This window comes from Ammospiza nelsoni, chromosome 4 (genome assembly GCF_027579445.1).
Source record: "Ammospiza nelsoni isolate bAmmNel1 chromosome 4, bAmmNel1.pri, whole genome shotgun sequence".
NCBI lineage: Eukaryota > Metazoa > Chordata > Aves > Passeriformes > Passerellidae > Ammospiza > Ammospiza nelsoni.
Window position 1 is genome coordinate 66,761,688 of NC_080636.1, and position 118,729 is coordinate 66,880,416.

General features: G+C 37.9%; 1 protein-coding gene and 1 long non-coding RNA gene across 2 annotated transcripts; one reads left to right on the forward strand and one right to left on the reverse strand.

Moving 5' to 3' along the window:
• Positions 1-36,481: 36,481 nt before the first annotated feature.
• TACR3 (tachykinin receptor 3) lies at positions 36,482-71,489 on the forward strand. Its single transcript, XM_059470730.1, has 5 exons — positions 36,482-36,957; positions 49,389-49,577; positions 51,306-51,456; positions 68,702-68,898; positions 71,174-71,489. Exons 1-5 carry the CDS (start codon positions 36,482-36,484, stop codon positions 71,487-71,489), a joined length of 1,329 nt encoding a protein of 442 aa, XP_059326713.1.
• LOC132072422 (uncharacterized) lies at positions 67,888-117,311 on the reverse strand. The gene is made up of 3 exons (XR_009418312.1): positions 117,174-117,311; positions 79,302-79,343; positions 67,888-68,191 (listed from the first exon to the last, which is right to left on the reverse strand). It is a non-coding gene; the product is annotated as an uncharacterized LOC132072422 (long non-coding RNA).
• Positions 117,312-118,729: the final 1,418 nt, after the last annotated feature.

The following is a 118,729-nucleotide window of genomic DNA, read 5'->3' on the forward strand; positions in this document are numbered from 1 at the left end:
TTTAGAAGGTACACAGGCATTGTTAGAAATCACTGCAAACTACTCCTGTAAGCTGGCAAGAAAAGAGAGCACAATTTTGATTAGATCACGTGAAACTTTTTTCAATTCACCCTTAAACTTTGTTTTCTGACGTGCAGATGCTAGAGACTGCCAGCACAGTAGGGAAAAGCATTTAAAAGAAGTTCTCTTACTTTTAGCAATAACTGTACAGTTATTCATACATGAATTTACATGAGCAGGTAAATAGAGTATATTTGCAACAGCAGCTTCAACCTTAAGAAAAAAATAAAAGGTGTGTGCAGAAAAGAGAATGGCTAAGTGATTTTATTACTACTTATTCATACTACAGTATGTTCTTCTTCATGCCTAATACCAAGGTTAACTGTATTATTGAAAAGTGTGCAGCATTTTAATAACTGTTTACATCTGTAGGTCCAAGATAGCCAGAATATTCTCCTGGGACAAAATATAAACGTGACTTTAGTTAGACAACTTTCTCTCCCTGAGTACTCTTTCAATTTCTAACTGAGATGAATAGTGGTGAATAACTGAAATCTTCTTAACAACACTGTAGTATATTAAAGGAGGAAAAAAAATTGAAATAATTTAATCTCGATTTTAACATTGATTTCTTGAGGAAATTACAAAATTTGTATCTACAATATAAATGAAAAAGAGGGGTTACATATATCTGAAAAATGGTTTCATTAAGTGTTCTGTACGTGCAAAGCACAAATGGCCTCTGGCATTAGTGGAAATCAAACACAGAGATCTCAGTTTCTCTTCCCTTTTTCACTGTACCGTCTACTTTTGTAGATGGGTTTCATATTGCAGGCATGACTGCCCATAACTGTCAGAAGTGGACTGTGAAGTACATTTTACAGCAGGTAACAGAAAAGGAGAGGGGTAAGATAAGCTATTTAGAGATCATAAGCATGACCAAAATTTGTGTGACAAGTGTTGATCTGAGTTATCTAATTCACTCCACCATTTTGGTTCAAGAAATGTATCTTGACTTGACATAAACATATGCAAGGGAGTTTCAAATGAAACAATTTCATGTACCTTTGCATAGGAATGAAAACAGGAGGAAGAACTTCCTAATTCAAAGCTAGCAAGTGCTCTCAGCATTGCAACATAGCCAAGTTTAGAAGAAATGCAACACTGACAGTATCAACAGAACTGCCGAGGCACAGGTGGTAAGCAATTTTTCTAATAGGAAGAAAAGTAGCAATCAGTACAGCAGAAATCAAAATCAGATTTCTCCAATAATTAGCTGGAAAGCTGGTAAGTGTCTGTATATGGTTTATTACTTTGTGACCTGGGACATTGTATGTCTAATAAATATACTGAATTAAAAGTTCATCAAAATATTTGTCTATCTTAAAACAGAAGATGCCAGCCTTGGAGGCTTTAGACAGAAATTTTGCTCACAGCTTTCTAGAATCTTGACACAAGACAATAAAGTCAAACCAGAGGAAAAAAGCAACAGCTGAGCTTTCTGTTTAAGCAGCAGCAAGCTTACTGACCTTGCAGAATGTCAGTAAGGGCAGAGATTACTTCATGCACTAGTAGTCCCATAACTTTGTTTTCACTCCCGCCTTGCTAAAGTTCACATCTCCTCTTCATGCCCTCCCAAGGTCCCACGTGCATGATCTAAGGGGCTGCAGTCACAGACATGCCAGGACAGAACTACAGCTACAGCTGTGTCAAAGATCATGGAAACTACAGTGAGTACTCTCATTGCATTTGTTACTGTTTAGAGAGCTGAGTTCACCATAAGAAATCTGTCTCAGAGAAGGGCTTAGCTTGCACAGTGACAGCCTCACCCAACATCCAACTGCTCTGACTGCAGGCAACAGCAAATGCCTGAGAAAGACTGTAAGAAAACAAAGGTATTTGTCCTTCCCCATATAGTCATTTGGTCACACAAATCAGTTATGGTGCAAGAAATTCATACAGTCACAGAAAGACTTGGGTTGGAAGGGACCTGAAAGATCATCTAGTGAACTTCATTCATAAGTTCTGGGGTTTGAGGTATAATATCTTTATAATTTATCAGCTCTTGACAACAGGCCAACAGCTCTTTTTCATCTACAAAGCTTTCTAGTTGCCTTTCTGCATCCATGTAAACACTGGTCTTTACAACACATTGCAGCAGAGCTCCCCAGTTTCATTATATAAGGCACAAAGAAATTTCTCTGCCTTTTTAATCTCTTTGTAGTTTCGTTTTATAACCCTGATTTCTTGGAAGAAAAACTAATACTTTAACAACAAACCTTAAAGGAATTATTCCCTATTCCTTTTTTTCCATGCATTCTTATCACCTTTCCCTTCTGTTTTCCCTTTTCCAGACAGAAAATTCCTGGTCTTTTGCTCTTCCTTTCATTCCTATGGTACTTAAATGATCTTTGTATCCCCGACACATGGAGTAAGGAGCTCCTATCTGTATTTTAGCACAGTTAAAATGTGCTAAATTAAAATGTACATTCTTAGTTAAGATGGTAAGCTCAGAGGAAATCAGACACAATTCCACTAGCACCCCACGTCCTTTTGTTGGAAGTATCCCTAGGGTGTAACCATTGAGGGTTTGCTCAAATAAAAGTTTTCTCCTGGGACTAAGCAAACACTGGGCCTTCAGCACCTTCAGGGCTGGACAGTGTCTTTACCTGCTATGCAGGGTAAATTTTAACTTTTCAGCACAGACAGAACAAACATGAATGGCGGGTGACCATCCAATAACGCTGCTTGTTAACTTTCCATGATTGTTCATTTCATGGAGCCATCATCCTGAGACCAGTAGTGAAGAAAATGCTTGGGATGATGTTTGTTCCTAAGCACAAAGGAACTAGGCAGTCTTCATTTTCCCTCTTACTTATTCAGCTCTTCCCTGTGCTCCATCCTTTGGCAAATCAGAGCACAGTTCACTCCACACGGAGGAATGCACTCCCCTGTGCTCAGCAGGACCTACCTCCAGGGTCACTCACAGCAGGCATTCATAAGCAGTTACCTTGGCAAGGGACAGAGGAAACATTCTGACAACAAATGGAAATAATAATTTTCTCTAACAGCTCAGCTTCTGACAGTCTAAGTGTGTTTTCTTATCACTGGTAATTTTCTACTAAATGTAAAACTCATGGTGCATATTCACTGCTGACTAAATTGAAAAGTTACAGACAGAACACACCCACCACATTCAGGTGGATCTCTCAGTTGTCTGACTGGAGTGGACTGTCCTTGAAAATCAATTGGGTCTTTAGGGATTGTATTTCAGTCTCCCCATGGATCTTTAATGGACACTTGAGATACCTTTAGGGATTCGGACTCCATTAGAGAAACATTTCTCCCCCTTCCCCCTACACCCAATCTTTGTTTGAAACACATAAATGTAAAGACTTATTTTTGCAGTGTTTCAAAGGATTGGATTGTCACAAACCCTTCTCCAGCAATAAGGAGGTGGGAATCAGATCAGAATATTGATCCCTCTAAACCTCTGCTCTTTCTCTGATTAACATCAGATTTTTGTTTGTCTGTGTGAAAACTTCCCTATCTGGATTTCTATGGGTTTTTCTATCCACTAACGGGAAAGTGAGGTATACCCTAATCAATTGCTGCCTACAGCAAACAAAAAATATTTTCACCCTCAACTCTTTCAACCCTCTCACTACTGGACTGATTTTTAAATACATATTCTTTTATATTTGACACTAGTATTCATTAATTTTCTGTACACATACTTCACTCTAGATTTCACTTAAATTTAATTGCAGAGTATCATATAAAAGGAGAATACTTTTTTTTCCTGATGATTCTGGAAGTAATCCTACCACTAAGCTAGTAAAAATTAGTGAATTTCCTGTTCAGATAAAAGTTAACCTCATAATAGAAAATGGTAAAATTTGTCTCTTAAACCAAAAGTATACTGAGACAATCACTGTTTCAGCAACATATTTCTTTTCAAGAAATTCAATCTGATTATCAATGAAAATATAACAGATCACAGCCCTTTTTATCCACCCCAATAAAGCCTTTTTGTTCTCTCCATTTTAGAAAGAAACAGAAGCTTTGCAAATACACAACAGTTTAGGACAAGAAATTTGAGAAAAAACACACACAAAAGGACATGAAATTTTAACATAGAATTTACAGTCTATCATTTGCACCACTGAGGGTGCCATTTCTATCAGATGAGTCACCACAAAGTGTTCAGTTCAGCTCACTTTAATACAGTTAATTTTTGTAAACGAAGATCACATTCTATTAAGAAGCCAGGAAGGCAGGTCACTGGTAAGATCATATACAATAATATTTGGCATCATTTCAGAACGACTACCAGAGTCAACCTGAAGTTTACAAGCTTTATTTTTTGTTTTGAAAATCCTGGGGACATAATGCCTCAATGTAGCAATACAGATGGAATTAGTGAAAAATAAGCTTATGAACTGCAACAAAGTAAGTACTGTCTATGCAATAATTCTGCCAGAGATCAAAGGATACTTGTGCTGTACCACAGGACTAAAAAGAAATTAGTTTTCCTAGGATATTGTCTACATCAGATGCTTCTAAATTCATCCGGAAAAGCAGAATGTTCTTTGCATGACAAGAATTTGTAAGCATCCATCACAGCTATGCTATTTTATTCAAAATAAAGCACAATATTCCTCAAGAAATATTAAGGGCCTATAAACCTGGAACATTTTTTCTAAGTTTATTAATTCATAGAATCACAGAATCTCTAGGTTGGAAGATAGCTTCAATATCATGGAGTCCAACCCCTGCCCCAACACCTCAACTAAACCATGGCACCGAGCGCCACATCCAGTCTTTTGTTAAACACATGCAGGGATGGTGACTCCACCACTTCCCCAAGCAGACCACTCCAGCACTTTATCACCCTTTCTGTGAAAACTTTCTCCTAATATTCAACCTATATTTCCCTTGGCACAGCTTAAGGCTGTGTCCTCTCGTTCTGTCAGCGCTGCCTGGAGAAAGAGACCAACCCCACCTGACACAGCCACCTCTCAGGGAGCTGCAGAGAGTGACAAGGTCACCTCTGAGTCTCCTTTTCTCCAGGCTAAACATCCCCAGCTACCTCAGTCATTCCTCACAGGGTTTGTGTTCCAAGCCCCTCTCCCCACCCTTTTTGTGAATGGGTGGTCACATTGGCCAGCTTCCAGTCCTCTGGAACCTCCCCAGTGAGCCAGGACTACTGGTAAATGATTGGGAGCAGTTTCCTCATCTGCCAGCTCCCTCATCACCCTAGGATGGTTCCCATCTGGTCCCACGGATTTATGAACATCCAAGTGCTCAGCAGTTCTGACTGCCTCCTCCTGGATAACAGGGGCCCCGTTCTGCTCCCTGACACCATCTGCCAGCACAGGAGGACAGTTGTTCTGAGGAGAAGCCATCTTCCCACTAAACACTGAGGCAAAGAAGGTGTTAAGCACTTCCACCTTCACCTCATCTGCAGTTCCCAGAGCTAGATCCAGTACATCACTTTTATGTCAATTTTTAAGAGATCAGGAGCATAGGAAAACAGAAACTTGCAAGAAAGGGAGTGTGACATATTAGAATAATAAATTTTTTTCCCAATTGTTGCCAAAAAATGCATATTAAATTAAGGCTATTTTTGATTATTTATAGTCTCATTCTTCCCAGAAAATGTCCTCCTTTCAAAAGAGACCATTTAGGGAAAAACTGGTGTCCCATTGTTTTATGGACTACATGGATTCAGTAACCACTTCAATGAGCCCTGGGAGCTAAAAAGGAAGATTTGCAATGGTGGAGATCACTTGCTAAGTTTAGATAAAGTATAGCTTTAGGTTTAAGAAGATTTAGTGAGAAAATGGAACCAACCACAAAATGTTATATGAACAGTCTGTCTAGGTCAGTATACTGTATTCAGTAACACCAATAGAGGATTTCTAAGGAAAAGCAGAAAGAAAATGAGAAATATATTACCCAAGAATTGACATGTAGCTTTTAGTTTTTTTATTCTGAAATTTACTGACCACAGTTTACATCTTTCATTTAATATCCTAGATCATTTTTTCCTCTATTAATGTAGGCAATCAGTTCTGAACACCAGAAAACTTTTAATATCTGCAATAGCCTGTGGCAAGGAATTACATAGCTTAGCTCTGTGTATGGTTTTGGTTTTTTTCTTTGTTTATTTTCAACCTGCCATAAGCAATTTCAACACATGTACATCAGTTTTAGAGTAGCTATGGGGAACAGTCCTGACATCTTAATTTTTTTTTCTTTTTTTGCCAAAATTTACCTCTATTTTATGCACTCTTGAATTTACTAGCACAGAATGGAGCAGCACAGGATGGTTTCCAGAGTCTTTGAAATGCCCATGTTTTGTTATTACTCTGATAATATATTGTTCTGAGTTGTCACATCAGTGCCATACAAAGAGTCCCCTACCTTAGATGCTGTTGGACGGCAAGTCAGCTTTGAATGGGTTGTATTTGCAGCATCACCTTAAGCCATCGTTTTCTACCACACTTCTGTCACCCAAGATCTCCTTTGCTGAAGTGCTTTTCATGTGAGTCTCTTCTGATTTGCGTATGTGAGTTTTTGTAAGGCATTGATGAGATCCTCCTCAGCTATATAAATTACCTTCTCTTTTGGTTTTTTTTTGGTCAACATTCACCTTTTTTATTTTCTTATATTATAAATGTGCATTTTCCTAAAATTAACATTTTATCTCCTTCAACTACTGTGAGCCCCTCTTTCATCATTTCAGTACTACCTTCAGATTTCATTAAACTATTATCAATACCCTCTCTTGAGTGCTTACATAAAGAGATATTTAATAAAACTGTTTCTAATACTAATTTCCAGACAGACTGATGTTACTTGTTGCCTGTTACATTAACTGTTCTGGCTAGGTTATTACTGCAGCCCTATTCAAGCTTGTTCATACAAAGCAGTGATTTCTTTTATCCCTACCTTCTCTCCATCTTTTATATTTTTATCAATAAGTAATAAAATTTCTATTGGCAAAGTACAATCCTATTTATGAAATGATGCAAAACAATCGTTATTTCTAGTTTACAGAAGAACTATTAGACATATCCTCTGATATTTTTTCACATGCTGAAACACACTGAAAATCAGTATCACAGAAAATTTATTGGAAGGTAAGATAGATATCATTCCTGCCTAGATCTTGGAATATCTTGCTTGAGCCTAAATGTTAGATCAACTAAACCAAAATCAGCCGCAAAGCTAACTTAGTTGAATCAATATATACTATTGACAAACAGCCTTAAGCATCAATTGCAAATTAATTGCAATTTCACATTTATCTCCCAACAAATAAACTGATACAGAACAGAATTGAACCATAGTAGGTGACCTGTGTGGCTTTGAACCCATTTCATGGCAATACTTTAAAATTCTGTTGTAATTGTAATAATGTTATCAGTTACTCTTTCTCCTTTCTCATCTCTGCTGTACATAGATACCTGGTCCTTCCCTTCCTCTCAGAGGATCAACCATCTGATTCGTGCACTCTTAGATCAGACACACACCAGCTGCCTGATTTCCTTTCATCTGCATTCTCTTCTTTCCTGGCAGATTGGTTCAGTCTACCTGTTTAGTGGAAGGGAACCCACTACCACTCATAAATCAACTTATTTTCTTGTCAGTTTTGATCCCGTATACCAGATTCCACTGTCTTCCAATACCTTGTTTCTTCATTTGTATGTAGTCATATAAAACCTCTTTCTACCTTCAGAATGGATGTTCACACAAAGAAGAATTAGCTACAGGGAATTTTGTGTAAAAGGTTCCACTCACTGTTGATACCTCAGAAGTTCTCAGGTCCCTTCAGAGCATCAAACTGGTGATTCAGTATATGAAAACAAATCATGTGGATTTGAGTCATCAGGGCAGTAGAGTGAGATGGTGACTGCAGACCACCTCAGTTAGGTTTCAACCCTTAGCTCTAACCCTACACTGCACACTAGTCCCTCAACCCAATTATTTTCACTAATCCCTGAAGCAAGCTCCCTATATCTTAGAACTCCTAAACCACATTCCCATGCACTGAACTCCTAGCTCTGACCCAACTCTGACCCAGTAGCTCTAACTCCAGCCTGTTTGGCCATTGAGAGGCAGAAGATGTGCAGGGATTGTGAGGTCATGGGGAAATCCCTGCTGCCTAATTAATCTTTACACAAAATGGCCTTATTCTCTTTGGATGTGTGATGTAGGGTTCAGGTCACTTTTCCTACACTGCAGAAAAAGTGGGATCCCAGCACGTAGTTTCTCAAATTGAAGTGAATGTTCCCAGATCCCTCAGCTTTCACTCTGTCACAAGGGACTAAACTATCTCTGCTTATTCACTGTTGTTGGAAAAGAAGGCATGACTGAGTTCAGTGTTACAGAAAAAGCAGTATGTTTGGGAAATAGCTGCTAATCTCTTTATAATACACTAAGGATGCAGTCAGTGATTAACACAGATGTGGATGATGTGATCTCTAATGTTATATATTAAATTCATACAACTTCTTTTTAATTTTTTTTACACCTATATATGGTCCAACTTGTGATGTGAAATTATTATAAAAGAAATAGTTGTTCTTTCCACACCCCTGCATCTGCTTCAATGCCAAAAAATATTCTTTTCCCCTTCTAAGGGATTTGAACTTCAAACTATAATTTAAAAAAGTAACTAAGTTAATGGACAATGGTCTTAACACAGTGAACTACCTAAGTCAAGAAATAGCCGAGTCATGGGAGATCTGTCAAGAGAATAGGTCAAGAGTTCTCACAGAAAGTTGACATTCTTGTTATTTAAAGTAATAAACAAATTTTTCTTCTTCTTCTTTTTTTTTAATGCACTGGATCATTAATACAAGTCAGAGAAGAATCAAAGATTTCAGTCTGAAAGGACTAAAGTCACTAAAATGTTTGAAAACTTGTGCATAGGCTTTGAGAATGGTAATAATAGAGGGAACAGTTTGATCAGGCAGGTAACCTGCCAAGGACAAAATGAGGGACATTAAGAGGGATGTTGTGGATTTAACATCTGTTGGTAGAGGATACTACAATTTGCAATCCTGACTGGAAGACAGGAACAGACCTTTTTGAGAGGGTATACCTAGGTAATGAGACCACCAATCGGAGTGGTCAAGGAAACAAATATTTGTAGTAGGTTACCTGAGAATGCAGATGGACTTGGAGCTATTGGAGTGAAACTGATTTTTCAAAAACACATGGTCCTGTCTTGGAGGGAGGTCATCTACTTTCTTGAGTGAATTCATGTATAGAACCCAGTCATTTGAGATATTCTGAAAAAGAATAGATCAGTTAATCACAACTCTTCCATCTGGCCTACTGATTATTAGGAAGAAAAAAACCTAAGTGAATAGTGCCAGCAAGAATTTAGGCATTTTTTTCCAAAGCTTTACAAGAACAGCAAAAGGCTGAAACATACTTAGAAAGCAAAAAAATCTTCTAAATGGCTTATTGGGAACATCAGTTAACACCACCCTTTGAACATGCTTTTGGCTTTATTCATAAAAGCACCACCAATTAGATTTTAACAGCAATATGGAGTATTACTGAAATATTACCATCTAATAAATACTGATCACAGCAGGAATTTTCTATTGCCATAATTACTCAAGTAAAGACTATTAGCACTACTTCCTCCCAGCTAAAACATCAAACATCTTTTACTTAATTTCATTTGCTTCAGACAGTAGTAAGTGTCAGCATCTTAATTAATTTATCCTTCTCTTTGTCCAATTTCAAACTGTCCTTTCTTCCCACAAATTAACACCATATCATCCTAACTCCACTTGTTGTTAAATCTCAGAACACCAATGCATGCAGCTATGGATGAAAGTAAGGGAGAATACTCAAAAAATTACCAACAACACCAAAACACCAAAATTCCATTCTTTCACAGTCTCTCTGGGCCACCTGTCAACCATTGTCAATTTTCTCCCTTATATCAGGTCAGTTTTAGATCCAAAGACTGTTTTGGTTCTTGAAGTCTTAAAGGCACTAATGCTAAAATATGTAGTTAGCATTGGTGTCAAGGACTGATGATAGAATTGAAATTGTAGTTTTTTTGAACTCCAGGTGAGGCCAAAAAATATTTTGTTAAAAACCTTTTTTTACTCTCTTGAAGGCAAAGTTTACTCCAAGAACAAACATGTAAATAGGTTTTGAGCTTTTCAGCAAGTGACATCTTTGGAGGAATTATTCTGTGTATGAAATGTTTCAGTCTTGACACTTGCAAGGGTTCAGCTGTATGCTTACTTAAAAGAAAGAAAAATCCCTAGTGCTGCTATAGACCAGGCCCGAAGCAGGGGGAAAAAATGGATTACTGAGTAATGGCACTCATTTTGTCCTTCCTATTCTAACCCAAACTCATATCTTTAAAAAAAAATTGTTTGTTTGTTTAAAATCTGTTATCAAACCTAATACTTGGAAATGCATGAATGTCAGAAATTGCTGCTAGTCTTCCAGAGATTGTCAAGGGTAGTACAGACTTACTCCTCTCAATGGTCACATACGAAACTACTGCCTGCAGTTGGGATTACACAGAATAAATCAAGACAACTAGCTAAGCTAACTGTGGAGAGTTTAGTTCAGGCATGGCTTGAGGAAAAAGGCCACGAAGCCATGCAACTGAGAGAAAAGTAACAGGTAGCTGTGAAGCAGTTTCAAAGCAGTTCCCAGCCTGACTTCTATAAACAATTAGTCTCTCTCAGGCATCCTTGCATAAACAATAAAGTTCTCAGGCAGTCTTCCCATAACAAAGGTAACATCCTCTCTGGGAAAAGATGGCACCCTGAGAACAGTTATGGAAGTTTTGAGAACCGTTCGTATCACAGTGAGAACACTGATTTTGTTTGATGTAAACAATCAACGGTATTGTAAAACAAAAGGAGTGGTTAGAGTTTTCTCTGTTAGCCTATCATAAAGCTGTATTTTGGAATATGCATGAAGTTCGTTAACACTATTATTTAAGGTGACTGATCGATCAATAAATTCGGAGTTCGATGCATTATAGGATGGTCGTTCTCCCCCTCACTTCAACAAATTGGTGACACCCGGACGTGATAGCGGACACCACGACGATCGCGGCCATCACAGGGATTGCGAACACCAAAGGATAAGTGAGGACTGGTTCAGGCTCCGAAGCAGCGGGAGCGGCAATAAGCGCGAAATTAAAGCGGAGGAAAAAAGAAAACCGCCGATACGCGCCGTGCCCTGGCGCCATATAGATGGGACGAGCTGATACGTGCGGCAGAGAAGTCTGGGAAAACGCTGCTAGGTGAAAGTGCGCACTTAAAAAGAGGTATGGAAAGACAAGCCGCATATGAACTTTTTATTATGTTTTTGCAAAAAAGGCAAATTAAGGGAATAGACTTACGGAAGGAATTGCAAGGTCTTTTGGCTTATGGTCTGGAACGGGGAATCTTTGTGAATCCCCACACGGTTTACGAGTTAACGGAATTGCGTGAATTCGGTGATTTATTGTCAGAGGCTGCTTTAGAGAGTGGTAAAACTGCCAAGAAGCTAAGCAGGCCATAGCGAGTGATGTCTGATGCACTATTTTACTATCTCTCTGAGTGCAAGACAGCGGCCGCAGCTCGTGGCGCTTCCGAGTCTGTGCTACTCCGAACTCGGCACGGGCGCTCCGCCATGGGGAGCAGCCGCGGCGAGCGACCGCCTAAAATGCTGTGCTATAGCGGCGGGAGCGGAGGCAGCGGCGGGGAGAGCGGAGCCGCCGCCGCGGGAGCCGAGGCGCGCCGCCCCGGGAGAGAGCGAAGCCGCCGCGGGGAGAGAGCAAAGCTGCCGCGGGGGGAGCCACGGGTGCAGCGGTGCCTGCAGCGGAGTCAGCCTGCCGGCGAGTAAACAAAGAGCCCAGCGCAGGGGGGGGTTTTCGCCCGCTCCGACACACGCGCCGCGGGACTGGAGCGCTTTTTGCAGCAGGAGCATTTCTCCCTCCCCCCACAGCTGGCAAAAGCTTCAGTTTAAGACCTAACAGCCTAATGGATGTAACTTTTGTCAACAAAAGGAAAAGATCCCTGTTGAAATTAAGAAACAAGTGATGGTAAACAAGGAAAGTTAAAGGCACTTTAGTTCTTCCTGGCAGAGACTGAAACGGGAATCAGTGTACTGTATGCATGGGTCAAATTTCGGCCGGTTTGGCTCGGCATTGGTTATGCTGTCTTGAAATCACCTGTATTGGCAGAGACTTTAACATCAGAAGCCCAGATGGCTCAGTCAGTGGAACATCAGACTCTAGAATTATATTTTGAAAAGTTTAAAAATGTTAAGATATGTTAGACTGATTGTATGAGTGAGATGTTGTGAGTGTGCTTTTCGATATAGAAATGCTATAGCAAACACATGAACAAAGTTATTTTAGCTTAATATTTTAGAATCAGGCCTGTAAGTAAGTTATAGTATATGCTATATTTTATGTCTATAGTAAGTTTTATCTGTTATTAAGTAGTTTAAGTTAAATTAAATGCTAAATACTATTAAGGTTAAGTTTGTTAAGTTTATTTTCTGTTAAGTTCGAGGTCTGTTAAGGTTAAATCATATTAGGTTTAAGATAAGTTAGATTCTGTTAAGTTTGATCTTACATTATTTACAAATAAGTCTAAAATAAGTTAAATTTTGTTATAGTTTTGTTAGAATTAAGAGATTTTACATGTAAGTTCTGTTGATTTAAAATTCTATTAAGTTTAAGTAAAGATAAGTTTAAGTAATGTTAAGTTCTATTAAGTTTAAATATTTTAAGTATTTTAAGTATAAGTGCTATTAAGTTTAAGTGATGTTAGATAGATTTATGCTTTTACGATAGGTGTTTGTTTTATGACTTGTGTTCAAAGTGTTGTTGTGAACATCAGAGAAACCTTGCTAGCTGAAAATACTATTTAGTTATTAGAATTGCCTATTCTTATGTTGCAAAGAGTGTAGCACAGTTAGCCCATAGAATTTTGAAGCCAGTTAAGTTCTATTAATTTGAAAATAAGTCTGCTAAGTTAAGTATTTTAAGTGCTTCAAGTGCATACTACTTTCTCACCATTCCAAATCAACAAAGGACTGAGAATCGCCCAGCTGATGCCATTTCAGCCAAATGACTAAAGGATTACAGACTATAAAACTGATTTTGAACATTTTTGAGAAACCCAGGGAAGGGGTGGATGTGAAAATCTCAAGGATAGAAAGGATCATTTTCAGACTTGCCATTCACCTCCTCTCCAGGTTCACATGAATGAAAACAGCTAACAGCTTTCTTTTCTTAGTCCAATTACCACCTACCGTGCAATGCCTGATAAGGCCGGACATTGTGGCTCAGCTGAGGGTGGTTTTAACCCTTTGGGATAAAACGCTGTTGCCGGACGACCAGGGAACTGATTGACATTATTGAATCATTATCATCTTTCCATATAAAAGGACCGGCAAAAGAGAACTGCCTTGAATGTCACAGCCCAGATTGTGCTGCTTGGGTTGCACTGTGTTGTGGGGGTTGTGATGAGACCTTTTGGGTGGATCAGTTGTCACTTTTTCGTTTATGGTGTGATACCTGTAATCATAGACATAACTGGGAACATAATTGGGAGTGGGCTCTACGGAACGAAACAGGACTAAACACTGCCTCAGCTTTAGATCTTTATGAATCACATGAGCAGAAAATCTTGGCTTATTATCGGTGGGAGGTACAGTGTATTTTGAAAAGGGTTAAAGGTTAAGAACTGATAAGAAAAAAAGGTCAAAGTAAAAACAGAAAAATGAGGTTTACTTTTGTTATATTGCTAGGTGTAGTGGTAGCTGAAGAATTAAGGGTAATACAGTTTAATCAACCTAGAGATAATGTATGAATAACACTTGCTAGACAGATTAATCAGTCGTCGCTTTGTCTCAGCATTGCCAGTATCGTCTCCTCAAGAATTCTGCAGTCTTATTAATAATCGTGCTTTATATATGCACAATATGGTAAATATTAAATTGCCTGCACAGAAAGGGTATACTGCCAGTCAGAGTGATGGCTACCAACAATGTCTGTTAGTTCAATCTCTTAATATTCCTTTGCATTCTCCACCTGAGGAGTTGGAGCTTTTTGGAAGTGCAAATGCTAGCATGACCAGCACTTCCAACAGTGGATGGTTTAGCTTTGATTATTTTAATCCTCAAAAGATGAATCCATATAAACAAACATGGGCAACTTTGGATTCAGCCCTAAAGCCAAACATAGTGTCTAAACAACTCTACAGCCATTGTAAAGGCTCTAGCATCATGACACCTAAGAAATTACCTACAGGAATATTTCTAATTTGCGGAGATAGAGCCTGGAATGGTATACCTGCCCAGCCTCAGGGTAGACCTTGCTATTTAGGCAAGTTATCACTATTTCACCCTAATATATCTGTGCTGATGCAATTAAGTCATCAGGTAAGCAGGCAAAAGCGTAGCTTACACAATTTAGACTGTAGTCAAATAGGAGATCCATGGTTCTGGAATAGATTTAAACAAGTGATTGTTCCAGCTCTCCTACCATGGGGTGCTGCAAGCAAAGCCATGACTCTAGCAAAACAAATAGGGTGTTGGGCTAAGGGTGAACTAAATAAAACTTCACAGATATTAGATATGTTAACTTCAGATGTACAAAGTGTTAATCACGCTGTTCTACAAAATAGAGCTGCTATAGATTTCTTATTATTAGCTCAAGGCCATGGGTGTGAAGAGTTTGAAGGAATGTGTTGCATGAATTTATCTGATCATTCTGTATCTATTCATGCTAAGATAAAAGAGCTACGGCTAGGGCTTAACAGCCTTAAGGAAGAAGAAGGATTAGGTATTGATGAGTGGCTTAAAAGTTTCGGATTGGGACCCTGGCTAAGAAACCTTATAACATATGCTATAGGGATATTAGGGGTACTCTTATTGCTTTTACTTATATTACCTTGTTTCTGTGGCTGTATCCAAAAGATGGTTAGTAGGATGATAGAGAAGACCTGGCAAACTAACCTCCTTTCTCTTAAAGAAAAAAACGGGGGAAGTGTGGAGAGTTTAGTTCAGGCATGGCTTGAGGAAAAAGGCCACGAAGCCATGCAACTGAGAGAAAAGTAACAGGTAGCTGTGAAGCAGTTTCAAAGCAGTTCCCAGCCTGACTTCTATAAACAATTAGTCTCTCTCAGGCATCCTTGCATAAACAATAAAGTTCTCAGGCAGTCTTCCCATAACAAAGGTAACATCCTCTCTGGGAAAAGATGGCACCCTGAGAACAGTTATGGAAGTTTTGAGAACCGTTCGTATCACAGTGAGAACACTGATTTTGTTTGATGTAAACAATCAACGGTATTGTAAAACAAAAGGAGTGGTTAGAGTTTTCTCTGTTAGCCTATCATAAAGCTGTATTTTGGAATATGCATGAAGTTCGTTAACACTATTATTTAAGGTGACTGATCGATCAATAAATTCGGAGTTCGATGCATTATAGGATGGTCGTTCTCCCCCTCACTTCAACAGCTAACTTTCTTGATTTGATAAAAAATCAGTTCTAACAACAAACTAGTTCTCACATGTAGGCAGCATGGCAAATACAAGGTGAGCAGTGTTATTTATGAATGGGAATTTACAAATTCTTCAAAATACTTTTTGTCTTCAAGGTAGTGATCATGCACAGTAATTTGTTAAGAACACAGATTAGGCACAAGCACAAGAAGGTGGCACAAGAAACAAGGTGCATCTTTCATGAACTTTGCACAGCTTTCTGTGCATCCACATCACTTTCTAGAACATCAGTCCTCAGTTTTGCATAAAAATATGTATGTAATTAGGTGTTTTATCAAATCTTATCACATGTTTTCCTTCCTGCTCAGTCATGTTCTAGCCCTAGGGAGCAAACGCTTCAAAAGGTGTATTCTCCAACTACCGAAATATATACTTAATACATCCAGGGCTGACCATTCTCTTCCATGACATCAACATATACTAAGACACTAGCTTGTTCTATTGCAACCTCTTCCATTCCAAGCAACACTTGTTTCTGTGATACACATTAAATTGAGCACTTAATGAAATACAGAGATGAACACTGAGGTGTCTGACACAGATCATGCAAACAAGTGCTCTTATCTCTGGGCCACAAGCCTGTTCCAGCTTTGCTCCTTCTTCAGTCCTTTAGTGGACACTGGTCCAGTTTCAACAGAAAAGTGGAAGTCCAGAGCAGCACCATGATCCAGACTTTCAGGAAGCTGGAGAGAGGCTCAACTCACTACAGCTCCCAGCAAGATACTGGATTTCACAGCAATTGCACACTGTGTAGATTAGGACTCATAGCCAACTGGCTAATACATGATCAGGATTAACAGCAATGAGACTGACTGAAAAGCATAAATTCTGTTACAGAATTAGAAATCAGAAACATTGTTTATCATGCACTAGCTCTTAGGATAATATTTTAGGTTGTAGATCCAAGAAGAAAAGGTTATTTTTCTGATGTTATAAAGCAGTTGTATAATTCCTACAGAGACACAATTCCACACACTCCCTACTTACAGCTCTTAGAATTAATTTTATGCTCTCCCTGCTCTTATCAACAACTTTCTAGACCTATTTGTATTTTTAACCACAAATCACATTTGCATTTGATGCAAATGATATGTGCATCACGTAGCTGCTTTTGTTGGCCCTTATAATAGTGTCATGGAAATGCACAAGAAATCTTTAAAAGCACACTGGCAGTAATTTTGGATTAGTCACAGTAGGAGTCTCCCAGTCTTCCCAACTGGAGAAGTAGAAGAAATAACCACCTTATCTTTACTAGTGTAAAGAGCATTAGAAATGCAGTACCTTTTGTTACTGAAACTACTTCTAAATCTAGTCAATCCAATATTGAAGCATTGTAGAAATTACCAGATACACTCATTTTAAAAAGCTCATCATCGATTACCTTTGACCCTTCAAAAATGAGTAAATAAAACTGAGATGCAGATATAAATTAAGAGACCAATTAAATTTTTACAGTACCCAAAAGGTGAGAAGAGATAAATTGAATTCAGATACCCTTTGAATGGAAAAGAAAAATGTTCCCATTCAGGGAATATCTACATTCAATATTTTTTAAGAATAAAACCCATAACTAATGATCATAAATAGAATAAACAAGATATTATAAAGTAAAATGAACAGAAAGGTCTCAGCACCAGAAAGGAGACACTTCTGGTGCAATTTTTGCAGAAAAATCTGTAGAATAAGAAAGGATTCAGTTAATAAATTATATTTAAATTTCACTTTTGTCTTTTAAGAGACAAAAATGCAAGCACTTTGTAGCCATCAGACAAAAGCAGTTAGTGCATGTGAGCATTCAGTTCATGCAGAGAATGACTTTTGTCTGCAGCAGGCTTGGCAGTACAGTGCACATCACACTCTATTCTAGGAACTGCTACAATAGAGCCTCCATGCTCTTGGAAGGAAATCAAGACACATAAAGAGATGGTGCTGATGTAGCTCTTTTAACAGAACACACCAGGAATAGTGGGGGTTTTGTTGGTTTTTTTTTTATTTTTTGGTAGTCCAACTTTGATATTGAGCATAGAGAAAAGTAGTAAGTGGAAGTTTTCAGTAATACACTGGGCTCCCAGCTCTGCCCAGTCAACAAATTTGGGGCCACTCTATTCTTACACACTTGCTTAATGTGGATTGTTTATACTCTTGCCCCTCTTCTTGAACAATAAGTTGCTCAGCTGATGCTCATTTACTTCCCTGGTAGCTCTTACATTGCTCACCCTTTTCCACTGGAGTCATTACTAATTCTTACCTCCAGAGCAGAGCTAAGGACCTATCAAGACTTCCACTGCCAAAGCAGCAAAACTCATCCTGATGTTTGCCAGAGTAAGAGCTGGATGCAAATTAAAGACAGTTATTCTGCTGTAGTTTATTCCAAAGGAACTACATGAAAATGGTATTGAACAGAAAAGAAACTAGGTCTTATAATAACGGTGTACTCTCAAGAGCTTAGGGCACTCAGGAATCAGAAGACCGCTGATTGCAGCTATTTTTCTTTTCACTTATCTCTCACAACTATCTTCTATCCATCTTTAGAGCTGTTCAGAAAGCTGTGGTATAGAGTGTGGATTGGTGCCAAGGGTTAAGCAGAACACATAAGGCAGTACCTCTGAATTATCTCCAGCTGTGATTCTTTAACTCCTTAGCAGCACCGACAGCTGTCTTGCACTGTGCTTCAAGTTCCCCTGTTTCTTTTTCAAGTTCTTATTTACTGGGAACTCAAGGAATTAAAGCTGTGAAAAGCCCATCACTTCAGCCCACTGTGTTGTTTCCATTGGCCAACAATGACAGATAGAAATCAATTTAAATTCTGTTTACTTCTTAAAGTATAAAGAGGTATTTTTTTGTCAGTTCCACTTGCATTCTGAGTTTCCAAATCCTGCCTTGGTATTTGTTGTTAGTTGTGTTTCAAGTCTTACAAGAATTTCTACAAGTAGTGGAGTAAGATGTGTTTGCAGAGATCCCCACCCAACAAACTAAACACAAGTGATCATCTTTGGTGCTGAAATAAGGGCCAATTCTAATAATGTATTTGATAACTTATAACCATAGCATGGCAGAAACAAGGTGAACAGCTACCATCATTTCATACCCTTGAAGAAAAAGAGCTTCCTAAATTATTCTTCAACTCCTATCTTCAAATCAGTAAACTTTATTAATAATTTATACAGCTATGTATGGTTGCCATAGTTGGTAGTTCAGTTCAGCATGACTTCATTTGCACTAATTACCAAATATTAAATATTATTTTTTCTGTCCAATAGTTTAACTCATTGCTTTTCTGCACTGCCCTCTATTCCTTGCTAATTATGTATCTGTGGAGACTGAAATGCAGCTTCCATTTGATCCTGTGATACCCTGTGTTTGGTCTGTAATGTGTGGCTTCAAATGCAAAACACAAGCTCTTTTCTTTTTCAATACAAATATATCTTCTTGTTGGAAAAGAAATGAAATTTAACAAAATATTTAATTATAGTGAGTTGTGTGTGAACTGGTTTGTTAAAAAGTAGTTTTGTAGCCGTTAAAAGTGTGTGTTGGGTTTTGTGTGTTACCTAGCAGGTAGTCTTAGAGATTTAATAAATAATTAAACTAGTGCAAGAAAGTAAGAATGCTAACCTGTCTAGAGGCAGCATACAATGCTCTTAGAATAAGATAAGCAGAGGATTAATGGTCTTGTTTGTGAACCAAGGAATGTATCACAAGGGGTCTGTGACTAGGCAAGGGGAACAGGGAACTGTTTCTTGGAAACTTTGTTGTGAATCGCATGTATAAGAGGGAAGCACCCATACGTGAATTTGGGGGCTCGGACTTTGGGACGTGAGTCCCCCAGTTCCCCGGGCCCTTAATAAAGCACCCACAAAACTTATCCGAGTTTTGTGTCATTTATCAATCGGGCAACATTCTGAAATTTTTTATCTTGAACATGAAAGGGAGCAAAACCACTGCCCAAGCAATGAATGAGTGCTAAAAGACTAAGGTCCTGTTATCTTGACTGGACACATACATGGATAGGTGCTATCCCAGAAAAAGATACTTCTTTCCAAAAATGTTGAAAGATTATGTATTCTAAAAAAATGTAAAAATTCTTTAAATGCAAATATATTTTAGTCTATAAGAAATTACTATAACTTTTAAAAATTCACACTTAAAAGAGCTTTACTTTAATTTCCTGCTATTTTCTGTGGATTAAAGTAAGAAAATGTAAAGCCCTATGTAGTCAGTGTCAAGCTTTTTATGGTCCAGAAATTAAGGGGGTTTAGTGTTGTTCCATGATCTTTAGAGCAAACTGAAGTAAAAACTAGGCTTCACAAACAATAAAAATAGAAGTGGATTCAGATACCGTATGGATGTCATAATGGGAATTTTATGCCTTTCAGGTCATGCACAGAGATGTGGAGAGAGGCCTAAGGGAAGATAAACAAATTGTACAACAAAAATTAAAATAAAAATAAAATTTCTATCACCATTGCTACCAGCCTAGATCTCAGTTTACCAAGCAGATATTTCTATATGGTGTCCCCATTGTTTTCTAACAGGGGGCTGTTCCAGGCAACAATGGCACAATAAATGTGAGGAAGGGACCGACTTCAGCACTCTACATGACAAAACACGTCAGATAAGTAACTTCAGACAAGCAAGGCAAATGTTCCAATGTGCACACAAAGATTCTTTGCTCAGCCCACAGCTCTCTGTGCCATACACCCAAATATCCTGCTCAGTCCCACAAGTTTCACAAAAAGGCTCTTGGTGCTAACTGATATTGCTGTACTTGAGTAAAACAGGCAGTATTTTTAATACTCCTGTAAGGTAACACCATGAGGGAAAAAGACACCTCATGCTCTTGAAGCACACATCTAGCTCACAACCCTTTGGCGTGGTTTTGACAAAGGGCTGAATTAACACCACTAAACTTTCCTGTATATGGATGATAAAAATGCTGGGACTAAGAGACAGCTGACTGATAGCATATCTATACAGGAAAAATAATGTCTGCTAAGAAAATTACAGAGGAAGAAGGAATTTATACAGCACAGTGATATCTGAACAGCCTCCTAATAGCCTCCATAAAAAGTTACTACACATAACAGACTGGTAAAGTCAGACAGGCACTCTGCTAGCTTTGGTAGAACAAACACAAAGGATGTCAGTGCAGCCAGAATGCAACACCTTGAAAAGCTTGTTTAAAGCAGTGTTTTTTTAATCAAACATTAAATGTGGAGTGATAAAAATTCTGAAATGAAGTGACTAAAATGAAATGGATTGGGATGAAATGAGGAGCAGTGAAATGGACTGAACCTTGCCAAATTGATCCTTATTGAAATTGTAAGATGCATCCTATCAAATCCAGTGTGAGAGGGATTGGCTCCATGCCTGAGAAAAGTCATTGCTTTTGTTAATGCAATGATTCATGTGTAATAATAACAGTGAGCACTTGCACACTCTTTATATTCATATTTTCCAAAAAGCTTTATAAACATTAGTAATTTACGTTACAAAACAAGCATTCAAAGGAAGTGATTATTAGATAAATGCCTGAAGAACACAACGTAGAGGTATTTTCTTTAACCTTTTTTTCATGCTTTGACTTTCACCTATTTCTAACATAAATCTCTGCTGGAAAGCCATTCAGATAATTACCGTGAATCACTGTTTACAAGTTTATTTTTCTACTTCAGCTGCAGAAACAAAGCATTTAAAAGACAGACTGTCATACCCCTTTTCAAAAAATCTTCCTATGAACCAGAACTGTTGAATTAAAACAGCATCAAAGGACAAGCAATGGGTGACTTTGTGAAAGGTGGCTTCATTCAGAATGCTGTTGCTGTCCTAAATGGCCTATACATGTCCAAGCACAGCCATTTAGACACCATGGTAAACTTCATTAACAACAAAATAGGATGTTTCTGCTCTATGTTTCCCAGTGCTCTCAGGCAGCTATTTTCAAAATACTCATATTTAGAGAAAAAAAATACTGCCAGTTTTACAAAAGAGAATAAGTAGCTTGACTAACATTTAATAAAAGTTTGACTATTATTAATAAGAGCTTGGTGGTGGAAGGTCCTTCTTTGAAATCAATTCTGCTACTTTTCCAGAGACTTGCTTTAGTGGACAGCAGCCCCACAGTGAGCTCTGTGCTTTGTGCTTCTATATATCCATCAGCTGTTTCTTCCTCAAGCCTAGCACCTTTGCGTTTCCTCAGCTCTCCTTCTCTCTCATTAGCACCAATATTAGAGGTGTCTGGAAGGAGCTGGAAGTGCTGCCTTCAGCAAGGAAGTGCCACACACAAGTCACTGTAAGAACAATGGAGAACCCTCCCAGGCTGGCCAATTTATTCACTGATGTCCATATCAGAGACTTTGAAAGGAATTACTGGGGTGTGTTTTCCCAAGGGGTAAAAACAGACTAACAAAACCAGAACATTTCATCAACTGCCAAAAATGAAGTACTCTCTTACAAGAAGACCCTGTACCTCAATTTACATGCTTTCGAGATTATCTGAATAACTGCTAATGATTTTGTTAGTTTCAGGCTCATATACAAACAAGACCTCCTGAGCAGTTTCTTACGGAATTTTGTTAGCTGCCACTGGACTAGCTGGGCTGATAAACGGCTCACTTCAGCTGCTCTAAATCAAAATTCAGATGCAAAGGCCTGAAATGAATGCCATTACTGAACTGCAAATACTGTCACTCTCCTGAAAATATCACTAACTCCTATTAATGTTTGAAAATACATAATTTCCCCTCTTCAGTGTTTTCCATTGATTCCCCCAACATCGCTTGGAAAATGTCAGCATTCTTCTTCGATTACAGCATATATTTTTTACAGTGTTTGATGTCTTATTGCTGTATTACTTAATTGATTGTTTTCTTAAAAAGAAACTGTATTGACCTTTAAGAATTAGGTATGACAGACATAAATGTAAACAGCCTCCTGCCCTTCTGAAGCAAATGCTATTTTTTCCCCTTGTCATTTAGTCTCTCTTCAGTTTTCTCTTGTCAGTGTAATTCTTAGATTCTTATCCCAAGAGAATAACAGTTACACAGTCAATGTGTTTCTGGCACAGACTTTATTTTACAGATACAAGGCAGATTAAAATATGAAAGTAATCAATCAGCCTGATCATCATATAATCAAAAAGTTGGAAAATACCTCTAATATCAAGTCCAACTGTTTACCAAGTACCACTAAGTCACCACTAAGCCATGCCACCAAATGCCACACCTACCCATCTTGCAAACACCTCCAGAGTTAGCAGTTGGTGATTCCACCACTTCTCTGGGAAACCTGTTCTAATGCTTGAAGAAATTTTTCTTAATATCAAACCTAAACCTCCCATTGCTGAAGTTGAGGCCATGACCTCTTGTCAAATTGTTTGTTACTTGGTGGAAGATAATGACCCCCACCTATCTACAACCTCTTTCAGGCAGTTGCAGAGTGGTAAGAAGGTTCCCTCTGCCTAAGCTTCCATTTCTCCAGGCTAAACACACCTCCAGCTCCCTCAGCTGCTCCTCACAGAACCTGTGCTCCAGACCCTCCCCAGCTCTGTTGCCCTCCAGCATGCCTGCTGGACATGCTCCAGCACCTCAATGTGCTTCTTGCAGTGAGGGGCTCAGAACTGAACATAGAATTTGAAATGTAGCTTCCTCATCCTTCTGGCCACAGACACAGGCCAGGATGCCCTTGGCCCTCTTGGTCCCCTGGGCACACCCTGGCCCATGTTCAGCTGCTGTCACCAGCACCCCCGGGTCCTTTCCCACTGGGCAGCTCCCCAGGCACTCTGTCCCTGCCTGTGGCACTGCCTGGGACTGCTGTCACCCAAGGGCAGGACTCAGCACTTGGCCTTGTAGAACCTCATACAACTGGCCTTGGCCCACTGATCCAGCCTGTTGAGATTCCTCTGCAGACCCTTCTAACCCTCCAGCAGATCAACATTCCTACCCAACCCAGCATTGTCTACAAACTCAGTTGGAACGCGCTCAACCCCATCCAGTTTTGCAATAAAAGTATTAAACAAGACCAGCCCAAATACTGAGCCCTGATGGGAAACACCACTTCTGACCTCCTATGTCATAATTAATGAGGAACTAACTGTATATTCTCCTCTTTGTTTCTGTGTTGATTTTGCCAAATAAAGAGTAGATTCATCAATTTCTAATCCATAGTTCTACCAGTTTGGAGACTTCTCACTTAAAGCTGTTGCTTGCTTTTCATCTACCATAATGCATATTTCTTATAGAGGAATTATGCATTTTACTCATGATGATCATCCTCCAGAAACTTTAAACTACCAACAAAAGGCTGAGAGTTGGGGTTGTTCAGTCTGGAGAAGGCTCCAGGGATACCTTCAAGTACTTAAAAGTGGTTTACAGGAAAACTTGAGAGAGACTTCTAACAAGAGCATGTAGTGACAGGATAAGAGGGAATGCCCTCAAACTAAGAGGGTAGGTTTAGATTGGATATTAGGAAGAAACCTTTTAATGTGAGGGTGATGAACTGGAACCAAAAAAAAGGTTGCCCAAAAAAGCTACAGATACCCCACCCCTGGTTGTGTTCAAGGCCAGGCTGGATGGGGCTTTGAGCAACCTGATCAAACAGAAGGGGTCCCTGCCTATAGTGAGAGGTTAGTACTAGATGACTTTTAAGATCTCTTCCCACCCAAGCCATTCTATGATGATTCAGCAGTTTTCTTCTACATTTTGTGTTTTCTGTAATTCTGAAAGGTACTGCTGAAATCACCAGCCAAAGCCTACTAAGAATCTAATTTAAAAATTCACCCCAACTAGAAAAATCTTACAGGATTTAGAAGAAATCCTCTAATTTTTATAAAAAATTATTGTAAAAACTCGGTGGCCTGTACTAGGAAGTGATATTTTACAGGTTTTAAAAATCTAGTGATGTTCCTTTTTTTTTAAGTCTTACAGGAATGCCTATATTTTCTCTTCATAATCCAAGAAAATACAAACAGGTGAAGTCGTTACTGCCTCAGTTATAAATGACCAACTCATCATACAACAAAACCCTGTCCTTTCTTATCTCATTAGCTGATACATAGATAATTCTAAAAGAAATTAATTGACAGTGCCCCAGCCTTCTTCTACCAGGGCAATTCCTGTGTCTCATTTATCCTAATCTGTGAATTCTCCCAAGGGATGGCTGCTTCAAAGATTTCTACAGCCAGACTCCTATGCTCTATCTCTCTCTTTCTCTGGCCACCCATCCTTTGCAATTCCCTAACACAAGAACAATCATACCAAGAATCCAGAAGTCAGGATTCTGATCTTGGAAGGCAAAGGTGGTCCAGTGAAAATCCTTCTGATTTGGCTTCTGCTTTCTCAGGGTATATCTGCACTTCTTCAAATTGCCTTCTGCAAGACTTTTTAAAATAATATTTTAGTGGAAGAAATTTTAAATCCTGTAAATAACAACACAGCATGTATAGAGCAAACCTTTACTACCAAAAGAGTCAATAAAAACTTGCACAGAATAGAGTTTTTCCCTGTGGCTATGGGCCCACTATGTAGGCTTTAAATGACTGCTTGACTCTTAGAGAGTATTGGCTCGTAGCAACCAAAATTCACATATTAACTATTCATGTTAATTCATATGTTACCTCTTCATATTAACTACCAGAAAGGGTATAAAGAACAAAACACAATTATACTGCTTTATTAATATACAGATGCAGCTATGTACCACTATAAACATTCAAAAAAAAAGATAAAGGTAATGATAAGATTTGCAGAGAAAGGCAACAATATTTAACAGGAATGAGACTTATGGTGTAGTTTACAATTGGGAAGGTTTAAAAATATTATAAATCCTCTGCTTGCAAGAGAAACAAAACTAAAACATCTTAACAGGGTTTGGAGAATGTAAAGAATGCTGATTTCTTCAGTTTTATAAACAACAGTATTAGGAAGAGTCCAAAGAAATTATCAGGCCACAAATTCAAGAGACAAGATGCAATACTTTTTTGGGGCTGGATATTATTTACTTTTGGATCTAACAAAAGTATAAATAAAACCACTTTTGCTAGGTCTCATCATGACTATTAAGAATAGTACCCCAAATCTGATCTCCTCAGTAAGTTCCCAGGACACCACAGAACAAAATTAGAATGGCAAACTGGGGGAAAGACTGTAATACACTGCTTCAATTCTTTATATCTCTGACATAGGGAGCTGCAGCTCGTCATTTTCATGTAGAGACTTCAGCTTTACCCAACTTTGTACTGGAAAAGACCTGGTGGCCAGCTCTTCACCCAAAAACTCACCTTTCAAGAGTCTTATCTGTACTTATCTGGAACTATTGAGGCATCTTTTATTGGATAAAAAAACCAGCAGCATCATCACTCTTTTTGAAACCCTCTGTGGCTACTATTGAATAACATTTTCATTGCAGCAGAAATCCAGGAGAGTAATTTACTTCACTGAGCTTCCTTTCTTTTAAAAATTGAAGGTTTTTATCTCTAAATCTAGTATCATACATTCTGTGCCAACCAGGAAATACTATGTATAGATTTTAGAATTATCTAAACATGTGCTTTTCAAGACAACATCATTGGATTGAAGGAGAGATTTCCACTGGACCAATTGCTTAGTGAAGCAAATGGTAAAGATAGAAAAGCATATATATATATATATATATATATATGTATATATGTATATATATATGTAGTAGCACCTTTGCATGGGATTTGGAGCTGGGGTTGGTAACAATTTATAATGATAAAATACACTGCAGATATATCTAAGATTCCACCATAGACAAAAGATGCAGAGTATATACAGCAGAAAAGATGATGTCAGTTTTTACATGCGAGGAGAAGATTTCCTGGATTAGATGATTAATTGCGTTAGCAAAGCATCTTGCAAAAAAACAAAGCCTGTGGGACAAAGAGGCATTGTGACAACATACATTGATTAGCATATCAATATGAATTTGTCAGTCATATAAACCTGCAATGCCAGGTTGCACTTTGCTTTACAAAAAGAACAGTTTGTTCTTTTCAAACAAGAGGTGACAGCAGTGAAAAACACAGTTGATTGCTGCAGATTAATGGCAGTTGTGATGAGGGAGTTGCAACTGAATAAAGAAAATCCTTTTTTAATGCCCATATTATCAAAACACAACTGACATTATTAGTTTGGGCTGCCGGTAAAGAGATGCCACAAGCTCGATACTACGCAAAAAAACCCAGCCTCCAATGTACAGCTATGAGAAATTCCAATATGTTTTTTTTCCTGAATCAAAATAAAAATAGCAACACAGAACTGGAGATTTTTTTTTTCTCAAGTGGAAAGTCTCAAAAGTTTAGATTTAAATAAAAAATAAAAAACAAACAATAAAAAACCCACCCCCATGCAGAATGCTTTGCAGTATTTCACAAAAGAAACAATTTCTACTGTCTGCAAGTCAAATGCTTTCATTTGAAGTCTGGAGACATGAGAAGCATCTGGACTCTGTGGTAATGGAGGATGAATAAAATTCTGCTGCTGAAAGACAGGAGCCCAAACAAGGCTGCTCTGTGTTGACAGATAAAACTGCATCCATCATTATGGATGCTGTCAAAATTCATCATTATACAAGCCTTAATGTAACCACAGACAAAAGCACTGTTTCAGTCTTTCCTCCTCTCCCTCATTCCCCAAACAATTTGGTTCAGTTTCCAATTATCTTCAATGCTTTCTTTCCAATCACCTATTCCAATCTGCTATTCAGTGATTTTTCTTTTACCCTTTAGTCCTTCCTTTGGATTCTCTCTCTCCAGTTTTCTCTTTTTGTAGTGAATGCAAATTGGTTTTAGTAGCTGTCATTGTCTGCTTCCACAGGTTCAGACTCCAATTGCCCCTTGCTTTTCCTTCTTGGGCATCCCACACACTAACTCAGTAAGGAACAAGAACATGAAGGAAAAACACTGCTTTGCAGCAGGGAACATTAGTTCATCTTTCTAAGACAGCAGTATTTCATTAGGGCAATGCTGGAATTTGTATGCCAGCCCGAGATTTCCCTGTCTTTATCATCCATAAAAGAAAATGTGTGCTCTACAGCAGGAGAGATGGAAGGCCCTTTCTCCACCAGATAAATCTGGAAATAAATCCATTAGATAAAACCCTCAATACATGAAGTCAGACACAAGAAATTAGTTTCTCCAGCCTACAAATGCTACCTCTACACATAATTCCTACCACTACAAATTCTACTCAATAAAATTAGATTATATGAACAATTTAGGGAGACAACAAACATTTTATCAAAACCCACCATCTGGTTTTAAAAGAGGAAAAGATTTATAAAATAGCTTCAATCCCCAGTGCTTGCTACATGAGAACAAATTATTTTCAGACAATAACCTGAAGGGAATGTAAGGGATTTAATCAAAAGATTTTTTTTTCTGTCTGCCGCAGGAAAGGTAAGGAAGACTTACATTTTAATTTTTACAATTCCAGTTCCCTGACCTCCTTTTATAGTCTTTTTATCAGCTACTCTCTTGTAAGAGCCATTGAATCAGGCAAGGGTAGTTGCATGTGTTTTTCTACAGTGAAGCTTAGTTTGTAAGAACTAAGAACTTGTAAGAACTCATTTTCATTTGTCACTTGTTGTAGTCAAACATCTTATTCAACCATAAGACACAGAAATTATCTTCAAAACATCCTTGTCTGTATTTGTTTATGTGAACAGGGGTGTGCAAATGTGTGAAAAATTCAGGTTGTGAGCCTCCTCCTTTCCTGTTTACCTAGACAGGAAAAGATGTTCATCTTTATTTTAAAAGAAATCCAGTAAAGCTAGAAAGCATTTTTAGCAAGATACTGCTACCTGTTGCCAACCCTAAAGGAATGGTATTCTTTAAGGAGAACATTGTTGTTGCCAGATTAATATGGTTAATTAAAATGCCAGAGGATCAAATACCATCACTGTTAACACAATGACACACTGTCAACCCACCTGCCTTGAATCTGGCGTCAGGAAAGCAGCAGCAAGGCTATCTACTGGCTTTTTTATAATTTCCACATAAAAGTTGTGGCTTTTTTCTAAAACCAGCAATGAGGACCAGAAGGGGCCCGTTACTTGAAAATTAATAAAAATAATCTTAAAAGAACATTATGACAAAAATCTAAGTACCTTCTTTGATGTTCAAAAGTCATTAGTCACCAAATCTGAATGCTAATTCTTAGAGCCAAATTAATAAGATGCATTCTTTACAAATTATATTTAGTTACTACATTTTGCTTTCATGCCTGTCCCTCCCTCTTTGCTACTGCTTCTTCAAAACTTATCTAGTGATATATGTCATCCACAAAAAATAGATTAGCCTAAGTCATTTCACCTCAGAAAATTAATTGCCTTCCTTTCTGATGCCTTATAATACCTCTGGAACTTGCTGAATTATTGAGAAAGGTTAGGTCACTTGAACTCTTGTTCTCACTTAAATAATCTCTTTCAACATGAATACAGAAAATCAAATTAATAGGAATTCCTTTGTAAATATATGTCATAGCAGAAACAGGATAGTGCAGTGGTTTGCAGAAAAGGTGCAAGATACTGACTTCTTGAAGCCACAAATTGAATTTCACTGATATGGAAGTAGCTGCTTTTCCTTTCATTCCAATTCCAAAGGAAGAAGAAAGGTCACCTAACAGAGAAACAACCTTAATATTAGGAAGAAGAAAAAAAATTACATTTGGCAACAAATAAACTTCCAGTAATAAATACTAGTTCTTAAGACATAACAATTTCAGTAATAGGCTCCATAAAAGTTTACATAGGTGATTCATATGGGATTTCAGAAAAATAAATGAATTATTTAACTGAACATCAACTAACTAGCAGAACTTTTGGCTTAAGAAACTCTAAGTTTAGAAATAGAAGGTGTGTGATAAAATGTCATAAGAATAACATAATCCTTGTGCATCAGTTTTGACAGCAATTTCTTTTCCACTGACAGTCACACAGGCAAATGCACAAGATATGACAAGACATTGTCACCATTTAGGCCACAACAGTGGTTCAAAATGTGGAAAAGCCAAGTTCAGATCTCCTTTCCACTTTTATCTCGGATGAAAAACCTGGATTCTAAAAATGGCACGGCACAAATCAAATTACAAAATGTAGAAGAGAACATAAGTGGTACTGCACATTAGAGAGAATAGCTGACAATATTTTCATTTTATCCTTTACTTCCCATGCAAAATAGATGTATTTCAAGACAAAAGTTTCCTATGTTGCCAGAGATTCTCTCCTATATTTATTACACATTGGCAGACACAGCTTTTCTAAATTATCATGTGCCCACTACACAAGCAATTACAAAATTCCCTTTACTCTGATCCTGCTCTAGCACTTAGAATGTAAAGTAATTTTTGGTCAAAAGTCATAAAAACATAGTAACATCATGTCTAAATTTGTACTGTTTTTCCTTTTTTTTCTTGTATAACAAAGAGCAACCAAATATTTCTATGCTGACAGAACACAGTTCCATACAAACATTCCAATTCGTTTTCTAAAGTAGATGAGTTGATATTTTACTTTTTAGAAATACTGTCCACATAGTATTTTAAATCTGTGGATTTCCTGTAGTGCTTTATAAAAAATCAATCCATAAAAACATTTATTTTAGTTAAGGAAAAAAATACAGAATATTCTCTTGATACCACAATGGTAAGATGATATCTCCTGTTATTAAAAAAACAAGTCAAAAAGCCTATCTGTTTCACTTTTCAGGTAACAGTGAAACACAGATGTGTCACTGATGCTCTATAAATAACATGGGTAAAGCTATCAGAAAATCTTATTTTCTGATATTACTCAGCACTGAATTACTGCAGTTCCATTCATGCCTTTTCAACTTGCTCCAGACCTTAAAACACACATTTTATTATGTAAGAGTTTGTATGTAAATTATAAGCAATATGTGTGTTTATTATATGCAATATAGGTATATAACTAAGTATCTTCAAGAGTGAGAAAAATCACCAGTAAAATCTCCCTTAATTTGGATGTTTGTAAGGCAACAAATTGCTGGAAAGAGCCCTGTAGGAGACAGAGGAAATGTTTTTTTTGCCAGTAGGTGTCTTTTCAATTGACTTCAGTGGCCTTGCAATTTCAGGTGGCTACAGCAGCTACCCATTAATTTCAAGGCTGTAGGTTCCAAACCTACAAGATCCAATATATAATTCTGTCATTAAATGTAACTTTTAAAAAAGTTATTAAAGCAATTTAAAAGAAGAGAAGAATATGGGCATACATGTATTCAGTGCACACACAGCAGTCAGTTCATCTCACCTATGACATTAGACAGGCACTTGAGAGGTTGGAGAAAGAAGAAACGGAAGAGGTGCCTGGATTTACAATTGCAAATAAATTGTCTCCCACTAGAGAAAATAGAGAATGTACAGCAGCAAGGGGGGGAAAAAGTATCAGTGAAGGTTGCCCATTAATTTGTGTCAAGAACTGTCACAAACAATGTAAAGAGGAAAATAATAGCAGGAAAGAAGACTAATCACAATAACCTAAGAAAATGTTAATTGCACCATGGTCCATTTCACTTTGCCTTTACCTCTTCTCCAGATATACTGCTGTCAGGTAGAAGAACCACTTGAATCAATCCACTTCATTTCTTCCCAAAAATTGATAGTATCACACTTTGTATAATATATTTTCATCTCAAAGCCCTAGCTGACCAGGAAAGCAAATGAATAAGAATTACTTTCCACAGAAACACTGTGCCCTACAAATTACATTTTGGCACAGGCACCTCACCATGCCAGCAATTTAGCACCTTTAGTCACGTCCTATGTGTAGCAGCTAAAGAACAGAGAGATAAGCTACGCTGAAGACAATGGAAAACACATGTATTTAGCCTTTCAGGAGGATCAGAAGATCAAACTCTCAATGGCTGAAGAAATCTTTCACTGAGGAAGAAAAAAGTTTTCTCATACAAAATAATTTGTATTATCTGAAATTCATAAGTCTTCATTTCTATTTACTTTTTGTTTCTCATAACTCATCTCTAGACATATTGAGTTTTACTTTATTCTAAAAATAGTTCAGCAAAGTTGCATGTCAGCATCATATTCCAGAAGAAAACTTGTCTCTAATCATTTATTTGGCTCTGATTTTCCTCACCCTTTGGCCCCCTCTAGCCATGATGAAGAGCCACACACTGTATTTCTGGTTTTGGTCTTTCCCCTTTGCTGCGACATCCTTACTTGGATGCCTGTGAAGCTGCTAAATATCCTACTGAGTCACTTGCAGTTGGTGACAGGAATAACACTTTTGCACTCATAAACAATTATCAGAAGTTTTCAAGTTTTATCAAAGAATTATTAAGTTTTCCACTTATGTTTTAAGCTACACAAATAAAAGCAAACTGTTCAAGATCTAGGTGGTTTGGCACTGTCATGAGAGCAGCACTATGCAAACACACAGCCATGATAAATAGGGCAGTGCTGAGCATCCTTAAATTGCATAAATTCTGCTGCCCCAGCTAAACCTTTTCATGACTGACTGATGGACAGGAGCTATCAAATCTGAAGAATAAAAGCTGCTCCTGCTGAAGGATCATTTCCTCCAGTGGGGCACTGGAGGAAGGAGGCAGGGAAAGAGGTAATTAGGCTAAGCCTAATCAAGCAAGCAAATCCAAAACCAAAAGCAAACTTCACAATGCCCTCTCTTCTATATTCAAAAGAAAGGACAGAGGACAGGCCTTGTAAAACATCTTAATGATGCCATTATCACTTCTGCTAAACAGAGATACTGTGCAGGCTGCTGTTTTACCACAAATCCCTATTTGTGCAATGATGATGATATTCTCTGTCTCTCACTCTCATAGCACACAGAAAAATTTAGTGAAAGAAAAATTTCAAACAAAACTTCAAGCACATCAGAAGACCTGTAGAAAATTAAATCGTAATCTCATAAACAACTAAGAATAACTTCTAAATTTACCTTGTAGTCAAGATGCTAAGTCAGGAGCAAAGCTTCTGCTCTGGCTAAGCAGGAGCCAGCTAAGCTGGAACTGTGAAAAAATAGCTTCAAACTGTATAACACAAAGGAAGAAGTAGAGACAATCACAGCTACTTTTCTGTTCACACATTAGATATTTCTTATCGATTTCCTAGTGTTTCTGTGAAGCTAGGATTGGGGAGCTGCTAATAGTGACAAGTTTAACCACAGTTTAAAAGTACAAAGTAGCTGTCAGTGGAAAAGCAAAGGAGCAAATGACCATCAGGAAATAGAAGAGAGCAGATGGCCAGAAGAAAGTCACTCTAAAACTGAGTAGCCTTACAGAGTGGAAAATTAAACATTCCAACCGCAAATAGGCATAAACTGGAATGGCCAAAAGTTAACATAAGATAACAAATACCTGTAACAGTTCTGGAAGAAAACACCAGCACAGTTACCCTCTATTGTCTATGAGAGACTGAGAAAAAACACAGATCCTTGTCTTTTGTACTGGGATGCATAAGGTGCATCCCAGTCAGGCAGATTATGCTACTCAGAAGTTATGAACACAAATGTGTTCACCAAAGTTGCTATGGAACTTTTTTGAGAAACTCAATGCTGATGGCCTCCAGCTGACTAAATTTCAATCAGTACATGTGTAACCAATACAAATTTTAATGGAGAAGCACAGCTGACATCCCTATATATGTGAGTTTCCTCCATAGACAAGATTCAATTAATGACTGGCTGCCCAACATCTTTTCTTATTTAGTTTAGTAAAATGCTAGCAAGGGCAGATTACCCTATTTTTTGCTGTAGCCCTTTGGATGTAGGAAAATCTGGTTTTGCTCCAATTATTTCTCTGTGGTTTCAGTAAGAATGAAAACCAGAACACAGAGAATTTATTCTAGCAAATATTTAGTCATCTCCAAAAGGAGTTATAAATATTCCCCATGGGAGACTGATCCAGATGCCCAACATTCGTCCTGTGCTGTTCAGTTTTCCACTTCTCAAAACAAAACAAGTCCAGATATTCAGCCACCTCTTTTGCCAGTTTCAGATACATGCTGCAGGCTGATCACATCCATCTTACTGAGGAAATGACTAATTAAAAAATCTAGCTTGTCCATTTATGCTAATGTTACCTCATGGTTTTTCTTCTCATTTATGGGGGAGAGGGGATGGGGAGGAGCATAGTATACAAAAATTTCCCTACAGGGAAGACTTATTTTCTCAGCATACCTCTGAAGAGGAAGACAGAATCAATGAGACTTTGATTTCTACACTGCAAAGCTGACACTCCTGTGTTGGGGGGCCTGGCTGACATTTCACAAACACAGACTACAAAAAGCTTCCTGATTTGTGTTTAAAGTAAGTCTCAAGGACTCGGTTTACCTATTGTTCTGCTAGAATAAGGAGATGTTACCTTGTACTGTCTTCTCACATTGTGATGGGGAATGCATTGAGAACAAATTCCCTTGGGGGGACCATAGATGATTAGGGAAAGACATGGGAATGGTCTCTCCTGAACACTTGGAGTGCAGTGGCCAGCAATTTTTCACAGCAAAGCTAGAACAAGCTTCATTCCAGAACAAGAAATTAGACTTCTGCTTTCAAAGTCAAAATCCAGTCCCTAGTTTGCAGCACTACTGGATATTACACATTTTTCATGGAAACCTGAGACAGAATTTACAAACATGACCAGAATGGGATTCCATGAACTTCAGCAAGTGGTGCAAACACAGATCCTTTATCTCCCCATACAGAGGAAATTACCACAGTGCCCTACAGGATTCTGTTCCTGTAAGTTTACACTCTACCGCACGCTTGTCAGTACTGTGTGCTAGAAATAAGATGCCTGTCTCTGCTAAAATGAAGGGAAAGGAGTAATAGAGCTGAGGTTGGGAGAGATGGATGGAAGCAACAGAAAAATGTGGGGCACTTGTACAACTGGTGTACAAATGTGAAAAACACATCAGCTTAGTAAAAGAATAAAGTCTGGAGTTATTAGTTTGGGCATAAAGGTGGAATGGTACAGGGCACAGGGCTGGGTTTGTACTCTCTGGCTTACAACCATGTGAAAACCTTGAGTGAAGCTGCTGGAATTAAGAGCTGAGTGTCCAACTCTGCTGTAACTAGTCAGTCCATTGTTCCTCACTCTTTGGAACCAGCAATTGAATGTTTTCATTTCTCAAACTCACAGAGATTGTCTACCATGCTTTTCTTTAGGCTCGCCTCCAGGGAGAGGAAGAAAGAAGAGGCAGCTGGAAGATTGAGAATTCAAAATGGAACTGTGGGATTAACTGCAGTGACTTTCCTGTTACAAGCATCTGCAGTGCATGGGTGGGTTTTAGACAGGCTGTAGCACCAGGTGATTTACAGCAGAGCTTCTGTGGTTTTCTGCAAAGCTTCTAAGCCTGATGTGGGCAGCTGCTCGGGCTGGGATAAGTTGGTAAAAGCTCATACAGAAACAGCCACAATTACATTCATTCAAATTAAAACTGCAGTGAAAACCTGACAATTAAAATGCAGGCACTGCTTCCACTGGGTAAATATATCAGGGAGGAAGTGGTATACAGGAGTATTTGATTTTTGTTTGAAGCTTTTGTTTAAAAAAGTACTGAATGTGTCATTGCTGATAGGGACATTGAATAGCTCCCACTGCTGTGATACAATTGAAACCTCTGCTGATGAGAAGTAGAAGCTCTAAATTGTTGAAACATGAAAGATTGGCACTAAAACACATTTTCTTAAGACTGCAGCCTATTGAATAACAAAGGTTTGTTAGTTGAAGTCCCTTGCAATCAATCCTTGCATAAAACATGCATTCCTAATGCCAGCTGTTGTTAACATATTAACAAGGAAACTGATTTTGGATTTGAAAACATTGGGTGTTAAATTTCCTCATTTACCCTTTTATACCGTTATAGAAATCACTGCATATCAAAATATTGGTTGCTCAAAATAATAATAGTACTAAGCATGAAATACATGCAAATCAGGGAAAAGAACTTTTTTTTTTCAAAGACACAAAACAAGCCATTAATATTTTACCCATAACTAGGGACACCTATGTTTAGGGTTGCATTCTGTTTCACTAAAAATCAGTAACTGCTGAACATGCAAATAGCTTATAAATATTTCTTGATATCAATTACATGTTACAGAATGAAAAGTGAAATTAGAGAGCAGCAAAATGTATTTGTTTGTCTGAAAGAGTCACTATTCTAAATCTGTAAGTTACAGAATGGTTTCAAGGAAAGTGTGTACTAAATAAAAAGAGAGCAGCAAAAAAAGGAGGTCTGAATTGATCTGGAATAAATTCATCTGGAAAGAGCTTTAATAAAAAGGCAGCCTCAGTCCTGGGAATTTCAACTAAGCCAGCTGATTAGAACTGCAAACACAGGGCAAATAGACTATTTAAAAAAGGATGCACAATAATGAAACTTAAAGAAAGACAATATAAAACAAATCTCTCAACATAAACGAGATGAGAATTCATTTTCCCTGTGATGCTTTCCACAGCTCCTGAAAGTGCCTGCTGCTGGCAACGAATGACATACAAGGGGAGGGAGAGCAGAGGGAAGGAGCTGTTAGCTTACCAGCCGATGGAGCTTATCGCTCCACTCCCTTCGTGACGCTGGGAACTCACAAGCCTATAAAATGTGCCTTGGCTCCCAGTCCCCTTCTCCTTGAGCAAAATCAAAAGCAAGAGGCTGTACAGAGGAGAAACAGGATGCTGTTCTACTCCGAGGTAGCTCTCCTGACTTGTCCGTTAGAGCATTTCTAACAGTTTGAACAGCATAGCCAAAGATTTTTTTCTGACAGAGCTCTCCTTTCCAGCACCTGCTGTGCTGCCTTACTTCCCCTTCTCTTCCTTCCCTCTTCTTATCTGTTGGTGGGGATTTTGGGGGGGTTGGGATAGGGAGGTGGGAGAGCTACATCATTCCTGGAAGAGGGGAGAGAAACACCCAAGATGACTTCGGTCCCCACAGCCAAGTGGAACATGAGCACAAGCAGCAGGTGGAACGTGAGCCTTGTTGAAGCAGGAGATCCCTGGGGACAGGCTCTGGAAGCACCAGCAGCAAATGCTTCTGCCCCTGTAGCTTCCTCAGCAGGCAACTTCTCCAATCAGTTCGTGCAACCTTCCTGGCGCATTGCCCTGTGGTCTCTGGCTTACGGTGGCGTGGTGGCGGTGGCCGTTTTTGGGAATCTGATTGTCATCTGGATTATCCTGGCTCACAAGCGCATGAGGACAGTGACAAATTACTTCCTGGTGAATCTGGCCTTCTCTGATGCCTCCATGGCTGCTTTCAATACTCTCATCAACTTCATCTACGCGCTGCACAGCGAGTGGTACTTTGGAGAGGCTTACTGCCGTTTCCACAACTTCTTCCCAATCACAGCTGTCTTCGCCAGCATCTACTCCATGACAGCCATCGCTGTGGACAGGTGAGACAAGAGAAAAGTGTAGGGGTGAGAGACTGAGATCAGATTCTCTGCCAAAATAAAAATGCAGAGACAACAATCATAGCGATGAGAGGCAAAGATCTCAATAGCTCATTCACTGTGCTCCTCTGTGCTTCTTTAGGATCTCTTCCTAACACTCTTTTCCTCCTGGTCTTTGGTCTTTTTTCTTCAGGTTTCCATTGTTTTTATTCTACTGCTTTCTTTTATACCAAAATTTCCTCTCTCTGTTTGACTTCAGCTGTGCTCCATCTTTCAATACTTATTCTGTAACAGCAACTCAGGGTTTTGCTTCCCACTGTGAAAACAGTCTGTCTCTCAGCCAGGCATCTGATATATACTGATAAGGAGTTGCAGAGCGTCTGTGTGTAAAGGGAGAGGATTTCAAATTTCCCTCTTTTCTGTATTTCTGCAGATGGCAGAGGCATTTGCCTCCTCTTCAGAAATCACTTCAGATCCCATTTTTAATAGCTTTTCTCACAGTCAGCTCTGAGATGCTTTGTTCCTGCTGATTTTAACTAATGAGACTATTTACATTACCATCTGTGCATATCTAGAGGTCTGGTAAGAACATAGTTTCAAAGTGCTCAGGTTTTTTCTGATTTCTTGAAGCAAAATAAAGCTTTGTGACTCTCAAAGAAAAAATATCTGGGAAAAACTTTACCTTTGTAGTCCTGACAATAATGGAATAAGACAGTTGTAACATCCATACAGCAGAGGGAAGATGTAGTTGCCAGTTTCCTACACAGATGCATTGATGGACTCCGTTTCTCAGAGACTGTTCTGAGTCTCCCCTGGGAAATGTTTCTTTATTATTGTTTTCACATTTGCTGTGCTGGAGAGATAACTTACTGGGGTTTGTTTGTTTGTTTTTTGTTGTTTTTTTTTTAACTGATTTGTATTTCAGGTCTTTTACTCCTCTTAGCAATGCACTGAGATTATTCACTAAACTCCTACATATTCAAATCACATTATACATATTTTCTGAATTGACTTATCAGAACTGCAGTATTTCCAACTGATGGTAGTTAAGGTTTTATAAGATTCAATCCACTTTTTAAATGTTATTTCTCATTTTTCCAGGTAAAAAGATTGGGAAACATTGTTGTGCCTATTATGAACTTGTGGGCAAGTTCATAATAATACTTTTCTGTTTGCCCTACTAATAGAAAATTTTCAGGGGCACTCTCGGCTAAATGCATTTCAGTTCTGTAAAGCTAGGAAGGAAAGAGCAAATTAGATTCTTTTCAACTCTTGTACTTTTCTGCTCTGAGGATGGGAGAAGACGTGAGGAAATCAGCACACTTTCCTCCTGCTAGTGATGTATCTTCTCAAATCTCAATCCCCATTAAAAATTGAGAAGATTGTGTAACACCAATGCTACCACCTTTGACCAGGCAAAGATTTTTTCATTCTCTTTTTGAGTTTTGCTTAAGACTGTCATCTAGCTTGAGGCTTTCAGAAACATAAAACGGCTTTAGTTGAAGTATTTAACAGCAAGAGCTGCATATTGAATAGTTGCTGCTGCAGCTCATCAAGTCATTAGTTGAGCAGTTACAGGAACGCTCTGACTAATGTTTTGTTTCATTTTTTCCTGACAAAATTATCCACAGAGATGTAGTACTTACTACTTTGGTAGTTCCTAAATTTATGTTAGGAAATTGGGAACAAAAGTGAATACAGTTCCTTAGGAATCCAAATGCATTTCCAGAGTGAGAGAAAACAGCTCTGCTCCACACTGACTAAAGTGCAATGGACAGATACATCTATTGGAAATGTTTTCCTTAGTGTAGCAGTGCAAAATGTTGGTGCTCAGAGGTGAGTAAATAGCTACTGTTATTCACTCTGATCTAGTTCTTGTCAGAAAATCCCCTGAAGAAATCACTATGTTACATCCTCCAAGTTCACCTGCTTCCAAAGGCAAATGAATATCTTCTCAATGAACAATGGCATAGCTGTGTTTAGGTGAACTCTCTGTAGTACCAAGCGGCATCATGTAAAACAAACAGAAGAGCAGTCTATCCCTCCTTCCCTATTCTCACTGCTATTCCTTTTATGCCGAATCACACCCAATGCATTCAGTGCCTTTAAATATTCCCTGGCTACCTCGGCAAAGCAATTCTGCCAAGCTGAGGAAACCTAAGGGTCAAAACAGATCCCAAGGAATGTCCTTGGATGTACAGACTGCCCTATTCCAGGGCAAAGATCTGCTGGGTGGATGCCTTTTAAAACTTTAGTTCCCCGTTTGCCTTTCGTATAAGTTCAGCCATTTTAACCCAGTAAACTCATCCTTACACATTCTTTTAATTTAAAGAATTAAAACAAAAAAAGCTACAAATCTGGATAAAGCTGCTAAGGGAACTGAAATGATGGAATCAGATGATTTTCCTTTAGAAATTGTTACCATCTCAAAATACTAAAGGTCATGAGTAGTAACTCACTAAAAAGTATGTTGTGTTATGCTCCACTGCTTGCTTTAGAGCATCCAAATGTTCATAGAGTGTAAATGTGTGACTGTGAACCTGGACATCACTGAGCAGAGGTCATGGGCAGTACAAGTTTCCTTTCCCATCTGGTTCTGTGGGACATTCTAAGATGTGTGAATTGTGAGATTACTGGGCTGACACAGAGTTTTGTGAACTACGCACTTCCTGCAGTGGGGGTGAGCTGCATCTGGAGCTGACGAATAAAGTATCCAAGACTGAAGATCCTGGTCCTTGAACACAGACTCAAATTCATGTGGCTTTATTCACACTTCTGACCAACCCTTCCTAGTGGGTTTTTTTCCCTGCTTTCTCCTTCTTTTCCAGCAGGCTTTTTGCAGTCTACTGCAGAGATGGCACAGGTACTCAAACCAAGTTGTTTCAGGCACCAGAAGCAGCAGGGATTTTACACTGTGCTGCAGGCATTCATTCCTGCATTCTTCTGTAGCTCGCACTGCACAGTTCCATTACTTCCAGTGCAACAGTTCCTTTAGCTATGTTATGGGGATAAACTGGTAAACAGTCCAAGATAAACTGAATAGGAGCCAATATGCCCTTGTCACTCACCAGTGCATGATCCTAAAGGGTCCATCCATGATCCTAAACTCCATCTGTGATCACGGCAATACAGTGTGTGACTGCTGTACAGTTCTTGGACATACTAATGACAGTAAATTATGCAGAATTTAGGCCACCTAGTACTGAAGATCTGCTGTCTTTCCTACAAGATCTTAGCATGCAAAGAAGGTGGCTCAGGTACGCCAGCAATTATTTTTGAGTCCAGAGATTGCTTCATTATACAACCTGTTTTGTGTGTAGGCCTAAAAATTCTCTGCAGATGCTTGATGGTTACAGTGGAAGTTTGGGAATGCAGCAATATAGCACAAAATAACATGTCTTCATTAGAGCACTTAGTGCTATGCAGTTTCCCCTGGTTTTAGCACATTTACTGTATTACTTTCTCAGTTACTTTTCTCTCTGCAATTCCATAATGATTTTCACATGTCAATGAATTTAACTCTTCGTAAAAGCAACTCCTCATGACTTAAAAGTATTCTAATAGCAATCATGAGTAGTTGCTGATCCTATTCATATCTTACCATTTCTTTTCTTTCTAGTACACCTGAAAGTTTTTGGTCTTTGAAGGCAGAAAACATTTGTTTCATTTTATTTGACTTTATATTTAATATTCAATTTTATTTCTCTGCTTGCACAGTCTTCTCTCTTTTTTTATGAACCTTAGTATTACCTAGTTTCTAGCAAGCATATGTTTATCCTTATTCAATACCTGTCATTCTAGTTTCCCATCTTATTTTCTCACTTTTAATATATTTACAGAAGCACACATATACTGTGTCAGTTTTCTCTTTTTCCTGTGACATTTTTCAGTTACTGATGGCTGTTAATAATTCCTCTATATACTCAGACTTCAGCAAAAGCAATGATACGAGCTTGTAACAGAAGATGGACATGAGAAAAACACAGGATTCACCTCATAAAATAAAATCCAAACTCATCATATATACACACTCACATCCTGAAAACATCACTTAGGCTCTTCAATCTCTCCAGATGTATTCTGTAAGAGCAGTTATTATTGTCACAAAATAGTACCACATGCCCTATAAATTAATGTTACTGAAATTCTGAAGTAGGCAGTTGGCACAAAAATGTCTTATCTTTCCAGTAGAATACATTTTGGTATCACACTCTCCCTGATTTCCCATTCCTGGGACAAATTGCTCAAGGCCTTCATGCACCATAAGCATTTTAAACTGATAGTCCTTCCAAATCATCTATTATCTGACTGTTGTTAAGTATCTGTTACCTACCTTGTGTGCTCAGAAATAATAAAGTACAGGGAAATGTGTATGTATAAAAATGATCTCAAACATTTCTGGCAGTTTAAGACACGGAGTGCACAGGGCATGACCCTGTGTTGTGATGATATGGCAGCAGTGTCAGCAGGAGATGCACATCAAGATCTTTTGGTATTTGCAACCTTGAATGTGAGCCTGGCACCAAGTGTTTTGTGCTTGGCTCACTGGTGAATGGAGGAGGCTGAAGCAGTGACAGAAGGAAGCCTGCACTGCCCAGCTGCCACACCTGGCACGGAGCTCTGCTCAAACAGAACTGCAGCCTTTCGCCCCTCTCTCATTCCCTATCCCTCAGATTTAGATGTCTCAAAATAAATGGTTTTCATTTAAAAAGAAGTGAGAATTTGCACTTCAAATTCACAACTTCAGGAATTAGACTTGGTCACTGCACATCACAAAGGGCAAAAAATGCAAGATATGCTTTAGAAATGATCACTATTATTTCTATTCTTACTTTGCCAAACTATAGAATTCAAAGAGAAAATTCCTTCTGCATTTCTCTGTCTTCCTCAAAGAGTATTGGAAGATGAAGCACATCTTATTTATGAGTTCCAGTATTTAGGCTGCCCTCTGAAAGCTACAAATTCTCAGAACTGGAGAGAAAGTTCAATAGGAGGGCATTAAGGGTTCAAATATCAAGAGCTGAAACACAAAGGACTCACCTGGGGGTCTAAAATAGTTTTTGGACTTGGCCATTCTCTTTCTCTCTTAGTAAAGAGGTGAGATAGTTTCTGCAGAACACTTTGAAGCAATGGCAACAGGATTCAGCATGCAGAGGCCTAGGAAAAACAAACCTTTTCTTGCAATGGTACAATTTCACGGTGATTGGGCAAAAAGACAGGACTTTTTTCCAGTTTTGGCCAAAATTCATGTCAGAGTTAAATTATTAAAAACATACTGGGGCAGTCTGGAAAAAAAAATACAGGCATAACAGTTATTTTTTCTTTTTTGTTGTGTACTGAATAAATATTCTATTTAATAAGCTGCTTTCAAAAGGTGCTGTAAAAAAAGAGGTTGATACACCAATATCTTGAGAAATATAAGCAACATTTACAACAGCAACAAGCCCCCAGAATTCTTGTTCCAGAGAGGAAATATCCACTAAGTTTTAACCTTATGTTCAAACAAGAAGTTCATTTCAGACAGAATCTTAGCCTTAAATACATACTCTTATTTATAATTTAATGAAAACTATTAAAATACGCTATGTGGTTTACTATGCAATGTGACCTGTGGTACTTTTAAAAGTTAGTCAAGGGTTGGGGTGATGAATTTTTGGGGGAGAGCAGTTTGTTTTGTTTATTTGCTGATTTTCTTAAATATTATTGCCTACATGCATGTTTTTCTGACTGATTTACCAACCAGGAAATAAAGCTGTATCATTCATATACCTGTTTTTCCCTAAAATAAAATTATTTCAAGATAACTGCAGAAACAAGAAGGAACCCATCTAGATGACAGTGGAAGAAATGTAACTAACAGTGGTTATGCAGCTGGAGCTGTTTCTACAGACCTTGCACTGATACTGGTCCTCAATAGCCTACATAGATGATATTAAAAGAAAAGGAGAAACAGAAACCTCTCTGTCAGGGGAAGTCAGTCCGTCACTTTATGAGACAGGCCTTTTCTATCAATATTCATTGATACAGAATACATTGCATAAAATCAATTGCATACTTATAAAAATCTAGCCCATTGTCAGTTATCAGATCCTCCTCAAGCAGAATGCACTGTTTATGAGAGCTCAGCCATCCTGGAAACTTTCAATGTTACCGGTTTTAGGTTTTAGTTAAGAGGTGCTTGTAAGCAAGGCAATGGAAGCTACTTCTGATTTCAGAAAAACTGTTTCCCCCTGCTCAAAGCACAAATAGTCATTCACCCAGAGCAACACACATTCCTCTGGGTAAATCAAGGCCAAATTATACTCCTGGGATATTGATTCTCAAATGTACCATGTGTTTACCTATCATGTTGTCACACACCTCCTTTATGGCATTAGCTTTAAGGTGAACACTGCACAACAGGCCCTTCAGGGCAGCAAAACCAGTCTGTCTCAACAGCCAGTTACAGTCCTACAGAAATGCCCACAGCCACTCTTCCTGCAGAGAAAGTCAGACTAAATAAATGAATACAAACCAGTCACACAAGAAAAGAAGGAGCCTTGCTCTAGTAGGTAGCAGATAGAGATTAAAGAATACAAAAGTTAAAGATTTTGTTTTCATAATACAAAAAAAAGCCTTTAAAATCTTAGTTCATTCCATCACCTTTAGTCTACCCTATATAGCTTACATTTTGGAGGGTTTTCCACACCAATGTTCTAAACAAGGGCAGGGAATCACAGCAATTTCCTTAAGTTTTTTAAATACCAGTTGATTCTAAATAGAAAGTCCTAAGATCAGCTTCTGTCTTGAGGGAATAACAGCCTCTCTGTATTCATGAAAGAAGCATGCTCTGTGGTGTCCTGTTGACAAGTCACTTACATGTAAGCATTATGATTTTTCTCTCAGTCTCTTCCTTTTTCAAGTTCCAATTTCCTGTTACAATCTGAGATGATTACATTTTGCCCCATGTGAGTTTATAAACACATTGTAAACAGGTGAAACAAATCAATTAGGATGATTAACGGCTTCCAGCTGCATCTCCAAATGGGCATTTGCAGGATCCAATTTTGAACATCATTTTCTTTTAATAACATCTTGTGTATTTTTGCCACAATTTTCTAAATGATGTGTTAAAGACTAAAGGTCTTCCTGGCTGTATTAGCCAGTCTATGCTATTTTACAAAAAGACAAATTAGGTTTATTTTTAATCTTTTCTATTGTTGGGACCATAATACAAAAACTTCTCAAGCTTTTATAGTATTTAGCAGCTATTTGGCTCATATTACTTGAAAACTGTAAGAGAGATATATGATTATGCTGCCATTAAAACTACTGGCTTAAAGAGTTTATCAATGTTATTCAAAAGAAGACTATTTCTGAGAAAACAGATTTTCTTGATTTGGTGAACCCAAGACACATGAAAAGAAGAGTCTAAATTGTCTAGAGAAGACTCTAGACAAACAGAGCAGTTCAGAAGGGAACTGGATCTGTTCTGACCCCAGCAGCTACGAAAAGAGAGCAGCAGCAAGTACACCATGATGCACCAGCCATTGTAGCATGCAGCCTGAATGATTTCTCATTAAACTTAGTGGAAAGACTCTTGCTGACTTCAGTAGTAATCAATTAGGGACAAAGATTAACACAAGATAAAGATGTAAGAGAAGTGATGACAGTGGGATGTCATATGGCCACAAAAAAAAAAAAAATCATGTGCTAATGATGTGCATATGAAACTGAAGTGCTACCTCAAATGCTTTGGAGTCATACACGGTAGAACATGGTGCAGTTGTTGAGCAACCCACATTCTTGGAAGTGCTAGCTTGAACTCTACCTGTACATATTTCCATTCCTGCATTTCTAAATATGCATATTCCATCTTATAATTATTTTCCAAGTATAAATGTTTTGTTGGGTGGGGTAATAATAATTTTTGCTTGTTGTGATAAATCAGTATAATGAGTTCATTCCTTTCAGCAGTACATCCCTGCTTTGTTGGGTAAAATAAACTATCTGTGGCACTATCAGCAGCTCCCACTGGAGTGAGAAATCATTACAAGTCCCATCTTTAAATCAAACCACTTCAGTGGGAGTTCAGACTCCTTTATTCAGCAGGGAACCACACTGCTCAAGCCTGGTGACAGACTGAACAGTTACTGTCCAAAGACTGCAAAGCAAATTGTCACAGCACCCCACTGAAAAAATGTCTGCGTGGCTCCAGAATGTTTTTCAGTGGTGTAACAAGGCTTCAGTTGCTTGTAGCCATTAGAAATCCTACTTCAACTCAAATACCTATCACCTTTTACTGTCCCTAGAGAGGAGGTGTGGAGAGGTACAAGGTCTGCATATAAATGTCACAGAACATGGTGAACCTATGAGGGCTTCTGCATTTGTCACTGGCTTCAGAACAACTGCATAAATTTTGGGCACTATAACATAAAGGCATTACTCTATCTAGAGAGCATCTACAGGAGGACCACAAGGCTGGAGAAGAGTCTGGAGGGGAAGCCTTATGAGGAGTGGCTGAGGTCACTTGGATTGCTCAGCCTAGAGAGGAGGAAACTGAGGGAAGACCTCACTGCAGTCTTTAGCATCCTCAGAAGGGAAAGCACAAGGACAGGCAACAATTTGCTCACCCTCCTGACCAGTGACAGGACCTGGAGGAACAGCATGAAGCTGAGTCAGGAGAGGTTTAGCTCAAGTATCAGGAAAAGGTTCTTCACTGTCAGGGTGCTTGGGCACTGGAACAGGCTCCCCAGGGAAGTGGGCACAGCACAGCCTGTGTCAGCTGGATAATGCTCTCAGGCACACAGTGTGATTCTTGGGGATGGTCCTGTGCATGGTCAGGAGTTGGACTCTGACTCTCATGAGTTGCTTTCAACTCAGCTTATTTTATGAGTCTATGATGAAGCTCAGACAACTTGAAAGAACTGTGGAGTAGCAGAACAGTCTGTAAGACAGATGACATCGGAGCACCCAAGAAGTCCTGCTGTTCCCTTTGCATGTTGTTTATGGTTGGCTGATTACAGAGAGGAAAAACTCTCTGGGAGTTCTCTCCCATACAGCTGCAGAGGCAGAAGGGCTTGCCACCAAGCCACACTGCCAAAATGTTCTGGTTTTTTACCACATCTACTTACCTTGGAATCTCGGCTACGCTAGGGCTGATTTCTGTCATGTCTTTTGCTCTCACATGACCCCCAGTTTCCTTTCTTACTCTCTCCTCTCTCAACACAATTTCTATATGCTGTTATTCTACAATTCTCCTTTCTTTACTTCTCCTACTAGTTTGTCATTTTTCTCTTTTCACTCCTATTTTTTTCATTCAACAAACTGCTCCCTAGTCTCAGTTCTTTTGCTAGATCCTATATATCTCATCATTCTCCCTTTCACTCCTGGCCTATTCAAACATTTCTTCTATTTCTACACCATGTTCAGCACCATTCACTGCACAATTCAGATAACATGTCTACTCTTCCCCCTTGTAAGTGGCATTTTTCCATCCTTAATATATGTAAGGATATCATACAGAGCAATCGTAATATTCAGGGGCAATATGTTCATTATACATACCCACTATCCTATCCTTAGCCTCCTTACCTCACTGATTTTCTGAGCAACACCTAAGCATGGAACCTCTAGCCTGTGCTAGCAGGAGCTTTCATTCCTGCTGGAAGCACCCTTGCTGAATGGAGAGAGATCAAAAGTGAGAGCAAACCAAAAATTTAGTGACCGCTACTTCAGATTGAGTCTAAAGAGATAGACAAACTAGCCATAGATACTTGCAATGGCAAGATAACATTTACAGCAAACAAAATCATAAGCAGGAGCATGTGTGCCTCCTTTGCAAATGACAGCTAACAGTGCAGGAAGAACTCCTTTTCAAGGCTTCTTTTGGCTACAGAGATAACATCCAGATTCTGTTCAAATGTGGAGGTAGTTCTTGACCTTCAATAAAGGCTCAATCCACATTTTCTACTTTACTTCTGGCAATGATGGTTTCCCTAAGAAAATGCTACCAAACATGTATGACAAATCTGAGTGAATGTAATAATTGCAGTTATAAAGCAATATCTCACTATGTTAATGAAGCAATTTTGTTTCTAAGAAAAGCCACTTAGAGAACTTACACTTACAGAACACACTGTAATTGTTAGTGTACCGGCAAAGTAGAATAACTTAGATTTGTTATCAAAGGCTCTGGAACAGAGCTGTCAATACTCTCCACTAAATCTATCCAGAACAAAGCTATTATTGAGGGAATAGTCAAAGCTCCCCTACTTCCTTTCCATTTTGCTTGTTAGAATGACTGCCTGCGACATATTTGTAATCAATCTTGTGCAATAGCTAGGCTGTTGGCTTATCATTCAAATTTGAACTCTAAAAATAAATAGCGTGCTTTTTATCTGATGCTTGGCCTTTGACTTGTTTTACTCAGACAGCCAGTTGTTAAAATTTCCATCAGTACAGCTGTATGAGTCACTTCACCCAAACAATCCATGTCTTTAAAGGGCAGACAGGGAGATAAAACAACCAAATTTTATCTTAGGCAACAAGAACTACTGTTGGTATCTATTGGGAGTAAGATTAATATAACTGGGAATAAGAATAATGTGAATGTAACAGAAATCTGACAATAGCACATAAAATAATAGCAATGTGCAATCTGAATAAAAGTAGCAATTTGAAGGAATGATTCCAGGCTAGAAGAAGATGCCTCAAGAATCTCACAAGCATGTAAGATTATTATTTGCTTACAGCTTATCACTTACTACAAGTAAAGATCTTCAAATATTTGGACAGTGCTTGGCAGTCCACACAAAAGCCAGCTCAATTTGAAAGACAGGGCATATGACTACAAACTTGACTTCTTTACCAAGTGGTACTTACTCTTCAGAGGAGAAAGGAACCAGGTAGAAGAGGGCAACAATCCAACTGCTGTTCTCAAGAAACAGAAGACACCCAGCACTCGAAACTATTTCATACTATGTAATACCTAAAGCAATAAAAAGCCAAAGGCACGTGAAAGAGAGGGGAACTAACTGTTACCCTACAGAGAAAAAATATCAAAGTGCAGTGAAAACAAAAAATTACCAAACTTGAAATTCCAGGTATGGAAACTGATGATTCAGAACTGAACTGAAGCTGTTTTAGATCGCTCCCTGTTTCTGACAGCACTTAGATGTTTTAAGATACTAGGGCAGTTATTTCTACTAGAAAAGGCATAGCACTATTATGACCGATGTTGGATTTATCACATATTTTATCATTAACTATAAACAGAGTTAGCTTTGCTAAAACAAATATCTATTCTGTAATTACTCATCTGTCAAAGATAGAATTTCCAAAAAAATAAGACTATCTTGAGTAAAATTTGTGTATCACAGCATGTAAATATGGATGTAAAAGATTCTTGCACAAATTCTTATCAGAAACATTATTTTATAAATATTATTGTTATTGTCTCATGGCTAATGTCGATATGTAAAAACCTTGGACAAGTCTGACAAGAACCTAGATGTGTACCGTAACATTTAAAATATATTACTCCATTTATTTGAAATGAGTATGAGTCTTTCAATTGCAGCAAACACAAGATATTAATCAAAAAATGGTTGATACAAATTTTGTGTCTCCCTTATTCCTTGCATCTGTAACAGAAATTAAAAAAAAACAGAAAACAAGACTTGTTTTTCTATTACTGTTGATTTAGATGCTTTTTCTCATTGCTTTTTTTTTCTAAACTTTTAATTGTAATTACTTAAACATTTTGATTCTTTTTTTGCATGTTCTTCCAAGGTTACCAGCATACCTGAATTGCCAATACAATTATGGGCCAGGACAAAGAATGCTATCCTTCCTGGGAGCATGGGAACTGAGAAGGCAAATGAGATGTTTTCTTGCTTTATGCATCTATTTCCCTTAATGCTTTTACCAGTTCTAAACTGGCTCTTCTCTCAGTTCTCTGTATGAATCAGTTGCTCTGGTGTTCTTTGGCAGACAATCTGAAGTCAGTCTCTCTCTACTGAAATAAATGCATGTGGACTTATCAGATTCCTGTAGCTTTGGGACAGATGACTATTAATCCTGACAACTTGGCTGCAAAATTTTGTATAAGAAATAAATGTTGTATGACCTAGCAAAGTAACAGAGGATTCGGCTGCATTGTGCTTTTCCATCAGGCTGTACAGTAACAGAACTGTCTAACTTTTTGCAAAATAGTTTCTCTACTGATAGTACATATGATTAACTGGGTGTCCCATGGCTGCAAAATAATATCCAATGAACCTGCTTCTCCTTTCAGTGCTGCCTTCACTGGAGCAGAACCACACAAAGAGCACAGCAACATCAGAACTGCAGGAAGACAAATATCTCCACTTTTACCCTAAGCTTTGGCTGATTCTAGATACATTTGAATCTCTGAAGAGTTCTTACACAGAGGTTTTTGTTTTCTTTTACAGATATATGGCCATTATTGATCCCTTGAAACCTAGGCTCTCTGCAACTGCTACCAAGGTGGTCATTGGGAGCATATGGATTTTGGCATTCCTGTTGGCCTTTCCCCAGTGCCTATACTCCATAACCAAGGTGATGCCTGGGAGAACTCTTTGCTATGTAGCATGGCCAGGTGGTCCAAAACAGCATTTTACGTAAGCTTTTGTTCTTTTAAACTTGTGCATGGTGATGTTGAGACTTGCAATGGACTTGGCAAAATCTCTGGCATTGTGCAGATACTCTACACGCAGAATAACTAACAGCTTTGATCACTGAGAAATGCAGAGCCAGTTTTCTACGGATGATAAAGCATTATGTGTGATAAACAGAACAAAGTTAGTCTCTTCCACATCTGAGTGTGCTCCCTCCTGTGCTGCACTTTTACCGTCATTGCTGCATGTAAGATCGCTACTTCTATACAGACAGAGATGGTCAGAACTGGGAACATAACATGCAATTCAAAGCAAGCTTCCTCTTTATCCTAACCAGGAAAAAAAAAAAAAAAAAGGCTTTCTAGTCTCTCCTTAGAATCATTTAGGTTGGAAAAGACTTCTAAGGTCATCAAGTTCAACCACTGACCCTACACTACCAAGTCTGCCACTAGACCATGTCCCTGAGTGCCACATTCACAGGTTTTTTTCAATAAACCCAGGGATGGTGAATCAATTGATTCTCTGGGCACCCTGTACCAATGCTTGACAACCCTTCCCATGAATAAAATTTTCCTAATAGTCAGTCTAAACCTTCCCTGGTACAGCCTGAAGCTATTTCTTCTCCTGTAACTAGGGAGAAGAGACAAACATCCATCTCACTACAATCTACTTTCAGGTAATTGTAGAGAATGAGAAGGCCCTAACCAGCTGTTTTTTTCTCTAGAATTCTCCATGGGAGGGCTGGATTTTGCCACTTCATTCTGTTACTTATGTCAGATGTTAGTCCAAAAGAGAAAACTGGATAACCTGTAACTGGTTCCACTTTCTGAATGTGAGAATATCAGTCAATTAAATTAAATATATCCTATTTGTCCCTCTGGTAGAGTTAGGAATAAGTGGCTACTTAGGCATCTGTCCTTTCATGTCATCACTGACATTTAAGAAAAATATTGTGTTCAAGGCTGAAAGTCTTTGTAACTATCTGGAATCAAATTTGACCTTTTGCTCTTTATGAGGCAGGTGAAAGACATCCTAGTCACATATAATTTTTATCACTTTAGGAGCCCCTCACAGACATTTCTCTTTAGGGCAGGAAGGTCACTCTCAGTGACTGTTGGGGATCCTTCACTTATCATTCACTAGGATTTCATCTGAAGTTGACATTTAACCAGGAACTAGCAGGAGGCAAAAGAAATGATCTTTGTTTTCCCAGTGCTGACATCAGCAGCGGTGACTATACTGCACACAGATTTGTGTTGTCTGTGTGCACAGATGGGCCATATGAAGAACAGTGGGTGATAGGACTCTTATCAGGGGTTTTGCATCAATATATCACTAAAATACTTACTTTCCTCTTTATTTTATAGTCCAGACTAGAGCTCCAAATGCCTAGCTTTCCCTCATGATACTTGGTTGTGCAATTAAATCAACTCAGCTAGTTATGGACAAACCCACCCTATTCTGCAGTCGCTAATCAGAATAACCATAGAGTCACTCATAATACACTAGTCCAGGCTCAGCATTAGACACCCCACAAAGCACATGCATTAAAATGTACATAAATTTGCAGTGCAATTCCAGACTTTCAAAAAGACAGTGAAAACACCAAGGACTAGCCAGTTAATATAAAACATGCTTTCTGCTAAAATAGAAGTCTTGACTTCTAGCAGCCCATTCCATTGGTATAGCTCCTCTGAAGGCACTTACCACCTTACTATCTTTTCATTGCAGGTATCATGTTATTGTGATTGTGCTGGTCTACTGCTTCCCACTGCTCATCATGGGCATCACTTATTCCATGGTGGGAATTACCCTCTGGGGAGGAGAAATACCAGGCGACACATCCAACAAATATCACGAGCAGCTCAAAGCTAAGAGAAAGGTACTGTTTCAGTAAATCCCACTAAGTGAATACTTATAAAATCATCTGCAATTGTGTTGCAACATATCACAGTAAATTCTTTCAGAAACACCAAATCACTTGAAATAGCAGTAATGAGAGATCAGCTACAATACAAAATTTGATTAAGTTTGACAAGTTGTCTTCTCTGTTCACTGGCTGTTCTTTTCATAACATTAATGTTTGTCATTAAATAAAGGAAACATTTGTGTTTTAACTTCTTACTCCACATGTAGCAGCACACACTGTGTCTGCTATGTGGAAACTAAGGCAAAAAAGTTTAGCCTTCAGAGAGTTAAGAAACTGACTTTTAAACAATGGGCTAGCAAACCATTAGCTCTTGTTAGGTAAGATTATTATCCTACTGAAACAAAAGTGAATCTTGCTGTAACTGTCAGGTGATTAAGGTCCATGCATATTTGAGATAAGCACTGATCAGCCTCCTTGTAATATATAAATTATATTTTTAAACAATAACTTTATTGTGAGAAATGCAACCAAGTTTTCCCAGATATTTTCTTTCAATCCCTTTCACTGTAGGTATTGCTTAAACTAACTAGACCTGGCATTGCTTGTTAACTGTTTGACCATCTCCAGTTCAGTTTTCCTAACGTTCTTTCCTACAACATTCTTTTTCTTAACCTAACTTTTCTTATTTAGTAAGACAGCCTTCTACATTTTTATTTCTGACACAATTTTTTATACAAAAATGTATTTAACCTTTCAGACTTGAAAAAATGGTACCCTAATACAAACTTCTAATTTACAATGATGAGCACATTTGCAGTTGCCCAGTTTGCTGTATGTTTGAACAGTGGAATATGCTACTGGGCTGCAGCAACAGCAGAGTGGGGCATATTGGGTCCTGACAGAACATGAGATCTCCTGCAAATTCTGGAGAACACTAACATTTTCATTTCTTTCAGGACACTGCAGAAATAACTTTCTGTAACAGATACATCTTGCAAAAGCAAATGTGGAAGGGAAGTTATTAAATTATTGCAGAACCAGGATATGCCAAAACTGCAGGACCTGTTATCAAAATGACTAAGTAAAATAATCACCTTGTGACATAGAAACTAGAGGTCTCTGAAGACCAAATCTGGTTTTTACTATATGAAACAGAGAGCCCAATTAAATCCCTTGAATACTTTAAAAACAGCACCTGTTTAGAATTCTAAATATATACAAGAGACAAGGAAAAGCATCCCTAATTAAAGGATTTTAAATGTGAGAGTAAAGAGATGCCTACCTTCAAGACATGCAACAGGGGAATTAAATTATGTGCAGATATATTATAACTGCATCAGTGACTTTATGGGTAGAGCTCCATGACAGCACTTTAGCTACACTGCTGTGCACTCCAACAGGATTTATGAAATAACTGGTATTTGGAAAGATGAATCATAATTGGTTATTCATGGAGAGGAACTAACGGACTGGAATTCAAATAAAGCCATAACTCAGCCCGCCTCTCATAACAGAGCTAGTGCTTTGCCCCTTTCAGGCAAAGAAATAATCTGTTTCTCTTGCTATTTAGTATATAGGTATCAAGACATATGGAAAATCTATGCACTTATAATGAAGGAGAAATATAAAATAGCTGACTGTTTCATATCAGGCAATGTTACAGCACAAAGGTGTCTGATTAGGGTTGTTTGAAATGGTAATTAATATTAAGAAGGTAGTGAACAGTTCATGCAAGACCTTTAAAGTAAACAATGTTTGGTGGCAAAAGATTTGAAGCTTGACAAAGCCGTTAGTAGTTCAACAGATAGTCTCATCACTTCAGATATATGATTGGGCAATACAGTCCTGAATCCTCCTGAAAGCATCATTAAGGGATGAAGGATTCAAAGAATTTCACACTACACACTGTAGGCTGGACAACACAAAGTCATCCTTAGTATCAGTAAGGTCAAAGACCAAATATTTAGAAATTCAGGACTGGATGAAACTACAAAACCCTTTTTTTTTTTTCCTTGACACACAGCTCAAATATCTCAGGGACCGTCCCATTTAAATCTGCCTGGTATCAGTTTTTGAACTTCTGAACATTTGCTACATGCGGGGACTTTGCAACCATTATCCCTTCTTCTTAAAGCTCCTGTCATGAGACTGACTAATGTCCAGCTGAGCATCATCTCTTCTCCTGCAATTCCTATTTTCATAATATGGAATTATAGTCTCAGTGGTGTCACACATAACAAGTTTGTACAAGTGTCTCATAATATTATTGTAAGATTTGCTAGGCCAAAATGTTCTTTATATCCACTGCAAATCCTTGCTCTCAGATGTTGCCTCCACACCCTGCTTTTGCTTGCTAAAAAGTTCCAATCCTTCTTTCAGCTTTACTTAAACCATATGAGGAAATAATAATGTACTGCAAGTAAAATCAGTTAGTATTGTTTTTATCAAGAGGTACAATTCTGATACAACAGATTGCTGAAAAAAGAACATTTATCTCATCAAAAGATGCTACTGCCTGGCCACAATGGGAAGAATACAGAGCAGCAGAAAATGCTCTCCTTAACTTTTGTATTTTCTTTACTGTTCTTTTTACTTATGACTGTTACTTTGTGATAGTATGTCACCAGGCATCTTTTTCAGTAATTTTCATTCCTCCACACTTACAATTCTGCATTTTCTGCTTCTCCTAACACAGCTTGAGGTGTCATCTCAATTTATTTTAGCAACGAATATTGATTAAAAGACACATTGTTTCAATGTATTTCTTTTACTCAATTTTGAATATAAAATGAGAAAAAAAGTCCCATATGTTTGCTTCTCACAGCCTTTGTGAGAACTCCAGTATGAATACTTCACACATATTTCTCTGGCTTGTTTTTTTTTCCTTACCCCTCCTTTTCATAGATTTAGAGAAAGTCCAAGGAAGGGCACCTAAAAATTATCAAAGGACTTATGAAGTGATTAAAATGGCCAGCACTTTTTAGTTTGGAGATGAGGAGGCCAAGGGACAAGGTGTCAGCGTTTAGAGAAACACAAAGGTAGTGGATAAAAGTGACTGAAGAACTGTTGGTCACCAAATCCTGAAATGCAAGAACCAATAGGAGAGGAGCACAAGGCTGGTAGAAGTGAGAGCACTTTAAGAAGGTGTAATTTAAAAGTCAGTGAAGGGCATCTGAGAGGTTCTCCTGCCAGATGCTCATGATCTCACAGATTTCAGAAAGGGTTTTGAAAAATTACCAAGCAATAAATTCATAAATCATAGAGGTGAAAAAGGTTGGAAAAGACCTCCACGATCAACGAGTCCAACCTCGGACCGGTCTCCACTGTCAACCAGACCACAACACTAAGTGCCATGTCCATTTATTTCTTGAACACTTTCAGATATGGTGACTCCACCATGTCTCTGGGCAGCCTTTTCCAATGACTGACAACCCTTTCAATGAAGAAATCCTTCCTGATGTCCAAAATTTCTCCCTAATGTCCAAGTAGATACTGAAAGGATGAATCAGAGATGCACTCCTCTTTAAAACAATCCTGGGTGCTGGGACAGTATCAGGAAAATAGAAGATGGAAAATTGCCAGGTTCATGGGGTAAACAGCACCTTCTACTGCCTCTGAGACAGAACAGTAGGATAGATGGGCAGCTGTCTGATTTAGAAGGAACTGTCCTACGTCTTTATGCTCCTGTTTTTACATAGCAGTGTAGCCATAAAAATACTCCTGATTTCTCACTGGCTTTCAATGCCACTAAAAATGCAGGTTTTCCTTTTTTATTTCTTTATCGCATATTAATAAATTACATGAAAACACTTTAATATGTATTTTATACCACACTTTACAAAGAGAAGCACTAGTTAGATATAATGATACTTTTGCTGGCATTAAAAGGTAGCCAAACAGGTCAGACCAGAAAAAAAGATTAATTGCTTCTCTATGGAGTAATTTATTGTGGAGAAGAGGCAGGAAAAAAGAGGAAAGGAAAAAAAACCCCAAGAAGTCAAAGCCTAAAACATTGCAGTACGGCATCAAAACTCTTGAAATACTGAATTAATTATGGGCTGGCAGATTTGAAAAAACAATACTCATAATATAAAGCTTATTCAAAATAAATAGGTGATGAAATATTACACTATGAACTCACAGATCAGATGATAGCCAATAATTAAAATGAGAGATCCTTCTAGTTAACAAGCAACACTAGGCCTAGACAGACAGACTAGGGTTAGATATTGCTCCATTCATAAAACCTTTTGTGAAAGTTTGCATCCAGCCACGTGAAACAAAATGTTTTGATACTCTGGCACCAAGGGTTTGTCTTGCATGTGACTTCCTACACCATCTTGAAACTTCACTTTTATCCTACATATTTGTTTAGACTTCTTCAAGGTTGGAAAGTAATTGCTTTCTCATGGGACTGCATAAACACATGGTAAGTTTAAAATCTTCAGTCAGTTATTTAAAACCACTTATTAAAGCAACCCATCTTCTGGCTTATCCCAGCATGGGAACCAGCACTGTAGTCTCCACTACCTTATATTTATATGCCATTTTCAAAATGACATAGGGAATAGAAGTTTAATGCAGCAGAAAGTAAATATAACTTGATTATCTTAAATTCAATTAATTCCCCTCTGCAGTCAATTACTCTACACAAATTTGTAATACAGATTTCTAGGGAAAGCCCAATCTTGACAGCTGATGCCCTTATATACACTGAAACATCACCTGTGACTAGTTTTTAAAAGTCAGACAGTAAGAAACACAATTTTATGGTCTTTTTTTGGGTAATGGTTTACCAAGGCTGCACATGTCAAAATATTCACTAGACGTGTTTAAGTGTGCAAAGAGAAGCAAATCCTAGAACACCCTGTATGTACAGTGAAGGCATCTTCACCCTACATACATTCTAGGACTACAGATCACCCAAACCTGCCATGCAACAGCAGTCTGCTGAGGAGAACTTACATTGCCATGGTGCCATCCTCATCATTTACTTATTCATGGGACACGAGCATTTCCACCTTGAAGATTCATTTGTGCTTGTGCACCCAGGCAGGAATGACGGCCATGGTGGTCAGACACACCTCTTCCCTTTAGCTGATCTTACATTTCTGGGCGTGATATGTGAAACAACCTACCCATCCTGTTGTGGGGTAATGAGGTGCAGAAGCTCAGTTTGCTAGGAATACTGTGCATCTCCTGACAAAAATAGGGGCCTGTATAATTTTTTGGTCCATCGATACATATCTTCTGTAAAGGCATCTTCTCCTTGACTTTACAGAGAGTGGCAATGAAAACAAAGTACAAAACAGACTAAATAAATACTAAAAGAGAGCTAACATAGAAGATTAAGCTGGAGAAATAAACACTATTTTAAGAAGAGGTGATCTCACTGATCTAACAGTCATAGCACAATGGCTTATATTGTAATGTGTGAGTGGCTGTATGGCTTGACTAGCTGAAATTTCATACAGCTACAGTTAAATTATCATTTATCCAAAATGCTGATGCACTGTGAGCACCTTGCTGGCCAAAGCTCTACCATGATTGAAAGCCACAGGTGTACTTGAGCGCAGCCACATTGACAAATTTAGCAATCATTGTTCAGCACATTCAAAAAGAAAAAAGGCTTAGCAATATGAGGTTGAAGAACAACTCGCCCCAGCCAGCACCACTTCTGGGCACTCCACTGCTCTGGTATCAGCCAACAATCAATAGAAACAGAGATGCTTTTTAAGACTGCAGTCCTTACATAGAAATGTCCCTAATTAATTCCTCAGGCAACTGAGGGTGTAACAAAAATACCAAAGGGGCAGCTTATGCTCATACATTGCGTTTCCCCTAAGCAAAAATCAAAGTGACCAAAAAGTTTCTGAAGTGATTAATCTGACTATATGATTTCATACTTTTAAGTCAGTCTCGTCTGAGGTTATAATCACATAGTTATGTATCTCAGATTTTGTGAAGCTACTCTCAAAATTAAATACTTTTGAAGATTTCCATATCAATGAGTCATGGAAAGTTTTGTGTTTGACAATGTCACATTTCTTACTTAACGTAAGGAAAAAGAAAACGGGAAGAAGGAATTCTCAGATGGTTTTAAAGGCTCTTTAGAAAACAAACTCATCCCCTGTTTGCCAGACACTGGAAGATTTCAAACTGTGCTGTCCAGTGCTTTCTCCACTTATTCACTGAGTGTCAGTTTGTGTTCTTTCAATGGTAAAACATTAAATGAAAACAGAACAGGAACCAGCCCTCAGGCCTGTCGCCACAAACAACTCTTAGAGAATTCCTCTGATATCATCTTAAACCTCCATCTTGTAAAAATGTCACAAACCATAGAGTTCAGTTTTCCAGCTAAATTTCTTTATAGACAGCTCTATGCTGTTATTTTCAGTTAGCTTAATTAATTACTTAACATCCCTCATTGCTGTCATGTTTACAGATTTTTTTTTATGTCCATTTCTTCTCTCAGTCTTTGTTTACATTTGTTACATAAATGAAACTAGTGCTTCTAATTTTCTTTTATATAACATCTTTATGCAAAAAGTGACCAAAACCAGACAAGGAAAGCCAGCAACGTAGTGTCACTATGGTCGTGCACAGGGGTAACTCCCTGTTCTCTACTGAGAATGCCTCATCTAGAACATCCTAATATTTCATTTTTTTCCTTTCATGAAATGGATGGCCTGGTCTTGCTATAATGAGTCAATAACATTTGTCTCCTCCTCTTTTGTTCGCAACAGGCAAACAAATTCACATCAGATAATTTTATTAGTCCTTAATTGAGCAAATCCCAGAATTTGCTGAGTACAATCATACTTGTGGAAGTACAGTGTAAAACAACCCATCAAAACTAGCACAGTACCAGTCCAGCAGTTCCTATCTGCTCTGTGATATCTGTGACTGCCAGCACCCCACCTAGGGACACAATCACTACTGGTACCATACAAAGTATATGAACAGCACTGTGAAACTTCCTTTCTGCTCCCACAGTTCCTTCTCACTTCTGCAGCAGCACAGTTGCTCAGAAGTGTCTTGTCATCAAACTTATCTGGCATGCCTTTATTTTGCTGTACAAAACTCCTAATACATTAAATTAGGTAGATCTCAAGATCGATGCTTAGAGAACATACCCCAGATTAGAGAGAGATTAGTATTAAATACTTTCAATAATTTTTTTTCTCTCAACTACCTTTCCAGTGGAAAGTGTTTCCCAAATCAAGCTCAGTGGTGAAATGTAACAGGTAAAATTACTTACAAACATTAATAACTAAAGATAGATTTCCTCTCATTCTGCTTCAGGGCACCTCTCACTATGATACCCATAACTCTGAATATTCACAGGAAGTATGAAATAGCCTTCTTCATATGGTAGATGCAAACCAATGCTAATGAAGCTAAGCCTGACTTCACAAAGTGCTACACATGCCTAAAATTGGGTTTGTAACCATGTAGATGGACTAAGTTACACGAGGAGATGTGAGGTGCTTCCTACAGAGCACAGATGCTTACCCTGCCTGCTGCCCTTCTCCATGGCTCTGCAGGGGTGAGCCAGGACTGGCCATTAACAAGGTTATTGGACCCAACTGCAACTGTTAGTGTTCCACTAACATTTTGAGCAGTTGTTCCATAATGATAAAGATAAATACCCTGCCAGACTCACCAGGTTGCTATTAACACTAAAGTCAAAGTCTCTATTTGCAAGTAATTGGTATTGCAGTCAAAAGTTTGCAGAATAGGACTTTTTTTTTAAGCTTATTTTCTCTAAGTTTTTCTTAAACTTCAAAAGGGTATTGAGGGTCAGAAAATCACATTATCATCTTTCCTGGTGAAAATACTTGCAGAATAAGATAGTTGTTACTATTTTGATCAGTAATATATTCCCATAGCTATCAAAAATCTCCACAAGAATACAGAATACTAACATGAAAGCCTGATTTAGGCTTTTCATTTACAACTAAGTTCTTGCACAGTCATCACATTAATGACAATATATGACCCCCCTCCCTAAACACATACACACAAAGAGGCACCTTTTTTTCCATTAGGATGAGGCAGAATAACCAATAATCTTTGGTTTTATGTTTTAAAAAGTTCTGTAAATTCTATTACCAAGTATATAGACTGAAAACCCACCGAAAATGTAGGGAATGAGCAAAGTAACTATTAATATTGTGAATCATGATTTCTATTTCACAGTCTCACTCTTCAAATGCTTAGAAATTGCCGAGGGAAAAATTGGGGCGTGAGTACAGGAGAATTACTGTCAATGCATGTTAAACACAAAATATTTTTTACAGAGCTGTTTTATGGTCTTAGAACCTCAGAAAAAAAAAGGATTCACCTATTCTCCTTTTCAAGATTTTTTTCCTAGCAATTTGTTCTCTTTTTAATGATCTGCCCATAACTTTGAACAAGATTTCCTACTGAGGTAGAAATAAAGTCAGACATCCTCCTGATCATTCTCTGAACATGACTGACACAGTGAAATATAACAAAATTATTGGAATTATTGCTCTTCTCTGCTGTCTATCTCCAAATAACTACAGAACACTCAGCAGCAGTACCAGCTTCCATTCATTGCCTCAAGGTCCTAAAACTCAGCTATGCCCTGTGAACAAACACATCTTTCCACACCCATCATCCATGCTTCAAGCAGCAATCATAGAGAAGTAAAAGCAGAGTAAATACTAAAAATGGCTTTATACTGCGCATAGCCTTGCCAGTTTACATATTTACTGACAAAGTTTCCTGGTCAATACTTCTTTATAGAACAGCTGGCAACATCTCCAGGTCAGGAGCAGATTTAAGAGATTGGTTCTGCATGGTCAGTGATTAGGCTCAAAACTGTGCACTTACAGTTGCTGTGATGTTTCTCATTATTTTTATATTTTCCATCACTATCGGCAGAAAATTTATGTGAATTATGAAGTCCAGGCACAGTCCTAGGGCAAAAATTTCTGCTTACTAGTGCCTCATATATTTAAGAATGGAAGTAACACTAGGTAAAGAGACAAAAAATTTCAACAATGCTTCACTCCAATGTCAGTGAGCTCAGTGTGTTTTCAAATGCATTGCATTGCTGAATTCAACTATACATGTTTGTTAATAATAAAACCAAGATACCTACGAGAAAGAGAAATGAAAGCCAAGTATCTCTTTTTCAACATTCAGATTTTCAACATGGAGATTATGATCTTCATGTTTCAAATGATGGAATTGGGTTTAAGATAGACTTCACTTCTTCTTTGCAGTTCTCCCCAAGTTCAAGTTTGGGACCTGACCCTCCAGAACAATAACCTTAAAATGCCACATTCAGGACAAAGTGTGTTCTTCAAGTTATATGTAAATTTTTTCACCAGCATATAAACCAACCTTGGAAACTTCAAAAGGTCTTTTGTTGTATCATCTAATCTGCAGTCAAAGTCACCCCATTACATATGCTAAATTATGATCACATGAATATTCTTGTGTGTACATGGGTGCATAAAAACACATTTGTGTATATATACATACACACACATATATATACACACACATATATACAGAGCGAGAGTGCATAAGAAGCCACTTCCTCATCAAATCCCTGTAGGGAAGTCATGAACAAATTAATTTTAGCAGGAGTTTTCAGTCTGCTGAGCTTTCCAGAACACTGCCAAGCATCTGTGTGGTGGAAAGCCCAGGAAATCTGATGCAGATCACTCATTTTGGAGGACCGCAGAGCCAAAACCTGTATATTCAGCAGAACAGAACTGCAGTTCCAGTACTACACCCACACACTTTGGCATTTGTTACAGGATGCTCTTCATGTCGAAACAAAATGTAACTCCAGCACAGGTTTTTTCTGAGTTAAAGCAGAAATCTACACACCTCCACACAGAGGGGTGTCTATGTTATGTCTATTAATGCCTTCTCCTAACAAATCCAATCCTTTTACTCAAGAATATAATTCTTTAGAATTAATAATTCTGTACTACAACCTATTCAAAGCATCTTTATTTAATTACTCATTTTCTGTGGTTGGATAGAAGTAATTTATTTCCCCAGGTTTTAAAGCAGGTTTCCTAGGAAACAGTTTCAGCCACCCTGGCATGGGTCAGCTTATACTTTATTCCACAAATTGGGATACCACAGGAGTATCAAACCAGTGCAATAATGACCAATGTATTGACCACTATGGCCAAGCCATGTGGATACTTTGTTACTTGAAGGAACGCTCGTCTCGACAAAAATAAATCCTTGTCAAGATAATGACACACCTGATACTTTTCATCAATAATTGACCAGAGCACATACCACTTTTTATTGACCAAGTATTCCCAAAATATTCTGTATGGGAGTTACAAGTCTATTTCTCCTAATAAATTCACAACCTTGTACAGTCATTTGAAGAATGACAAAAATAAACTAGGTGCATTAAATTCAAAATATAAACCTCAACTTCACTGACATTACCAGTGAATGAAAATGAATTACCAATTCAAATGAAAATGGACTGGGGAACAATATTAAAATTTTTTGCCCTTTTTTTTTTTCTTAGGTGGTAATAGAAGTTTTTTCTTCAGACTTTGAAAAAGAAGATGCTCTTACCACTGCAAATGCATAATTAGGATGGCAACTAAAAAATAGCTTTAACTGTGTTTTTCTCTAACAGAATTTAGTCATGCAATTTAAATAAATACAGTTCAGGAATAATTCATAGTTATTTTCTTAACAACAGAAAAGAGAAGAGGTTTTTCAAACTATGTAGGAAACAATCTGCATTACTTCTCATTATTTTCTTGTGCCAAAATTCTAGAGAAATATGGTAGACATTCAAATGGCTTCTAATTATATAAATCACTTATTTAATTCCCCTGGGTGAATAAGGCGGAAATAAAACAATTCCAACAGTAGTCTTTCCATATGAAATAAGAGTCTGTGTTCCTATTCTGAACATAACAAAAGGTACCCATTTCATTTTAGGTTCAGAAGGACAGGTTTCATTATAAGGAACCCACATAAAGTAAAACACAAGTAGGATAGTATGCAACTTTTGCATAATTCATCATAGCATTAGTTGGTTATTGCAGTGTCCAATACATAAGAATAATTTTCAAAAGAGAACATTCACTAGTGCCATTTCTTCAGAAGTCTTTCATGGAAAATTAATTTAAACATTGAGCCTACAATGAGGATTAAAGGTTCCAGAACACTTTCAGAATTGTGTCAAAGTGAACTTCAGAATTAATTACCCCTATTAGAAAAAAAAAAAAAAAAAAAAAAGATTATTTTATTTCCCCCCACACCAAATCACATATTTGGTTGTAGGCATGGAAATGAACTCACCCCATCATTCACTCCCGGTAAAGAAGGAAAATATTGTAAAATAAGTGGTGGTATAAATCTTAAGCACAAAAGCACTCAATCAGTTTTTCTACTTTTTCCAAGAATTAGATCTCAGGTGCATAATCATGCCCAATAACGCCAATCCCACAACAAGCACTCAGAGTCATTTTCTAAAGAACATAAACTTCTTATGCCACTCAAGGCTTAAGACCAAGACAATGATACAAGGCCACCTACCTTTACTTGCTGTCTAGCTTACAGAAAACTCTCTTAGGCTGAGTAGCAGACATGAGCCTATTGCCTAACACTCAATCTCCTGTGTGAAAGTGAGACATCTCTTCTTTGATTAAGTAGCAAAATTTGTGGAAACTTTTCCTCCTTACCCCCAGTCAGATGCTTGTAAAATCACATATTCTCAAGGAAAATAAAACTCTGAGCAAAATATGTACTTCTTCTTTGCAATGGAACAGATATTTCTTGACATGCTGAGAGAAACACAAAATCACTGTCAAACCTTCTGTGTTGTATGAAGCTTTGGGGGAAAATAATTTAAACCAGCAGTAGCTAAGACCATTCATAAAAAATGTAAGAATTGCTTTGGTTTGAGGGGAGTCCCACATTGGGGAATTTGGAAGAAAGCAAACTAATTAAAAACTACTTCACTCTAGACAAGAATATATTTTTCAACTTTTGAGTTTAACTAAAAAGTAAATGGTTATTAATTGTTTGCACCAAGGGATTATGCAAATTGAAATTAAAAACAGTTTCTTTATTTCAAGTAGCTGAGAAAAACAGATGGAAAACATAAGTCAGAAGACTCAAGCATCTGGAGCACTGGAATTGGCAAATACCTTATCTGGCTGAAAGACTTCCAAGCATTCTCATACTTTCTCCTCCTAAATGTGCGTCTCCTTCAACTATTGATAATCCATCCTTTCCTATGGGCTGAAAGAATACAGAAAATCCCTGAATGAGTCAAAGCACTTGGTACCTCAGAAGTCAGCTCCATCTCTGTACTACTGCCAGAAGAATTACCTTTGAATCCTAAATTTCTTGAAGAAGAGAGATAGTTTACTCCAAATAAGCTTCATGGAGAACAAAAGGCATATTGGTGTTCCTTTCTCTCTGGTGCCTAAGTGCCATGTATCTCCCCAGGACTGGGAAGTGGATTTACTGGCTGCATCCTAACATGCTTGGAGAAACATTTTGTGAAATATTAGTGTGGTATTTTACTTCTCCCAAGAGTACAGGGCCAAAGTTATGATTCCAGGGATTATCTGTGAACTGCGTTTAAGCTGTGTTCATGAATAAAAAACATCCAGGAGAGGGTAAACAAGACATTCTTACACTCCATGGGTTCTTAAATCATTTGCTTCTTGTTCATATCTGCATAACACCCAGGAGTAAAAGTTCTGAAAGTAATTGTTCTGTGTGACATAAGTGGAAATGAAATCAAAAGCCAAATTCCTGTACTTGTATAAGCAGCAGTATCAAAGATGCCTTAGAAAGGCAATAAGGAGCTGCAGAGAAGATTGAAAAGGAAATGATTGTAGGGTCCAAGCCTTAGGTATTGCTGGCAATTCATTGCCTTGCAATGTGAATTGCTATATTCCTCTAGCAGCAACTGAGTCTCTCAGAACAGTATATGTTATTCCCAATCTTTCAAGAGCTGCTCTCAATGCTACATCTTAAACCAGACTACTCTTCTAGCTATTCTTCATGCAAAATAAAAACAGTATGGAAAAATAAATGTACTTGCTGGTTTTTCTAAGTGCAGCAGAATCTATTAGCTCCTTTTCACTTTTACTGTTCCAAATGTTTCACAGCAAAGGCAAACTTGCAAGCTCCAATTCCAACGAACTTACATCAGTTTTGCTCTTTCATATACATTGTTTTTCTCATTACATTCATTAATGAAAGAATGTTTCTTACTCAGAAAGGATTTAAGGAATGGATAAAGACCAGAAAGCACATAAATTAGCTTTTTCTAGACAGAGTTTTTCTTAGACATAGGCAGCAGTGCATCAGTATCAGCAGAACTGGTTGATGAAAACCAATGTATAAAAATAAATACCTTGATTTTACATTTACAAATCAAGCCTCAAGACTTGCATGAAGGTTGCACAACTAGGAGACTCAGTACAACTCATTTAACAAAAGTATTGCCTAGAACAGAAAAAATCCTCTTTTCTCCAGTCATGCTGCCCACAATATACACAGAGGGAGACTGAACAGAACACCAGGAGAAAATGGTGCCACTGGGACAAAAGATTTTGACTGCAATTCACATTTTGGAAAGCTCTATGGTGAAATGGTGGGAGGAACAGAGCTAGATTTTAAGCTAAGTAACTGAATTCAGTCATTTTCTTGCTTTAGAAATGTTTCCTAATGCACAAGAGAAAACCTTTCTAATGAATTCTATGCAACTCAGAACAGAAGGAAAAGCAACTGAAAAATAGTAATATCTCAAAAAGTGAAACAGAACAGACCTATTAAAAAAAGAGTTGGGTTTTTTTCAGTCACAGGTTTAAGTAGTCAAAAAACAACTGAAGGTCTTTTATATTCTGCAGTTGGACCTGTAAAGTCTCACTGGGGTTTCTTAATGAAACACCACAGTGTACTGGGAAAAGACAATCAAGTTTTTGTGGTAAATTCTTACTGGGCCTGTTTGTTTTACTTTCTCTGTTGGTTTACAGGCACTTGTTCATCAGAATTTATTCCAAGTAAACTCAAGGTGCCCTGGGTTTAAAGACCTTGAAGTCACTTTCAGTTCATAGTTATTGATATAATCAAGAAATGAAACTTTATACTGGAAAGACCAACACTACAGACAAGAACTGCAGCCATAGAATGCAAGGTATGGCCTTGCAGCGTATGCCTCTCTCTGAAAGGGAAAAGGACATGGGAAATAATCTCCCTCCTCCTCCTGATTCTTTTTTTTCCCTCCATTTTTGCCAACACATAGTCATTCTTAGATGATGACATGAGAACAGACTAGGTCTTTTTGATTCCTCTCACAATTTTTGCATTTGACTTCAAATTTAACCTTAATTGCCTTCTGTTTCCAACAATTTTACACCACACAGACTTACAACATCTCACTTATCTAATCCTAGGAAATATGACAATAAGTGCACGGTACTATATAAATACTTAAAATGGCATGCAAACCTGAATGATTAAGAATGTAATGTGCTTCACTGTCTGTCATTCAAGTGACTCATTACTTCACAAATTAAATCAAACACTAATGTCCATCTAAAATCATCTGTAGCTTGTTATCTAGTTTGACTATTTGCTTCAGAAATTTCTGCTTTCAGAAGGATGATGACTTAATATTTAATCATGGATTTCCAGAGAGAAACAGCAACAAGAAAGCCTTATACGAATCTCACTCTTTTAAACTATGAGTATTTTGTTTTAAACAAAAGAGTAACCTTGCAGGGAAAGATGCAATTCTCTGGGGGTGATTTGGCATCTTTCATTTCAAAACTTAAAACATTAGAACTGAATTGCCTGATTAAAAAAATTAGAGCTGAATTGCCTGAAATTGTGACAAGAAAAATTTTGGATTTTCTTTGCAGGGTAAAAGTTACTTTGGGATTTCTGGTCCCTTGAAAAAACCTGAAATGTTGTATTTAATAGTAATTTAAACTGAAACTTCATTCCTTCAAATTTAATTTGTGCAGCAGCTGAAATCTAAAAGCTGGTTTTCGTACAGCTTGTGAAGGTTTATTAGCTTTAGGAGACCTTTAAGTAGACTCTAGACTCTTCTTGCCTTGCCCTTCAATATCTCACAGAAAACTAGACAATGAGCATTTGGATATCAGAAAAAAGACAAACAACTTTCTTTTGGAAAAAAATTTACACAACTGAGTATGCCAAACAGGCAACATGGACTCTTTCTGTGATTTCTAGCATCTCTGGGGCATGAGTGACATGGATTAAACTACAACAGATTAAACTCAACCAGATTAAGCTACATTTGTTGCTGGGATGCTTTACTGTTTTGGTTCTCAAGCACTGCACAGATGAACTGTAAGCTGTAAATACAGATTGACCTGTTTACACTCTGAAAATTTGGACACAAAATCCTTTCATTCAGTACCTATGATATTCCAGTGATGACTAATTCTAGGAACAGTTTCACATGCACAGCTGGAACTGCAAGGCCTCTAATTAAATATCAAAATAAATAATGAAGACTCTCAAGTGTTCTGAAATTACAGAAGTCCTGAAAGGTGCTGAAGTAACACTTATCATTCCTGACAGATCTATAAAAACACAACAACATGCAAAGGGCACCCGAAAATCAATGACAGGGAGTTGAAGTAACATGGTAAAACTACAGGATTAAGACTTCCATCTATACAATGTGTGCAAGGCAGAGGTGTAAGTCCCCAGCAGAACAGTGGAAGTTACGTCAAAAGCAATGAAATAGCAATGCCATTTAATGATAGACTGATTTGACAACTTATCTTATGCATCACTTCACATACATAGTTTAGTCCAGAAATTTCTGTCCACATAAAATCATAATCTTTTCCCCCCTACCCCATAAATCACATATAGAGTCCCATAAACTTCTATATATGCCTAGACACAGATACACAGACATACCTGTGAAAGGTAAAAGTGATACCATGTTTTGGTGCGCTGCCTTCCTTTATAAAACTGATCTTCCTACTCACAGGATGATTTATAGTTAACTGATGAAAAGTGCTTCAGAAGAACCAACTATTATAAATGTTTTATATTTGGCCAGATGCCTCTTTTTTGCCTTTAAATGATGATCAGTGCATATATATAACAATAAGCATTCTTATAAGCAAAATCTTGCACATTACAGTCCCATCCAGCAAGAAAGATTGTTAATTGGTGCCAGCTATTAAATGAAAAATTGCTTTATGCTTCCCCTAGGAAGATGTAATGAGAGTTAAGGAGGATACCATAACATTTTTATGTAAAATCATTTAATTATGTTAGTTGGAATTTCATAAAAACATGAACCAAAGACATGTAAGTATGGCAAATTTCAGCTGTTTGGATTTTTCCCTTGGTAAAACTAGAAACAGTATGAAATGGCACTTTGTACAGAGAAAATACAGGAACTGTTCATAGAGATCCCTTTTATTCCTCAGTATGACAAAGTACAAATGAACAAGAGACTTCCCAGCATGGATCTATCATGTCTAGTTCTGTTTCAGCTACAAAAAGAAAACCTGTGGTGTAAACATGTGACATATTGTGCTGAAAATGGTAGCTGGACTAGTATTTGACATAACTGAAAAGAGAAATATGGGAGTGAAATTTTTACATGAGTTGCAAGTTGTCCTCTCGTGTTTGGAGCACAAAGCAGAGCCCCTCTTCATTTGTGCTCACTGGAAACTATGGTAGCTAACAGATGTTGTGATGCCTGCGGAAAACAACAAATAAGGATCACCAGCCAAGGGAATTGTTAGGCTCTGAAATTACACAGGATGCTGCAGTTGCTCATTTCCTACAACTTAGAGATATTCAAACCACATCTAAAAATTTGGGACAAGAAATAGACTTGCAGACCACAATAAAAATAGACAGCAAGGTCAATAAAGGCCAAAATGAGGTGTCTGAATAAAACACTCTGTAACCTTATGCCATGGTTAGATGTACAGAAAAGAAGTGATATCTAATATAGCCAAATACATTACTTGCAAAAATCAATACAAATAACGTCAGGAAAGGTTTTCTTGCTATATTTTTTCACAAAAAGAGGATCTCCAGTCAAGAAAAAAATAATAGAGTCAGATTAAAAGTAAAAACTATATAAAAGCATATTCAGCTTTCCTTTGACTAACTTTAAAAATTAATTACAAGAAAATTATTAATGGATGTTGAAATGCTAGCCCAAACTAAAAAGGCTTAATACCATTATTATTTCTTTCAGGTGGTAAAAATGATGATTGTGGTTGTGCTGACATTTGCCGTTTGCTGGCTGCCCTACCACATTTACTTCATAGTCACTGGCATCTATCAACAATTAAACCGGTGGAAATACATTCAGCAAATCTATTTAGCCAGCTTTTGGCTTGCCATGAGCTCTACAATGTACAATCCCATTATCTACTGCTGTCTTAATAAGAGGTAAGAGCTGGTTATGAAATGAGGTGCATAACTTCACTAAGAACATAAACTGCTTAAATGGAAAAAAGACACAGATTTTTCACTTAAACAGATTCCAGTTAGCAGGGAAAAAACAAAATTTTAAAAACCCCCTTTTTTTAAGGTTTGTACTTGAAAAGAAGCCCCAAAAACCCAGAGGCAGACTTCCAGTAAATATTCTGGCCTAATTCAAATTTGAGAGCAAAATGCAGTTTTCAGAAACCAGTCCTTTCCATGTGCACCCCCAAAAATTTTTTTTAAAAACCTATAGCATTTTAATGGTTTTGGTTTGCAAAATATAAAAATAAAGAAGATGGTAATTAGTGATACAGAGTGCAAGCTGTATGTTCACCAATTGTATACCCAATTTTGTTTTGCTGGAAGAATGCAATACAAAACATGATTAACTGTGCTCTGTAGATCTCAGCATTAGATTTACACTGCACTCCAAGATCTGCAATAGGCTGATAAATATTATACAAGTATTTATATTCTCATTATTTAACACTAAATTACAGTAGGGTTTGATAGCAGCACATTATGCTCTGAATTTCAAAGGCACTGTACCTATTGAGTTTGGTGACATTTTACAGATACTTGCTAGCCTGAGACTACTGCATTCCAGAATAGACTCAAATCTTTCATTTCAATTTATAAGACCAGGATCTACACAAACATCATCCTAGCCATCCTATTCACAAGTATTTCTTCTAGCATTATTGGATAAAGAACACCAGGAACAATTAATTACTTCACAAACTCAGTCAGTACAAATCAGTATTAAGTAATCTTAAATATTATTTTAAATCTCTTTTGACTTCACAGCCAGTACAAAGTTTAATTACTGTCAAACTTCATAGCAATATTGCATGGTATTCCTAAACCCCAATTAAAGATCATGTAGTACTTGTCAAAAGGAATCTAATCAAAAATGAAGTGAACAAATCCTAAAAAGTTTTTATTGGTGCAAAAACACTGGCATCATCCTTCTTGATGAGGATAACTTATGACAATTCCATTCATGATCTTTTAAAAAGACAAGGCAATGACTAAATTCATAGAGCCTTCTGATGAACTTTTCATCATTTACAACTGTTTAAAGACAAGGTAAAGTTTTAGCATGGCAGAACAAAACTAACTCCAATGGCAAATTTTGCATTAATTTCAACAGAAACCAGATTTCACTAAGTGTCCAGTGTCTGCAAAATCAAAGACAAGGAAAAATGAGGGCTCATATTTTTCAATTACCACCATAAAACTTCTAAACCAATCCCATTTTCTTCAAAAACTTTTTATGGCACAATTACAAAAGTATTTATAAAAAAATAATATCTCTGATGTGGCTTATGTTGACACTTGCAAACTGCAAAATTAAATGTCTGGATTCAAGAATACAGTCAAAGAAAAATTAATATTTTGAGACATACTAAAGGTCACCTTATTCAGAATTTGATGCAAGAATGAAGTCCTGGTGACAGTGCTCTTATAATTAAGTTCCATATTGAAATGAAGATACCAGAATATCTGCTTCCTTTCCATTAAATAGGAAAAGAGAGCTTGTTGCTGGGAGTCAGATCAATTCATGCCTCTGCTGGATCTAGTATCAGACAGTTAGAACATCTATCCCCAGCATCATCTTCCAGGCTAATTAGGATATTACGTATCTAGATAAAGAGAGCATTATTTCAAGATGAAGAAAAAACATGCCCTGAATTAGAAAGAGGATGGAAGGTGCCAAGAAAAGTAATACAGTTAAAAGATGGTTTGGTTTTACAATTCCTGTCCCTAAATCCATTTCCATTAGAGGCTCTTTCAGTATTTTTCCAAAATATGGACTGCATGTGAAGAGAATGCTGAATAGCAACCTACCTGCTCGGTTGTCATCATGTGAGAACTCCACGGCAAACTTAAAAATTTGAGGAAGGAAAAGTCACGTCTGTGAGATCTGTTAACTTTACCTAAACACCTGATCTGAATTTTTACCTACAGTCATTACTGTGGTAGTTTAATCACTGCTCCAAAAAACTTACAGACAGGATAAACAACAGAGCTGATTGTTTAAACAGAACCAGAGCAGCAAGAAAAGGGAGAAAGATAAGCTTTAGGTCAAGGTGAAAAGGTGTTCTTCTTCCATTTATACACAGATACACAGAGAATTGCTTTTCTAATTAATATATTAAGCATTTATTCTGGAAATGCATACATACAAAATGTAACAATGCTAGCCCAGGCTTTCACCAGGCTTCTTTCCTCGTAGGTTCCGAGCTGGCTTCAAGCGAGCTCTGCGCTGGTGCCCCTTCATTGAGGTGTCCAGCTATGAGGAGCTGGAGCTGAAGGCAGCCAGGTTCCACCCCACACGGCAGAGCAGCCTCTACGCTGTGTCCAGGATGGACTCCAGCATGACCGTGGTGTTGGACACCAACGATGGAGACAGCGTGCACGCCAGCCATAAGAAAAGAGCAGCTCCAAGGGACCTGAACTTCAATGGTTGCTCACAGAGGAATTCTAACACTGTCTCCACGGCCTCAAGCCTCATCAGTTCACTGCATACATCAGCAGATGTTTATTCCTAAACATTTCTCTTAGCTAGAAGGGCAACACTGGACAATGTTCTCCCACTTTGGGACTCGGAATCCATACCACAGGAAAGCAAACCAGATTCCACTAATAAACCCTAGCTATAAATATTGTGAGATTTTTGGGAAATCTCTTCCTTTTTTTTGTTTTGGAGAGGAAAAGGAATTTGAAGACATGTCTGTGTCTCAGTCCAAAAGCATAGTTGCACCTCAGCCACAACAGTGTTTGTAGGGATTATCCAGAATAAACCAATGGCATTAAAAACTTTGTTTCAGTTGTCTCTGACCAGTGGCATTTATGTTTGACTTACCAAAATGTAACAGGCTCCTTTACTTATTGAAGCAGAAATGTACTGTGTTTTCCATTATGAGTGTATTAATTCTACAGTAACAAAATTACATGATATTTGATTATAAAGATGTATTTATAATGAACACCTAATGAGCCCCAAGTCTATTAAGCTGTTTCACAATTTAGCTCCATTCCCAGACAAACAGATAAAATTAAGTTCACATGAATGTAGTTCAGCTCTGTCTGCAACAGTAATTTTGCAAAAATATATAAGAACATGACTAAGAGATAAGTTAATTCTACCAAAGTTTGCATATTAGTAAACATTAGATTCTAATGGGATTGTACTTCCAGGGGAATATGTTGCTTGGATGAATCTCTCATAGCTTTGTATCTTAGTTCTGTGGGTAAGGTCTGTCTCAGTGACCTTAACAGAACCTTTCTGATTGACATAAGAAAGGCCAAAAGATTTTAAACTGGAGATTCATATATGAAAAAATAAGACTGTGGCAACAGACTCTTTTCTACAGAAGATAAAGTAACAAGACTCAAGATGACAAACTTCCACTGGGGAAAAAAACCCTAATTTGGGCTCTTTTCACAAATTTTCCATAGCTTGATGCATGTAAAAATACTCCTGTACCTGCCTCTGAAAATATTCTAGGCATTCTTACACAGACATGTTTCCACTGACCATCACTGTTGCAGAGGAAGCTGATTGTAACAAAAAAAGGGACCAGAGAGCAGCCTTAGTTTTAGCTAAATGACTGTGTCAGTTGCATGGATAGACTGGTTTCATGAATGTTTGTTGTCAAACAGTTAATGAAAATACAAACAAGAGTGTGAATGTCTTCCCCAGTTAGCCAAACCAGCACAGTACCAAAGGTGAGCAATTAATAAAGCGACATTTGGAGAGAGAAAGGCTTGAGCTGGCTTTAGTCCACATCCCAGCAACCGGGGATGATCAGCATTGTGACCATGAGCATATCAAACAAGATCAGTAAAACAAGAATCATATTTGTATTGTGATTCATGTACCTAGTCAATTGTTACGTTCTGCTAAGTGTTAGCTTGTACTTGTATAGTGATTGCAGTGAACTGTGGTATCACTAAATCAAAATCCTAAGGTAAAATATCCTCAAATACATAAACCTGATACATTAAATTCTCCATGTACAGAAAAACCGAAGAACCTGATCACAGAATATTGTACTCTTACAAAAACGAATCACAATTCCAGACTCACACTTTTTCTATCTATGGCCTGATATTAAATCCACTGAAACAATCCATTCCTTAATTACTTCCCTTTTAAATGTTGGTCCATGCCTTTCAACTGTCTACTTCTCTAAAAAAACAGGTATTTTCCAACATTGTAAGTGTCATGCTCTCATTTCTCCTTGTCTTTTTTTAGTGTGTAGTAATCCAGCAAGTGTCATGCAATGCCTATAAAATACTTGTGAATTTTTTCCCTTTAAATACTCTGTTTTAAGAACTTTAAATCTTCCCAGGTTTTTAGCAACTCTTTTAAGAAGATCCTGGATAGTCACAAACAAACAAAAAATGATGCTAAGTATATTAACCTGATGGTGATGTACTACAAATACATGCTGTGAAGTCCTCTGTCTGCTCATGTACAACTTCTGAGAAACATAAATAGAGAAAATGTATACTTGTTAAATAAACAGTCTTTTCTAACAATGGCTATTACAAAATCAGTGTTGATAAATTTATTGTTTTTAAATGTAGAGTATAAATTTTAAAAAGCTGTATATAAAAGTACAGCAGCATAAATGTATAAAATATCATCTTCGTGTAACATTTAGGATTTTTCATTGTCAAATATCAAGAAAGCAATGGTGGCCCCCTCACACTTGTACCTCTAGTGAAACAATTTCACTTTAGGTGTTTATGATATGACGTCCTGGACAACTAATCCATTGATAATATCTCTATCTTTTCATGGGCTAGAGGTATCAAAACACCCTCACCATTCCTATAGTTCTTCTGAAATTACAGGATATTCCTGTATAATAAATTGAGAAATCTCTCCCTGTAATCACAGCACTGCTTTAACAAAACATTACAGTGATAATGTGGTGCAAATCAATCTGTGTCTCAGCCCCCAAGAACATGCAGGGCTACACACTTAAACAAGTAGCACAGCAAAAGCTGTGACTGACAGCAGCTTCCATACGAATTACTATTTCTGAACAAGCATTTTCAGCAAGTGGCCTGGTCACTATAAAATTCCTTACAAGCCTCCTGACACCCTTCACTAAGTGTAGAGGAAATCAGATCACCCTCAGTTTGTGTCAATAAGACTGCTCAAAGTAGTAGTGGGCATTCAGAGCACATGCTCTTGCGTGATTGCTGATGCAGCACTGGGGCTGTCTCATGTCTGCAACCTTCAATCCACACCCTTCAGTTTTGCTAGGAGTGAGTTAAGGAAAACAGACCAATACAGAGCTAGCTTCTTATCAAGAGGGGCACAATAACACCCCAAAACAGCTGCAATTAAACAGCATCAGGAAAGGTCTTCTGATCCTGAAATCTTCTGAAACATGTTCGTCCTTCTCAGTATAACAGTTTGTAGTACTTCAGCCCAGGCTCCTACTGGAGTCTGCCTCAAACATTTATGTGATGAAGAGATCATTGCTCCCTGAACAGCCATTTTGCAAGGACATTCCCTTGGTAGGGAACAGGTTTAACTTTCACACACCAAAGACAAAATAATCAGCATCAGTTTACTCTGTCATTCCCTTGACATTGGCTAAACATTGAAAAAAAAAAAAAAAAAGGAAAAAAAGAAAAAAAAAGAAACCCTTCCCCCCTCCCCCCCCAAAAACCCCATGCAACCAAACCAACTTAAAAAGCTAAACACGACTATTTAAACAATAAAAAAAAGGCCCCTCATTTCTTGTCTCAAATCTTTGTGATGGTGCATTCTCCTCCCCACACTCTTTTTTGAACCACTCTACAACCTCAGGAATCCCCACTGGGCACTGGCCTTTGTGTGATGAGTTGGGTGGTCAAGCTTCCCTTGACCATATGGCAACTCTTGAGTGGTTGAGCTGGGAACATCCCTGAGATGAAGGACAAGAGCACAGTCAGCCCCCCACTTACAGCCTTGGTACTTTCCCTGAACCACAACCCAAGGGGAATAATACCATTGTGGCTGGAGTTTAGAAAATAACTTGAAATTGTATTGGAAACAATTTGGAATTGCTTTGGAAACTCCAGTCATTACTTACCTGAGGATGGAAATCTTACAGATTACATCTCGCTACCCTATAAATAGAGGTCCTAAGTGAGGCCCTTTGACTTCCCTGGACTTCAGTGGAATGCACCAGAATCTCCTTTTGAGTGGGAGATGGCTCTCAGAGCTTGCAAGCTCTCATGTTTGTGAGAAAGCTGAAGACAGGGCATAGGAAGATAAAGTCTCACTCCTTGAGCCCTAACCGCTGAGAAAAGCCAAAGCACTCGACGGTATTTGACAGAAATCAGGGGGAATTTTTCACAGGTACTTCTGTACACACTTCATTGTGTCTGTGTGCATGCATATGTGTGAATTGATTTAAATATCCTGTAGCAAATATAGCATAAACACTGACATCTCAGGATAATTAAGTCACTTCTGCAATTTTAGTCAATTTTATTGAATTACTGCATAAATGCTGAATTAGTTAATTGATTAAGTACTACTTAAATCCTTTCAGCATGAAAAATTGATCAGGTGTAAGGTTAAGTTTTTCAATGGCATCCACTCTGAACCTTGTGACTCTATGGGAAGGTCTTCCTTCCCTTTGCACCCTAATCACTTGCATCCCTGGTCTCCATGCAAATCATTCTCGTGATTTTAAGCCAATATGCCTTTGTATGCTTCATTTACGTAGTAAATAATAGAGTGAACATTGCCATTGAACTTGGCCGCACTTTCATGAATTTATATTAAAACTTACTTTTCTCAATACCTGTGACAGTGATTCTTCAAGCTACCTAAACCACTCAATTGTGACAAATTGGCATAGTCAGCAGAATACTAAATCAGGATTTGCAACAGTCTTCCACATAAAAGCACGATCTTGAGAGGAAAAATGAACTCCAAGCAAGCTCAGGGTACTTGGACAGTATGCTTTCAGCAGATTGCAGCCTGAATCTCTTTGGCAGGAATCTCTTGACAGCCTTCCTTCTAGGTCACTTACAGCACATTGTCAAGGTTGGGAGGCACGGGCAGACCGGCACAGAGTGAGCTATTTGCAGCATGTTTACATCTGGTAACTAAAGGTGTCACTGAGGAAGGTCTCTGATCAATACCAACATGTATTTTCAAAAATAACATACAGAAGGAACTGAAGAAAAAAAGGAAAACAAAACAGGTTTTAGAAGTTGGTGCTTTCTTATCTAAATAAAACCATTCAGGTATTCTGGAAGTGGCTGTTCCTCCTTTAATACTGGGGAATTTCTTTTCACACCAGTGAAGAATAACCTGTTTCACTGATATAAATTTCAAAACCTTTCAGGCTGTGCCCACCAGGATACAGGATTCAGAGGAACTCTTGTTCCTTTTGCATTTATTTCAAGGCTTTTGAAATGCCTATTCCAAGTGGAAATTTACTGCTGAACTTCTTCCTCTAATTCAAGATGAGTTTAAATTTAGTGTCCTAAATACTATGGGCTGTTTGTTAAAGAATACCTCCAACGATTGCTGCAAAAGTTGCAGGAGATACTACTAAGGGCATACCACTCTTTACAGATATCTTGTGAATTCCCTGTATTAAATAATGCATTCAGCTCAGTTTGTGTCTTCCTGTTCATGAGCAGATTCAAGTGGTTCTACATTCATAAATCAAAATGATCTGTTGAGACCAGTCAAAGGTAATTCTTTATCAGTCCATGAGCAGTTGCTGTGGGTATTTAAATAAAAATTGTATTTAGATGAGTTCATATATCACATGGATATACTTACTGGCCAATTGAATTGCTTCTCTCCCATCTATAAAACTGAAACATGCATATTGCATTACAACTGGCATCAGATTTCCCAAAGCAAAGGGTTAAGCTTTAAAACACCAAAGCTGTTTGTTATGAGTACTCTGCAACAGCCTCTGGAATCACTATTCCCAAGTTTCACAAGGAGTTTTTCACTGCAATATTTGTGATGCAAACAGAAAAAAAGGACACCTGGAACACTCACATGAACTGTACTTCCCAAGCACACTTAGTATGAAAATTCATGTTGCTCAGCTTGCTTGTATTTACACACTTTAGATTTTAAAAAATCCAAAACCAACCAACTAATAATTTAATCAGCAGGCATTGACCAACTAAATCCTACAAATGTGACAACACCTGAAATGTTCATCAGCTCTTCTACAACACTGCCCACAAATTCACATGCAAGTGAAGGTAAAAGATCAAGCCTGTAGATACTACACACATCAAAACTTCAGGCAAGCTCCTTCTTGAATGCAAGAGAAAACTTCCTGGACAGCATCTCCAGATTTGCAGAGGTTCTACCAGAGGAGGTCTGACCAAGGACAGGGATATGTTCCAGCACCAAAGGACTTCACAGCAGTCCTTTGAGCAGTCCAGCCAGCAGCTCTTTCGTGTTTGCAATACTGAAATCTGTATCATCTTGCATGAGAACTGAAAAATTTAAGTCAGTCAGCAACACCTTCAAGATCAAAGGTAGAGCTTTATCTCCACCTGAAGCTCTACCCAGTAGGACCTTACACTAGGCAAAGTAAGCTTTTATTCATAAGTGTGTTCTAATATATTCACATCCTTATATATTCATTAGGTTGAGTTTGGAACCTTGAAAACATTTAGACAAATGCGTCACCAAGAAGGCATGGGCCAGATGAGGGGGCCCACCTGGAGCAGCTCTCCTGAGGATTGGCAACTTCAACAAGGCAGACAAGAAGTGCTCATAGAAGCATCATTATCTTCACTTCTTGTCCTATGTACGCCCTGCACTGCAGCACCCTCAAGGCTACTGAGTCATGCGACTGCTGTGACCTGGCCAGGCTAATGTGGATGGGGTAGTAGCAGGACCACTGCTAACAGAGGATGGAGAAAGCAGCCAAATAGCTTGCCCCTGGTCCCTAAACTCCTTTTCACAGCTTGTTAGACATAGAATCACCCTAAAACTAAGAGGATGTAGATATACTTCAGAGCTAGCAGCAGATAAGCTTAGGTACAAAAAATAGCACAGATATATGAACACAGAGCTCTGTGGGGGCTAAAATTTACCTTGAAATTACCGAACTACCACAGGTAAACTTGCCTACACTGACATTTGGCTGGACCATTTCTATTATCCCTAATCATCCATGTCCCACTCATAGTATATGTAACTACCTCTACATTCCAAAGCAATTATCCTAATGTGTACCACGGTGGAGGGGGTGGGGGGAAGGAGGGAAATCAGCCTAACCATCTCTCAAAAAATGAAATGGTAGAACTCCTCACACACTCTACACACCTTCCATCTTACTGCCATAACAACACCTTTGGCAGCCTCTCCTTGTTTCAACCCAAGAGAAGCCTGACCCTAAGGCCATGAGGGAGCTGTGGTGTGACCTGACAGATTTCTCAGCATTGCTGGAAGTTCTGAGACAGAGAGCTCCACACTTTATCTCAACATAGACCTAAATACCTGAAAGAGTCATGAGTGATAATCCTAATTGTTTTCTACCAAATCATTCAATTTGCCTTGCTTGCCACAGTGAAATACCAGGGTGGGTGTTTCACAGAAATTCTTGGAACAAATAATGCACACATACACACACAAGCTCCAGGGAAGGAAAACAACCCTGAATGAAATTCACAAGTTTCATCTATAGAAAAGAATTAAGCAAGTCCCCAGTGCATCTTGAATTCTTAGCACGGGTTCTGGGGCCCATTCACAGAGCTCAGACCCATGCAGTAATTTTTAAGTAATGTAATAAACATCCAATAATAAACAGGAATTCAGAAATGAGACATGGGGACAACCAAATAGTTAAATGCTAATAATCTTCCACCTTCTTCCACTGGCAGGTGAGTATTTCAACAGAAATCCATGTGGATGTGTCAGAGGGTGATATGATAAAGTGTGCTAGTCATATCATTTTGATATACAGCTTTGAGGAGATCTGGATGACCATTTGCCCAATCAATTTAATATGATAGTCAGACTGCAATGCATGTTTCTGTCCTACTGAAAAATTTTGCCTGAGAACTAATAATGACATAAGGGCTTTAACTCTTTTGAGGCTTCTGAGGAGGTGACAAAGGAACTTGGAGTTCAGGTACCAAAATACTTAAGACCTGTTGCCTTTAGGGGTAATTGAAAACAGAAAAAACTCCTCTGACACAGGGCACCATATGTTTCTGGATATACTAAAACAGGTCTCCATGTTTTAATTGAAAAAGCTCTGCTAATATTATTCTGTATTTCAAATCCCTGCAAAAGCTCTAAATAATGATGGTCAAACACCAAATTAACTTTGCTTAAGAGGTAGAGTACTTACCAGGGCTGGTAACTCTGCAAGGTCCACAGTTCCTGCCTGAACCTAAGGATAAAGAAAAATGGAACAAAATAAATTAGAATAAGAAGCTATCTTTTGTCTGATAAATGTGAAATTGTAATTTTGAAAAGCGTTCTCTCTGGAGAGATGTTCACTGGTGTTGGGGAACACCAGAGGCAGCAATTCTAACATATAGCTTAGGCCACAGAAGGAGCCAGTGCACATGTTCTGCAGAGCACCAAATCATGAGGAAAGGAGCCAGGAACCTCACCTGGAGCTACTTGTGTCCACCTGGCAGGGACAGCATTACTCTAAATGCACTTGTGCCACCAATTCTCAAACCCTTCTCCCAGTTTGTACAATGCCTTTTCTCACTTCTCTTTTTTGGATTTTTTTTAATGTGATATAGTTTCTCCTCAAACTAAGAAGAAACTTCACCTTCTCTCTCTTCATGGGGCATATTTAATCAGACTGAAGATGAAGGCACAGAATTCTGTTGTCTATGCTGGGATTATATGCCAGTCAACCTTGAAAAAAGCAGCATAAATATCCTGAGAGTTAACAACTGAGTATCAGCTGGATGCTTTTAAAAACCCACAACTGTGAACACAGATTAAATTAGCATTTGTAAGTAACTTCTTATCACAAGTTATTGATGCACAGGGTCAGACTTGACTATGATATCATTATTCAAAATGGATTTTGCTCTCTCCTACCACAGCTTTGCTGAATGCTTCACCAAATCACACTATTGCAGTGTAAGACAGGGATGAAATTCAATCCCTTGAAAATATTTGGAATTTGCCATATTTCTCCAGTAGATTAAATAGTGTCAGATCTGTCACTTTCATCATCAGCTTCTACCCATATTTGTAAATTCCACTTCTTTTCTCTTGCTCCTCTAGCAAGACTATTATGACTATTATGTATAGCCTATACTTGTAAGGCAGCCTGGAAATGGTCCCATGGAATTACTGTGACTTACATTAGTAAGTGTGCTAGAGTTAGGCCACTAAAGCTGAGAAACACTAGTCTCCAGCTCTTCTTCCTCTTTTGTTAGGAGGCTTGTCCCAAATTCTGTAGATGGAAAGGGGATAACTAGGTTTGTTCATAACCCCAAAGATGAGAATTGCAGAAAATGCTTTGGCACTCGAGGAAAAAAACATTACTCTGTAACACAGATTCAAAGCAGCAAATGTCAGCTCAAAATTATAGTTATGTATTGTTCCCTTAAATAATTAATACAAATGTTTTTAAATAACACCCTTAGAAACAGCTGATAGTTCATTTATTTCAAAGAATTTCAGGGGGAAAAAAAAGAGGAAGAGATAATGGGAAAAGAGATAGAAAAGAAGAAGGAAAAAGTAGATTAATCTTGTCTACTCTGAGGGAAAGCAGTCAGTCTCTAAGCTACCGAAATCATTAAATGTATATTTGTAAAGCTCAGCATTTTCCTCAATGAACACACCAGAAAAGCTTTTACTGGAAATGGGAAGGGGGGGGACAGCAAAGGTAATTCCTTTCAACTTGCTTTCCCACAAATGTTAGGAGAGCTTTTTTATTTCCCACCACCAGATAATCTATGGCCTTTTACTATCGAAGCACAAACATGTCTGTACCATTCTAACATGAAAAAGCAATAGTTCTGTGTGTATATATGTATATATATATGTATATATATATATGTATATATATATGTATATATATATGTATATATATATCAAACTGTGTACATGAGGAAGGCACTGCATGAACATGGCACTGCAAACCATGACAGGGCATGGATACGTCTCATGATATCAGTACAATCAAATTAATTCTTATTTTATAATCCTAATACATAAGTACTGTACTTACTTCTCTTACATTAGTAATATAATACTAAGTTCTTATGGAGTAAAACCCACTGTGCTGTGTATCTCAGCAGAAAACAAAACCACTGCTTCAATGTGCTTAGAATTAAAATGTAACACAAAGAACATGTAACACAATGACTGGCAGATGAAAAAAGGTTTGCTAATAATAATAGTCAACTTGATTAGGAAGGGCTCTCAAAATGTCTCCTGGTAGTCTCTGTAGAAAAGTACAATGCCTCGCTTCCCTGGCAAGGTTAACATTGAATTCACAAGATAGTCTGAGAGAGAGTATTTGGGACCAAATACAGTCTTCTTTTCAACTGCATGCAACAAAGTTAATTAAATCACACAAGGTTCACTCTGATCTAACTGAGAAAAATTGACTCAGATATTTTCATTATAACGTTTCATTTGTATTCATTCAGGTAGAAAGAAAAAAAACGAACCTTTTGTTTTAGCTTTGCACCTAACACATCCATTTAAACAGAAATTGAGAACTTGTGTAAAATTATAGAGCTATAAACTACAAGATTGGTTGAAATCACAGAATAGGCTGAGTTGCAAGAGACCTGCTAGGTTTGCCAAAGTCCAGCTCCTCATCCTGCACAGGACAGCCCCAAGAATCACACCAGGTGCCTGACAGCATTATCCAAACACTTCTTGAACTGTGTCAAGCTTGATGCTGGAACCACTTCCCTGGGGAGCCCAGTGCCCAACCACTATCTGGTGAAAAACCTTTTCCTAATATCTAATAGTTTGCCTTTCTGGGCTGCAAGTTCACACTGCTGGTCCATCCTGTCTCCCACCAGCACCCCCAAGTCCTTTTCAGCAGGGCTGCTCTGAGCTGCTCATCTCCAGCCTGGGCTGGTACCAGGGTTGTACAAACCCAGCTGCAACACCTCACACTTGGTGTTGCTTAATCACATGAGATTCCCATTGACCCACTTCTTAAGCTTGCCCAGATCCCTCTGGAAGGCATCCCATCCTTCAGGTGCAGCAACAGCACCACTCAGCCTGGTGCCATCTGCAAATTTGCTAAAGCTGCACTCAACCCCTTCATCTATTTCAGTAATGAAGATGTGAAATAACTCTGGTCACAATACAGATCCCTGAGGGACATCGCTTGTCACTGATGTCCATTGGAACTCAGAGCCATTGACTGCTACCCTCTGGAAGTGACCATTCTACCACTTTCAGATTCATCTGACAGTCAACTCATAAAATGCACCTCTCCGATTTAGAGAGAAGGATGTTGTGGGGAACTATGTCATGCTTATGAAAGTCTAGATAAATGAAATCTGCAGCCTCTCCTTGTCCACTGACGTAGTCACTCGGTCATAGAGGGCCACTGTGTTCATCAGGCAGGACTCACCCTCATGGAAGCAAAAGGAAAAAAGCACTGATAGTATCCAAACATTAAGGAGACCTTAGGTATTTCCACTAATCTAGTCAAGATATTTAATTTCCTGAATGTAAGATGAAAAGTCTTTCCTGCTGTACAACAGTGGGTATTTGTAAAGAAGTCTTATAATTATAAGAAATGTAACAGCCAGGGTCTGTTCCCAGAACCTCATGACTTTTGAAAGCTAGGTGCACCATGATGGGGAAATAAAATCCTTACCTGTGCATGGATCACATCCAACAGAGGCAGTAGGTTGTACAGCAGTCTTAGGCTTCTGCTAGAAGAATTTTGTCTTTTTTTCATCCTAAGTCTCTTGAAATTATTAGCTTTTAATGAGCTTGTTTACCTTATTGACACAGGGTTTATGATCTGTCTCAAGTGACTTTTCCTCCAAACTACCTAATATTTATCTTTCTTTTCTTAACTAATCCATCATGCATGGAAATCTTGACTGCACAGCAACACAACCATAGTCCTAATCTTCCAAAACCACAAATCCTTCTTCCTAACTGCACAAAAGCAAGAACTTGTAATAGGCAAAATCACTTAAAAGGACAAAATTTTAAAAATTGAATGTATTAAAAAGCAAGAGCTGCTTTTCTACGTATTCTAAAAGCTATTAATAGGGGTCATTCTACAATTTGTCTACAATATTCTGCATTATTAAGAAAATTCAGAGCTTCTCTAAGTACCTGTGGTACCACACCTGACATGGGAGGGCACTTCAGTGAGTTGAGTGATGTGGACTTGATACAACTGAACAGAATTTCCCACCACTGGATGGAACTTATTAGCTCCTCCTCAACTGAGAAACCAAAGGCTGAAACAAAGAGTCTAAACCACCAAGCAGTTTCTCTTCTGCATTTGAGTCAATTAGTTCAACACCAAGCAAGATCTTTTCATACTACAGAAAAGCATCTTCGCTTGAAGTACTGAGAAATTCTGATTCCTGACAAAAATCAAGGGAGATGCTTTCAAAGTAGTTCAGCATCTTGCCAAAGACACACTGCACATACTGAATCTTATAATGCTGTAAGTTGTGACATTATGGAGATGAAAAAGCTCATTTCAGATCAATGTCTTTTTTGCAAATGAGGAAATGCACAGAAAACAAGCTGTTCCCTCAATGAGGCCTAGAGACTCAAAAGTCACAACTTAGTTGCTTTAGCCTCTGTGAAACAGGTTTCAGCTGCATGTGTCAGAAAATGGAATTCAGGGAACTGGTTGTCCTTTATTCTTATCCACACAATTGTTACTCTGCAGAAGAATCTAAACAGAAATGGGCCTGAGTGAGAGGTTTTTATAAATATGTATTAAAGTCTAAGGAATAGCTTGCCTGAATGACTGTCCTAAGTGGAACATCTTGTTCCAGGGGAACAAAAAGACTTCCACAATGAACCTCCACAACATGTGATAAAAGCCCCAACAACACAGTAAGAAGCAAAGTGAAACAACTAATTTAATGCTACAAACTGATGCATATATATGTGTGTGTATTAAATTATGTGGAACATAAGCTTGGTGCAAACCATAGGGAATAAAGGGTGGAGACTGTATTGGGTGTAAATATGATGGAGCTACTTTTCCCCACAGCTGCCCTCACAGTGCTATGATTTGAATTCATGGCTAGGAAGGTGTTGATAACATACTGGTGTGTAAGTACAAATTATGGAAACCACTGAATCACTCAAGACAAGGCAGAAAGTTCTCTAAATACAAACATGAAACTTGTAGGCTGAACAGCGTGATGCACATTCAACAACTGAAATGGATGAGTCACAGGTACAAAGGAAAAAATCTAACAAGTATCACTGAAAATTATTCTTGGGCAGGTATAATGCATACACCCCGTCATTAAAAGAACAAGAAGTAGTACAGCAATTACTCACTTCCCTGTGTACCAAGAGTTATTAGTTGACACCTTATATCTCTGGGACATACTACTCTTTCTAACAAGCATCAGAGAAAGCACATATTCAGACTTGGCTATTCCCTTTCTATGCCTAGTGTTCACCACTGAGGCTGGGGCATCACTTCACAACTAAACAAAAGCCAAAGAAGTTATCATTAGAGAATCTTATGTAGCAGAAAACCTTACAATTGCAATGCAACTGAAAGAATGGGAAAAAAACCACAGGGGTCAAATCACAAACCAGCTTAGAGAAGAAGAAAAGGAATCAGACTTAGATTTTGTCCTGTTTTTAAGAGAGCTTCAATTCAACTACTAGCTAAATGGTTGTGGCTGTGTAGGTATTTGGGCACACACCTGGGTTCCCTGAGACAATCATGTAGCTTGATACCTCACTAGAGTATCATTGTCCTTCTTCCCCTTGCAACCAAAATGTTTTCATCTTGGTAAATTTGGGACAGAATTTAAGAAAAAATTCTAAAAGCCAATCCCTTTTCCCTTAGGAACTGGTAAAACTTAATGAACCTTTAATTAAAATGACCCACCTCAGGCATATGCAGAAGTTGCATAGGCTTCCAACCAGAAATTTCAGTAGCACCCATTAAAAGTTTTTTATCAAAACTTTCATTTTAGCAAGTAAAGTAGTTTCTCATAATATTTGATTAAAGTAGCACAGGGAACATCAGGCCTTGTAGGTCTGCATTACTTTCACAGACATCTGTAAGTTTAAGCATGCAAGATGACTGACCATTTGTTTTTTAAGATTCATATAAAGATTTTATGACCTTCTCCTTGCCTGGATGAATACACAGTCCAGTTTGCAAAAGGAGATTTTTTTTTCCCCCCCAAACAGATTGTTAACAACCTATCTACTCTTCCATATGCTTTTCTTATCTATCTATTGGAACAAAGGAAGAGTATTTGTCAAATCATTAATTTAAAAATAGCAACTTCTTATACTATTTAAATCAGAGGAAAGAAACCATTAACAAGTTCACAAAAATCTGAACACCAGAAAGTCCTAAACACAGGCAAAATACGAAAATGTTTTGCTTTTTTGTTCCCCCTGCATCCACTTTTTTTTTGCTTAAAGTGGATCTTGAGCCAGCAAAAATGAAGATGAATCTTTCTCCACTGACTTTCTGTCAAAGCCACTAACCAACCAAAACATATTTGGAAGTTTAATTTCGTAAAGTTTATTTTGCTATTCCAATTACATCAAGAAGACCTATATGGCATTACCTGAAAAAAAAAAAAAAAAAAACAACAGGGCAGCTGACTGGCATAATTTATATGACATATCCAATAACAATAATGATTCTTTTACAAAACATTTCAAGTACTATCTCTCATGTTTTTGGAATTTTACTGCATTTTCCCCCATATGTCAGAGATTCTACATCACTGTTCTAAAAGATCAGATTTTCTCTCAGTTTCAACTTCTTGTTGATTCAAACATTCTGTTAGTGGTAAACAAACTGGTAGAATAATGATAAGTTCAAAGTATTGCTGTGATAGTAGGAAAAGGTGTAAGGCTGATGTGAGAGCAGTATCTTGGCAGCTTTGACTCTGCAAGTAGAGCAGATGCATGAAACAGGACCCAGAATAAATAATAACTGCAGTCACATCAGAGCAGAAATTCTGTAAAATCATAAGTAGGTTGAAGAGGGAGAAAATACCCTGACTTACAAAAAAGCACAAGCTGAGACCTACTGAATGCATGGCATCCAAGATAAGAGAGGCTGTGAAGACACAAAGGAATTTCTACTTAATTCTCAGCTTGAGGAACAATTTCAGCAAACAATTCACCATATTTCTATTACCCTGTCACCCCAGAGAGTGTGTGGGCATATGTCTAACCAAGTCTCCACATCTTCACACAGTGGACAGTAATGATTCCTGGTTCCCATTTCCAGATTTGTGACACAGAATAATCAGCATACAAGAGTAAAGGTGGTCCAAATGATTAAGACTCAGTGCAACATACCCTAGAAGATATAGATAACATTTTTTTTCCAAAGAAACAGAGAAGTTCTCGAATACTGCCACAGGAGTGACTGACAAACTTTTCTATAAAGTAATTTTGCTACCGAATAAAACTACTTGAGAAGAGTTACAAGCAACCTCCACAAAAGTAGCAGCTACAGGACAAAAAATGAAATTGGTAACTCCCAACTAAGAAATAATGTGTCATTCACACCATATGCTTAGCTTGCACTTAAGCACCCATATTGTCAAAAAAAAAAAAAAAAAAAGAAGTGGGGGGGGTTCTGTCTCTAGATATTATTGTTGCTGGCAGGAAGATTTGTGAAGGTATCTTCCAAAACAGCAGTACTAGAGAACTGATTGGAATGGAAAAGAACCAACCAAAAAATAAACCAACCCCCAACCCATAATCAACTGAGCAGGATTTATTCTCCAAAGAGATGACTGAACCACTGCCAAAAGATTAGCTCCATTAATGAGGAGGTGAGGGAACACAGGTAAGAATAAAAGCCATGGAGCAGCAAACACAGGGTTAAGACAGTTTAAAATAGTTCTGTTGTCCAAGGTAAAAATCATAGCTCCCAAGTCACTGTTCCGGTCAAACCGGGATAGCCACTGTCTGAATCTTCTCCTAGTTACATCCAAAGTCTAATTAAATCCCAAGGATTTTTTTCTCCTGGTAAAAAGCACATCTTTCAAACAGGAGAGACAGAACAAGTAATCTTTCATACCTAAATCTGGTGTTTGCCATAGTCATTCAATTGAGTGCACTTTTTTCCCACATAGTTATTAAAAATGTCCCCTCTATATTTTTTTGTATCATCTTTAAACATCATCTTCAGAGGTTACTTGCCTCTTGTTCACTTTGGTAGGCTTTTAACCACTGAAAAAGACGACTATGAAGTAGAAAATACTTCTGGTAAGTCAGTTCACTGTGTGAGTAGTAACCAGAGCTGTGAGTGTTATTCTCAGACTCACTGGCTACATATTTATTCTTCACAACCTGCTTGCTTTTGAAAATCAAAAGCTGGACTATTTTTAAAAACCAATCAGTTGTCTGCTAGAAAACCCTGTTGGTGTGCCAGCCATATACATAAGCCCATATACATAAAGCACTGTCTGGTTTGTTCCCAGATCTCTCTATTCAGCACATAGCCTCCCATAGGGCTTATAACCCTCAGGAACGTAGTATGAAGAAAAGATACCAGGTTTGGAGCACAGGCAAGACTACAGTGAGATCAAGAACTACCAACCAGGAGCTGGAAGGACAGAAAGGGGTAAAAGAGAAGAGGAAACAGGACTGGAATGGAGATCCCTGGCAAACGGCACCATATGAGTGTACAGGTACATCATAAATAACATAGGGAAACTGCAGGAGGAGTTGACCAGCTGGAGTAGTTGAGCACTGCCAGGACATGCAGGGCAGAAGTTCCTTGAGCTCTTGCTCATCAGTGCAAGATGCCATTTGTGTTGCCAAACCGAGGCTTTGCAGTGCCTTGAGTCACTGTGTCAATCTGCCTGTGTCACCAGGAGCCACGCATGGAACTCGGGGTTGCACCCTTTGGGCACTGCAGCTCCTGTCAGCACTGTGCTGATATTGCAGCAGCAGACAGAACATCCCAACATCCCATCACCACACACACATCCTCACACAACACTTGGCTTCACAAATACCACTCTAGTCTGTAACCTGGTGACACTCCTTTGAAGAAACCTATTTTGATGTGTTTGAACACTGAATTTGGCCTGTGCCTTTGTCTCAGGCTGCGTTTTTCTTTACAAAATTTCAGCAGCTCCTTCACTAGGTCTGGTCCATATCATAGCACAATCTGTCTACACTTTTCTTGTCTGCTTCACAGCTTCGCTTCTTAGAGAGCTAATCAAAATTTGTCTTCCCTCCTACGACCTGACAGAACCATTTACATTGCAGAATTCCACATGCTCAAGGAATCAATGCTGGTATATTCCTATTCTGAATTAATACAGACACTTCCAGCAGAGACAGATATTCAGCAATTTGTCTGCAAAAAGATTCTAAGAAAGAAAAACAGTAAAGAAATTACTTTATATGTCTCCTGAATAATGCGCAGGGGAAAAAAGCTATAAAGCATCTCCATGAAAATAATTTCCATAATTTTAAAGTCACTTTTCAGGAAAAACACATTTTCATTGACAAAAAGAGTATCAAGTTCTGTCTTGCCCTTGTTCTAGAATTCCCTTGCACCAAAAAATGGAACAAATGCATTACCTTGACAAAAATATATCCAGGATACACCATCTTCCAGCAGTAAAAAGGCAGAATTTAGTTGCAATGTTTTTATAATTTAAATGGTGAAGAAATCGGAACCTCTACTAGGCTGATAAAAGAGATAAAGCTTGAAATATTTAAGTCAACGTGAAGTCAAAAACAAAGCCTGCCTTTAGGCTCATCATAGCACAGCACAAGGGCTAAAGGGTTGTCCAAAAATCTACTTAGACAGAAACTGCACAGACAAAATTATTTTGCGCTTTCACCAGCTGCTACATCAAGTCTTTCAGACAACGGAGCAGAGGAAAATTGCAAAAGTGAAAATAGCAGAAACCTCCTCCTCTCAATGGACTACAGAAAAGATCCAAATATGATAAAATTTCACATTGGGTAATTGAATATAGCAAAAATAATGAGCTGAAAATAAAAATGTACCTTATGTGAAGTGCCCCATAGTAGCATACTCCAAAGAATGAGATTAGTTCTTGTCTGCATTCTGCAATATTAAAAAGTCCTTCTGCAAGTGATGCTCATCAAAATAGATGCCATCTTCAATTAACACAAAGACTCCTCCTTATTATAAAAATATCATTGCTTCACCCTCAGAAATAACAAAGAAGCAGCTCTGTAGACACAGCTGTTTCAGGATTCTGTGAATCCTGGCCACCAAGAAATGTATATATCTAAAGTTTACAAGAGGCTTGGTACAATAACAAACATACTGCAACTTCTTATTTTTACACTGGAGAATAATGCACTATTCTCCAGCAAATTTCCACTTATAACCAAATCATTACAATGAAAATTTTCATCTCACACACAGCAATGGATGTACTTAATCTTCGGGAACTTCTCCAACTTAAATTTTTCTATGATTCTATATAAATTTTTAATGAAAACCTCTTGATAGTTCTATTCCATTGATTCTAAAGAGATGAAAAGGGTTCTATTTTACTATTCCCAACACAATTATGTAATATAGTCTAAAATCAATAAATGCTTTGAAAGAGATGCTATCATCTCACTCTCTTACCCTGGAAGCCTCTTCTGTGTAGACACAGTTTTATGTTTGCATTAAAGTGGGCAAGGAAAACTTGACTTAAATACATCATTGCTAAAAAAAGAATAAAACTACTCTGTCTCCTGGAATATGAGCACCTTTCCTTCTCAAGGGAGTTTTTAAGATTTCCACTAAATTAGCTCAGTTGGTAACTGAGATACTTGAATTAAGATATTACCATTCTGTCTTCTTCCTGATTAATTCTGTTAAGATTTGAATTACTTTGTTTGGACAGCCATAATTTTCTTTTCATACACTGCCTTTGAAAATCATTCAGCACAGTTGCCTATGAACAATTTAAACCTAACCTCCAGTCTATTATTTTAAAGTTTACCATTTAAAAAAATCTTACCTTTAATCTTTATGATTCACTTACTGTCAAGTTGAGTTATATTACTCAAAAATATAATTTCTAGCTTTGATTAATTAGTGTCAAAAGGCTGAATGTGAGAGAGTTAGCCTGCCTCTGTCTGAAGTTTTTCTCTATTCCCACTTTCTTACTTGCTCAATCTTTCTTAGTTCTTACAGATGCAAATAGGACAGAAAGCTGAAAATGAAACGTGAACTCACTACAATTTCTTATGAAGGACTCCTTGCTGATGTTCATAAGTGTCTGCTGGGAAGTTACTGCATTACCAGCGTAGGCTTCAACCAGTACACCATGTTCTATGCTGGTGAAGTAAACCTGAAGACTAAAATTAAAATGGGAGTGGGGATTAGAGCCACACACAAGGGCAAGAAAAATCAAAGAAAGAAGAAAAGGCTTTTTGTATTAATGTCATAGCATATGTCACAGTTGAGATAGCCACAATACACAGAGTACCCTCATACCATTTCAGAAAACTAAAACCCATACAGAGTAACACCAGACCACTGTAGAAGGCTTCAAGTGTGACCCCTTCTTGCTCTTCAGCCCAGCCTTTTACACCCCTCATGTCCGTGCATTGCAGCGGTGTGCCCTCTGTTCCCTTTGGTGATGGGTCAGTGCCCCGGGCCCTCCATGGCTCATTGCTGTCAGTGCTGCTCACCTGCTGCTCACAGCTGCAGCCCATTGGGGATGAGACTCAGCCACTGCCCCACCCCAATTACCACAAACTATGTGTACCTACATATTAAGCTAGCTATTTATAAATATTGATAATTATTAATATATAGTAATACAATTCTACTCACTGGATCTGAGATGTGAGCAGGCTCTGTATTTATTTTAAAAGTCTATAGGTCACATGCCTTCTGTTTGGATCCACATCCAGGCACTAATTCAAACCTCTATTTATAAAGACACTTTATCTCCCAGACTTTCCTTGTATTTACATTCAGTTACAAGAATCATTTTCACAGATTAAATCCATTGCTATTGCATTGGGAATCAATGCTGCCTGCACTACTAGCAACTCTCCTGTTGCCCAGTTAGGCAGCAACAAGAAATCACATAACACAACTCTACTCATAATTACTAAGCTTTAGCAGGGAAAGTTCATAGACAAGGTAAAATCTGGTGATTCTGTGAGTAAAGCTAAGCTGCTGTACTTTCCATCAGTCCAAGATTTGTCCTTACTCAGAGAAAAAGCTAGAAGAACAAACATTAGCTCAGGGTAAAATTTGCCATAAACCAGCAAGTAGTCCTTAAGACACAAAGCTTTATTTTAAACAGGCCTTCAAATTTTAGTACTAATGACCAGACTCTTGGCTTCTAAGGATTTGACTAACAAGGCTGCAAACAATGGAACAATCATCAGCTTTTATGTTCCAGCACCTGCTCCTTGTAGACCAGGTGACAAGGGGTCTACTCCATCACAAGTATGTTGGACAAGGGTCAATTAGAAGATGATGACCCTGGATATCATCACCTGCACTGCCAAACTAAGAATTAATTACAATTGCACATCTGTTTTGAACTCAAGAAACGTAGACTGTTCATAGATCTCTCACTTAATGACTTCAACTCGAGCCCCTTTTCATCATAAAGGGTGAAAATAAGAAATGGGATTCTCTTTGGCTTCATCTGGAGTGCTGTAGGCAAACCCTCCTTAGGCATTTTGTAAATCTGCAGTATGACCAGTCCTGTACTGTACTGTCCTGTAAATTAGCAGTAATTAAGCAGTTACACTGATACTAGAGGTTGACATGTCACTGAGGCTGGAACTCAGCACCTGCTATCACTAAGCCATTATTCAATAGTTACAGATTCAGGCAGGGAATATTACACCAGTGACTCACATCCTGCAGATTTATGCCAAATGACAAGGATCATACAGTTTTTTAAATAAAGGCTACACTCATCACAAAATATCCACTTATTTGCTCTAAGATGTAGAAATTCATTTAGCAATAATAATTTTGTCCTTTTTTCCTCCCCCCAGAAAACTTTGCATTCAAACACTCCATCACATCTTGAATTGGAATGGATAGTTGTTCTTCATGTACAATAAAAGAACTATGGTATTTTAAATGTATGGCTGAGCTGCCACCCCTCTCTCCAGCCTTCCTGACAGAAAAGCACCTTGATAGACAAGCACAAAACTTTTCCTGAACACAATGTCACTCAAACTACCTAAAAGGAAAACATGTACGTATAGAATATCAATAACCATGAGAAGGAAAGGAAATTTAACCTTTCTTGAGACAGCAGAAACAAAAAAAAGTTTCTTAAGCATCAGCCCTCATCGCACTCTCCAAACCCAAGTTGAGGGACTTCTAACCCTAATGACAAAAAAAAAAAAAAAAAAAAAAAAAAAAAAAAAAAAAAAGCAAAAAAGCACAGTCCCCTTGCTTTCTTCAAAATAGTTCGAGTGCATTCTTTCAAGTTTTCATGCTGGGAGAATGTACAGGATAAAGCTTTTTCTTCAGGAGTAAAGAAGAAATAATGGACAAACATTCAGGAAGAGGACAACAGAGAACCAGCTGGCTATAATCTGTGTCCTTGCACATGATGACATGCTGGTACATTTAGTTAAGGATTTAGATCAAAGCATTGTAAGGAATTGTAGCATTTATTTCATTTTAATTTTATGTTCTTCTAAATCACCTGCCTTTTATAAATGTTCTGCCTCAAATTGTCAGCATTATATTACAGCAATAATAAAGTGATTTATTGCTGACCTGTTATCTTTCTGAAGTTCCAGAAAGTCAAGAAGGGCTGAAAGATGGATTTTATGACATCCATTTCCCTTATGTGAGAACAGATCAGACTTCTCTGATTTATTGATTCTTTTTTCCAGCAAACTAATCATCATCTAACTTATCCATTCATAGATCAGTTCATGGCTGTTTCACATTACTACCCACATATGAGGAAAAAGTCTATTAAGAAATAATAAGAAAAATAATTTAAAATGTGTATTGCACAAACCACAAAACTGTTTAGCTGAAGAAAAGTGGAAACCGAGTAAGACCAGAATAAATTAAAGGAAAAAAATGGAATTAATTTATATATGCAAAACCCAGAAAAACAGATTTCAGCTCTAAATCAAAATGACAAATCTGAATTATTTCTATGTTGATATAAGCTTTAACTACAGAATCTTACATATTTTAATGGCAACTCAATACAACACAACTTCAAACATCGCTTATTGCTGTTGAGATTGAGCAGTTCATTTTACACAGCACCATAAGGAACACCACACAGCCTGAGTTTACAATGGTTTTCTCAAGTGAGTAGTGACAATTTGTCAATCTTTTTGATAAGTAACTCTTCATAGGTTACATGTAGTGCATTTGAAAAAAGTTTACATTACTAAAGTTTATATGGATTAAAAATCTAGTCATAGGAGCAACAGGTCTAGACTAAAACTTTTTTTTTTTCAATTTTCATTCATGTATTCATCTGATAAATTTTCCAAATGCTCATTACTTAGCTCAAAGAAATTCCTCCTTACTCTCATAAACTCTGTTTCACGGCTTCACTTGTGACAACCATTACTTTGCCAGCTTTGCATATAACAGCAAAGTTCCATGATCATATTTTCCAGGATTTTAGTTGCCTTGTTACCCAGATGGACCTTTTCAACAGCAGAATGTTACAGTTTGCCCAAAGTTTTAATTACTCTGGTACTGTTAATTGAATCATTGAATCCCCAGGCATTCCACAAAGCCAGGCTCCATTTTCACCGCCCTACTCTATCAATCCTGTTAATAATCTCTTCTATCTGGATTACTTTTTTCCATTTTGCCATTTCCTCTGCCATCTTACTTTACCCTCACATCACTGTAATTTTTCACCCTATCATCAGTACTGGTAATATCACTGTCATTTATAAACATTACAGGAATAAAAATTACTCCTCACTCCCCCACTGAGACTGCTGCTTATTTTCCATTGTTAATTAGCTTATGATATTTAAAAAAAAAAATCTAATGAGGATGACAGTCATGATTAGGTCTTACCACATAAAGGAGTTGTCTAGAACTTGATCACAACTTAATTTTACACTTTATACCCAACTGAAATGGATAATTAGCTCATCATGCAGGGAAACGGTGAGCAGTGTTCAAGGGAAGTAAACAGCAGGAAAGCAAGCCTCAGCTGTCATCACAAACCATGAAACCTGACGTTATACATTATGCTTTTCACTCTTCTAGCGCAGATTCCTTTTGCATACTATTACCCTTTTCCTACATTAATGAATTTCTGCATTAATTGTCAGATAGCAATATCATGCTGTTTGTGTCTTAAAACTAAAGTTCACATAGAGACACACACATCTCAAAGGAATATTAAGTTTGCTGATGACACTAAATTGGGAGGGACTGTTCACTGTCTCCAGGGGGAGAGGCCCTGCAGAGAGACCTTGAAAAATTAGAGATGGACAATCAGCAAGTGTAAGAAGCTTAAAAAGGGCAAATGTTAGATTCTGCACATGGGACAGGGCAACCCTGGTGGTGTGTATAGGCTGAGGAATGAGAGGCTGGGGAGCAGTGCCACAGAAAGGGACCTGGCAGTCCTGGCTGATGGCAAGCTGAACGTGAGTCATTGTGCCCTGCCAGCCAGGAGGGCCAAGCACATCTGGGGGGGATCAGGCACAGCACTAACAGTGGGGCAAGAGAGTGGGGGATTGCCTCTCTCTGCTCTGCACCGGAGCAGCCTCACCTTAAGCATTGTGTGCAGTTTTAAGCTCCACAATATAAAAAAAAAATATACTAAACTATTAGAGAGCCTACAAGGAAGGGCCACAAGGAGGGTGAAGGGTCTGGAGGGGAAGCCATATGAGGAGCAGCTGAGGTCACTTGGCTTGTTCAGCCTGGAGGAGACTGAGGGGAAACAGAGCAGCAGACACTGATCTCTTCAGTCTTGTGACCAGTGACAGGACCTGAGGGAACAGCCTGAAGCTGTGTCCAGGGAGTTTTAGATCACATATCAGGAAAAGGTCCTTTGTCCAGAGAGTGGTTGGGCACTGGAAGAGGCTCCCCAGGGAAGCAGGCACAGCACAGCCTGTCCAAGTTCAAGATGCACTTAGACAACGTTCTCAAGCACATGATGTGACTCTTGAGCCAAGGGTTGGACTCAATGATCCTCATGGTCCCTTCCAACACTGCATATTCTATGCCTCTCTGGTGAATTGCACTGGAGTCATTGTCCACTTTATTTTCCAAAGCAATGTTCACGCTAATTCTATATGCAAAACTATGCTTTGACTTTTCTGTAAAAAAAAAAAAAAAAACCTATTGAAGAGAATAGCCTCTCCAGTAAGTAATATGCAATTAGCGCAAACACAGCCAATGTCTCCGCTAAAAGGTTGTAATAATATAAGTCAGATATTGCTTCATTGCATTTCATTAGAACATTGCATTTCATTAAACATTACTTCCACTGCAGTATTTACTTACCTCAATGTATAGAAATAAACATAGGCCAAGCTGCTAGAACGTATCATTGACAGAATGATTGCTTCAATCATTAGTTTAGTTCACAGACCCCATAGCTTCAGGCTAGAAGTTCCTTCTCATTACACCTCTGTGCTCATAACAATTCAGAAAACATTTATCCCTACACTTCCAGAGGAAATATTAGTTCACACTATATGAACAAAATTTGTAGCAAGTAAGTTTATTACCATAGATTCAGACAGGAATTAGAAAATTATCTTGCAACATTTACCACAAAACAATATTCTGCAATGCAGAAGAGAAGTGCTCTTTGCCTTTAGTTACTAGTCCATGGGGTTAAGTTGCTACCTGCTTTTTCTACTGACCTGTCCACACAGCATAATCTACAGACAGAAAAGAAAATATTCCTCTTCCCTCAAAGTCACACAAAGCAACTGTCAGCATTCAGCTACACAGTTAGTGTGCAGCAGCAGCCAACCAGGCTTCAGAAGCTTTTCTGGTAACCATTTGGACAGTCTTTGAGGTACTGTGATGGACATGTTGGCAATCCAGAAATTGATGCATTTGTGCTGTCTCTTTACATGCAGCTTTATATGTATTGACATCAACTACCCATTCCAGGAAATGCAGGCTAAGACCACTGCAATGAATCTATCATCTGTCAGGTATTTTTTCACTCTGCCAAGCAACTGACAACACTTCATATAAATTCATGGTTATTGAATAAAGTGCACTGGCCACTAAAGAAAAACCTGAACTGCAATTTAAATTTTCCTATACTTTGGAGTTGGACTCTTGACTACTCATCTTTAGCTGCTGCTTCATATCATGGTTGGTTTTCAACACTTTTTCACCTAGTATTTTGTGAGGAACAGAGGGAGTTGGCAACACTAAGTGCTGAAGAAGCAGCAAGCCTAAGGCCAGGCCCTGTGGTTTGTCTGTAGGATGATATGAAAGATCTTCAGCAACAGGATTTGAAAAGTGACCGTCAGCCTACCGCACAAAGGCAGAGATGGACAGGGCTTCATGTCAAGAAATAGGGCTTGTGGAAAATAATCAATTCTTTTATCTTGCCAACAAATAATCAGAGATTAAAGGGAAGTGGCAAAAAAAGGATTAATTTTTTTTTTGCTTACCTAATCTCCTTCAGTCTACTCACCAGCTTCTGTATATTCTTTATGAAGAACTTTGATCTACTCCAGGTTAAAAGAGACTAAAGGCATATGAAGTGAATACAAATCAGATAATTTCATTCAGAGCTAACCAAAGGAAGAGACAAAAAGCCCTAAAAGTTCTGACCATTACAAAAAAACAGCTTCAGTTTTCAATGATTTAGTGGATTTGATATCAAGGCAGACTGTGATGGACCCAGAAGCTAATGGGACTTTGAGAAAGAAAGTCCCATTGTCTAGGGGGGGAAAGTCGCAACAAGTCAAAGTTTTAAACTTCTTATGACTTTTTTGCCTTTGAACGAGTAATTTCAGATTTTACTCAGGATTCACTGCAATATTTAAAAGCAAGAATTCAAACAGAAACTTAAAATGCTTCAGAGGACTAAAGAAGGCTGAGACTTCCAGCCAGTGTCCAAAATAACAGGGTTCTATCTGCTACCTGTGAACAGAGGAGGACTGAATTTGTCTACTGTGTAATTCAAATTTCAACTTGAGTTTTTTCTAGTACCACATGGCTTGGTGCAATCTGTTTAGAGTATTGTTACTCTTACCTTTTGGTTAGGTATGAGAAATTAATGGCTGAGAAGTAAAAGACTCTGAATCTTATTCCGTGTTCCCCAACTGTACTAAGACTCTCATCCATAATTATTATATGAATGGTAATATATATGTCTATATACCTGTATATTTTTATACAAGAATTTATTTCTTAAGGCAACAAAGTAATCATTTCAGGGAAAAAGAGAAGTGACAGGTGCTACATACAAAATCATGAAGTTTTCCCTTCAAAGATCTAAAATTCTACGCTCATATATATGCAATTTGGGAAATGACAGCATTCAACAGAACACATGAATTTAGGCAATGACCTCTTAAAATAATGTTACAGATGTAAGATTGCTGCAGCTATTTGGAAGAATAGCCCTCCGAAGACCAAAGTATGCTGTTAGGACTTAGGAGATCTTGTTATAAATCCCTCTTTAGTCAGAGGCTCTCTGTAAACAGATTCACAAAATTATTTAGTAAATCCAAATCAATGGAATAAAGACATTTAAAAGCATCTCAGCTTCAGTGCCTCATTTTTTCAGTGTTCTGTCATCTAAACATTCTCCCATTTCACCAGTGCTGGGAGGGAATAAACATATCAGACAGCGAAAAGTGTTCATATCCTTATGGACACATTATTTTTATGTATAATAATAGGAAGAGGCATTACATGTAATTTGGAATCTTACACATGTCCCAATGCAGAGGAAATAGCAATTAGAGCCTTACTATGAAATGCTGTAAACAGACAAATCACAATATGGTTCTCTATTAAAGAATTCCCAGTGCCAGATGCTGCTCCTGCCATTATTTATGCACAGCCATAACTCTAAGAACATAAGTAGTCCATTGACTGATTTATGACTACAACAAGTGTTTCCACAATCAAACCCAAACTATTTGATGACAGGCAACAAGTGGATTACCACCAAGACAGGGAAAAATAATTTCTGAATAACTTCTGAGCTGAAGCACATTAAAACATTTCATTTTGATTAAAACATTTTCATTTTGATTTCCCAAGAGATACAAAGATAGGCACCCAGGTTTTGATTTAACAGGATTCTACTAACTAGCAGTATCCCAAATGCAAACATGGAATTCTCTAGCATAGAAGCTAATTATCCAAAATACTGCTAATTGTGACTTTTATGCTATGCTACTCAAAATGAGTTCTAATTAATTCGTATTGCCCTGGAACTTGTCTGCACAGAAGCAATGAAGGAAGGAAGATGCCATATAGCACCAATGAGCATGAAAGGAGAATTACAGCACCCCCAGCTGTTCATCCACAGACAAGCTCTGCTCCTCAGGACACAATGCCGCATGGGGACTTGTCCTCTGACACTTGGTTGACACCAATAACACCTTTATCCTCCATAACTGATCTTCAGATGTCAAAGCCAAACAAATCTCATGAGGAAAGAGGCTAGGAGTGCTGTTAGTAAGACTCTTTACTGCTCTATTTATACTCATGAAGAATGACGCAATCCCTAATTTTCACACCAAGCTTTTTCAGTAAGATCATTGTAAAACTAACATACATTCACATCACATAAACTACAGTCAGTCAATTTTCATAACTTTTAAATGCATAGATGTTTTACTACTTGTCACAGGGAGCTGTAGTAGTGTATTGGTTCTGTAATGCTTCAGATACAACTCAAGAAATTCTGTAACACACAGTTATCTAATAGCATCCATGTACAGATGCTTCAGGTTAGTTTGTCATCAGGAACAAGGTTTTGAATTCAAGCCAATTCAACTGGTCTTCCCACAGCTTTTCATCACCAATCCCATACGCTTCACTTTCTCCATCTTTTCAAAATGTAGCTCACATAAAGCTATAACTCAGCCTATCATATTCAGGCATTTCATTGCTTTCCTTCCTGTCTTTCAAGTCAGGATTTTATCCTAAATAATTCCAAATACATAATCCTCTTTTTTTATTGTTTCCAGTGAACACAACAGATGACAGGTCTCTAAAACTAAGACCTCTAGACGTCCATCTCCCAGTGTGATACTTTTAAAAAACAAGCTCACTCAACTCCTGATGCAAGATGGAACCAGTTTGTATACGACTACCCATTGAAATTTTTTTCATTTATATTTTTCATACTGTTGCTGCTTTTTGTGTAGACCATTAGTCTGTTGTTTTTCTAGTATTTACTTCTCAAATTACCTCTTTTCAATTAAAAAAAGTTACTGAAATATAAGGAACCAGGGATGGAGAACCATCATACATTTCAATATAGTACTTCAAGGGCACATTTTTGTAAAAAACAAGGGAACAATTACAAGTAAATAGCTTACTTCAGAGCTGTTAAGTGCCTTGACAACACAAACACACCAGGCCTTCCTTTTCCTATGTTTTCCCTCTCCCTGTTTGGCAATTTTACTTTACAGACAGCTACAGAACCACATCAGTATGCAGTGTGCTCACATCAGTGGCTGCACAGGTCAGCAAGAGAGGACCCCAAATGTGACTTCAGGACTCTCAGATGATTCAGGACAAACCTCCCTGGAGTTCATTCTCGTGGCTTCTGGTGCACCATGAGCTACATCTCAGTGAATCCAGTCTCTACTTCGGGACACCAATTAAGCACAATTCTGTGCTTACCAAACCTTGCTGGGACTGCTGTTTGTTCTGTTACCCACCTCAAATGCAGGGCTGAGATCTTGGAGTGCCTGTGGCTAAGAGCCCCCCAGATTCCTTAGCAGCATGCTTAAATCAATCAAAACATCACCACACGCAGAGCACAGAATTTTAGGGCATTCAGCAGAGGGAGTATAGTTAGGAATTGGGCTCTACATCTCTGAAAGAAATTTAAAGTGTGGAAAACTCTGCAGCTGACTTAGGATCTGTTGACAAAAGACTAGAAAGTCATGGAGAGACCATTCTTTTTTCAACCTCAAGATTTTTGTGCATTTAAGTGGCAACAACTTAAATGTTATGTTTTAATATGTTAAAATAATTACACACAAAACTATCAAATATATATTATCTTGATAAGACAGCACGTTTAGAACATGAAAAATATTCACTGTAATTTTTCCAAAGAACATTCTTGAAAACATTATAAATTAAATATGTTTACAGCTGAAAAGTGTCAGAAAGCAAAACAGAGCAGAAAGGTTATAAAAGACTAGCAAAATTAAGTCCTACCAAGTACAGCCAGTGGAATCTCATTATTTCACAATTTTTACCAGATTTTTGAGCTTTCTAGTGGGGAAACAGAAACCACTATCGGATCTGGACATTTCAGAGAGCTCCTTCTTTAGTCCAGAACTGATTTCTACTATTTGTAATTATTCCGTCCAAAGATCTCAGTAACATTTTCTGGAAATAGTGAGGTCTCAATATGCCTCTTCCTCTCCCAGGCAAGCAGAAAACCAAGAGCTTCAGTAATCAGTTACATGTTATGACTTTGTTGCATTTGAAATTCATTCCTTGCAACCAACCCTGATAAATCTTACCTTCCAGTAAGATCAAACCATGGTCAGCTCCAATTTCTGTCTGTTATCCAACCTCCCCTGGTGTGAACATCCAGAAACATTTAAAATTCCACCCTAGCTCACTAACCAAGTGAGGAATACAAGGCCACAAAAACTGTAACTGAAAAGTAATTCAGTACTAACATTGACAAATAATCACAAAGACCAACACAAAACTTCCACCTTCTTTTATCCATGGACAAATACAAATAAACACACCAAATATACACTATTTTAGCTGCCTGCTGGCACACCACAGTCAATAATATACCACAATGCACAACATTCAACACATACTCTGGAGCAACCAATGGCAAACTCCATCCAAGTATTTGGCATAATCTAACTGCTCTTGATCAAGCTGAACTAAGACTTAAAAATGTGCAAGAAAAGCCTGTTTGTTTTTAAACACTTCATTTTCTTTGCATATTTATTAAATCAAGATGTGTTAGGTAGTCATTCAAACGTGGAAATTAAATATGCAAGAAAACCTGAGCAGCACAGTAAGTGCACTCTGCTTTGACATGCCCCTGTCTTAGGAGGCATCTTTCTGAGGAATACAGGTTGCTTTAATTTAGTTCAAAACTTGATAAATCTGGTAAATAGGTGATGCAATTCCCATTTCTTACACAAAGTAAAACTACACTGAAAAAATCAGAGGTCAAATTTATGTATTTGCTTTATGTTTATGCTTCAAAGCATAATACAACCTGAAGCTGACAGTGCTTATCTGACATACTTTTAACATGTCCAGGGGAGCAGAGAAAAATACATTATTATACTGATTTTTCAAAATGTTTTAAATACCTGCCCACTCTAAATAACTTCATGTGGCATTTTAGCTGCTGGAAAACAGTGTTCTGCTCTCCTCTCCCTCCATACTGCAAGGGACTTCACAAAGACAACATGAAGGAAAAGACTACTAACTTTCCATGAGTCTGGATCACATCTCACTAAACTTTCACAGTCTTTTGCTACAAACTCCACAGCAATATCTTTAGAAAGCCAAGAAACAGCAATAAAACCATTTTCCCAAGTCACTGATAGTCAAACGCAACAGCACTGGAGAAACAAAGAAAACAGTAAATCGGACTCCGTGGCTGAGAAGAAACACACCTGAGTTTAACACCACTTTAGCACAACTACTGATATCTCTTATTCCTTCCTTTCAGCAGCACGCAGCAGTTTATAGAATCAGAACCTGAGCCAAGGATAATGACAAAATGCTGTTGCACCAATCACATTTTGGCAGAAGGTCTTCACACCTTTTCTTATCAACTTAGCCCAGATTCTTGGCACCCTTTCTCACAGGCTCTTTTATATTACATTTCTCAGCTTGTCCACTACTATTAAAAAGAATCATCACAGCTGCAAGCTCCAGCTGAAGGTCTCATTGAGATCTATTTGCTTTACACCACCACTAGACATGAATTCATTAATAGCAGGGATGAGAAAGCAACTTGATCGCCAGTACTAACTGTATCTTGCGACACTTCCACATTCCAAGGCAAGATGACACCACTAATATGACTTAAGTGACTCCACACTTTTACTTTGTGTGGAGTCTAAAAGCACCCAGCTATGAGAAAGCAGCAAAGCAACACTTTTTTTCTAAGCTACATGTATAGAGAAGAAATTACTAATAAATTTAAAAGGCTGTCATCTACAGACAAAAAAAGGGAAAAAAAACCCACCAAAACTGCTGCATCTGTATGTGTTCTTTTGAAAAAATGCATCCCTAAATATGAATATTTGATCAAATATCCCACCAGCTTTACACAAGATTTGGCAATTACAGAGCCTGAAAGCTGCAGCAGATAAAAAAATATCAGCATTATTTTGTATTTTACACCTCTTCTGAGAAAACTCAGTTTGTATCTTCCTTGTCTGAAAACTACCAAAACCCATGAAGTCTCTTCAGGAGACTCTTCCTGGGAATCAAAACATTCTTTCTCAGAGTAGGAGAGTACTTTGGTGGTGGGGCAGGGAAGAAACTGGATGACAGGTGTGTTATTTTAAAGTTTTTTATTCCTACCTAAGATCTAGTCAAAACTAGGTTCCAATTTTCTAGCAATTAGGACATTTAGGATATGTTTTCTTCCCCTTTCCTCCTCCCCAAGACACTATGTGGCTAGTTTTCTTCAAGCTTCCAAGTCCTCAGCTGAGTGGCCATGCTATGCCAAGTAAACTGCACATAATCATTTTATGCAACTCAAAAGCAGTGAGGTGATCCATCCTCCCTATTCTGCAGGAAAAAATGAAATACAACATGTAGTGTGTAGTGGTTAACAAGTAAAATTTCCCTACAGCATTTCTATCTCAACACAAGAAACAACAATCGAAGATTGGCCATGGCTCCTGGTAACATAGGAAACATGTTATCATAGGCTTTATTTGGATAGGTAGACTAGCAACCAAGTACTGATTTCATTTTTACCTCATCTGTCCTTTTGAAGAATAAGCACTTTCAGCAAGAAGACTGGTTTATTTCCAAAAGCGAAAGAAGGAGTAAAAGCTACACAAACAAAATGAGGCAGTCACTGGACAATGACCTTATTGGATCTAGTATTCTTTATGACCACACTAGAGAAATACGCAAAACCTATAGTCATGGGCCACAATACCTGTTCATTGCAGCACACTGCTTCAGTGGAATTATTTCCATGCTTCCATTTGAGTGAGGGGATGCCTGACTGATCTATCCTAAGCTGACATTCTACTCTGTCTGTGCTCTCTGGACAGTTCTGCTCACATTAAGCCAATTGTGCTATGTGTAGCTGTGTGGGTGCAGCTTCCAACCACAGCCTGTGTACCCCTGAATGAGGGTTGTTAGCTCAGTCTCTGAGCCACTACCATGGAAGGATATTGTTTTGGACAGCTTGAAGGGCACGTGGGGTGAGACTATCTCCAGGCAAATAACACCATGGACAGAGTATTATGTTAGATTAAGAACAAAGATCTGGCAGATCTAAACTCTTGTTTTCATACATCTTGCCCCACAGGCAAAATTGTACATACATCTAGAGTTTATAGATGTAAAGCCTTCCTTAACAATCTTGGAAAATTACCTGTCAGTCCTAGGACAAAACTCATGATGGCCTTAACTTTCTTGCTGGAAATACTAATCAATCCTATGGCTATAAGTTATATATTTTTAAATTGCTATCTATCAGTTACTGCTCAGTGCTGCTCTGTGCTATCAGAATTGCAGCCCTACCCTATGAAGAAGTTTGTCGGAACCCAGGAAATTCCTCTGGCTGCCCTGGAGGACTCAGATCCCTGCCCAGGGGGCTCAGAGACCTTGGCACAGAGCCCAAGACCCCTGTGCCTTTGATTTAGCCCTTGGAAAAAACAATTACCAACCTTATATGAAGAATTACAAACCACGAAATTTTAAGTAGAGTGATAGTGAACTTATCACAGGTGAAAAATAGATTTTTTGGGGTTTTTAGAATGGGGGTTCAGGGGAGGGGGCAAGATGGAGGAATCTGGGTGTGTGCAGCCTCTTTCCTTCTTCTTGGCCTCCATCTTCTGCAGTGATGTTGGCACTTACAGATTGGTTTAGAGTAGAAGCTCACTGTCTAACATAGGTGATGGGTATTGGAAAGCAATTGTAAACATTATACACGTAGTTTTTAGTATAAAGACATAACACCACCCTGGGGGCAGGCAGAGCGCCTTAGGCTGGCTTGCTAGGCTGACCTCAGCTGGACAGGAGAAAATATTTTATAGATAAGGAACAATAAACAACCTTGAGACCAAGAACTGAAGAGCTCTGACTCCTTCTCTGAGCACCTGGGCTGGGAAAACAGACTTTTGAACTTTTCTCAGGGTCACTCTGACCAGCAAGAGGCCCCGAGAGAGATACACAACCACATGTATCTCAAATTCAAGGAGAGCAGACAGATAAGCTTATGAGTCCCTGTTTGATTAAACAATCACCATGATCCACACACCACTAAAAACCTGCTAATTTTGTTTAGGGAAAGTTTGAACTTGGAAGGATCTATTATATAATTTCTCTAAATTAAGGAGACAACATAATGCACACCAGCAAAAACTTTGGCATTGGAAACAAAAAAACCAAGAGGTTTAATTCAGCAAAAATTTTTAAATCATACAACAATCAATCAAGATAATTAAGGACCTAAAAGACTGCATTAGTGAAGCTCAGGAAAATTTAAGAATTGTTTTCTTTCAGCTGGTATTCTAAGAAATTCAGTGTGTTCGTAAAGAAAGTCAGGATCCATACTATTATCCAAAAAAAAAAGCTTGGAACTAGAGTGTGCACAGAAAACTTAAGCTATAGGTGTAAAAAAAAAAAAAAAACCACAGCAGTCACCTGATGCTGCTAGTACCATTTCTCAGTGTGACGATCAGATTAATGTCCCACACATGCAGAGAACTGAGCAAGGCAGTTCAAAATTTTTGTACAAAGCCCAGGCAGTAATTGTGATTTTTTCCTGCCACTGAAGTCCTCCGTGAAGTCTCACAGGGAAAAGTATGAAAGGAAAAAGAAGACACATTAGATTTTTTTTAATTATAGGGAGAGAGTGCTTTCTTCTATATTGATCTTCTGTCAGTGTTCTTTTATTCTACACCAATTTAAATTCAGAATCAGTTCTTAGCCCTGCCAGAGATGACTATAAGGGAGACACATTAAATTCACTGCTGAGATTCATAGGCACAAATGGGACCTGACATTTTAAAAGCAAAACAGAAGTTTAGTGTGTTCAAGTGCAAAGGCTCCAGGACAAGCTTAGACTTAAGCTTACACCCCAAACATCCATGAAAGATACAGCAAAAGCCTCCTCTCCTCCCCAGCTGAATTAGGTTCTAAATTATGCTGGGAGACTATAACCAACACAGCTAAGAACAGAAAATAATCACATCATTCAAACTCAAACCAACTGAAAATGTTAGAAGGCAGATATTCTCTAACCAGAGGACAGCTGTGGACCGAAGAAAGGAAGACCAGGAAAGAATCATCAAATGAATTCTCACATCATAATGGTACAAATAAATAACATCTGGCCACCTAGATCTGATTTTTGTGGAAGAAAAATGTTTTCCTTCCAAATACTTTCCCCAAAAAGAATATGTTCATATCTCTTCTAATGCTTCTTTTATATTCTGTGACAGCATTCGATATTTGTACAGACAAATCAAGGATCCTCAATATTGGATTAAGGGATTATGTGCAGCAGGTTTTGCAACCATTTTCATTTTCTCACTCCTATCATACCAGAATTTGCCAAGCTGATGTGGGCTGGAGGCAAGTTCAATTTCCATCTCTGCTTAGGGGAGTGATTAAATTTAGCTGATGCTGAGAAAAGGAAATTCAGTGTGATGAACATAGCAAGACTTGACTTGCAAGCCTGTGAAACAGGATTAGTACCACAAGCAAAGCAGAGCTACTAAAACACCAGCAGAAAATACGGGGACTTACACTTAAAAACGGCAGGGCAAAGTAGGAAGGAAACAGAAATTTAATCTTAAAAAAAAAAAAAAAATCAAACCTCAAACACTATCAGCCCAGGACTTAGGCACATTAAACTCAAATCTGTATTTCAATACCAAAGAGCACTCCAGTAAAATTTTAGTTTCGTGAGAATCCCCTTTAATTTTGAGACAGTTTGGAATACAATGTGAGCTTTGCATTGTGTGGCTAATACGCATCTTTTAACAGAACTGAAATGGAAACCTAAGTGGGTTCCACTAGTGTTTGGAGCTAATTCAAATTTTACAGGATTTATTTATTCCTGGCAATAAGACATTAAATAGCTGCCTCTGTTAGGAAGAACTATTCAAACATTTGCTTGTAGCAAACTGGAATAACCTTTCCTATAAACTGAAATTTTCCCACCAACTGAAACAGCAGGCATCTCTTCCCTCAGAGAGATGAATGAACACTTCAAAATTAACCATGGCACAAAAAAAAAAAATTCTACTCATACAGCCAACTGTACACCTTATTTTGGAGTTATATATTAGTCCAATTCCTTTTTTTGTAACTTAGATTCAACTGAGAGCACCACCTTGTTGAGACTGACAAAAAAAATTTACTGACCCAGCACAACTATAGTAAAAAATTTTCACTGCTTTTACTATTTAGAGCATGGTGTCATTTTAACAACATGATGTTATCCCTCTTGTCAGAATGAAGGATTAGAATGTATTTTCCAAGACTGAATCAAACATATGGAAAGAAGGGATTTTCTTGTTTTAAACCCTGCTTTTCCTCAAGAAGGAAAGCACAAAGGTATTTTGGGATTCTCTTAGCTTTTTTTCTTTTTTATGAAAACAAGTAGATCTTCTGGAGCTGAAGCCTGTTAACTTGAGTAAAAGCTAAGGAATAAAACAGGTCCAAAATTAATTAATTCAATTTTCACTAACTGTTGATTTTGAATCAGTTCAAAACTTTTCAGTTTTGCATTAGGAAAAAACATAAGTAGGTCAGCTTAATTAAAATATAGTTATATATTATATAATATTTTTTATATTATTATAACAACTATGTCAGATACCAGCGCATTAATATCAACAAAATAACCCTGTTCATCACAAACTGCACAGAACTATTTCTACTTAAAAGCAGCTCAATTTGATAAATTACCATCCACAATATGTGTGTGGATTTGTGTGTGCTTTAGAGAAGGATCATATCCACAACTAATTTACTAGTTTACTGGTTTAATAAGTTTAACAGTAAAACTGTATTACTGCATGGCCCACCTGCCCTAAGCAGAGTTACATTTTTTCTTTTCATTTATTCATTTTAGCAAATTCACTTGGTATGGAAAAAAACAATTAGCAGAGAAAAATGTTCCGTTCAGCTGCACCTTCCAGATGGTTAATGTTAATATCAGCACATTGATACTATCTGCTCTTCACTTAAGACTCAAGAATTAGACTTGAAGACGCTCAAAACATTGACCATTGATCAACCATAAATTAATTCTTGCTACCGTTTTGAGAATCTTGTGCTCAAGAGTAAAGCTATTTCACCTGAAACTATCAGACAAGTAACAGAAATTATATATATCAAATATAAAATATCTTCTACAACAGGAGCTGAGTATTTTTCAGCATAATTACACAATCTTAACACAAGAAAATGCCCCATGCTAACACAGGTGCCAGTTGGCCCAGCACCTGTTGTAAAAATGAACTCCTACCTTCTACAGGCAAGATGTGGGCTGGTGTTCCCACCTGCATGCACATTACCACCAAAGAATAAAGCAAATACACCTGTAATCAAAAGACAAAACTGCTTAATGACAAAAGGATACGAGCTCCTTGATGTTGCATGCAGAGCCATCGCAGAAATAATGTTTGTTCTTGCAGCTCCCCAAAAGCTACCGAGTTTTTCTAACTGCCCTCTATATGAAGTTCAGAAGTACATCTCTAAAGAAATGTCTCTAATTTCTGCAATTCATCTTGTTGGAAAAGAATAAAATATTTCAATAATGAACTCTTTAGTCACAAACAGCACCATCAGTCAGATCTTTTGCTCCTTATTTTATCTCACCAGTGTCTCATCAGACAGTATCTAGATTATATGCCATAAATATATAAATCCCAAGTAACATAAGGAAATCTCCTTTCACTTTTCCCAGGAGGTTGAGTGAACTGTCCACTGGTGAGGTTTTTACAGCATAAACATTTGTGACATCAAACCAGACAGTGAGCAAACGCTGCCCTGGTGTGCAATATTTACAAAAAGGTGAAAGACAGACAACATTTATTTAGTTTCAGATTTGCTTTCAAGTTCCAAAACTCATTCGGTCACAGCAGAATCAGCCCACACTTTTAAATCTAGAACTAGAGCTAAACCTCTACAAGGCTTTACTCTCTTTGGGGATTCAAATCTCCCATACAAATAGGCATACACTTTGCTAGCCCAGCTACTCCTTCACATTAAGAAATTGGGTAGTGTCCAATCTTAGAGAAACCCAAAATAGTGACTACAATGAAGTCAGGGAGGGAACTGTAAGGGCAAACATTCTAATTGGCTAAAAATCTAGACTAAATGAAAACTAAAATAAAGGCTGACATAAAATCCATAACAAGTAAACATTTTCACACATAACTGTTCCCTGTTATATTTACTCCTGTGTATGTTAAATGAAGATTGAATACTTCCAAGCAGCTGATTTCTGGGGTTAGAGTTTTGGGAATTAAATAATTTATTTACTATTCCTGATTTCTGGGGTTAGAGTTTTGGGAATTAAATAATTTATTTACTATTCATTTGTTAAAACATTTTCCACTCTTTCCCTAAAGGTATTAGCAAAACAATCTTTCAAAATTTTCCTTTCAAAGGCCCTTCTTCATAGATGAGATGTAAAAGCTCCATTAGGACAAGCATTTGATACACAGAAACTAATGAGCTATTATTTAACTTCATCCTAAGTGTCAGAAGCCTAAAGAAAAAAGGCTTAATTAAAATTATGTGTGCCCCAAGTCTTCTCCCAGGAAACAGGTGAATCACAGCAGATTCCCTTCACTGCGAGATACATGCACAGAATTATCTGAACACATCTGTCATCAATATACGAATGGCATGACACCTCCTGCTGTTAATTCAGACTGATTACTTGTTAAACACATTTAATTGAGGCAGAAGGGAGCTTAACTGATGTTCACATAAATATATTTAAAATAATGGAGCAGCATTTAAAGAGAGATTGAAGGACTGTTTGAACATCAGATCTTACACATGTTCAGATGCAACACATGAAATAACCATAACCAGGAAATAACCAAATAACCAAGAAACTAATGTTTCCTTTTTCTCTTTCACTGTTGTGTACCTACTGATTTAACAGATCAGTAGGTACACAACAGTAAAAGAGAAAAATGTTCGAATAATATAAACTAGACATGGTAGACCCTTTATTGTTTCTGACAAGAAATAAATTATATTTCTTCATCAAGCAATGACTGCTTCTAAACCCTAATACTTCACTCTACAGGCTGTTTACAGAAACAGATGCATTACTAGACAAAATTTATGCTCCTGAAAATACATTACACCTAACTAGAGAAATGTTTTCCGAAACTTTTGTGTCCTGTGTTCATTGCCCTTCCATTCAATCTCAGAACCAGAAGGGATCTAGCCAGCAGAAACTGAAAGACTGCAAACACTGAGTGAGAGTGAAAGCAGGTCTTTTTCAATTTTTGTAAACTCACCACGATTTTGCCTTGATCTGTCTGGGAAACCTACCAGAAAAGTCTCACCTTCCTCTCCGGTAACTGTTGTTTATGTAGAAAGCTCTGATTCAGGAAATCCATTTTAGGAACACAGCTATTGTCACTGCAACCCCAACCTCTTTCACCAATGTCCCCTCTACAAGTAAAATAACCATTGCCTTTATCTGCTGACTTTTAGGCATAGTGTTTCAATGTCTTCTGGAATATTATTAGTCAAATCTCTTTGCCTTTCCTGAGACTTAATCAACTTGTTGATTAGTAAAAACATCCATTGCTTTTGCCACTTTAATCTTATCTGCTCATCTCAAAACACTCTTGATCCTTCATTTTAAAATCAAAATAGGTCAAGAAAGTCAGAAGGGAAAAAGATAGCAAGATAGTATTGAGAATACCACAGACATCACAAGAGAGAATTTCATCTACCAAAGGGAGACAAAGTTTCACAGATTGCAATAGAGCAGGTCAGATTCAAACCTGTTGAAAATAGCCTTCTAAGTACAGCTGTATCCATTCAGAAATTATTACATGTCAAAAGCGAAGCGAGACGACCCATCATCTGATCAGCATTGAACTCCCATTTATTGATCCACCAAGCACATTTTATAACAGTGTTAATTAAGTTCATACATATTGCAAAACCCAAGCTCATCACAGGTTACAGATTAAACATTAACCCCTCTTTTTGTTTTCAATACCTGTGGTTTGTTATTGAAACCAAGATTTATTTTCTCACCCTGTTATGAAAGTTCTCAAGGCCTCCATGTTTGTCAACTTTTGCTTTCCCAAAACTTATCCAAGGACAAGATGTTTACTTGTTATTAAAAAACAACCTGAGAACTTCTGCTGTTTACATAAATGTGCCTGAGAACTTTTGTTGTTTACAGAAACAGGCTGTGAGAATTTGCTCCTCACAGCTTCCTTTTACTTTTCCATCAGCTGTATATGATTATGGTATGTCTGAACAAAACTCTATAAGCCATTTCTGAGCAAAATTCTCCAACAATTACAGCTATTTCTCTTCCTCTCCCTATCTTTGTCCAAAATAAAATGTATAAATTAATTTCAGTTACAAATGGGACTTATTAAATACAGTATCTTCAAATAGTGACACATTTTGTGGGCTTTTTGCTAAGAAGTGCTCTTCTCTTTTCCCCATAATTCAGGCAGTAACCTCAGTATAATTAAACTAGAATGAAAACAGGCAAGCTTTCTGAATGATTTTTCTGTTAACACTGGACCAAAAATTTCAAATCAGGGCAAAAGGTAACTTGTGACCTTACTGCAGGAAGAGATGAGAGAGGACGAACTCCATAACAGAGTAACCCAGTTCCCCCTAGCAGGAAATTAATTATTAAACCTTCCATTCTCTCCCCACAGACCCCGGGTGAATAGAGTTCACAGACCCTGTGTTATGAGCTCTCAGACTCACTCGAGGGCAAGTTCTACAGTCAGGAAGAGGAGATGGAAGGGAAGATAGTTGTTGGTAAATGAATTTATAGCACATGCTTAGAGGAAATGAACAGCCTATCAGCTGCAAACGGAAGATACACCTGGGGCAAGAGAGGCAGCTTTCAAGAAATGCCTAGGGCCACAATTGAAAAGTGGAGCAGGTAAGCCTTGGGAAAGAAATACAACTTCTCTTAAAAATCCAGAATTTCAGAAGCTACACTGTTTCCCAAAAATTAGATACATGGCAATTTTGCCATTACTGTGTCTTGATTCTTATTGTATTTGATTTCTCTGTTTCTCATAACACAGTCAGAAACCTGTAAAAAATGTTAGGATTGAGAGATGTAAAATTCAAAGTACTAACACTTGTATTTAGAAGCCTTTTCCCCCCCATTTTTGTTGTACTTCAGTATTAAGCAATGAAGATAAAGGCAACATGAACTATACAATTTAATACTGGACCTGAATTTTTTTTCAGCACATTAAAATAATCCCATTTTATTACTAATAATAATCCAGTTTGCTTAGTTATCAATGGTTAACTTTCTGATCACAAAATTATTTAACACACAGAGTGAAAGGCTGGTTAAGAATAAATGGCAAGAGTTGCTCAATAATCATATAGATCAATATAAAATCTATACCTCATTCAAATAAATTTCAAACCCCGGATTACATATTAAAAGAAGCTTTCAGTCTCTAAGGTCTCAGGCTGAAGAAATATCTTTTAAAAACAGGTCAAGCATTCACAAACCTGGTAATGAAACCACCTGGACACTATTGTCATCCCCACAGAAAGAAGAACACTTATACAATGTGTCTTCAAGCGCTGGATAAGCTAATTCAGTGTCATATGGTGCACAATTAAAACTGTTAACTCAGAATTCCACAGCCATTATATTCTTTTGAATACAAATAACAAAGTGTCTAAAGCTATTCACAAAGGTTTTGATGCTTGTCTCAAAGCAGCAGGTAAAACAGCACCTCACAATACTCAGTAGTATTTTTTAATAATTATCTCAACCCAAAGCACCAATTACCATGAGCTGTCAACAAGAATGGAAATGCAAGGTAGCAGGCATGTTGAGACTGCTGCAAGTTTTCCTGTTATGATTTATTTTCATCTGTAACTACACCACATTGTAAGTAAGAAGCATGGCTTTCTTTTTTTAAACTCAAAGCATCACTCTTATTGCTTCACACTTATTTATGTCTGTACAAAAAAGCTAGGCAGTTTGGCTTTCTGAATGAAATCATGGTCACTTCAGGAAGCAAACCACTGCTGGACTCACAGACAGTGCTTGGACCTAAATTCCTTATTGCCTGGACTTTTTGCTCCCCATGTTTTCTCCTTACAGTTATGACTGTATCCTGGAAAACCACTGTTGGCTGTCAAGTATAAGCATTCATTGTTTTCATCTTGTCACTGGTGGTACTGGAATCTCCTAAGAAATCACTCATACCTGTAGTCCAAGGTCATGGTTTCACTTCAAAGATGAAAAGAACAACTTGGAATATTAAGTTAGGAAAAGGTTAGCAGAATTTTGGAGTGTACCCAAGTCCCTTCCAACAGATCCAGTTCCTTGTTTAGATGAGAGGAATATGGTTTGAGTCTTAGCCTGAAGGGAGCTGAATTCAGGTCCCTCCCCTAGTGAGCTCTACCCAGGCAAACATAACAAACATAAGGGGTTTGTGCCCCAGCACCTGTTCCTCAGAAAACAAGCCCTACTCATTTCTTTGGACAATAAAGGAAAAGGCAGAAAGTTGTCTTCTCCTTCAGCAAAAGATCAATAAATCTGGAGTCTGAAACAGATAATCGTGATCCCTTTCTGTTATAGGAAAGGTGACTAAAGTCTGAAGATAATTTATAGCATACGATGACAATTTCCCAATCATTCACTTAAGCAATCCTTGCTCAATGCATGGATTGTAATGTCTTTTTAAATTCCAAACGTTCTACCCCACGCATGCTAACTCCAAGGATCAAAGAGTTCTCAGTCTCACTCCAGACAGCTGTAAGTGAAATATCACAGCCCCAAAGTGTTACATACTTAAGCGCGCATTTTCCGATGCTCTTACATTTTATTACCTGGAAAAAATGTTTTTTCATATTTTGACAAAGGAATGCAAAAAAAAAAGTTTTGGTTTAATATGAATGCTTTGAACACTTATTAACACTGGCAGCTAAAGAAGCTGTTTGCATCAACAAAGCATAGATGGAAACAAGTTTCAAATGCACGTGAGCAACATACTGTTTAGAATGGCTCTATAAATATTTTTCAAGAAAAACAGACTAACAGAATCTGCAGTACTATCTAAATTCACACTGTATTTTCTATGGAAAATGTATTTATATGTAAAACAGGATGGAAAGACAAGACATTGCAAAGTTGTTAATATAAAGTAAGGAGAAACATCTCTGAGACACTTCATATGTACTCCTGTTTACTTCCCCTAAATATAGTACTTCGAAGGCTGATGCAAATTTTTGCTTTGTTTATCTTGTGCTTTTCATAGAGGAGAAAAAGGACATGGTGACTAAACAACTAACTGAAAATAAAAGCCGTATCCAACATAATAAAAAGGAAAACAAAGAAGAAAACAAAAGCAGTTTTCAAGTGAGCATGTTTGTTACTAGGAGAAGATTGTTTACAGGAAGTTCTACAAGTCTGGAAAAAAGAAAATGGGACAAAATTGTCTGCAACAATGGATACTGATCACAGACATCAAATTTACAAAGAAAGACTATTTGAATTTGTAGAAATTATTTCCAGATAAAATTACTGATCTAATGGCATTTCATGAAAGCTCAAGGATAAAGATGGATTTCTCTTTAGTGGAAACCAAAGTCAACTTTATAGGCTTACTTCCCCATTACGCTTTGAGTATTATTTCCAATTAAGAATGCAATTGCATTATTAACTCAGTGAATATAATTTAAGCACACTATTTTGACTATAGTGCTATCCTCAAACACGTCCATTATTATACATCACACAGTCAAAACACTGTAATATAGGACAACTTGATTGGGTGTTTGTTGAAAAGCAACATGGCCTGAAAAGTTGAATGATTTTCAAGTCATATTCAGTAGCATGAATTTCATGACAGGACTGCAATATGAAAATGGATTTTTGAGTAGAATGTCATATTCATGGAGTCTAACATGGCAAGCTCCTCCTGTTAAGAATTAAGCTGAACTTACATGTGACGAATGCTATTGAAATACTTAAACCTCTTCTATATATCCCTAACTTCCACAAAACCCTGTAGCCATTTATTTCCAGTTTCCAATGGAAACAATTCCATCTACACTTCTGAAGGATTCTGGTTTGAGAATATTTACTTTATAATTATTTGATAAATAGCAAAGAATATGCTTCTCCCCTCCTCCTAACAATCTGAAAGGGGAAGGTGACAGGACTGGTTCTCTATTTCCCCATGATTTAGATAGTTTTGGTAAAATATTGCTGAATCATTACACCCTGTTCTACACCACTGCTGCAGACTAGAGGGCTTACCATAGTAGCGGGGGAAATGAAAGAATCCATTCTCTCTGCAATGAAAGTGCTGTGACACACAACTAGGGAAAACCAAAATAAGGAATGAAGTTTTTAATCATCTTGAAGTACTTGCACTTGCTCAGCTTCATGTAAGAATAAAACCTTTATACATAAACATTGTAAATTGAACACAGTATCTAATAAATATAAAATACAACTCTCAGAAATACAGCAGAAGTTCCAGATCTGCAAAGCAAAAAGTGAACCTTCCTTCCAGTAATGACAATTAATTGACTCTTCACTGAAACAAAATCGCCAAGAATTTCCACAATGAACAAAACCTCCCCTTCCCTCTCGCATGCCCCTGTAAAGGAGAAATTCACATGCACAGCAAGGAGAAAACAAGCCTGGTAAGGTTTCACAAGCCTACAAGCAGAGGAGGTTATTTGAAGTTAATTCCACCACATTACTGCTGCAGCAAAGATCCTAAACTCCCATAGTCCGGTTTTGCACTGTTGCAACACAATGATCTTTAGGATCTATACTGCTCTGAGGAACCAACTGGGTGTCCTCAACATGAACCACAGGTTCAGTTGAGGTGAACAGTCCTGCAACACACAATTATGCATAATCAGAACTTTCTGAAGGAAAATCCCATCCTACCAAGACATTCAGAATTCCCTGCACACCAGTTGACAAAAACATGTAGCAGAAGCTGAGCTGGCCCTATGCGGATCCAAAACAGGCCCATTTGAACCCTATATCACGTCTGTAACATACCAGCAAGAATCACTCTGCCTTTCTTCCCACCCCAGAAAGTGTCACACAACTCCAAAATCTGCAGTTGTGATCTAAGAGACTTGTAGGAAACAGACAGCTCTGAGCACCAGCACAAAGCACCTCAGCTGGAAGTGGTTAAACTCAGCATTTACTTAAAAGTTTGATGCACAACTGCCATACCCTCTTTGCCAAAAAATTCAGCTTTCTCCTCCTAAGTATCAAAACCCACCATGCTCTGATAGTACCAGCAGGTAAGAAATGATACATCAATGAAAATAATTATAAATTATACACACAGCATTCCATGAGACACTAATCATGCTGTCCCATGCAATTTTTAGCCAGTTATACAGTGACCAAAGCCAGAGAAATGCCACTATCTTCAGCAATAGAAATGACATACCCAAAGACTTGACATGCCAGAGTCTAAAAATACTATCAGCATCAATTTCCTGCACTTCTCCTAAAAGAATCCGCACCATGTTGCTGTAATAACATAGTTTGAACAAAAGCTTACCTTACAACAAAGCTTTAGAACTCAGATTACCAGGTGACTAAAAAAAGTTCTTCCCCTTGAAACTTCCCTGGTCCATGCCAATGCTGCTGCCACTGCACCACCACCTGTAACTTGTAGTGATTTTTTGAACTCAGGGAATGTAAAATACAGAATTCACACATCAGGATGCAAAGTCACACTCCACATTAACCACAGAAACTCTCCACCCTAAGTCAGAATTAAACCCAGTTTGTCTCCCAGCATATATCCTCACCTATGTTGAAACATGAAAATGAAATAACAAAGGACCTAATCTCACTTTCACAGAGGTCAACAGCAAAGCTTCTGCTGACTTCAGTAAAAGCCAGCACTAGATCTCCAAAAATCATTATTTCCTTCAGAGCACCAAATGCATTTCCTATCAGTCCTGTGCCAGAAGGATGATGGTCTCTCAGCTTTCCAGTAATATTGAAAAGCTCTCATATAGAAAAGCATCTCAGACTGCCAGTGCTAATCTAATGCCTATGACCACCTGAGGAATACAGTTTGACTTCAGCACACAGCCCAAAGAAAATGAAAGAATCAATCTCCCTATGAGAGAAGAAAGATGTATGCCTGCAGTAATGACTCTGTGAAAACTTTGGAACCAACAGAAAAAAGTTTGCCATATTTTAAGGAGAATTTGTATGAATATCTTTTCCTCTCTGCACCATAAACATTTAAGATTTGGGGACTAATATTTACTTTTACAGATACAAGAACTTCCTTAGATATTTAGCAGGAAATTGCTATCAGAAGTGACATACAAAGAAGAACTTTGACTCAATGGAAAACTATGAAAAAGAGAATAAAAATAAGTTATGTAGTTAATAGACTTTTAACAAGAATAAACAAAGGTAGCAAGACAAGATCTGTACTTTTCAAGTACCTTTCCTCTTGAAGTCATTTGGAAGCAGTCAGAAAAGGCATATTAATTTCCCTAAACACAGTGAAAAGGAAAAGCTGAAGACAATCTTCAGACCCTCAGGAACTGGAGTCTTGACCACAGCATGCAGTTTGAAACCTATGCCATGGGAAAGCCAACAAGAACCTACTCATTATGCCATCCTTTTAAAAGAGCTGCCACCCCACCTGCAACTACTTGATGGAACAAGCTCAGAGCAGAAAGCAACAGCAGCTGCTTCCTATTATATAGGCTGGAATTGAGTTAAATTTGCCTTGCCAGCTACACAGAGAAACCAGCTTCACCTCATTACTTACAGATGCTACTTAGTGGTCTGGAGATGAAGGCATTCTTCTAAGAACACATTCAAAGACCTGAATCTGGGCTTTTCCATTCAATACTTGTTTGCAAAGAAATCAATAGAGCACCTTCTTCACTATGCCTGTTATTCCCTTCCCAGTGCAAAATTCACAAATTAACCTGTATGGAAATGTGACAGCTGTCCAGTTCCATGTGCAACTTTTTTTGGACCTCCATTTCAAAGCCAGTAACAGGTAGGAGTTCAGTTTAGGGAAAAAAAAAGCCTACTGAAAAGCAGAATTGATTCCACTGGACAAGAAACAATGGCTACCTGGCCACAGCAGAGACAATACAAACCTCCTTTGGAAAGGGAAAGCATTACTACTTCAGTTACTGTTCTGCTAATTAACCCATGCTACTGACAATGATCAGAGTATGATTATGCTGCAGTACTGCACATATCCATTTCCTACTTTTGTCTATCAACAAAAGACCATCATAGCACCTTGGTGAAACGTCCTTCTGCACTGATGAGTTACCTATCCTGGTCCCTTGCACATTTCACATGTATCCTAACTTAAACAACTGCAATATAGGTGGCCCCAGTTTTCTTTCTTTGCTGAATAAAATTGAAAAGACAAAGCACTTGCCTTTTCTTGAGCAGCTACTGCTTTCAGCACACAAGCAGAAAGCTAACTTAGTTCATATGGTTTTAATAGAATTTAAGTACTAAACAAATTTTCCCTCCAAATATAAGATACGGAACTCAAATAAAAAGGAATCCACAAGTAATTTGCAAGTACTGTATCGCCCTCTGCAGTCAATGGGCAAGTTCTGCAAAAGTGCCTGGGCACATTCCTTGCAAAGATCCATTAAAAAACCTCTACAAGTAGAAACCCAGCAGAACCAAGTTTTTTTACCATGTCTTACCTGTTGGAATTATAGGAACAGAATGCAGAAACTTTTTAGTTCTTGATCCTTGTTAAGGATATGGAAAAGTATGTTCTGCTGCTCCTCCACAATGGGTCAGATTCCTCAATGATACTTCTAGCATTTACTCTCTCGGAATGTAACAGAAGTTTGCCATAGCTATTTCTTTTTTTTTTTTTTTTTTCTGGTTGCTTCTAATAAATAATATCATAAATAATATTATTTATATCCAAAATAAACCATACTTTTTAAAAGTTACATTAACTGATCCATCAATGACAGAGAAGTGTATTTTACAGTTCAGGTATTGC

Bases quoted from the DNA above. Each gene is read 5' to 3' on its own strand.
- TACR3 (XM_059470730.1), top strand. From the start codon at position 36,482: ATGACTTCGGTCCCCACAGCCAAGTGGAACATGAGCACAAGCAGCAGG. The intron at 49,578-51,305 runs GTAAGCTTTTGT...TTTTCATTGCAG, and splicing joins GGTCCAAAACAGCATTTTAC to GTATCATGTTATTGTGATTG. The intron at 51,457-68,701 runs GTACTGTTTCAG...TATTTCTTTCAG, and splicing joins AGCTCAAAGCTAAGAGAAAG to GTGGTAAAAATGATGATTGT.